We start from the raw sequence: 144179 nt of genomic DNA on the forward strand, positions 1-144179 counted from the left end.
GTCGACGTGGCCGGGTACTTATACATCCCTACACAAAAAGACACAAAGAACAGATCTGAGAGTACTCGCAGTTATCTGACAGCTAGTTCAAAGCCATTAACAACTAATAAAAAAATCATGTCTCTAAGACTAAGCAATCAATCCGTACACATCCAACATACAATGGATTTAGTGTAAAGACGTCATAAACAGCCAGCGAAAAACATGACCTTGTGCAATGCCAAGTTACAGGTATCGACAGATTGTAGATCCATGAAAATGTATATGTATATAACATACTAGTTAGCTTTTCTACTACTTATAACAAAGTCAATATTTATACCAATAAAAACAATATTCAATGATCTTATCACAGTGTTGAATAGGTAACCTTTAAGAATAAGTTTATTTAAAGGAGAAACAAGTTTACATGGATCATTTCTAAATTTCCGGGCACGGTTAACAACATTTCCGTAAAAATGAGGATGTGCTATCCCGTTTGGAATAAGTTTTCTACAGGTACAACTTAACTTCAAAACCAAATCTTTATATCTATGGAAAAATTTAGTAAAAGTTTTAAGTAATTTATGGTAACGATATCCCTGGTTTAATAACTTACCAGTAATAAAGTAAAAAACGTCACAACAGACACGGGCAAAGCGAACAAGTTGTGAAATATAAACACCGTAAGATGGTGCCAAAGGAACATCACCATCTAAAAATGGAAAATTAACAATAGGGAACGAAAAATCGTCTCTTTTGTCGTATATTTTAGTTTGTAATTTCCCGTTTAAAACCGAAATATCTAAATCCAGGAAAGGACAGTTATTACCGAATACATTTGATTTATTTAAAGTAAGATCCTTGGGGTCAATTCAGCAGTATATAGAGAAAATTCTTGATTATTTAACGAAAAAATATCATCAAGATAACGGTAAGTGTTGTTGAATTTATCAATTAAATTCAATTTCGACGGGTCCTTACTGAGTTTAGTCATAAACTGTGATTCGTAACAGTACAAAAACAAGTCTGCTATTAAAGGGCACAATTGGTGCCCATTGTGATACCTACAACCTCTCGATAAACTTTGTTGCCGAAACGTACGTAAATATTATCAAGGAGAAAATTAACAGCCTCAATCATCTCATCACACCTCCGTTAAGTATATCTATCATATTAACCTTTCTCATTAGAAAAGAAGGCTTTAAAAGAGTTGCAGCAAATATAACAAACTGTTTCCCTTAGCGTATGTTAGTTACCTTGATTTGTTTCTAATCGATTTATGAGATTTGACCATCGGTAAATAAGTGTTGCCTAAACAGAAACACGTAAGATTGTTAACTTGAGTGGAATACACAACATCTTAAGCAGGTTAAGAATGTTATATGTTGAAATATGTTTTGACACTAATATAAAATGATATCAAGATTTAACGGTGCATATAACGTATATAGCTTTATTTTTAAAAAATAAAGTCATGTACTGTACATTCCAAGGATAAAGCAAAAAGCAAGGTTTTTTTTCTTTTAATTGGCGCAATCGTATTATTATTTCAATTTTTGATCAGCTATGCTCTTCAACTTTGTACTTGTTTGGTTTTATTTTTTTTTTCATTTAAGCGTAACTGATGAGTCTTATGTAGACGAAACGCGCGTCTGGCGTACTAAGTTATAATCATCGTACCTTTGATAATTATTGTCGCAAATGACACTTTGTAAATTTTATAACAGGTGGCTCAATAGTTATCAAGGTATCACGATTATAATTTAGTACGAACGTTGCATTGGAGAAAAGAAATAATGATGTAAAAGGATTTTTTTTGGTTTTTTTTGGCACAAACAGATTTCTTCAGACAAGTTAACATTATATCACTCGTAACGAGATTTTATGAAAATTGGCCACACTAGATATATGTATATATTTATAAACGAGTCTAAATTGAAAACTACGTTCAAACCTATGATTGCGTTGGATAAAAACCGCAATTTGTATACGTGTGCATGTAAAACAAATTTCGTTGTAGAAGGGTATAAAAACAGCACAAACAACATTTTCCAGAAGACCAAAAAAGTGAAAAAGTATAATTAAACAAAAACAAAACATATATACACACAACAAATTAACAAGTATAGAACTCCGGATAAATCCAAATCAGAAAGTTCATACAAATTGGCAATATCATAGGCCAAATCCCATAAAATGAATGGGAAACAACTGTCATATTCCTGACGTGGTACATGCATTTCCTTGTGTGTAGAAAATGGTTGATTAAACCTCGTTGTGTGATTCATTCTAAAACTCTAACGTGTATGACAGTCGCATAAAAAACCATTATATTGAAAATGATGTGTGACCAAAACAAACAGCCATAATTGTTGGCGTTGTTAGTGTTTTTTCGATCTATGAGTTTGACTGTCCCTCTGGTATTATTCGCCCCACTTTGGTTAGAAATGTAAAAAAGTAGGGGAATGTAACTTAATAAAAATATATAAGATATAACATATAAATGAATTTCTTGTGATATATGATAGACAGTCATTTTCTCAACAGGTGCACATAAATAGTCGATATCTCTTAATTAAGTTGACAGATTTCGGAAGATTACATTTAGGTAATGACAAGTGTAAAAATAAAACACTGTCTAGTAAGTATGGGGAATATGTGGAACACACGCAGACAAAACAAGTATGTAGTCAATTCAAATAGGAGTGGCTTAAGTTGTTCTTTTTTTTAATTTCTCTAAAAAAATGTTTCAAATCGTATTTTTAATGAATTCGAAAATAGAAGGGAGAAAAGGGAAATATACCATTATTTGCATCTGGTTAAACCTTCAGCTTCAAAATTTAATCAACAGATCTTTTGGTTGATTTTGAGAAATAAAGAATATTGGGTATTACCCCCTGAATAAAATCACTAGATGCAAATTAACAAATCAACAGAAACAACAAAGTAATATAATTTGTTGAAATAAAGGCATATTCTATACCAAGTTAGAAAAATGACAGACTATTCCATTCGTTCTGTTGATTGGTAATCCGATGTTTGATTTTTTTCCGGAGTTTTTGTCGGAAATTACGGATTTCACCCTTTTTGAATATAGTTTACGGTTCGATATTTTAGTGATACTTTTTTTTTAAATGTTAACTCTTTTGGGGTATTGTTGATCAGGACTTTAACTACGTGGTGTACATCACTTTAGGATTAGTTAAATTGTAGCATCCCAAAAACAACTAAACATCAGGTAAATAGATTTGTGTTCTGAAAGGGAATGTTTTGTCTTCATTCGTTTGCATAAACACGCATCATGTTGCTAAATAGGATTTCCATCCTTTTTAGATATAGAAAAAGTAAAGGGCAGGTTCATGAACACGATCAAGTTGATTTTGGATATAGGGTGAGAATGTACAGTTGGAAAGAATATTATTTTCAATTTTTAAAATCTTGAAATCATAATCCTTTTTACATGTTTAAGTGGCAAAATAAATCAATGGTGTGCAATGTGCCCTAAGTGTAATTTATATACATTTAGTTCAAATAAACCGACCATTAAAACTGAACATTCATAAAATTCAAACTTAATGCTCTATTTTCAAACAAACATAAAATAATAATACTCACGATGAAACTATGATTACACAATTAACCACCTGCATATAAATGTACAGCCGAAAGGCAAGATATTCCTATTACATACAAAGAATCAGACCTAGTTATTGGTTATTATATGCTGCACATAAATCAAAAGTCTATATATTATTCTTTACCATAACATTGTGACCCAAAAGCAAAATCAAGAAACTCAAACGCCTTAATGTGGTACCCAACATTCTCTTATGGTTGGGGCCTGTTATCTATTTCTCGCATGAATAGATAATTCTCGTATCACACTGTCCGGAGTGTGATACGAAAAAGTGATACGAAAAATGCGTTAATTTGATTGGCCAACGAAACCTCTCGAAACGATATTGCGGCATTTTCATTGGCTATTCTTTAGGTCATTGTTGACAGTTAAAGGTCACAATGATGTACATTTCCTCCATTGCAACGGAGATAAGCGATTTCTTCAATAATATAGAAAATACGCACACTTTTCACCTTATTATATATTCTTATTCAAATATTATTACATTCTGAAGCGTACAAAATGTTTAAAAAAGTCTTATGTTGAAGATTGACGACGAACAGGACATATGACGTCACAATGCAGTTATGTTCAAGCGACTGGGTCGACGTTTCGCGGATTTTTTTTATTAAGCACAAAAAGCATGTTTACCATAAGAGAAATAGGTTTCACAACTCGGGAGAATTAGATATCGTTTGATATCAACTCTCTTTATTTAATTTAAATAGTAATAACAAACTCGCCACAGGCTCGTTTATTATTATATTGAAATTAAATAACTCGAGTTGATATCAAGCGATATCTAATTCTCACTCGTTATGAAACCTATAACTACAGGGAGATAACTCTGTAATACCAGCTAAACGTTTTAATCACATTGTATTGTTTATAGCTTCTAAGTGACCAAAATTAGTGTTTGTCAAACTACTTTATATCCAACCATTTTTTTTTTCGAGAAAGTTATAGGTTGAAGTTTTTTTGAAATTTTTATATATTTTTTTCAAATGGTCAAAGTAAATATTTTTCAAAATTTTATGAAAATTAAACGACCTAAATCAAATTTAGTCAAGATGTTGGGTACCACCTTAATGTACTTAGTGCAAAACGGCACGTGTTGATTTCTTTTTCTATTACTAGGTAACATCGTAAAATGTTTTTACTTTCCTATCATATATATATATGTTAAACCAGGAATGACAGATGTATTACCTCGAGCTAGATTTATATTTTATTAGATTAAAAATGTATATTTATAATCACACGAAGGATATCAATACAACCAACTGCATGGTGGTAAGACAACACTACGGTAAAGTCACATTTCATTTTTTATACACAAATTTAGTTGTTTGAAAACCAAGAAAATTTAACAAACGATTTATGTCATCATGTTCAAGAATTATCTTTTTTACCAAACAAATGATTGGTGGATCGTTTAAAACATATTATTGGAAATGCTTGTTTTATTGAGCTGAGCAGGATACTTTATTGTGAAATCAAATACCAATGTAAAGGCATGTCATTGTTCTTAATCTAATGTACCATGTGTGTACTGCACATTCTCCCACTTTTACGTGCCAACGTTCCCTTCTGAATTACGTATTTTATTTTATTTATGTTGATATTTTTATATTCTTCAAACGTTTACAAGAAGTATTTTGGTGTAAAAACACCTGTAAATGAGGGTATCAGCAGTATTCCAGTGTTCATAGATCATAAATCAAGTTAGAGAAAGAAAATCCTGGTAATAAAATAAAATCGAGGGAAAAAAACTAACTATGAAAGGAAAACAAACAAACAACAGGAACACTGAAGTGAACAAATAAAACCTCTAATTTACATAGAAACGAACTGTTTGATAAGGGAGTTACCATTTGATTTTTATGGGGGGGCTAGGATGAAAAATTTTGTCCTGCTTTTTTTTTAGTTGTAATCTCTGTCCTGCCTTTTTATTTTTTACTCTATTCGGTCCTGCCTTTTTATTTTTTACTCTATTCGGTCCTGCCTTTTTTTTTACTAGTTTATCCTGACTTTTTTTACCCAAATTGTTATCCTGCCTTTTTTTTTTACCAAGATGATCATCCTGCCTTTTTTTTTACTCAAAACTCCTGTCCTGCCTATTTTTTTCAAATTTCATCCTAGCCCCCCCATAAAAATCAAATGGTAGGTCCCTAACAAATGCCATATTTCTGACTTGGTACAAAACATTTTAAAAATAAATTGTGGGTGTTATTGCTTGCCAAACCTCCCCAGTTATGACAGTGTTAAATGAAAATCGCTGAAATGACAACACTATGCGACAGAAATGGAGCACAAACACACGCAACTCAGAGAAACACACAAACAAATGATATCATAGTCGACACCATATTCAAACTACATAACCACAATGAACATATGTTGTATGGATTATACAGGAACAAACATCGGTGTATGATTGAAACTAAACTAACTGATAGAACTGTAAAATAAAATACGAGCAAATGGCTTTTAGTTCAAACTACGGTCATTTGATCAAAAGATATATAAAAGGGGAGAACAATCAAAATCTGCAAAGAGAAGTAAGTACATGTAAATGGTTTACAATTTGTATCTTGTTTTTAACGACGTCGTTTGCCTTTTTCGCCTTTTTATTTGTTTAAATGTCTTTTGTTTTTGTTTTCCAGGGTAAAATGAAAATATGTCAACTAATGATTATTCTGTGTGTTTGTGAAGCTCTTGTGGTACCATCAACACGTGAAATACCATCATCTAACTTCTCCTTAGGTAAAATTATGCGTGTTAGAAAATAAACCTTAATAGACAATGTATTCGTCTTAACCTAACACATTTATAGGTATTTCCATTTCCTTACTAATGAAGTGGGCAATCACGAACATCTTACACGACGGGTGCCACATGTGGAGCAGGATCTGCTTACCCTTCCGGAGCAGCAACACGACGGGTGCCACATGTGGAGCAGGATCTGCTTACCCTTCCGGAGCAGCAACACGACGGGTGCCGCATGTGGAGCAGGATCTGCTTACCCTTCCGGAGCCCCTGAGATCACGTCTAGTTTTTGGTGGGGTTCGTGTTGTTTATTCTTTAGTTTTCTATGTTGTGTCATGACTTTGTGTACTATTGTTTTTCTGTTTGTCTTTTTTCATTTTTAGCCATGGCGTTGTCAGTTTGTTTTAGATTTATGAGTTTGACTGTCCCTTTTGGTATCTTTCGTCCCTCTTTTCTTTTATAACGATAAATTATCCGGTGATATTTAGACGGGTTTTCATGACATTCAGAAAAAGGACAAAGTAAAAAAAAAATCGATTCGACAAAAAAAGGAAGTTTTGTTTCTATCTTATTTATTGTTACCTCGAAGATATAAAAGTAAATGGAAATAAACTTATCCATTTTCTGTACGCCAGACGCACTTTAACAGGATGAACGAAATGTTATTCTATTTGACTGTACGTTCATAGTATAGTGTACGTATTTCTTTTCAATGTACGTTTAATTTAAAAGTCAAATGTGTGTTGTTCCACTTGACTGTACGTTTATAGTTTAATATATGTTATTCCATTTGACTGTATGTTTATGGTTAAATATATGTTATTCCACTTGACTGTACGTTTATTGTTAAATATATGTTATTACATTTGACTGCATGTATATGGTTAAATATATGTTATTCCATTTGACTGTATGTTTATGGTTAAATATATGTTATTTCATTTTACCTTTACAGTTTAATATATATTATTCCACTTGACTGTACGTTTATGGTTTAATATATGTTATTCCATTTGACTGTACGTTTATGGTTTAATATATGGTATTCCATTTGACTGTATGTTTAAGAAATAATTCATTGCAGCTTGAATATATCTTGATTTCACCACGGGTTGGCCCTTTAAGATTAATATTTTACCCTGAGCGATAGCGAGGGGTAAAATATCGGCATAAAGGGACAACCCGTGGTAAAATCTATATATATATTTAAGCCCCCATGAATTATTTCGATTCTAAAAGGACAAATACGGCAATTCTTTTGGATCGAAGCGCTCTAGGTGGAGGCAAATACTTGCCGTTCCCATAAATTAACGCACTTGTAAATTTGCGTAAAAGAACGGAGCAAACATAATTAGTGACATGTTCAAACTATTTACAATAACGTATTCAGAAAGATTAAGATGAATTTTAATGATAATTTACTTATAAGTCTTCTATGTATAAAAAAAATTGGCTTACACCACATTTTAGCATCGTTTGTTTACGTTTCCTTGTTGTGATGATTTTCAGTATCAGATGCGTTCATTTTCCCGTAAAATGCTTAAATTATTAGGTGGGAGTACGATCGGAACAGCCAATGCAATATATACATATTTTACCACGGGTGTGTACTCAAAGCATTTGCAGGACGTCATGTTAGAATTATGGTTAAAAATATGTTATTTCATTTTACCTTTACAGTTTAATATATGTTATTTCACTTTATCATATGTTTAGTAGTAAATACAGTAGTTTTGCATATGTGATAAATAGCCTGCTGTTTAATGCATATCGCGCAACTTTGATGCGCACCCTTTATCGCATACCCTTTATCACACCACCTACCCTTTATCGCATACCCTTTATAGCACCCCTACCCTTTATCACACCCCTACTTTTTTTTTTTTTTTTTTTTTTTTTTTTCATAGTCAGTTTTATTTTTTTTGCTTAAGAAAAATTTTCCTCAATAGGTCAATTTTTTGAATAACGTCATTGTTTGGTATGTGAAGTCACGAAAGTCAAGGTTTCTATTGTATGTGACGTCGCGAACGTCATTTTGTCATATTTTTGGCACACTAAATGCAAGTATAAAAAGTACAAAACACACAAATAAATACAATAATAAACAAAATAATTTTTTTTAAACAACAGCACGCAAATACACCTATCCACTTTCTACTGGTAAGCCCGCCCCCCTTAGCAACACATGGCAACCTAGCACCTTAGGTAAGGTGCTTCGGGTAAGTAATTGAGCAGTTCTTTTGAGGCCTTTGAAACAAGACAAAAGTAGAACTAAAGATCACTAAAGGTAACCCAGTGCTATGGATCAGAAAACAGTTCATATAATATAATACTCTTCTGTTGAAAATATATGATAAAGCGTATAATACATGGCAAAATCCGTATCACATGCCGTATCACCCTCGACCAATATCATCCCTCGGGCCTAAAGGCCCTTGGGCTGATATTGATGTCTCGGGATGATACGACATATGATACGGATTTTGTCATGTATTATTCTCTATTGACTGTACGTTTATGGTTTAATTATAGATTATTACATGGCATTTTCCATATGGCCCTGGTATCAGCCCTAGACTCCCATATCAAGCCAGAGGGCTTTAGCCCGAGGGCTTGATATGGGTCGTGGGCTGATACCATGGACCATATGGAAAATGACATGTTATAATCTATTTATCACATATTTTCAAGCAGGAGAAAACCAATAGCTTACACCAAATTATGTTTATCAAAAATCAAAAAGATATTTAACGAAAACAAAAAATAAATGTATCACTGTGCTGTTGAGTTAAAAAAAAAGTTCTTATCACAGTAGGTTAACAACGTTTTGTGAAAAGTTTCAGAAATAAATTAACAATAAATATATTAATTCTAAGAATTGCAAATATTAAACGACTTTTAAGTGTTACATTACAAATTCTTCTACAGCACATTTGTAACTTTCTAAATTTCTTTTCATTATGTTCAACTTGTTTAAAAGTAGCCTTAGATTGACAGGTTACCGGAAGTTAAACTCGGGGGCTTGATATGGATTTCGAGGGCTGATATCGATATCGGCCCCGAGGGTTGATATCCATCCTTGACGTCCGGCTATTATTATCCATGCAAAAACGTACATATCAGTACAAAGTATGTGATAATATATGTTATTCCATTTGACTGTACGTTTATAGCTTGATATGTATGTTATTCCACTTGACTGTAGCTTGATATTAGAGTATATGTTTCTTCATTTGACTGTTTGTTAACAGTTAAATGAATGGTATTCCACTATATTGTACTTTTATGTTCTTCAGAAAATGTTGATGAATTATCTTTTCTACTGACGGCGGTCATTGCCTCTAATATCATTACAAACATAAAGTCATCAAATGAGACTGCTTCACAGACATTAGCGACAATGATGGCGATGATGACGGCGATGATGATGATGTCCCCGGCAATCGCGCCAATGATGGTTCCTATGATTGCGACGACCAGTGTGCTATTGATCAATAGTGTCATGGACCAAAGTAAGCATGCTTCAAAACACGTCCGTTATGTTCATCAGCACAACCTTAAATACATTAATGCTATACTTCTCGTTAACAGATTAAATGCTTTGAACGAACTAGAACCCGTGTTATTGATATGTAATGTTAAAAGTTTCAGTTACCTTTACCTTTACCATATTTATTGGTAAATTGGGGTTTTTTACTCATATTAAGACATACTTTGTACCCTTTTCATTGTTTCTTAGAATTGTACTTGTTAATATTTCATCGACTATAAAAATACAATCAATGCAATCAAATATATCTGATGGTTAAATTTAGACACGGAAGGATCTGGTGTATCAATTTCTGAAAAATATTCATTACACACAAATTAAAAAAAACCAAAGCAAAACTTAGCATTATTAAAGAAGAGGGACGAACGATACCAAAGGGACAGTCAAACTCATAAATCTATAACAAACTGACAACGCCATGGCTAAAAATGAAAAATACAAACAGAAAAACAATAGCACACATGACACAACATAGAAAACTAAAGAATAAACAACACGAACCCAACCAAAAACTAGGGTTATTAACGTGTCTTCCTGCAGTTGTTTGTAGTTAATTTACCATTTCCATATTTTGGCATACATCAAAAACACCATTTTAATAAAGATTAAGAGTTCATTCACTCAAAAGGTTACACAGAGTTCATGACAACACTCCGTCTTCTAACAGAAATATCACGACAGTTGAGATGTTAGCATTAACTGCTCCGATCTAACCTGGTCTAGATTTAAGTCAAAAGTCAATCAAGTTGTACTATCTTATTAATTTATGTTTATCAATCAAACGTTTCCATAACCATTTTTTTTCATTAATTTTTTTAAGACGTTTGTCCATCTGATTGGGTTGTACTCGAAGATTCGTGTTATTTCTTCAGTGAGCTCACCAACATCCTAACCTGGAATGATGCACAGGTGAGATCTATAACATACAAAATATTCATAAAACAAACTTGCTTTCAAACGACACTCTATGTCAATTTCTAGCCGATGTTCTATCACTAACTAATTCAACACTTGGTGACTACTAGTATGTTAAACGCATCAATCCAATCGAACTAGAGAAAATGATACTACAGATACAGTCTGTCTCATAACTTGACTTAAAGAAATTGACAATGAGGGTCGGATGAAACAAAACTTTACGACAAAAGATACGATTTCAGCTTCCCAAGTGTGAACGTTCCATTTATACGTAGCAACATTCCAGTATCGCCTGCATACGGAGTATTTATTTCACAATTGATCAGATATTCCCGGGCTTGTATAAACTATCAGAATTTCCTTGATAGATGATTGTTGGTCACAAGGGAGCTATTAAACCAAAGTTCCCAATGGTGAAGTTGAAATCATCCATTCGTTGATTTTACGGAGGCCATCATGAGTTGGTTGACCATTATTGGATTTCTATTTCACAAATGATAGCGGATATATTACTCATGTCGTAATTACAATCCCGTTCCCTTTACACGAATGTGACCTATCAAATTATACTTCTTACCGGGTTTGCGGTAAAGAAATCGCGAAATCAAGCATCTTGATGATGTCAGTTTCAGAGGATTTCGAATCAGAGTGATTTTTTATAAAGTAGGATTTATCCCTTCCTAAGACAAGATACTTGTGTCTACGTTGGCCATTCTTTTTTATGAAACAAAGCAATACCAACTCTTTCAATTTGTCTTTACCTTGGAATGGGGAAAACTTGTGTAAAGAATCTTCGATTGTGTGTACTCTAGAATAACTTTGGATTTTTTAAGTATCCTTTTCTGATTCACGCCACCTCTTGAATAGGTTCACAATAACTTCGGAGCCCGGCTTTGATTGCTGATACAATCGATATTAATAATGTTGAAAGAGGTTTCGTGGAGGAAAGTGGATTATGTATTGAAAATTAAGGAACTTTTAACATTTCAATGACTTTTTGTCATCGTTTACCATTTCTGAAGCCTCGGTCACACCTTACCAGATAGAACGAACGGACGCCTAACGGATGAAAATAAAAGTTGTCCGTACGCAAAATTTGTATCCGTTTGTTCTTCACAATGCCGCTAAAGAGCCGTGTCTGTCGTGAATAAGAGCTGCTTGATTGCAAGGATGTGGCCTGACTCCAAGATCGATTATTAATAATTAAAATTCATGAACCCTAAGAAATCTGACATACCCCAAAAAAATGGCTTTTCTGATGCGAAATTTTTAATTGGCATTTATCCGTTTCAGATCCTTTCATCATCCGTTTTATCCGTTATACGTCCTGTAGAAGTCCGGTTCACATTCGTTCACCATCCGTTTTATCCGTTACACTTCCGGTAGACGTTCGTTGGTGAATTTATCTGCCAGACCTCCAACGGCTGTATAACGGACACGTAACGGAAACAAAACGGAAACAAAAAGGACGAGTACCGTACAAAACGGACGCCTACCGGACGTTCAATGGATATTACATCCCTTGGACGTCCGTTTAAAGTTTTGAACATGCTCAGAACGGACAGACCATGTAATTTTTGTCAAGGTTTGGTTTTGGTGGGAGTGGCTTGGCTGTAAAAGCAGAAACAAACCTACCTTTACAAATTTGTTGTTAGAAACGCTATTTGATATTTGAAAGAAATGAAATTGTTATTGGATGACCCCGTTATGATATGCCACCAGGAGCACACGAACTGGTTTCTTATTTTCAAACAAAATTAAGCAGATGTATTGTCTTTTAGTTTAAAACTACAGACTACTGATTTATAGTACGGCTTCATTTTATATTCGGACCTCCGGCTTTGGCTTTTTACGTATCTCATATATTGGTCCCGAAACATCTATAAGATAGCCTCTCAGATGTTACAAGTTCATATCTTGTGTCTTATGTAAAATACAAGACAAAATATATTTGTTTGTTAAATATTTAGCCAATCTACAATTAATTCCATCGTTATGCCTAATATATCATTCATGTACTGTGTTACAATAAAATTGAGAATGGAAATGGAGAATGTGTCAAAGCAACAATAACCCGGCCATAGAACAGACAACAACAGAAATTCCCGCACCCGGAGGCGTCCTTCAGCTGGCCCCTAAACATATAAATATATATGTACTTGGCACTCACACCACATCTTCCTATATCTATAGATCAGTGATAATAAACTCCATACTAAACTCCAAATTATACACAAGAAACTAAAATTAAAATTAATACAAGACTAACAAAAGGCCAGAGGCTCCTGACTTGGAAGAAGCGCAAATATTTGGCGGGGTTAAACATTTTTATGAGATCTCAACCCTCCCCTATATCCTTATGCAATGTAGAAAAGTAAACGCATAACAATACGCACATTAAAATTCAGTTTAAGTGAAGTCCGAGTCTGATGTCAGAAGATGTAACAAGAGAAAATAAACAAAATGACAATAACACATTAATAACAAAAGACTTCTAGCAGTTGACTGACATGCCATCTCCAGACTTCAATTAAACTGATTGACAGATTATGTCTTCGTCATATGAATATCAGGCACAATCCCTCCCGTTAGGGGTTTAGTATCATACAGTCATAACATATATTATAATAACCCTTGCAATGCCAAAAACTAGTTTTTAAATAATAGTTATCAAAGGTACCAGAATTATAATTTGTACGCCAGACGCGCGTTTCGTCTACATGAAACTCATCAGTGACGCTCATATCAAAATACTTATAAAGCCAAACAAGTGCAAAGTTGAAGAGCATTGAGGATGCAAAATTCCAAAAGGTTGTGCCAAATACGGCTAAGGTAATCTATGCCTGGTAATAAGAAAATCCTTAGTTTTTCAAAAAATTGAAAGTTTTGTAAACGAAGTGTTGACTACTGGGCTGGTGATACCCTCGGGGACGAAACGTCCACCAGCAGTGGCATCGACTAACGTGTTTAGTTCCGATGCAAAGACCCTATAAGTGAATCAATATTAAAGGCGATACGCCATCGTTTAGATTCTACTGACGAGTAAAAATAAACTCAAAATTGTCCTCTTCATATATATTGCTACCGGGGGCAAAAAAGATGTTAAAAATTGGTAATAGTGCCCTGATTCCAAATGACATGACGTCATTGCGTCCTAAACGACAATGGCGAACAATGGGGGTACTCGTTTCATCGCAGTGGAGAGAGATTCTTGATTACTTTACGTACCAAAGATTAGACAGAGCCAGGACATTAGTATTAAGTAGAACTTAGATATGTGATAAATATATTACATTGTATAACCTGTCTTTTCCATATTGGCTCGGTATCAGCCCTCGACCCATAGCGTCACTCGGATAAAACCTCGGGCCTATATCGGAGTCTCAGAATGATACCAGCGCCAATATGGAAAAGGGGATGTTATAATCTATACTTATTTATCAACAAACCAAATAACATTAATTGGTACAGATATAAACCCCATAAAGTTTACATAATGTAATGTATCCAGGTGCATGAGGAAAGAGCAAAATTTGCATCCGCAAATTTGCAGATTTAACATTAGTGTGCTGATATTTAAATAGTTATGAATATAAAATGTGTTTTCTGTCATGTATTACCTTCACTGGTGTTCCAATATCTGTCGTAGAGTAATATATGTGTGTGGTTTGTTGTTTGTTTTTTATACTTGTCTTCATATTTAGGCTTACTGCAACGAACGTGGTGCAAAATTAGCAGAACCAGAAACGATGCAAGAAGTGAATCTATTGAAAGTGGAGGTCAACAGCAGATACGGCGTCGTTGATAATGGTGTGTAGTCCAGTTTGGTAATATTTAATTTAATTTTGGATGTAACACGTCTTCTTATTTTGGCTTCCATACTACGCGCGTTATTCAGTGCACACCACATTATTATGATATTTCTTCAGAGACAGAAAAAATAATACAATAAAGTATAAATTGTGTTCTGTTTAAGGAGAGATAACCCAATTCGAGCCATGTCATGTCGCCCATATTAGATGCATTATATTATGCTTGCTATGCACATTATATAGATTATTCCGGGGTCTGTTTTGAAATTATTATCGTATATTATTTCCCTATCTGAGTATGTCTTGGGGTTTATGATATGCTCTCTTTTGAAATACTTGCTGGTTTTGCCTATAGTAGTATGGCTTGGAGGTAATAATATGCTCTCTTTTGAAATGCTTATCGTATCATTTAATTATCTATAGTAGTATGGCTTTGAGGTAATAATATGCTCTCTTTTGAAATGCTTATCGTATCATTTAATTACTTATAGGAGTATGGCTTTGAGGTAAATAATAAATAATATGCTCTCGTGAAATTCTTGTCGGATTATTTACCTATAGGGGTATGGCTGGGAGGTGATGATATGAACACTGATGGAGTTTGGGAGTGGAGTTCTACAAATACCCCGATATCAACCACTGATTCTGATTGGGACACAGTTAATGGTAATCCGGGCAGTGAACAGTGTATGTTGATGTATTTGGCTTTTGGTTCTCTTTGGCGGGATACTGCATGCAATGAAGAACATGCATTTATTTGCGAAAGAGGTGAACGGTTGCATTTTATTTTGTTTGTATTAGTTAAACAACACAGAAACTAAATTTTTTTTTTTTAAATTGTTCTGATGTTGTTAGTGAATATATAATTATCATCATAGACGGATGACGTTGATTTACATCACGGAAAATCCAAAAAAAAAATAGTTATTAAAACTAAGACCATAATTGATATTGTTGGTCACAAGTAGTTAATTTTCAGTTTAATCTAGCTAGATTTGTTTTTAAAGTCTTGGTACAATTATCCATTGCTTAACTATATATATATAGACTATAACTATCATGGTAAGAAAACAAACAATTATCAAGACATTGATGAACATAATTATGACAGAGAACATTTTGGATGTCTATAACAACACCACTGCAGATGTGTTCAGAGGCGGATTGAGGGGGAGGGGGCCCCTTTTCTGGGAAAAAAATGGTTGCTTATATTGGGAATCACTGAAGCATGACCGGAGCGGGCCCTCTTAGGCAGTCAACGGGTCCCCACTTATGAATCCGTTACTGGTGTTAACTACTTGGTAAGTGGTACTATCGCGTAGGAACGCTTACAAGCAGTGCCATCGACCCGCGGTTGGTTGTAAATCTCATGAAAAATACCAGGATATAATATTTGGTACGTCGGAATATCTTCAACATTAATTGTTCAAAAAACGTCACATAATGTCAAGTAAGCTGTAGTCTGATATTAGTCGTACTCGGGTACATATGTTGGAGGTCAATATCAAATAGTATGTATCATAAATGTAATACATTTTCAAGATAACCGACGTTATATATTTATTTGAGTGAATCACATTCAACATATTTTTATTTCGTATATTCAAAAAAATTATTTTATTATTCCAGACTGAAGATTAATAACGTAGCACTCAGTAATACATGTATTATTTTCTATTTCAGTTTAATCTGTAACAGTTGAATGGAAGGACTTACTTTCAAACGATATGATATATTCCCACTTACCAAAACGACTTTGATAACGAGAATACAAGTTGTCTAAAATATGGCTTTCTAGTCTTTAAAATTCAAAGATGTTCAACTTTTTATTGATTTAGCCGAATCAATGACATTGTTCACCGAAAAAATATTGCTACACTTTATGCAATGTGTTGTTTTTGTGATAAGCGACTGCCCTTTTCCAGTGCGTATTTACAAATAAATTTACGTATAAAAAATCAATAAAAAAAGTCATTGTCTCACTGAATTGGATAAAACAGATTTCAGAAAAATATCTATTAATATAACTAAGCAGGTGCGGAATGATTAATAATGAGACAATTATCTTTCAGAGACAAAATGACATAGGTCGTAGCAAATAATGGTCGCCGTATGAACAAAATATTACAAAGAAAGGTTACATTTATACAGTGTTGTTAAAGAGACGAAACATACCAAAAGGACTTTCAAACTTTTAAGTCGAAAAAAACCTGATTATAAAACTGGCCCTACGATGACCTACAGTTGTTAATTTCTGTGTCGTTTGGTCTCCTGTGAAGAGTTGTCTTATTGGCAATCATACCACATATTCTTTTTTATTTGCATAACAACGTCATTGAAACTTGAGAACAAATAAAAAGACAACAAAGACAAACAACATGTACTGATCTCAGGTGCTCCAGTACGTTATGACGAATCTGCTCCACATGTGGTAGCCATAGTGTTGAGGGCAGATTATCAAGGTCAAACCAAAAACACAAACAAATAAAACAAAGCCGTGTCTTGAAAGCGTAGTAACAAACAACATTAAGCAGCAATTGTTTTTAACTTAATATAAGGAGATGTGGTATGAGTGCCAATGAGACAACTCTCCATCCAATTCACAAGTAATAAAAGCAAACTATTTTTTAATATATTTTCAGAGGAAGCAATTGGTTGCGCAAGATGGTATGATTTCTATACCAATGTGTAATAGTATTTAACCACTGCAAGTATTCTTTGAAAAATCACAGAATTAGACCTCCCACATCTTCCTATATCTATCACATACATCGTTTTTACCACCAGGACCACGACAGGTTCCACACAAGGTCGGATTACCATACCAGAGTACAATCCTGAATAGTGGGGTCGTGTAGCCCGGGGTTTACTTTTTTTGTGTAGTTTTTTTTACAGGCAAATGTTGGTGTTGTCATGGTGTTTCGTCCTTTCTCTGATTCAATTCGACTTATGACTCCTTTGTTAATGGAATATCTCTATTCATAAATCTTTTTGGTCTGTTTAGACTATATGTATGAAATTGTTTGTTGATGGTAAATAGAATTGGGAATGGAAATGATCGAGGGATGTGTCCCTGACCAAAGAGGAAAAACAGACGAAGGCCACCAGTGCGTCTTTAACATAGCGAGAAAATTCCGCACACGGAGGGGTTCTTCAGCTGGCCTATAAACAAAAGTGTGTACTAGTTCAGTGATAATGGACGTCACATTTAACTCCGAAACATATAAATGAACTGAAATTAAAGATCATACCAGACTAATATAGACCAGAGCATCCTGCCTTTAGACGCGGGATAAACATGTTTTTTAGCTCACCTGGCCCAAAGGGCCAAGTGAGCTTTTCTCATCACTTGGCGTCCGTCGTCTGTCGTCCGTCGTCGTCCTGCGTCTGTCGTCGTTAACTTTTACAAAAATCTTCTCCTCTGAATCTACTGGGCCAAATTTTACCAAACTTGGCCACAATTATCATTTGGGTATCTAGTTTTAAAAATGTGTCCGGTGACCTGATCAACCAACCAAGACGGCCGCCACGGCTAAAAACGGCTAAGAACATAGGGGTAAAATGCATTTTTTGGGTTATTACTCAAAAACCAAAGCATATAGAGCATATCTGACTGAAGTTAAATTGTTCATCAGGTCAAGATCTTTCTGCCCTGAAATTTTCAGATGAATCGGACAACCCGTTACCCTGAATTGGTAATTTTACTGTTTTGGTTTATTAGCTTGAATATTATTATAGATAGAGATAAACTGTAAACAGAAAATAATGTTCAGCATAGTAAGATTGACAAATAAGTTAACACGATCTAAATGGTCAGTTTAGGAGTTATTAACCTTTATAGTCAATTTTTAACCATTTTTCGTAAATCTTAGTAATCTTTTACAAAAATCTTCCCCTCTGAAACTACTCGGCCAAATTAATCCAAACTTGGCCACAATCATCATTGGGGTATCTAGTTTAAAAACTGTGTCCGGTGACATGGTCAACCAACCAAGATGGCTGTCATGGCTAAAAATAGAACATAGGGGTAAAATGCAGTTTTTGGCTTATAACTCAAAAACCAAAACTTTAAGAGCAAATCTAACATGGGTAAAAATGTTCACTAGGTCAAGATCTATCTGCCCTTAAATTTTCAGATATATCGAACAACCCGTTGTTGGGTTACTGCCCCTAAATTGGTAATTTTAAGGAAATTTTGCTGTTTTTGGTTATTATCTTGAATACTGTTATAGATAGAGATAACCTGTAAACAGCAATAATGTTCAGAAAAGTAAGATTTACAAATAAGTCAACATGACTGAAATGGTCAATTGACCCCCTAAGGAGTTATTGTCTTTTATAGTCAATTTTTAACAATTTTCATAAAATTTGTAAACTTTTACCAACATTTCCCACTGAAACTACAGGGCCAAGTTCATTAGAGATAGAGATAATTGTAGGCAGCAAGAATGTTCAGTAAAGTAAGATGCACAAACATATCAATATCATGAATCTATCTGCTTCTTTTGTTTAATATTCACATAGACCATGGTGAGCGATACAGGCTCTTTAGAGCCTCTAGTTTTTAGATTTCAACCCTACCCTATACATCTAACCAAGGTAGCAAAATCAAACACGCAGCAATGCGCACATTAAAAATCAGTTTAAAAGAAGTCCAAGTCAAATCTGATTATAAAATATTGATCTGTGATTTCGCTATACTACCCAATCTAATTAAAATATTGATCTCTGATTTCGCTATACTACTCATATGTAATATAGCAAAATCAAAGATATTTTAATTATATTGGTCCAAGTCTGATGTCAGAAAAGTAACAAAAGCAACTAAGCAAAATGTCAATGATATATAAGTTAACAAGGGACTACTTCTAGAAGTTTAAAATTAAACTGATTGAAAGAGTCTATAAAAAAGAAGATGTGGTATGATTGCCAATGAGACAACTATCCACAAAAGACAAAAATGACACAGACATTAACAACTATAGGTCACCGTACGGCCTTCAACAATGAGCAAAGCCCATACCGCAAATTCAGCTATAAAAGGCCCCGATAAGACAATGTAAAACAATTCAAACGAGAAAACAAACGGCCTTATTTATGTAAAATAAATGAACGAAAAACAAATATGAAACACATAAATAAATTCACTGTATTACAGGCTCCTGACTTGGGACAGGCACATACATAAGTAATGTTGCGGGGTTAAACATGTAAGCGGAATCCCAACCCCCACCTAACCTTGGACAGTGGTATAACAGTACAACATAAGAACGAACTATAAAAATTAGTTGAAAAAGGCTTAACTCATCAGATGGACAAAAATACAAGTGGACGTGGCCAGGTACTTATACATCCCGACACAAAAAGACACAATGAACAGATCTGAGAGTACTCGCAGTTATCTGACAGCTAGTTCAAAGCTCCTAACAACTAATGAAAACAATCATGCATCTAAGACTAAACTATCAATCCGTACACATCCAACATCCAATGGATTTAGTATAAAGACGTCATAAACAGCCAGATAAAAACATGACCTTGTGCAATGCCAAGTTACAGGTATCGACAGATTGTAGATAAAATACTAGTAATATTTAGTTAGCTTTTAATCTACTGATAACAAAATCAATATATAAACCAATAAAAACAATATTCAATGAACATAATACAGTGTTGAATACGTAACCTTTTAGAATAAGTTTATTTAAAGGAGCGACAAGTTTACATGTATCATTTCTAAATTTCCGGGCACGGTTAACAACATTTCTGTAAATATGAGGATGTGCTATCCCGTTTGAAATAAGTTTTCTACAGGTACAACCAAACTTCAAACCCAAATCATTATATCTATGGAAAAATTTAGTTAAGGTTTTAAGTAATTAATGGTAACGATATCCCTCGTTTAATAATTTACCAGTAATACATTATATAGGTTGCATTCGCTAAAATCAAAAACGTCACAACAGACCCGGGCACAGCGAACAAGTTGTGAAATATAAACACCGTAAGATGGTGCCAAAGGGACATCACCATCTAGAAATGGAAAATTAACAATTGGGAACGAAAAATCGTCTCTTTTGTCGTAAATTTAAGTGCGGAGTTTCCCGTTTAATACCGAAATATCTATATCCAGGAAAGGACAGTTATTATCGAATACATTTGATATATTTAAAGTAAGTTCTTTGGGGTAAATTTAAGCAGGATATTGAGAAAATTCCTGGTTATTTAACGAAAAAAAATCATCAAGATAACGATAAGTTTTGTTGAATTTATCAATTGATATGAATGCAATTTTGACGGGTCTTTACTGAGTTTAGTCATAAAATGTGATTCGTAACAGTACAAAAACAAGTCTACTATTAAAGGGGCACAATTAGTGCCCATGGGGATACCTACAACCTGTCAATAAACTTTGTTGCCGAAACTTACATTAATATTATCAAGGAGAAAATTAACAGCTTCAACCATCTCATCACACCTCTAGTAAGTATATCTAGCATATTTACCTTTCTCATTAGAGAAGAAGACTTTAAATGTGTTGCAGCAAATGTATCTACATTCAGCTTTACCAAACGACCATTTAAAACTAAATAGGAAAACTTTTGTTTAATAAGATAGTGTGGAAGTGTAGTGTAAAGAGTAGACAAATCAAAACTATTAACAGAATCAAAAGGACCACCAAAAGCCCGTAATTTATCTAAAACATCCAAAGATTTTTTTACACTCCAAAAATGGTTTATACCACTATGTTCGTATGTTTTATTACAATAGTTTATGATAAGCTCTTTAATAGTAGTTAATGAACTAGTTGAGAGCACTGACAGATTAGTTGTAGAACACTTACTAGAGGCCGAGATATTTAAATGTTTTTGTGTAGTTTCGGTAGCCAATACATAGAAGGGACCTTCAAATGTTCAGAAGAAGCCTTAAGCTTTGATGTGGTTGTGATATGCTTGTTTACTATATGACTCTCTGTTGAGCGGATGGACTTGAATGTAAATGAATTTAGAATTTCATTCTTAAGAACGTCCGTGTAGTATATACGGCATACCACTACCACATTGTTGGCTGCTTTGTCGGCCGGTACAAACACAAACCGCTTTGAAAGTATTTGAAGTTTATTTCTAATTCTGGAAAAAGGTGTATTATGTACTCTATTATTAACTTTTATTTTTTTTTTCAAATGTGATATTCTCTTATATACCCACTCATACATTTATTTAAATAAGAATCAAGAGATTTTTTATCAGATTTTTCCCGTTTACACCATTTTTTACAAAACGAGGAAACTTAAGGGCATCTTTGGTGACTTGACGACACTCGTTTACAAATGATTTGTTTGTACCTACGATAAAATTAAGTAAATGTGTTGATTAGTTTGTGATATCGAAACTCTTGGTGTTATAGTTTTTCACAAAGATTTCTTTCGTTTAAATCTAGTACGTTGTTGCTTACACGAGGGAATATTACAAGTTGACATATATAAACACCAAAAGATGGTGAAAAGGGAAAGTCATTATTGAGAGCAAATATGTCATTCACATATTTAAAGTATTATCAAATTGTTGTATCAGATGTTGTTTCGATTTGACTTTGCTGATTTGAGTCATAAATTGTAACTCAAAACAATACAGAAACAGGTCAGCAATAAGTGGTGGACAGTTAATCCTCATAGGATTTCAGTGACGATACACGGAATATCCAAAGCGAACAAAAATGTTATGTGGTAAACATTTTCAAGGGCATTTTATCTATACTATATATATACTATATATAGTATCAAACTAGGTCCAATTGAATTGGCAGGGTTAATTGTTGGTTGTTATTAAAAAAAAATGTCCTAAAAGAGTTTAAACATATATATTCGCATTCTGACTTTTCAGGTAAATGCCCGTTTAATTAGGTGTGTGATTTATTGTTATTAAGAATATGAGGCAAAGTAGTATGTAGGGTATAAAAATCTAAACTTTTACAGCTTCAACAACACCAATATAGGCATGCAGTTTCATTTCTCAAGTACTTACAACAAGTTTTTAAAGTTTCAAAAGCAATTAATGGAATTATTTTCAAAAGCCATATTTGAACAATTTTATTCAGATTTGATTGTACTAAGTGTACTAGTAAATAGAATATAGACAGCTAGGTAGTGAATCAATGGCTTGAAGACGAACTAATGTAAAAACGTCTATCCCAAGTCAGGAGCCTGTAATTCAGTGGTTGCCGTTTGTTTATGTGTTACATATGATTGTTTTCGTTCATTTTTTGTACATAAATAAGGCCGTTAGTTTTCTCGTTTGAATTGTTTTACATTGTCATCTCGGTGCCTTTTATAGCTGACTATGTGTTATGGGCTTTGCTCATTGTCGAATGCAGTACGGTGACCTATAGTTGTTTATCAACTATGTGCATTACTGAACTAAAAAAAGAGTCCAAGGATTTCTTGTCAGCTTTTTCTCGTTTTATCCATTTCAATTTTGTTTTTATTTATTCACAACTTTCAGAGCTTGAACACAAGAAATGATAATCATTCAAAAGAGACAAATAAAACAAAGTTCCGTATGTCGAAAAAAAGAAGAAGAGAAAGCTTTCAAAGGAACATTCAAACTTATAAATCGAAAATAACCTGACCTATAGTTGATAGTGCTAGTATCATTTTGGTCTCTTGTGGACAGTTGTCTCATTGGCAATCATACCACATCTTCTTTTTTATATTGACAACGCCGAGCTAAAATGGACAAGACAAACATACACAACAGTAGACAAAACGCTACATAGAAAACTAAAGACAGAGCAACACCTATGATGGTGCCGGGTCTCAGAAAGGATAAGCAGATGCGCTTCTTCACTGATTCAGCAGGGAAACAGAACACATCATGGTCAAATCAGAAAGACGAAAATACTATTTCTCGCTGTGTTGAAGACTCATATTGGTGGCCTTCGGCTGTTTTCTGTTCTTTTTCGGGTTGGAAAATTGTCTCTTTGACACATTCCCCGTTTCCGTTCTCAATTTTATTATGATCCTTTGCAGTAGAAGTCATAATTATCATGTATGTCTTTTACTCACTGGGTCCGTGTATATTTTGAGAAATTATAATAATAACCAAACATTATAAGTATCAATCTACTGTTCTACTTCTATCATAATATATACATGTAGTGACCGCCTTCAGCAAATTGAATATTAAATCACAGGAGGAAAACTAACAACTAGAAATTGGAGGGGTGGGGTCCCGAATAGATATATATATATATTTTGGGCAAATACTATGTACAGAAAATGAAAATGGGTTAACAAAATAAATAATGAAAATTAGTAAGCCAGCTACAAGAAAGTAAAAGAAACTTACCGTAAATATATTGGCAAAATAAATATGGAATAACCCCCAACAAAAAATAAATTTAAGAACATCGAATATTAATTACAATCAGTTTAAAAAGAGTTACATACAATTTTATTGAATATAATGCGGATAAAATATATCTATCTATCATGGTCTATTAAATATTTATAAACATATATGTCCTTGCATAAATTCAGATATAATATGATTGCATGAAATTCAGGAAAAATATAATTGAAAGGATACGTTCACCAAAATGATCCAAAATGAAATAGCATCACTGCGGTGCTCCAAAAATGGATAGTTTAAAATCGATTCCTAAGGTAAACGGAAACGATAACGTGAACTTCCGGTATACAGGTGGGTGAGGTCAGATGTCAACAAAAAGAGGTGGATACAAATATTGTAAAAGAACTTTTGTAAGAAGAGCATGACTTTAACATGTGATTCATATTCTGCACTTATTTAGAATTAAAGGAAGTTACAGCCTTTAAATCAAATAGTTAAACTACAGTTTAGATGAAATTCATTCGGGAACATAAACAGAGAATAAAGGTGTATAATGTTGACATGGAGTTTATTAGTATTATTGCAGGTAAGAAATCAACAACTCTTTTAAACACGTCCTGTTGTTGTGAGTTCTAACAATGACATTAGTATTCATACTTTAAAATTAAGCTTTCAATATTATGTAATACATGGTGTCTTCCAATCCAATCTATATATGTATATATGAGTACAGCATTGAATGAGAACATGGAGAATAAGGGAGAAAAGATGACTAAATTTTTGGTTTAAAAATATAGAATGTAGAAAAAAGACAAAAGTAAGGTAATTGGTGAAATATAAATGAATTGATAGAGAATAATACAAAAAAAAAAATGGTTTAAAAAATTAAAAGAAGAAATAAATGAAGGACCCCTTCCAAACCCTCATTCAATTCAATACCCCTAGATCAAACTGAAATGTTGTTTCTTCTTTTTTTTTTGGTTTGGTTCACTTTAAAATTATGAAAGGTATATTATATTTTGTAGAAACTGCATTGTCATGATTGTATTGCTGAACTAATTTAATTTTCTGTGCTGTGTTTATTGGACTAATGTGTATCTTTTCAGTTTTGGTCTTAACCATCTTCTCCCTTATTCTTTTCAAAAGGACATACAATTTAACAGCTGTAATATAACTATTTACAATTAACAATGATTAAATACTTCATAATCATATTATAATTCTGGAAACATGTTCGAGAAACACATGTAATTGTACAATCTTGTATAACACATTGAATATTCTTTATTGTAAACTGCTGAAATTGAAAAAAGAAATAATGATTCATCTATTTCAAGTGACAAAACGTGTGAACATCACCTAATTTGTTATCTTCAATTGCATAATCATTCATTCTAGTAAAATAACAAAATGAGGTTATCATAAAATTGGGAATGGAAATGGGGAATGTGTCAAAGAGACAACAACCCGACCAAATAAAAAAACAACAGCAGAAGGTCACCAACAGGTCTTCAATGTAGCGAGAAATTCCCGCACCCGGAGGCGTCCTTCAGCTGGCCCCTAAACAAATATATGCTAGTTCAGAGATAATGAACGCCATACTAATTTTCAAATTGTACACAAGAAACTAAAATTAAAATAATACAAGACTAACAAAGGCCAGAGGCTCCTGACTTGGGACAGGCGCAAAAATGCGGTGGGGTTAAACATGTTTGTGAGATCTCAACCCTCCCCCATACCTCTTACCAATGTAGAAAAGTAAACGCATAACAATTCGCACATTAAAATTCAGTTCAAGAGAAGTCAGAGTCTGATGTCAGAAGATGTAACCAAAGAAAATAAACAAAATGACAATAATACATAGATAACAACAGACTACTAGCAGTTAACTGACATGCCATGCAGGAATGAAGCTACTCAGGGAGACTACATGAACATGAATGGCAAGGACATACATTGTTTACTGTAGCTTTCCTGCTTTTTGGTCACTTTCCCTGGCAGAGATAACATGAATCTACATTGTAGAATGTACATGTACATTTGTAGTAGCCAGAGTGTTCACATCTATCACTTTCATCTTCAACAATTTTATTTTTTCAACTTTCAATGACTTCATGAAACATTAATTGTTGATATTAGTAAATGGTAAGGAAAGAAGATATTTAGACAGTGAATGCATTCAATGTAAGTTAAGAAACGCTGTTAAAGCTTTGGACTGTTGGTATGTTATTTCAATGGAACAAATTTGATTTACAAAAATGTACATATACATGACTGTATGCAAACAAATCAAAGTATTTTCCTTCACTTCCACCACCATGACCACTTGTTATTTGAGCTTTAGTTACATTTTGTACAAGAACTAAATTCATTTAAGCAAATTAGATTTCTTTCTTCATTAAAAGGTGATGGGAATTGCTCAAATACATGTAATTAATGTTTGGTTTTATAGAAATTTGTTTAGATTCCAACTTACAAAAATATATAACAATGCATATATATTTTTTTATTCAAATGCATTGTTTCAATATTCACAATATTACACTATAGATTTTTAAAGTTCCTGAATTTTTTTGATTTATAAAAACATTTTTCTAAATGACATGAATGAGAAACAACGAATATCACAAACAGAATCCTCATTGATAAAATCATGATCGCTGTAAATGGATTAAAAAAAATCCAATATTAAGTGGACATACATGACATACATTTTGTACATGTGCAAGATACATTGAGAATTTGAGATACTACTATGATAATTACTAACAGAGTGGATAATTATAATAGTGTAGCTATTAATAGATAAACAAAGGATATAGTTTTTCATAGATATAGGAAGATGTGGTGTGAGTGCCAATGAGACAACTCTCCATCCAAATAACAATTTAAAAATTTCATGTCTATAAATGACAATTTAAAACATATAACATGTATAAACTGAAAAAACTGCTACTGTTAAGGTTTTCTCATAAGTTCTTTTCAATTGGGTTTACAAAACAGTTTTCACTCCACATTCTTGGTAGTATTATTTAGATATAATCATGATAATATAATGATACATGAATTTTGTTTATAATATGTGGTCAATAACCTTAAAGCTTTGATCTGTGAAATGACAATGGTCATAAAATCCCTCAGATTAAACTTCCCAATATAACCTTCCATTCATACAAAAATCAAAATATATTTGATTACACACAATGTATCTATTTTACCATCTTTAGTGAGCAATGCAGAATTTCTTAATTACACCCACAAGTTTACTGAGTTCCTAGAATTTTATTATACATGTTTTAATTCAACCAGCATTTTTTATTTTCTTTTGGGTGTTGCTTAATTTCAGCATACATGACATGCATGATTACTTTCTCAAAATAGATATATATACTATTTGGAAGTGGGAACATAAAATTTAGTGTACATGTAAATTAATTGTGTTTATTAAATTAAAAATCAAATCAAATATTTTGTTATAGTCGCACTTGAGCTGTCTGTAATATTGTTTTAAAAGTAAAAAACAATCTTAAAAACATTTGAGTGCAACTCTCAAAAGAGATAGACTTTTACTTAAAAATGGACAAATCCTTAAAAAAAAAAAAAATATCTATAGAAAAACATTCTTCCTTTGAATTACAAGGGTTCTATATATATATGGTCTGTCTGCATGCTGATTACCTGTAATTGATTAGAAAACAATGGTTATTATAATTAGAAATGTTTCCAGACTAATAAGAAATATCTTATTGTTGTCTCCACTCATTAAAGATTTAAAACAGAAACAAACCAGCCATAGATTATAGATAGTGAAAATTATTTAAAATATTACATAACCTTAATGAGAGATATATATATATATATATATATACTGTACATATATATACTGTACATGTATGTATTTATTTCTACTAAAATGGTTGCATTATAAATGTCTCCTCACATGATTGTGTTATCTTTCAATTAAAGTTGAACTGAATTGGATGCTGAGTTGCTGACATCATTATGTTCTTTAAGTTTCCGAAAAGTTTTGCTCTTTTTTAAATGGACATTAGCAATCAGAAAGACTTCCTTTTGACCCCACTAAATCATTGAATGTGAATTGTTTACTTTATAAGCAGGGTAGAGGGGGGTTGTTGTTAAAAATCAAGCCTATATATACAATACATAAAAAATGAGAATGGAAATGGGGATGTGTCAAAGAGACAACAACCAGACCAAAGAGCTGAAGTCCTCAAATGGGTCTTCAATGCAGCAACAAATTCCTGCAACCAAAGTCGTGCTTCAGCTGGCCCTAAACAAAAATGTATATTAACGATCAATGATCATGGACATCATATTAAACTCTGAAATATATAAAAGAAACTAAAATTAAAAATCATACAAGACTAAAAAAGGTCAGAGACACGATTAGGCTGTATGTTTTCTTGTCTTGCATTTTATAATGCTGTGACTTTTGTTAGATGACTTAAATTAGTTTGGCATACATTTTGTTCATTTTTAAAGGCTGTACTGTGACTTTTATCTCTTTGGGGTTTCATTTTCAATCACACCACACCTTTTTAGTTTCACACAAATATAAATCTAAAATGTATACCTTATATGCTAAGGTCATTAGCCATGATAGACACTTTAACTTTAATAGTAAGTTATGAAATTTCTAAATATGTTAAAAGTGTCATTGAAAAATTTAATAAAATTTTGTTTGATACATTATACATAATATTGATGATATTATAATGTGAATATTGACATATTTGTTTTGTAACTCTTCGACTTCCTGAAATTCATTTTTCCTGAGGATCCTATTTTTACCTGAGGAACATGAGGTTTCTGGTCACTTGTCATAACTGACATCAAAGTACCGGTATTTTACACACATCCTACCTGGTCTGGTTATGTTTGTTGATGCAGGATTTTCACCCTTTAGATTGGACAGATAAAATCTAAAATCTTGTTAAAAACAGGCAGACAATCTTTCAGATTAGAGAGTTAATGAGGGTAAAAGGAAATAGAAATTTGATAAAATTACATGACATGTACAGTATAATAATTTGACTGTTTTTGGGCATGTGCGAAACGATTTTTGCTAATAGGTTATTAATTCAAGTTTAAACTTCATGTAGTATTAAAAGATGACTTATTTAAGAGTTTAAAATAGAAATAAATATACAAACTTAAGGCCGTCATTGAGTGATTTTTATATTAATTGACAAAAAAAACAATGAAAACCAGTACATACAAAATGCATCATCTAACTTTGACTAGAAAAGTATTATATAATCAAGAAATTTCTGTTGACACAATTTTTAAATCATTATTGCTTCTGTGTAAATGTCTGAACTGAAAATGAAGAACAAGAATCAGACACTTTCACATTCAGTGCATCATTGGCATCAGTATCAATCGTGTGTTGAATGTTAGGTATAATGTATATGATTTAATCAAACATACAAGATAATAACATCATAGTTTATTTTGTTTTAGAATTATTTCCATTTGTTTGAAATTAAATATCATTTTGGTCATTTTGATGTGGTACTTTCGAACTTGTCAGATACATTTTTGTAATTCTATCAGTTTTTCTTCTTTTTAGTGAGAGAAAACCTCTTTTAAGTTATAGAAAACAATCCACGAACTGATGTTTACTTTTTTTTCATTATGTAATGATCAATATATTCCGCGCTCAGTGACTGTATTTTGTTTTGACCTTCAGTTTTCTTCATTTTAAAAGTTTCACATGTTAAAAATGTATATGAATTTTTACCTGTCAATTAGATAACTTCACATAATGATATACTACCTGAGATATTTAAATTAGATACATGTAACTCTCAAGTTAAAACAGACACCTACATGTATATCTCCAGTTAAGACAGTAGCCTAATTTATCAGTTGTAAGTCCATAACTGACCACTTGTTATCAGATTATTATGGCAGTTAATTAGCTTTAGAAAAATGGACCTCACAGAAAACCATCAACAAAATGATGTTCTTTTTTTATTTTTTATTGTGTCTATCCTGCACTCAGTGACTGTATTTTGTTTTGACCTTCAGTTTTCTTCATTTAAGTTTCACATGTATTCTGTCAAATAAATTAATTCTCAGGTTCGATGATTGACACCTACATCTCCAGTAAAGACAGAAACTAAATAAATAATTGATCAGTTTATAGAACAGTAACACACTTAAGAAAAATGGACCTCACATAATATTTTTCATTTATTTATGAATCTAAGTTTGATACATACATTTTGTATGCATGATATTTGTATATCATGTATAATGTGTCAAGTACAAAGACTTACACATTTTTAAGCATATGAATTTATGCATCCCTGTTCACTAAGCTTATGTTTGTGACACAAATCATGCCCAGTAACCTTAAAGTGTTTTGACAGTTATATCAAATAAGTTTTTTAAACACTGATGCTCCATATATATTTACTGTGTAATGAAAATTTATGATGAATTGCCTGATTAGTTAAATCATGACTCCATGTTCCTTATTTATATCCTGGGGGCACCTGTTTGACGTAATGATATACTACCAGATAGTTTGATCTTATGCACACTAACTTATTGATAAGTGTAAAAGAATGTATATATTATGGATATTATTACCTTTATTAGTAAGTGTGGCACTTAATTAGTGGTTAATTGTTGTGGTCAGGCTTTAATGCCGGATGGACTATATATTTGTAACATTCATGTCAGATAATTTTATATTTAACTTAAACATCTTTTTATCATGTTTATAGTATTTTGTACAAATATGACTAGTATATGATCACAATTATCATAAACAACAAATTTTCTGAAATTTATGTGACCCTTTTGTTATTTTAAACAAAATTGATGTGTTCTGATTCACCTTTATACTCTTGTGATACTTTGTCAAGCTGTTTATTTGTATAAACATTGTATCAATAAAAAAAAAGGGAAGACACCAACAACCAAGGAGGAAATAAAAAATCATGATCTAATGACATACGGTCAGCACCTGATGGTCAAAAGAAAAACACACCAACAACCAAGGAGGAAATAAAAAATCATGATCTTATGACATACGGTCAGCACCTGATGGTCAAAAGAAAAACACACCAACAACCAAGGAGGAAATAAAAAATCATGATCTTATGACATACGGTCAGCACCTCAAAAGATAAAGACAAACAACAGCCCATTATTAAAACACTTCACTGAAAACTAAACACTTAGCAAAACAGGAACCCATTTGATATGTAATTCAAAGTTAAAATTTGACAATTAAGTCACATTTGACATACCTCAATCAAAGATGAAATGTTTTATAATATATAGATCTAGGAAATCTAGAACTTTTTCCAGGTTTATAAACATGATTAACTCATTGTCCGATATATGAATAAGAAGATGTGATATGAGGGCCAATGAGATATAACACTCCATCCAAATTACAATGTATAAAAAGTAAACAATTACAGACCAAAGTATGGCCTTCATGTTTATCTTACTGTTCCATAAGAGAAAAAAAACATTAGCATAGTCCTAGTCTCAATGAAGGTTCATAAAACTAACATATCAATCAAAGTAACTGTAATGAAGAATACAACGTATTTCTCTAAAAAATATGTACCACCTTAAACCATTTAAAATATAAGATTTCGTTGAGCACTATTGATAGCACCATACCTTTAAGGATAAAAGTCTTGACATCACAGATGTAATTTTGACTGGTGCAAAAAACATGGACAATTGCAATCAATGCATAACTTTTTGAATATATACATAATATATGATGAAAGCACTTTTGACAAAAAAGGGTAAATTTAGTAAAATTGGTCTTTTAGACAAAACTGAAAGAACTAATATAACAAACTAAATTTATAAATGTAAAAGCCCATCTAAGTTCTACCTTAAGAAACCTTTACACATTTTACTTAGTCCCTTTCTTTGTTGTATACTTATTTAGCATGTATATAAGATATCATAATTATCAAAAAATCATTTGAATATATTTTCCAGCTAAGCCATATTTCCGCCGAAATCATCAAAGTTAACGTCTCCACAAGAAGTACTTACCTGGATGTATCATGGGAGGAGACAAAAGAGGGAGTCAACTATACCCTAGGTTACGGTATCCCTGACAACATAACATACCAGGAAATAGACTATACCCTGACCCCAGATAATATTGCCTCATATCAGATAGATAATTTAAGTCCAGGTGTTACTTATACTTTGCAGCTGAAGAAAGATGGCACAGAAGTTTTCAAGTCTACAGGAACCACAAGTAAGTTCTTTTTAACTCTGAAATATATATCAATGTTATCATTAAGAATAATATTAATTAAGGTTTATATGGCATGTTTGGATTGTAAAACATTTGTAAAAAAATATTTGTAAAATTTGATGAAAACAATCAATTTGCATAAGGTATGTAGTTACTTTTTAATACTGACTCACTTAGATCTGAATTATAATTACATTTTAAAAAAAATATGTACAATAATGTGATCATCTTTGATCAGTAGCACATTCAGAGTTTTAGACAAAACAGGTTAAAAAAGAGTAGATTTTTTTTAAGAGATTGTTTCTTAAGTTCATACAAAAGGATGAAAATACGATGTACAACAAAGCTCAGTAAAGTATAAGTCTAATATATCGAAATTGATTTAAAAAAAGAAGATGTGGCATGATTGCCAATGAGACAACTCTTCACAAGAGACCAAAATGACACAAAAATTAACAACTAAAGGTCACTGTACGGCCTTCAACAATAAGCTATGCCAATACCACATAGTAAGCTATATAAGGCCTCGATTTGACAATGTAAAACAATTCAAACAAGAAAACTAATGGCCTTATTTATGTAAAAAAATGAACGAAAAACAAATATATACCACATAAACAAACGATAACTACTGAATTACAGGCTCCTGAACAGTTTTTCTTCTATTATATTTTAGAACCTCTCCCACCAGCCTCTCTTATTGTCTCAGATGCTGGTACAGATTACTTGTACCTTACTTGGCAGGGAAACAGTCAGAGTACTCAGGATTCCTACAGAGTTACGGTTACTGAAACCAATAATAACTCAGAACTGTATAAATCTGACCCACTAACAGTAGAGGTTCATAATTTGACAAGTTTATATCCAGGAGCCTTGTACAGTATAGCTGTAGATAGTATCAGTAATGGTGTATATAGTAATGGGACAGCCAGGATCATAGATAATACAAGTAAGGGTTAATTATTGTACAGTATAGCTGTAGATAGTATAAGGAATGATGTTTATAGTAATGGGACAGCCAGGATCATAGATAATACAAGTAAGGATTAATTAGGAGTCAAATGGTCTGAGAAAATATTACCTTCTCATGACTGGTATTTTTTCTCACAAATACACATCTTGAACATGATACATGTTCATCAATTCAATAGTCTAATGCATTAAGGATCATTGACCATTCAAGTATGATAAGTCATAAACAAAGTGGTATATCTTGATAAGAATAAGTTCAGTAGGACACACTTTTTGTTACATTGAAAGCATGAGCATGAAAGCCTTTTTACCAAACTTAACTTTATGGTAAACAAGTTTGTATCATGAATCAATACACCACATTAGTTTTCAGTAAACTTTTTTAAAAATGTTCTAATGAGACAACTCTTCACCAGAGACCAAATGATGCAGATGTTATCAACAATAGGGCATTGTATGGCCTTCAACAATGAGCAAATCTCATACTGTATAGTAAGTGATAAAATGCCTTCAAATGGAAATTGTAAAATAAGAAAACTAAAGACGATGTATGTACAAAACAATTAACAAAAAGCAAACATGATAAACAGCAACAAACACATATTATATACATGTTTTGATTTTATAGGACCATTGCCACCAACAATACATTGGATTATGGCTATAGATAATTACACATTGATGTTAGCATGGAAAGAAGACTTTAATAGCCAACAGGTAAGTTATAAACTTCTGGTATAGTCATATATTTGTAGCATTCAGCAAAGTTCTGTGATTTTCTTATTCCTGAAGCCAACAATTTGATGTAGATGTTAAACAGAGCTACTTCTTCATTTTCTTAGAAACATATTTTTTGCCTTTTTTTTCAATTGCTGAGTTAATACTTTGTTACATATGTGTGATTGAAGATAACAAATCTAGCAAGACAGTATGAAATATTAGGATTTGATGCATGTTATATTGAGTCCCAGATTAAAATATACATGATATTATCAGCTGAGACCTAATTAGTAGCAGTAGCTTTTGTAATGATAGAATTTACAAAGGTATATAATAAACTAAAAAATAATAATCATGAACAGTGATGTATTGATTATTCTTCACATAAGGTAGATATAGACCTGGGTAGAAATTATTATTAAAATATTTGATGTCATATTGATTGGTTTTTATGCATCACATCACTGTATAATCATTAATAAAAAACATATTGAATCTACAAGGGTGTTTGATGTCTATAAAATCATGAAATTCTGTAAGACATAAAAACACTGTATATTTAGATAGAAAAAATGTTATTTAAATTACAAAGATATTTGATGTCTATAAAATCATGAAATTCTGTAAGATATATACGAAACACTGTATATTTAGATAAAAAAATGTTATTTAAATTACAAAGATGTTGATGTCTATAAAATCATTAAGAGACAAACAACTAGATTTCTGACTTTAAGACAGGTATTGTCCAGGTTCTGTTATATCAGATCTGACAAAAGCTAACAGACATAGCCAGTTGTACTTTTCATCTATTTAAATGCATTTTCCAGGACTAGCACTATATAAAATTTTCAATTAATATAAGATTTCATGATTAAATGACATTATTTTCTGTAATCCATTCCTTTTGAGCTCACTAACTAAACAAAAATTGTCTGTATCCTGCCTCCTGTCACAAGTTAAGCATTTATCATGTTTATCCTGATCTATTCGGAATACAAAAGAGAAGGAGATGTGGTATGATTTCTAATGAGACAAGTATCCACAAGAGTTAAAATATAGTGGTTGTACAATGTAAGCAAGTAAAGAACACTGTTAGACCTTCAATCTTAAGAAAAACCCAAAACACAGTTTGCTTACAAAGACCTAAGCAAAAATGAGAAACAATTAAAGCAAGAATGTGTATACACTAACTACCTAATTTACAGCAAAACCATTACCAAAATAAACATGATGTACAAGCACCGACAACAACCACTGTCCTTGGGTCTCTTTGGACAAATGTTGGATAGGCATAAGAATAGTGGGGGAGGGAAATGTAAAATGTTTGTGATTGCTCAGTGTTTTAAGATATTTTATTATTTCAGGACCATGTATATTTATCAGCTATTTATAACAACACGTTTAGCTATGAGGGTGAGATGAATCTGACCTGTACCATGTTGCTGTCCACATGTGTGACCGAGGTCCGTGGGGTCATTCCTGGCACACCTATAGAGATCAGAGCATACTCTGTACAGAATAACAGAAGAAGTGACCCAGATATAGCTTTCCATTCTACAAGTAAGTGTCATCATCATCATTCTACCAATGTATATTATGTCTAAAATCGTTCTGATCTACAGTTACTTTACTAGTTACTTTATCAAATACAATGTCACTACTGTGCTTTGATATACCGGTACTGTGGATTCATTATTACTGTGAATTCATTAATATTCATTGGATACTAATTTTCATGGATTTCATGGGTATTGTGGAAACACGACTTCTAATGTTCAATGAATTACAAATTTCCTAAAGGAATGTATGCAGACTTTGCCAAAACAACAAAATTCAATATCCAAGAATATGCAAATTTTCATCAATCCATGAAAATTAGTACCCTTGGAAATAAATGAATCCACAATGTATGTAGTCAAATTATATATATTTCTCCACCTCAAATAATTATTTATATATTATACATATTAATATATTTAAATTTATACATTACAGAGCCAGAGACAGTAACCAGTTTACTAGAGACCAGTAGTACCACATCTACACTGGAGTTGTCAGTAACTCCACCATTTACTTCAGTATTTGTGAATTACTCTGTTAGTATTGATGATGGGTACTTCTACTTCAGAAACTATACTTATCCAGCTAGTCACACAACATTTACTATAGGGAACCTGTCAGCAGGGATAGAGTATAATGTCTCTGTTGGTACTGTATCTGAATGGGAAGAAAGCAGGAACCAGTTCAGTAGGATTTTCTATACAAGTAGGTTCATGCATAAGCTAATATTAATTTTTGCACATTACTAAAGATGGGGAACTGTATCAACAGATTGTTTATCACCTCAATATAAGGTTGACATCTAGGGATATTATTTGAAGGAACAGACAATCAATGAGCAAAACTGATTCAGCATAGTTATCTATGAAAGGCTTCAAAATGACAAATGTAAATCAATTAAAACCAGAAAACTTGTGTCCTGAATACATAACACAGAATTCAGAAATTATCTATTAGGTTTAATTGATTGCTTAGATGAGAATTAGATTTATTCAAATCAAAACAGTTCAGTAACATTTTCCCAATTTTAGTTATTCAAGATTCAGATTTTTTTTGGGTTGTAAGAGAGATTCATAACACATACAGTGTTAAAGTTATGCAAATATATAATATATATATCAAATTTTAATTTGAGAAGTCATTCTTGTATTGACATCTCCATGCTTTGTTTTAACTATAGTATGACATTTGATATTTGAATTCTATTTTCTATTTAGATCCTAACATGCCAGGAGATATAGATATTTTGACCAAAGATATCCTAACTACCTCACTGAAGATATCATGGGGACCTGTGGAGAGTGGACAGCTAGATTATTATGAAGTTGTCATTTCCCCCAAAGAACCTCAGACTCAATCACCTATGTAAGTAAATTTAGAAATGCTTTCCAGAAGGTTTAAAACATGTTAAAAGAAAATGATTAATACAAAAATAGTTTTCATTACTGATTTGTTACAAAAAGGAGAATAACAAAAATACCAAACTCTAACTAAAAAAAATTAACAGAAAAAATCCCCTAGCAAGTTTTCTTTCTATCACCCACTATAGAATTAATGATTTTGGCAACTGTTATTTGAACATATGTTTTATTTTAGAATCTAAATGTAAACACTGTAATTATTTCTAACTATTTGCACATTATTAAGTGTTACATTGTTTACACATTAAGCTGTGACCTTTGATGACCTGTTAATTCATCATTCATTTGTTACAACAGCTGAAGGCCAGAATTTTACACACATGCATTTTCTAGCTGTTAATTTCTTCAAAATAGTGTGAATTTATTGCACAGTAAGGAATGGACAGAAACTTTTATATATATATATTATTTCAGCCTCCAGTACAATACTGATGAGAGAAATGTAAAGTTTGATTCTCTAGTACCAGGAAGAAAGTACTCTATCACAGTCACAGCAGTCAAAGGACAGAAGAAAAATAGTACAAACACAGTGGAACAATATACAAGTAAGCTTGCAATATATTTAAAATGGATTTTATTGACTGTGGGAAAAAAGAAAATATTAATGGGGACATTAAAAACTCACAAGTCAAAGAGAAACAATGTCATGGCAAAAAAAGCAAGCTGACAAAAAGACAAAAAAGTACACTTAAAATACCATAAAAAGCTAATGACTAGTGATCTTGAAGAGATAGCAAATCTTACTTTACTAGTGGCACCGGTCATGTTGCTAATGGTAAGTTGTACATGGTAATAAGTATTCATTCTGTAATATCAATCATGGAAAAGAGGACAGGATGGTCCTTACAACAATTGGAACATATCTGTTGTGATTTGTGGAAATAAGAAAAATAATTAAAATATTCATGAAATAAATAGTTTTTCATGTTTAAAAATGTAGCATAAAACCATTTTCTTTTCACAGAACCCAATCCTCCCTCTAAAATCATACACACTGTAATTGGAGGTCGTGAGATCCATTTAGACTGGTTCAAGCCGACTGTAGGAGAAGTAGAGAATTACACTATCAGTATTGTCTCCCTTGGTATAAATGGCACCACCAACACCACCCTACCCATAGCTCCTGTCACCTTAGCTGGGACATCTTACTCCTTCACCCAGCTCCACCCCGGAGAGACCTATGAGATATCCATTGTTTGTAACAGTGGTGGAGAAACCAGTGATCCACTCAAGATAACAGCTACTACAAGTAAGTTTAACATTAGACATCATACTCCTTCACCCAGCTCCACCCAGGAGAGACCTTTGAGATATCTATTGTTTGTAACAGTGGTGGTGAAACCAGTGTTCACCTCAAGATAACAGCTACTACAAGTAAGTTTAACATTAGACATCATACTCCTTCACCCAGCTCCACCCAGGAGAGACCTATGAGATATCTATTGTTTTTAACAGTGGTGGTGAAACCAGTGTTCCCCTCAAGATAACAGCTACTACAAGTAAGTTTAACATTAGACATCATACTCCTTCACCCAGCTCTACCCAGGAGAGACCTATGAGATATCTATTGTTTGTAACAGTGGTGGAAAAACCAGTGTTCCCCTCAAGATAACAGCCACTACAAGTAGGTTTAACATTAGTATATAATGAGATGTTTCTCTTCATACTTTAAATATTAAGCAGGTGTGTGAGATAATAAGGTGTTTACATGGATCATTATATGTTATACTTTTCCCAAATTAGAATAATTAGATCAAGGGATAAATGCAATAAAATTAACAAAGATATCCTACCTATTTAACAAAATGGTAACATTAACTTCTACACAATACTTCATTCAGAAATTGAAAGAATACATCATTCAACTTGATACCTTGATTTCACAATATAAGGTTCATTATTAATAGAGCAATTTTTAGAAAATCGATATATCATAATCAAATCTTATAAATATCTGCTTATGAGTTGCATGAATATGAAGCTTTTTGAGTAGAGTGGAAAGGAAACAAATTAATATACATATTGGAATACGAATGTCTGTTTTATTGTATTCACCTAACATACAAATGTAGAGAGAGATGTTTTTAATTCAAACCCAGATAAAGCTGATATTGTATTGACTGATTTTGTTGAATTTAACCTTTGAATTTCATGTGTATTACAGATGCAACATCAGTATCAGAATTATTTGTTGACCATGTAACTGAAGACTATATAAATATATCTTGGTCACGTCCAGAGAACTTGACCTTCCAGGCATTTAAACTGACCATTACTCCACCAGATAGTATAACACCAGTGTCAATACAAGAGTATGTCCATCTTAGTCATATTGTATTACTGTAAAAGCAGAGATTTTCAGGGAGGATTTAATTTTGTTTATTTTGTAGAAAGAATATATCCACCAAATTAAAAAACCCACGAAAATTTAACCTTCACATAATATCACTTCCATTTATTGGAAAATATGAAATTAAATCCCCATGAAATCTTATATAGAGACAAAACCACTAAATTTTAACACCACGAAAATTAATCTTCTCAACAGTTTATCGTAGAAATGTATCAGTTGTAAAGAAATGAAGAAAAGGGAAATCATATACCACTGAAATAATGTTCTACAAATATGTAATGATTTTATAGGGATATGTGTATGTAGTACATTACCTATAATATCACAATTCTATGCTTGAGTCATAAGTCGTCTATTAGGCCGCTCATCAATCTGGGGACGTCCAATCTGGATAACAACTTGGGTAATGACTGCCTAATAGTCCATGGGGAATCCCGGAGTTCCTTGATATGACGTAGAAGTGTAAATGTATAAGGATAAAAGCCAAGAACATTTAGTTCTAAATAAACTGTTGATATAATACCATATTCTTAACAAATACATAAAACTACTATCATGAAGATAGAAATATTAACTTATAATGAACAGAAGCCAACAGAAATTGTTTGAGATCAATTTTATCATATATTATATTCTATATGTTTGCCTATTTGAGCCACTTTACTCTAAGATAGACATATAATAATTTCAATGCATCATATAATATTTTTTTTTTTTATTACAGATCAGCTGGGATATTATTTCACAGTTTTACAGGATTACACCCAGGAACAGTATATAACTTGTCTATCTACCTTATATCAGGGACTAGTGTTATTGATAAATCTGAAAGAACAGCCATCACAAGTAGGTCTTATTTACTTTTATACAGTGTCTCATGTGTCTATGCTAAAATACCAATATAATCAGAATTTATCATATTAAATGGGTCCAATATATAAGTGTAATGCAATATACACTGTACTGTCAGACTGTGGGTTCAGTTATTTTTCATGCCAAGACATCCTGAGTTTTTCAAATGAAATCTTATAGGGGCCTTTATAGCTGACTATGCAGTATGGGCTTTGCTCATTGTTGAAGGCCAAGTGACCTATAGTTGTTATAATGTTTGTGTCATTTTGGTCTTTAGTGGATAGTTGTCTCATTGGCAATCATACCACATCTTCTTTTTTATATTAATATGAAAATAAGAAGATGAGGTATTATCTCCAATGAGACAACTATCCACCAAAGCTCAAATAAAGTGGATTTAGAGAAATCTATAAGATAGAATTTGAAATTAATTGTGAGATGAAGGAGATAGAGTTGATAATATGCTATAAGAAAAGAAAAGGAAAAAGTGATGTCAAGGAACTTGTTTTCTTGCTACAAGTAAAAAAAAATAATTCCCTAGCTGTCCAGTATAAATTTTTAATTAAAGAGTTATCTCCCCTTAAATGACTCAGTTTTAAAAAAAATATTCTAAAACACAACTGTTTAGATATTAAATTTAAATAATACAATAAACCAGCAAGTTTTCTTCACATAAATTAACAGTCTTACCAATAAAATTGGCCATCTGACTACAAATTTACAGATTTGGACAGAAAACTAGACTGATTGTGAACTGCTATAGTTCAATCCAAGATGGGGGTATATCATGAATATACCTAAAAAACAAATAAATAACAGACATGAACCATCATCAACAACTGAACTTATAACTTAACCTTGTGAGAAACCAACTTTCAAGCTGTAGTACTAACGGATTAAATATGTTATATTATGTATGCATACTATAATTACAGATCCTTTACCAGTGGATGATATCAACATTACAACACATGATACCAGCAGCTTGCTCATTGATTGGTCCATCACAAAACCATTACAACAGCATCATTTTGAAGTATGTATAACACAATCCTAATGGAAAAAAATAACAGGATTCTAAAACATTAATTTAACAGTAAGCATTTTGATATTATAGCAAGTATGTGTTGCCGTATACCTTTGCAGGGGGTCTCATTGGGGGGTTCCAATCACGGATCCCGCTTACTGTTTTGTCAGATTCCTGTATCGCGCTTACACTATGTACGTAAGCAATTCTCCTTTTTTTGTCATTTCCCGCGTCCCGCTAGACCTCATTTCCCGTTTTCACGATATTTTGACTTTCCCGAGTCACGCTTACCAAAAATCAGCAATCCCGCGTCATGCTTAGACCCCAATGAGACCCACTTTGCATGTACACTTTTAAATTGGCAGAATTTATTTTGGCGATTTTGTTCTATCCGCGAAAATAAGCAAAAATTTCCCCGCGAAAATAACCCCCTATACAGTATACCAAAGTTTACATGTTTAGGGAGTATTTAATGACTGTTTTGTGGCTGTCTTTTTTATTGGTGAGAGAAGGTGAGGCCTTCCCTGATAGATATACATGTATCACTTTTTAAGGGTATTTGTTTCAATGGTATAGGAGACTATTTATCTTTTCAGATTGTGTATGAAGAGAATAATGATTCAGAAAACATCACATTACCTATGGTGCTAGCTCTTCATGACAAAACAAGTTACCAGTCACATATTATGAGACTAACAGCTGGATCCCTGTATACAATTCATATAAGAGCTGTACAAGAGTTTAATGACCTAAAGAGTTATAGTTCCTGGATTACTATGAACAAAACCACAAGTAAGTTGATTCTTCAATAAAATACTGTAAACCTTCATTTTGCTGCATCAAATTTTGACATTTTTTGCCTTCTATCATTTTTATGCCACTATGCAAATAATTTAACAAATGATGCCATTCTGATGGATTGATAGTTCTTCATCAAGTTTAATTATACTCATTTATTTTTTAATGAAAAAAAACCAAGCATATAAGTGTATAATATTTTTTTTAATTCTAGAGCCCAATTCAGTGTCTGAATTAAAGGCATCAGTTTCTGGCCAAGATGTAATGTTGTCATGGAAACCAAACATCAATAGTACCCAGGACAGTTTCTATATCTGGTATCGGCCAATATTAAATCTCTCATCCTTCTGGAGACAGACATTTACACGTGACCTCCAGACAACCTTGAAAGGAATGTTTGCAGGGGAGAGATATGAGTTTATTGTGTTTGCAGTTAGTATAGGAGAAATGAGTTTACCCAGAAATGTCTTTGCTGAAGTTTGTAAGTATCATAATGTTGTATGGTGAAATTCAATGAATTAACTTAGATTCTTCAAAAAATTATTTATATTTTATGTTTTTACAAATGCCTTTATGATTGTGTGATTTTAGATAATCATGTACACAAGGAAATTTTCTTTTACACAACAGAAAAATCAAGGGTTGCTTCCCTTTGTATAGTTGAGTTATGTTCTATACAGTACAATAAAGAATCAAAATAAGTATTCACAAGACAAACCTAATAGATAGATGTACTTTAATTAAGTAGACTACACAGTAATCATTATTGCACATGATATAACAAATATATTGTTTAATACTTACAGTACCTCTGTCACCACAAGATATAACTACATCAGACATCTTGATAGATTCTCTTACATTGACTTGGTCCTACAACAAATCATCAACTTTTATTGAGGAGTTTGAATTGACTTACACTGGTTACCATAGTAACAGTGAGGGTATGATAACTGTAGATGGTGGGAATTCTACATCTTCTGTTACCCTAAGTAGTCTGAAATCTGGAGAGAGCTATGAGATCAGTATAACAAGTCAAACAGGAAACCTTACATCAGAAGCCACTTCTATGAATGTCACTATCAGTAAGTCTATTTAATAAGTAAGGTACACAAATCATTTTAATACTTCTTACAAATAGATTATTTCAATAATAAAGTTTAAATTATAAAATGTTTTTGAACTGCTGTTGAACTTTTCAATTATCATACAATTTTGAGTAACTAATAGAATACTTTGATAGTGTACAGCTAACTAAAAAATATTTTTAATGAAATTTGCATTTGCTAGTTTTATATATTTACGGTATCCAAATATTCAAGACAATTACCATATAACGATTATCTTTCTTCTTGCAGACTGAATTTATTTAAAAAAATAATACACTCTAGGAAATATGTAAAATTTGAGAATTTACCTTTTGCACTATATATAACTGTAACAATGGTCATGTTTAGTCACAATTTGTTGTGTTTGTTTCAGAGCCTGAATGTTTGACAGTATTAACAGAGAATACGGCCTTGACCACAAGTGATATCATTACTATCCAGTATACACCTGTTGTAAACCAGTTTGATCATTATCAATTTACTCTTATTAATGATACACAAAGATCGCCTGTAATGAAGAGCAGAGGTGATAAAAACAGATTGGTTACATTTGACAGACTGACAGGTGGTAGTTTGTATGTTGTTGGGGTGCTGGCAGTCAGTGACACACAGATCAGTGATATTAGGAGTATCTCTATATTTACAGGTAGGCAGCTGGGCATGTACCAAAAGGACTGTTCAGAAATTTATAGAGTCAAATAAAAAATAAACACATCATTATAGTTTCTCATCTTAAGCTTTATAGTGAGGTATACCGTATAGTGGGTTATTCTCGTGGGTTGAAATTGATATTAAAGTGCTAATGCAAAGGTATTGACAAATATTTAGTATACCTTATTTAAAGAAAATCCATAAATTTTACACCTTTGAAAATAGCCTGCTATACAGTATTCATGCTAAGATATATTTTGTTTATGTACAAAAATTATGAAAAAGACAGTGTTCTCTAAAAGGCCTGTTGTCTACGCTTTTTGGTTGGGTTGTTGTCTCTTTGATCTATTCCCCATTTCCATTTTTAATTTTATTGTATTTATAATAGAATTTAATTATAAATAAAGTGCTATAATATGGATGGGAACAGTTATTTGAATATACAGGAGTGAACATTGACTGACATTCAAGCTGAAGTTTTACATCAAACTTTGATAATTTTATTATTAATTATAAAAATTCACATATTTTTTTGTAAAACTAATTCTATATTTTGATTATATTTACCCTGTGTTATTTTAGAAATAATCGGTGTGATAGTTTTATACTCAGTTTTGTATATTTTACTTTTCAGCCCCTAACAGGCCTCATGTAGAACAGATCAGCACTGCTACAGAGATCACACTGATTATTAACAAGCCACCAGGTCGAGTAGACAGCTACCTCATTGTTTGTGCTCTAAACTCTGTTCCATGTGGAAGTAATACAATAGATGCCAGTCAAGATAAGATAACTCTACCTTTTGTAAAGCTGACGCCATATCAGAAATATAAATTCCAGATCATAACATTTGCTGGTCTGAAAAATGTGTCTTTCTTCATGAATATAGAAACAGCACAAGCAGGTAGGAACATATTCATGCATTATGTGAAATTTTGAAAATGTTGATGTTTTATGTGAATTTTTGAAAATATTGATGTTTTATGTGAATTTAGGAACAAAGGTTTTCTATGTTAATTTAGGAACACCTTGGTGTTATATGTGAATTTCGGAACAAATTGACGTTTTATGTGAATTTAGGAACACATTGATGTTATATGTAAATATAAGAACACATTGGGGTTTTATTTGAATTAGGGAACACTTTGATGTTATATGTTAATGTATGAATAAAGGAACACATTGATGTTTTATGCGAATTTAGGAACACATTGATGTTCTATGTAAATATTAGAACACAAAGATGTTATATGTAAATATAAGAACACATGGATGTTTTAAAAATTTCAGAACACATTTGATTTGTATATGAATTTAGGTACACATTGATGGTTAATGTGAATTTAAGAAAATCTTGATGTTATATTAAAATTTAGGAATAAGATATAGTATGAGTTTCGGAAGAGATGTTTCTAAAAATATGCCAGTCATTTCATAATAAGTTTGAAGAAGAAAGTTAAACTGTTGTAATTCTTAAAAGATTCTACATTTGCAGACTGTCACTATAAATGTCTTTTTCAACTACTGTAAATTCAGAAATTCTTGCGTGCATTTATTATGGCGATTTTGTCATTTTAGACTGATCCTGTTTAATTCATAAAAAATATTTCTAAATGTGAGTTTAAATTATTGTGTTTACAAATCTGTCGCATTTTTTGCATTTATAAAAACCTTGCAGTTATTTCTGAATTTACAGTACTATTTTTTTGATAATCTGTTTTTACTCTAATCTTGATGTCTTCAGCACCATCTGTAGTACAGAATTTACATGCTAAGGAAACACAGCCAAGAGAAGTAGTCCTTACATGGAATGCTCCCAGGGTCACTAATGGAATTATTACAGCTTATATTGTGGAATATCGGGGAAGGAGAAATAATATGGTAAATTGTTATATAATGGCTGATAAGGGAAAGAAATTAAGAACTTTTTTTATATGTGATGTCCTGACATTAGTAAAATTGTCATTTCTGTAAAGAAGGTCAATCAGATTGGTACAATATTTTCATTTTCTTAAAACTTTATTATAAGAAATTCTCAGACAGCAAAATTTTTTTTCCAATCATAACAAATGAATGCATATATTTTTTTAATTCTGGTATGTCGACTGAAGATAAAATGTATATGAGGTCTGCATTTCTGTCGTGTATTAACATTTGCTTAAAAAATGAAACATTTTATTTTTAAGCATTATAGGTTATCACTAAATACAGAATTTTCCGAGTAGAATACTTCTTATTCATGCTGTAAAAATAATTAAAACAATTGTATATTATAGGAGCCTGTGATTGACTCTAATGTAAGAACTATCATGGTAGACTCCACATCAGCCTTCAGTGATCCTATTGAATACACACTCAAAGATTTAACAGCAGGACTTAAATATGTATTTATGGTATGTATAGAAATTAAGATAGTCAACATTTAAAAGGCATTTTCTGGATTTACCATCATCAGTTCTATCATAAAGAACAATCGAAGCTAGATATTTGAAAAGCCATGGACTTAGAAAATACTGATACTGAAAATGACCTGTATTACCAAAAAAGACCAAAAATAATTGTCCAAAAGGGGAAAATAATGTGAAACACAAAATGGATAGCAAGCTAGGGTTGTGATGATAGATAAACTAAATCTATGGGGTATTCATTTATGACACAAAATCGGTATATACACAGCAAGAAAACGCACACAAAGCAAACAACCAGCACTGTTATTGCTGTTGTTTATCTCAAAGTCTCAGTGAGGCTTCTAAACAGAGCCTAAAAACTCACCTCAGTGCAAGTTTAAGACAGCATCTAGCACAGGCTAGAGCGGAATTCTTTGCAAAATTTAATTTGGAAAGACCTTGTTAGATTGTATGTATGAATTCATGTCACAAATACAGACTCACATTTGACAAGGTAAAATAATGTACTTTGTTTGCTGTCCTTTGCTCAACATGACCATTTTATTATTTACTTTATTCCAGGTTTATGCTAAGACTATTATAAATGGTCCATCAGTGTCCAGTCTTCTAACAACAAGAACATACAGTAAGTTAACAATTCTTTTCTTCTTTTTTTCCTTTCTTCCATTTCTTCATGTAATAATAAACTATTAAGAACTTGTATGGTTGCATGTTTTACTGAATGAATTGCTTTAATGATTAAAATAACTATATATGATTAAATGAGTTCTGCTTAAAGTTTCTATACTTCTACTTATATTGGTGCATGAACCTTCCATTTTAAGACAAACTGATATGTTGATGTTAGAGTACTACTACTAGTTGTATTAACATGATATCAGCATGACTCCTTTAATGTTTATTTTAAATTTGACTAATATTTCCTTAGACCCCAAACTTAAGGATGGAGTTAGTTCAGACATGGCTGCCCCTACAACTCCAGAGGATAAGACCTCTTCTGTAACACCGTCAACTATTACTGCCAGATTTACTAATGCATTCTCTGACGACTATGGGGAGATAATCCAGTATACCATTATAGTAGCTACCAATACAGATGAGGACTATCTAAATACCAACACTCTACCTGGTTGGAAGGCATACCAGAATGACCCATCCATCAAAGCTTATCAAGCTGTGTCTAATTGTTCTGACTTCTTTGTACTGGAGTCTACGTGTAACGATCGTTTACGTGTTCAGAAGAGGAGTGTTGGTGAAGAGGAGTATAAAACGTTCGTAATCGGCAGTGAAACAAACTGTAAAGATCCTCATTATTGTAATGGACCATTAAAACAGAATACAGAATATTATGTCAAGCTTCGGGCCTACACAACTGGGGGATATGCTGATACAGTCTATTCTCTTCCTTTCAGAACAGGTAAACATCAACTAATGCAAAATATATTGAAAAGCTGCACTCAATGTATTGACTCTCAAGAATTTTGTTTAGAATTTACGCATGATCTTTAATGCTGTGTTATGATTGCATACCAGTTATAAAATAATATTTTGAACTTCATGATTTAAAAATTACATATTTTTTTTTCCTACTCATTTATATCATTTACACAAATATTTACACAGACTCACCTGCTGGCATGAACTACTGTAATTAATGGCATCCTTCCTAATCTAAATACAGATATTAATACATTTTTAACATACTATTGTCCACTGCTAAAGGTTCAAAGTGTATACACCTGACAGTTGATGTAGAGATATATACCTATATAATTAGTCTCTTTCAGACTTTTCTACCTGTGCAGTGGATGACAAATAAAGAGAGAAATCAACGATGAAAACTTCTTCACATACATTTTATATCTCATCTCATTTCAACCATTGATCACTTCATAATTCATCCATTATTTCATGAATTCCCAAATCTCTCATGTCATGAGTCAAGAAAACTGTCCATAATGAAATTAAGGGTTATAATTTCTTTGTTGAACAATATCCACAGGCAAAATAACACATTTTATGTTATATTATAAATTTATGTATAAGGGGAAATAATCCAGTTTTTCTGTTTTTGATTATTTCCTCTTAATAATGTTTTGCGATCTTTTCATTTTGAATAATCTCCTAAACTTGATTGCAAATTATTTCCTAGAAACAGTCTTCCACATTAAAATATTGAATCAAATATCATGTGAGCTTAATTTAAAGGGAGGTAATTCGTTTTACAGGTTCTGTAACAGAAGAAAGTAGTTATGGTGGCATCATTGGTGGCATTGTAGCAGCAGTTGTTATCATTGCTCTTATTCTGTTTGCTGTATTGTTCCTAAGGAGAAATATCAGGTCAAAGAGTAACATGTATAGACAAGGTCATGACCACAGGATGACCCCAAGGTCATCAATGAGAAGTCACAAGAAAAAGTAAGTTTGGGATATAACTTTCATGTTATAAGAATAATATATGATGAAAGAAAATAAAAAGAATCAAGAGAAGAACTTTTAAACAATCTTTTAGACTTAGATTACCAATTGGAGGCAAGTAAGAGGCTTTTACGTTCAATACGTAATTTGTTGCTCAACAATATTGTAGTTTAAAAACTTGTTAGTTTTCTAGTTGGGGGGATATTTTGATGTTTTAAGTTTAATTTTTATTTCCCATTCTAAATACATAATTATATAATCACAATAAAGTTTTAATGAATTTGAATTGTTTGAAGATAAACCATACTGTAGAATTCCACAGTTATAACATATTTCCTGTGAATTGTTAATTCAGAAGTTAAGATGACTTTTTGTTGTTACAGACATGAAATCAACATTGCCAACTTCAGAGACCATGTGATGACAATGTCAGCTGACTCTGATTTCAAGTATGCTGAGGAATTCGAGGTAAAATTCATGTATATATCAACCTCTCATTTATTTAATAATCTATTTGCTAAGTAACTTAAGAAGTAGTTTAAGCCTTTCCATTTTTGAACCCTACAAAAATTCTTTTAGTGTTTTAATTAATCCTTTTTTGTGTCCAGATTTGCAAACATTATATCATGCAGAAAAATATGGTTTACTGTGAATCTGACAGCCTCTTGTTAGCAGATGCTATATATAAAGATAAATCAGAATGAAACTATATAAGTTTATCTTAAAATCTACAAATATTATAATATAAACTATTATATTTTCAGGATTTGAAGGAAATTGGAAGGGAGCAATCATGCTCAGCAGCAGAACTTCCAGTAAACCGTGGCAAGAATAGATTTACTAATATTCTACCCTATGACCACTCTAGAGTCAAGTTACTACCCACAGATGACGAGGAAGGATCTGATTATATCAATGCTAACTATATGCCTGTAAGTTATAATGACATGTTGTTTAAACACAACAATTCTAACTATATGCCTGTAAGTTCACATTTATACTCTTCAGTTATTTCAATGCGTCTTTTTGTATGTAATGTCTAACTATCTGACCTGATTGATGTATCTAATTTGTTTAAATATTGGAATACACATTCCTAATAAAAATAAAAATGCTTTAAAATTGACCCTATCTCTCATGCTTTTTTTGCTTTCCCCATCAATAGAATCCTAGTGTTTCTTATGAAAGTTCTTAAAATATCCTTTAAAAGCAGCAAAGATAGTATTAAAAGTTTTATTACATAATTATGCAACTTCAAGTTTTGGACTGAATCATTTTAAAGTTATCTCCCTTATCACATATTTATGCAACTTCAAGTTTTGGACTGAATCATTTTGGAGTTATCTCTCTTATCACATTATTTTGCAAACAAACCAGAAGGTAAACAAACATGTTGAAATATAAACATCCTTGCAAATGCATTTGTGTTTCTTATTATGTGGTATCTAGTGAACGAAAGCAGCTTTTTTTATAATGATATTTTACAACCAGAGAAAGAAAAAGATAATTTCCTCAAATTTTCTTTTACTTGATGATATTTTGCTAAGGGGGTAGGATTGGCAACATTTAGGAACAATTACAACACAAGATCATGAATAGATTTTTTCTAATGATAAATATTTCAGAAGGAATATAATTTCATTGAAAGATAGTAATATATTCATGATGATCATTTTCTATTTACAGGGTTTTAATTCCAAGCGAGAGTATATAGTTACACAAGGCCCACTACCCTCTACAAGAGATGACTTCTGGAGAATGATCTGGGAACAGAATTCTAGGAACGTTGTGATGTTAACTAAATGTGTAGAAAAGGGAAGGGTAGGTACCTTATATGCAGAAATTGTTAAAGAATAGAATAAGATGTCATTTAGATGTCTTTTACTAAGCTTTCTCTAATTCTTTAAAAACTAACTGTAACAGTCATTTGACAATTGTATTTTTAGGCTGTGTCCTCAACAGTTAGTTCATATGATCATCCTATATCATTTTCAAGCTATGTGTTAAGGTAGTTTATCATTAGGTGTTGGTTGAAACTTAGTAGAATGAATATATGCAAAATAGGGGTTTCGTCGTAGATTTTATAGTTCACTAAACATTAAGATGATATTGTGTGACAGTGAGTGTTTCATCATTTCTTTGGAAACATTTTCTTGTTTTCTTTATTTCTTAACACATTTATATAATGTTAACAACTAAGCTAGTATATTTTGCAACAAGTCAAGCAATGGTTTCATTAGGAACATTGTCCTCGAGTTAAGTAGTTAGGTGTATATTAAAATTATATATAATTAGTTTCTTTGTACATTTGAATATATGATTTGAGACTTGGAATTAAAAAAAATCCATCACAGTTTTGTTTCAATCGAGATTTGTTATAACACTTAAACCAAAACGTTTGTGTATGTGAGAGCAAAACTTTATTTAAATTCAGGAAAAATGTGACCAGTATTGGCCATCAGGATCAGATGCCATGTTCTATGGTGATATACAAGTAGCTGTACTTAATGAGACAAAGTTTCCATCATGGACAGTTACAGAATTCAGGATAGCACTGGTGAGTTAATTATGATGATCAAGATTCCTATATTTAGCATTTTGACACTTGCAGAGTTAAGGATAGCGCTGGTGTGTATGTATCGAATATAATGTTCAGGATTGCTTTATCAGATGTTTATTTATTGTCATGTTTCGGATTTGGCAAATTACTCTTCTTATGAATTTCGGACTCAGACAGTAACATAGTTCATAATTTCTGAAGTAAGTACTAAGACAAAGTACAGAGTCTAGGATTACTCTAGTAGGTAAGAGTTTATTTCATTGTTCATGATTTCATTTCTAGATGACTGTTAATTAAATTATCCAAGATTGCATTCCTTAATTAATATATGTGCAATAAATTGTCTTAATTTCTCTTAGCTACTGTGGATAGTTAAGGATTGCCCGGTTGATATACTAATGAATGCTATTTTGATTAGACATTTCAGTGATCTTTTTGCTCTTTTGCAGGGAGATTTGACCAGACAGGTCCGACATTTCCATTTCACAGCTTGGCCAGATTTTGGTGTTCCTGATAAGCCACAAACTTTAATAAGATTTGTCAGAATAGTCAGGGAAAAACTAATCAGGGAATGTGGACCTATTGTTGTTCACTGCAGGTAAAACACTAGCACTTATATATTATTACAGTTGTATAGAAAAAACTTTAAAATTTTAAAATGAGATCTTTGATAGATATAAGAATATGTGGTGCAACTTTTATAAAGGATCTGAAAGTTCATTCCAACTGTGGGGGACCCTAACCAGTATAGTGTCAAGAACATTAATAAAAATATTATAGTAGACTTTAATGTCTTTCAAATGTAAAAATATTATTCATCTTCTTATCCATCTTTGAGTCATTTCAATAGATACTACGTCAGTGGCGTAGCTGGGTCATATTTACGTGTACGCCCGAACCTTGGCGAGGGGTCTGAGGGGTGACAAACCGCTCAATGCCAACCCACCTGCTGGTAGTGGGTTCGAGGGGACGGAGTCCCCCGAAAGCGATCGAGTTATAGAGAATGACATACTATTCATGTCAGTAAAAAATCATTGATAGTAACATACTTTTGAATCTAAATGGTTTATTTTTATGTTTAATTTTGAGAACTTATTCATTGTGTTGAATTGGAAGCTAACGGACATTGGTTTTAGAGAAAACGTTCAAACCAATATTACTTTCAAACTGTTTAAAATCGTGAGTGAGCTTACAATCGACAAAAGCACATTGTAATGAACACGAAAAAAATTATATTTAATAGATGCAAAATAAAAAAATTCTGGAACACGATTTCTTTCCACAAAAAGTGAATCAATTTACCAGTCTTTTCCAGAAATTAAAAAAAAAATCAAAAATTTTCATTATTATTTTTTCTTGATCTGGAATTAAACGTGTGCCGATATATCCCAATTTATGCAGGTTTATAAATTGAGCATGTAAAACAATTAATTGCGCAAAGAAAAGTCCGGCTATCAGTAAAGAACAGAAAAATGAACGAAAACATATGCTTTCAAATTTTGCTTTAGACATTAATCATAGAAAAAACGTCTTCCAAATTTTCATAAAATTCGATGTAGGTTCGACAAGTAGTTATTGTAATTGAGAAATAATTTTAAAAAAATCAGCCCTGTGACTACTTATTGATTGCAGAAAGAAATACCTTTTCTCCGTAAAATGTGGGAAAATTAAAGAAATAATTGCATTATTATTTTGCACTAGACATGCTAGATACTCTTTTGATCTTAAACAGCTTTTTTTCACAGATTCAAAAAACTTTGTTCACATTCGGAACCTAAATATTGACGGCGCTGACGAAGCTATATGTCTCGCTTTTGCGACATAAGTCACATGCTGGACAACAATGCAAACCGCATATTGAATGTCAGCAGATAATGAATTGTTTTAGATATAAAGGAAAGTACGCAGAATTCACAGCAGAATTATACTTTTACAGAAAATTGGAACAAATATATGTAATGAACTATTTGATTAAAGTAAATTTAGTCCTTTTATTATTGAAAATTACAATCCATCGAAGAAAGAAGCACAAGGCTGATGTGCTTTTGACCAGTTTTTCTAATTATATTTAGATAAAAAAAAATATTTTCAAAATTCAAGTGTACGCCTGGGCGTTTTGACGTAAACGTAGCTACGCGCATGTACGTTTTGACAAAGTATGAACAAATTCTATCATTTTTATTTTAGACTCTCATACCACCTTAAATTTGCATTGTCAAAAGTCGAATTACAGAGCTTTTGTTTAATTTCTTCAAATATTTTGAACAATTGGATATTAGTCCATGATTAGTCTTAATTTTTTAAGAAATGGATAAACATATCGTATTTGCTAATTTAAAAAAGATGATGTCGCATGACGATGTTTCCGTATCTTTTGCTTTTTCAGTAAACACTTCACCTGTTGATAAATACTGTGAACGTTTTGTGTATATCTAAATATTTTTACTTATGTTGAAAGACGTGCATAAGTATCAAATCATAAAAATACAAATTGTTAAGACTGTAGTAAATCTTGTTAGATTTCCGCTGCTTTTTTAGCTAAATAGGTGCAATTGGGGTTCTCAGTGCTATTTTGGTACTGTTACATTATAGGGGAGAGAAGATATGATTGACTGCACATATTTAGAAACAATATTCTAAAAATAATTCTTTTTATTTCCCTTCTATCAGTGCTGGTGTGGGAAGATCTGGAACTTTTATTGGCCTAGACAGACTTCTACAGGACATTTTAGACCGTGATATTATTGATATATTTAATGTGGTGGCAGAGATGAGGAGAGAGAGGGTCTGGATGGTACAAACAGAGGTAGGTTATGATTCAATGTTATATAATTATACATGAGCATTAATAATCTCATACACCTGCATTTTAAAAAATACCAGTTAAAATTCCACTTTCGTATATGACACTCTTCAAACACTCACAAGAGAACAAGTATACACATGTTGGAAGACACAAATATATCCTATGTCAGCTGCTTGGCAAAGTCATGATTTGTTTGGGCTGCTGCAATCATTCTCCTGAGTCAAAATACTGTAAAGTTATGTCCGTGCCATGTGATTAGGGACTTTCCGTTTTGAATTTTCCTTGGAGTTCAGTTTTTTGATGATTATACTTTTCATATTTCATTTTTCATTAATAGAAATTTAAAAAAAAAAAAAAAAATTATATCTCCTCTCCATACTTTGATAGTTGATAGTATATATAGATGATCAGAAATAGAAGATGGCAACAAATAATTTGTCATACTTTCAGCAACAATATGTATGTATACACCAGTGCCTTATGTGTGTGTTAGATGGTAAAGAAGAGGAGCATGTGTATGTTAACTCAGGAAATGTCAATCAGGCATTTGAAGGTAAGAAATTAAAAGAATTGGTGAACAAATTGAACAGGGACACTTATCTTTATTATTTATGAAATGTAACTTTGTCTTATTGTGTCTAGATCTGTATGTTATATATGGAATGTTACCTTTGTCTTATAGTTACTTTACTGACTCATTCTATCTGTGCTAGCTTTTTTGAATTATACAGTAGAACTATGTCCATGAGTATTGACTAGATTGATTATGTATTGTTAGAATGTACAGTGGAACATTTGAAGTTTTATGAAAATGACTCTCGGATAAATAGGGCTGTTGGCTTTGTGGATAATAAACTGTTTCCAAGTCCATTTCCTGTATGCTTTATGAAACCAGATTATTTGTGTTCAGGAAAGCAAACCTTGTGCAATAAAAACTGACATTGGGCAAAATCTGGTCATCAAATTGTATTAAATCAGAACAAATATTGATTTAAAACAGTAGCACGCTAACTATTCTTGAATGAAAGTGATTTCCCCTTTTTGCTTTCAATCAAGACTTTTTGATATATACAGAGCTATTCAATAAATATTTTACAGTGTTTGAATTCTGTGTATATTGAAAGATTCTTCTGTTCATATTCCCATATTGTTTCAGCTAAAGCTGCCATTTGTGGTAACTGAATTTACTATGTTGATTATTTTGTTATCTGCTTTGAATGATAGGAAGAGAATGTGAAAGTTATAAAAACTATTTTATCAAATGTATTTTGTTTTACTTTTTTGTATGAAGCTTATATAGACAGCAAAATCGACATAATTTGATCACTTGTAGAGAGTTGTCTCTTTGGCAATCATTCCACATCTTCTTATTATATATATTCGCTTCATTTGTTTTATGCCAGAAAGAGTTTTTTCTGCATATTTGAAGTTCCAGTGCTAGTCTATTTAAAATTTTATTTGATGCACTTTTGTTCATGTTGTTTTTGTTTGTTTATGCATTGTCAGTTCTTCAATTCTGTTCTTTTGTGCTTTCAGCTTGTGAAAAAGGTTTGATTCAAAATTTTAATTTTACTTTTGTAACATTTTCTAAAGATTTGTCTTTAACCAGAATTTCAATAAGCTGTTCAAATTAATAGTTTTATTAATACTCAATACTGTTGTGTTTGGTTGAAATTAGATTAAAATGTGTTGAAAATTAAAAAAAAGATGTATTCCACAGCATTTGAATTTGTCTGGATATTTTTGTGTTAAAAGTACACTACTGTGAGATTTCTTTGTAAAAATATCTGAATATTTTAATCACATTCTATTGTTAAAGGAATATTAAGCATCTCAATGATCAAAATAAGTGTTTCTAACTGCTATATATTCAATAAAATGTCCAATAAATTGTTTGTTCAAGTTTTTAGGAATTTTTAAGATTTTTTTGCTAAAGGGTTAAAGTAAACATTTTGTCAAAATTTATGAAAATTAAACTAGCTGAATTTTAGTCAGGGTTTTTGGTACCACTTAAAATATAAAGAATTTAGAAAATAATGAATTCCTAATTTTTACCACAATTCATGATCAACTATGTATTTTAAAATACAACCAGAACATGCATGGAACATTAATTGTTCTTTTCTTGATATGCATGCATGATATAATTGCATCAAACATTTCTTGTACATTTACTTTTATTGACAATAATATAAATGTTTTATTGTAAAGATTAAAATCACTCTCTACTTTGTAAAATACTGTTGCATTTTACAACAGCCACTAACATCTGACTATAATGGAAAATCCATGTTGATGAAAATAATCTAACGTTGGATATGGAATAAAAGTTTATCTTTAGTCAGTAATAAGTATTATTGGTCTGTTGTTTAGTTTAGAATGACAGTTATTGGTCTTCTGTCTCTTTTGGCAGAAAACAGTATGATTCATTTTAGTTTTAATTGACAGTTAAAATGATATTTCTTCAGAATAAAGTGATATAAACAATGTAAGCGGCAGTGTATTGTGATAAGGGAAATGTCAAGTTTACCCTGTAGAAGACTTGTAGAACAATACAGAGAGATAAACTATTAAATTTTGAAATGAACTTAATGTTTAATATAATAAATACACTTAACCAACATCTAATGTTTAATATGATAAATGCACTTAGCCAACTTTTCTATCACTGAAGCTAATTTGATAAGTATAAATAATGGACAGAGAAACAGTAAGAGATATGTAACATTCAGCTTGAAATTCAATTAATATTGTATCATGTAGGCAGGTTTTAAAAAGATGTTTTATTTGCAAACTGAGTTTCTTTTACTGAAGATATTTGTATACATTGATATTAAATGCTAAGATTAACAACCAAATCCACACACTTCTTAACCAATTATCTCATTTGTCAGATTGAATATGAATTTTAACAAAAGCTATATGAAGAAATGTTAGTAAATATTAAAATCAAAATCCGTCACATGACAATTAAATCACTCTGTGCAAATCTTGTTTAAGCAGCTGACACGATAGATCTGGATCAAATAACAAGACCACTTGGTTAACTAATATATCTTTGATTGTAAAACTTAACATATCTTGTACCCGTCTTTTAACCAACCAAAACCTTTGAAATTTCATGATGCATGAATATATTCTTACTTAATTTTCACTTTTTAAATTGCCATATAACACATTGTTTTTATTCTTTGATCCAGTTTTGGGTTGGGTACTTTTTCCCATGGCACAGTGTCAGACACTGCTCCGTACTGTGCAGACAAATAAATAAATAATAACTTTAAAGATGATAGTTTTAAAGTTTGTTTGGACTCAGAACTGTGCTTATACTATCAACATAAACAAACAAAAATATTTTGTTTCACTCTCCTGATAACTTTCAATTTGAATTTTAGATATAAAACTCTTAAAAGACAATAACAGGCAAAACTTAAAGTTTAACAAGCTTAATAGCTTCACATCTGGTGACAATGTTTTTCTCAGAGTAACGACCTGCTTTATTACCCTCTCAGCTAGGTGATATTTATATAATGTTGTATTATATATGTTTTTCTCAGGGTAACAACCTGCTTTATTACCCTCTGAGCTAGGTGATATTTATATAATGTTGTATTATATATGTTTATAGCTTTATGTATCAATGACTTATCTATCATTAAAGTTTGATTGCTTGGTTTTTACTCTTTGTATTACTGTTCAAGTATTTATTTGTTTTCTTATTTCAGATGATGAAGGTATCAATGTTGAAGTGCCTTGAACAGAACAGTGATATTTATACAAGATGATTCCAGGGTGTGATGGAGCTGTTTTCAACAGTAGTGAATTTGTTGTATATGTTTATCACCTAACAAATAGCTCGTGTTCATAACACAATGTAACAGAAGACAAAGAGTTCCATTCTTTTTTTTTAAATACTGAAGGTTTGGAACAAGATCTTTATTATGCCAGAATTAATGATAAAATAGATTTTTTTAGTGGATTTTTCTAGTGCATTGCAATTATTCTACTGAAAACTATATCAGTTAGTCTCTATCTGCTTTTTAGAATTTATTTAGGCAACTTATAGAAGGGAAATCTTGTCTTTACTATTCAGACTGTATTTATAAAGGTGTAGAAATATTTCTTCATATTTACTCTCTGATAAGTAAATGAAAAATGAAAAATGAACATATTGAAATTAGTTTTATTACATAAATACATCAGTTTTCCTGAATTCTGAGTGGTTCATGACTTTGCTCAAAGGATGTTATAAAACAATCTCTAGTTTCAGTCCATCATCTAAGTGTGAATTCTGGCTAACGGCTCCTTGAAAGGTTGATATATAATATAGAAACAAACCTTCAGTTAGATGGCAAGCTACTTAATATTTTCTTCATTTGATTAAAATGTGTTAAAAAATATATTATTGAAAAGAATATAAATTGTAAATTCTTGGCTGTGATTGTTGGATATAATGAATGTTTTTATTTTTATCTATTGCAACGAAAACTGTTTTTGCACTAAGTTATGTGCAGTTTATAGTCCCTGTTAGATGGATAGTATTGTAAATAGATTAGAAGTTAAAATTGCTATAAAATTTGTTGTACTAAAAGATTTTGTTAAAAATTAAAAAGCATTATTAAACTTAGAGAGGAGATAAAACGAATTCTGTTCCCTATCACAATGCGATTATCATATTATGTTCAGTTCTTGTTGAACATTGACAGCCAGTTCCTGTTCAAAGCAAGTAATTTATGAACATGTTATAAAACTTGATAAAAAAACCTATCTCAATTGACTTGGTGCGCATATATATATATATATAGTGAATAGGCCTGTCATAACATCATTAGAATCTCGATCAAACTAAATTAAGAAAAACAGAATTTTGATGATCAATGCTTTTGAATGGGGATATATGTCTGGAACTCCCCTCTCTTCCCTTTATCCAGGGATGGTACCCCCTTTTAAACAATGGGTTCATCTGCCCTGGATTCTTAAATTAAGAATATACAGAATGTTTAGGAATTAGTTATAATAAGATGGGTTTTTAATTTAATTTACAGCTTGTGCCTTTTGTAAAGAAAATTTGAATGACTTTGTGTTCCATTGATGTTTAGGAACAAAATATCTTAAACTATATATTATAAACAGAGAAAAGATCTTTAAATATTATCTTAAAACTAATTTACGAATTATAATATTTTTGATATAAAAAAAGGGGGTTTGTATATTGAACATTTTTTTAGAGATCTGTACATTGTTTTAAGAAGGTGCTAAATTGATGATATTATTTCTATACTGATTATTATTTTAATCTTATACAGAACAGATATACATTTGTAAATATAGATTTGTAAATACATATTTTTGTTGATTTGCATTGTATTGTAGTCAAAGTAAAACAGCGTATTAAAGTGCCTTTTAACTTTTACGAATTCTTAATTTATAGTCAGAAGCGAGATAACATTACATTTGATTAGAAAAGAGTTGCATGTTCTGAAAGTCCTTCAATAAGTGCTTATTTTACTTTATAAGTTCTCCAGTCTCTTACTTTTTTTCAAAAGCAACCCTTTAATCGCTGACTTTCACATTCTTTGGTTTCAGCATTTCCCATTAAATGAAGGCTAATCTAGAAAAGTGCTTTGTACATACCAAATTAAGATAGTTGCTGTCATCATTTATTGTATACATAATACAACACACACATAGACTTACATACTTTATGTATGAATACTAGTCAGTTTCTTTTCATTACCATAGATGCAATATTGGTTGAGTTTTTTTGCTGTCAATACCACTCTAGTTTATTTTTGCCAAACATTTACATACTACATGTATTTATTTTACTATTTAGTCATTATTGTATTTTGTATGTGTATATTATTTCAGCACCAGTGCAATAACATCTTTGTGAGATTCAGATGTGTTACTTGCCTGTAATATCTGGTTGTTTTACTTTTGACAACAACAAAAAAAAAACATACATTATTTTGTAAAAATTATTTGAACAAGGACCCTTTATGAATTTCTACACCAGTGCAATAGCATATTTGTGAGATTCGGATGTGTAACTTGCCTGTAATATTTAGTTGTTTTACTTCTGACCAAAAAATATACAATTTTTTTTTAAGAATTAAAACAAGGACCCTTTATGAATTTAACATATACTAAGTTCTATGTAATAAAACATGGTCTATTATAGAAATGATTATGTGTCACACATTCCAATAAGAAGGTATAATGGCCCACCATTTTGTATTTGATAATCAAAAGTCTGGGTTATTTTTGGTTTATAATTTTGTAGTAAAATGTTTTTGTACTTTTTTTCAGAATTTAGTGCATTTTGGTTAATCATTCAAAAGTGACACCAAAACATCATTGGTTTAAAACTCCTTTAACCAAGGAATTTCAACCAATGACATAACATGATTTCCATTTTGGTGTACTGACAATGAAATTACCCATAGCTGATTAGTTTCTGAAAAGGTGTATTGTCATTGGAATTTACCCTTCATCTCTTTTTATGCATCTTTGAAGATGACCAGCTGGTGGTTGTCATTCAAAACAGAATTATTTTTTATTCAGTAGGGATTTTAAATGATAATTTTAAATAAATGATAAATGTATGTTTGTAAAATTTTCTGTTGTTTGTAACTATTTTTGGATTTTCTTATTCATCAAATTTATAATTTTTTAGATAAATACCTAGATTATTACTCATAGTATGATCACTTTAAATGAATTATGTATTTTCTCCACATTCCGTTAACTATAATAGAAAAGTATGATTTTCCCATCTGGTTGTGCAGAAGTTTGCTGGTATTTACAAATAGTTTTATAATGATCAAGGTTGAAATGTTTTATAATATATCAAATATGGTTGAATTTATTAAAATTAATTTTACAAGATGTAGCAAGCACTCTGTATGAATTGAAGCATTTATTATGTGCATTCTTAGTATTTGGATAAAATGTATACAGTTTTAATTATGTTGAGTATTTATAATATAAGTATCTTATGAAACTTGGCTATTTTTTTTTTTATCAAAGATCTGATTTAGGAACAAAAAATAGCTTTTACTCAGAGGAGACATCTAAAACAAGGTGTTAAACTTTACATTTGTTGAGAATCTGTGTCAATGATATAGGATACGTGATACAAATTGACCAATAAAATAATAGATTTTTAGAATTGTGGGTATAATATTGAGATTGAAAAGTTGAATGCTGTAAACAGTATTGTTTGAGGGCATTGTTTTATTTATTTTTGTGTCTTATACACACGTTTACTATTTTTACAAAGATGTTTATTTTAGTATGCATTTAGAATTGTATTTGTTTTGTAATCACCAAAACTGATCAAATTCATTTATCAGACATATATATGTATAAATATATATGTTATAATCTTGTAATTATACAAAATGTTGTTTGAAACATGAAATGGCATTTAATTTCAACATACAATTTAACTTTCCTGAATATAAGCTTGCCACAGTTAGATATAAAATTCCTATTTTAAAAATTGTTACAATTTAGCTGTATGAAATATAAGAGCAAAGAAAGGAAATATTTTGTAGGTTGTAGACTTTAACCATTTCAGCTTTGGAAGATAATGATCATTAAAAGTCATGTTTTTTTTTAATTAATTTAGTACTAAACAGTTAATGTTTCATAATTCTATGTCTTTGTTAAAATGTGCCTATATTTTAGATATATTTTGTAATTGTCTTTGTAAATAAATATATAAATGTGTGTTTTTCTGTAGTGATAAAATTGAGAATGAAAAAGGGGAATCTGTCAAAGAGACAACAACCGGACCAAAGAAAAAACAACAGCAGAAGGTCACCAACAGGTCTTCAATGTAGCAATAAATTCACGCACCAAGAGGCATCCTTCACCTGGCCCCTAAACAAATATATACCGGTTGAGTGATAATGAACGCCATACTCAACTCCAAATTGTACACAAGAAACTTAAATTGAAATAATACAAGACTCACAAAGGCCAGAGGCTCCTGACTTTGGACAGGTGCAAAAATGAGGTGGGGTTAAACATGTTTACAACTAAGTCCACTGAGTTATTTTTCTGCTACTAGCTTTCATTTATCAGACTTCAATCCCATAGTTTCTTTATTTAAACATTGGCAGTCATTCTTTTTTCAATATTATTTTTTTCTGTAAATATAAAATCCATTATAGGTGCCTGTCCTATATTTCTTTTGCCACCTTTGTGTGATTTGTGATGTTACTTCAATATGTTTGGATTTCCTTGTTAGACCCAACCTTGCATTCTTCCACCTGTTTCAACCATGTATTCTTTTATTAGTTCTTATTTATACAAAGTTCAGTATGATGTTGGTTTTTTTCATGCCCACCTATGAAATATAGGGACATTATGTATTTTGAGTTTTTTCTATCTGTACGTCGATCTTCTGTTGATTTTGGTTTTAGATACTTTACTCTGTAGTTATGGTGATTCAAATAGTAATAGTGGGACAAAACATACCGAAGGGACATTTAAACTGACAACGTAATGACCAAAAAGGAAATGAAAAGTATGGGGACAATCAGCAATCGTTACTTAATAAATATTAAATAGCAAAACGAAAAAGGGACAGGTAAACAACATTTCACAATACTATCCAATATTCAAATGTAACCAAATGACATTCAGCAATTAACAAGGATAGGTGTTAACGGTTCACATTATCAGACGTCATTTCAAATCAAGACTATTTTGAATCTTCTGCTATCATTGGTTCATAAGTTACACATACTTTTTTTTAGAATACTATGTTGTTATTCGGAATGTGATTCTAAATCATAATTAAAAAAAGATCGCCTCCATTTTCATAAAGATAAATTTTAAGTGTACATATTTTTTTTAATATTTAAAAGTCTAATATTAAAAGACTATCCAAATGTAAAAAAGTTTAACCTGAACTCTAGTTATGTATTATATATCAAATACATCTTAGATTTGGTTTCGTCACCACACTTAAGAAATATTCAAATACCGCTGGCATCTTAAACTTACTGATTGTATACTGTTAGTGTTACAAAAACAATGTATAGGCAATAATAGCCATTCCTCGTTCATAAAAAAATCACTATTCCTCCTTTTTATGTTGAAGGTGTTCCGAACTAATGGAAGGTCATTGCAAAAGCGTCTTTGAAATACTTCACTTTAACTGTATTATCTCACTAACATGTCAAGAAAGCAATAGTATTTAGGAACTAAGGCCATTATTCCAATGGACATGGATTATTAATTTGAAGGTCTTAACAGTGTAACATGGAATGTGTCGTAAAACAGTAGGTTTTATTGTTATTGCACTAAACGCTATTGAACAGCTGGGTTAGTATGTCCTTGATCAGAATCCAAGAACAGCAAAAGTACAAACGTCTTTTATCTGATACCTGATGACCCCTTGCTCAGTTGGTGTCCACACAATGAACCTCGTTGTTGTTCATTCAATCATCTTAACGTCTAATCATAGACCTAATGAAACAACCTTGTGAGAAACTGTATCATTTATGAAATGATTAGATATTACGTATCATAATAAAGCCAACACATTCACCTGTCATTGACATTTCTATTAGAACATTTAAGTACATTTGCACATGTTGTTGGCAAACACGAGAAAGGTTAAACATTGACTCGCCCAAGTCATTTTCTAACTATTTTCTTCTGAATCTTCAAATCTCTCTTTAAAAACGTCCCAGTGATTTTCCCGAAGAGAAATATGGTGAAGATTGTTCGAGCCTTATGTTGAGACCGTCCGTAACTTGATAATAGATGATTGAGTCCTTTCTTAACCTGATATTGAGACCATCCTAACTTAATACGCAATGATGAATCCCTTTATAAACACGAGGAAGGATTCAGGAGACAGTTCTAAACCTTATGTAGGATGACAGACACCGTTCTAAACTTGATGTAGAATGCTGGAGACTGTTCTGAACTTTAAATAAGATAGTGGGGAAACCGTTTTCAATAAAGGCGACAGTGGTATACGGCTGTTTAAAAGTTATAAATCGATTAAGAGAAAGCAAATCCGGGTCACAAACTAAAACATAGGGGAACACATCAAATATAAGAGGAAAACAACGGAACATAAGAAACACTGTTCTATTATAGACTATGACGAATGATTCAGTTCAATGATATCAAGCAAGCAAGAGATCGAGACGATTCAGATAGTGCACTCTTGTGTTGTCTAGACGATTCAATTTTATTCATACGATACAATGATATGAACGGTCTTCCACATGCTAGTATAATTAAGAGGAGGTACATTTTGCATTAAAAAAAACAAAGTTCATACATATACCATTATTTTAAAAAAAGGGCTGTTAGGCCTATTTTTGGCCACTTAAAATAAACTTTGTAAGACAAACCTCAGAGGATCAAAACCTGTTGGATAGTGCATCAGATTAAACAAATATACTAGTAGTTTAATCAAACAAAATGCAGATTTGCAACAATGTTTCAATCGTTAACGCATCACGAAGAACCATGAAACAACAATTTTTTTTTAAGGAAAGCGTTCTCATATCAAATTTAAGTATCGCAGCTAATATCATGTTTTGTCTTGTGGTCACATGTTCTTATTCATTCCAAAACATTCTTATGGTGATGTAAATCAAGAGAGGTCAAGGAATTTGATAACAAAGACAAGTTTACCAACCTTGTGAACATTTCAAGCAAAAGATGACAATAATCTCTCGATTTTAACTTAAAACTCAAGAATTAGAAAAAACTGAAATGGATATTTAGAAAAACAGTTATAGTTTTTGTAAATATGGCAAAGGTGGTATTAGGATAATTCTAGGTTAATATATACTTATTGATTAAACAGAAAATTATACTGACATATATCCTTTTTGCAATCTTCTAACAAGTTAATTGATAGTGACATATTTAGATTTTAATATCATAAAAGAGACAATATAAATTTTATTAATTTTGTTTATATGATGTTCTTCATAAAGATTGGAAAGCCCATAATAACCCCTCCGCTTATTCTTTGATAGAAATATCATGATTTTAAGTTTTATTTAGAATCGGTTAATTGAAACTGTAACGTGTTCTCTGATCCATTAAAAGTAAAATCACGAAATGATTATATGATTAACCTTAAACTGTATCCTGAACACTGTGGTATCTGAGAGGATTAGAAATAGATTATGACGAATTGGAAAGGGATTGTTGTATTCATCGTGAAATCCTCATCGATGTTATTTTCCTTGTCTTGTTTTTACGAGATTGTTAACCCTTATTTCTGACACGAAATCAAATCCTGGGGAATATAAGAATCCAATAATCTTGTGATCTGTTTAAACATTAACTGACTTTGATGTATCAATCCTCTCTAGGGTAATGGAACACTACACACTCACTCACCATGATGGATGACTTTAACATTATAACATTTGTACTACAGAAATACGTCTCCACTCAACTGATATACAACAGTTGTTATCTTATGTGTTTTAAAACGGAATAGTGCTATGCTGCTGTGTATTATAGTATAGCATTGATAGTTCCCAATTGAAAATTGACTGTTAACCAAACTTTTTTAAATAATAAGGCTTTTGTTACCTCAGGAATATATAATCCCAGCTGTATTTGAAAAAACGTTTATGAATTTTTGGTCCTCAATGCTCTTCAGCTTCGTACTTTGTTTGTTCTTTTTAACATTGTTTTTATTTTAGCGTCACTGTTGAGTCTTTTGTAGAGGAAACGCACGTCTGGCGTAAATATAAAATCTTAATCCTGGTATTTATGATGAGTTTATATATGTTTAACCAATCAATTGCGGTATGATATATTATACATAGTCCCTCTCTTCATGTTGTAGTATAACGACCCCTTGTTTCTATTACATTTTTACTTTTCATAATTGATCAATATAAGTTAAAGAAATATTGAAGCAATTAGTCAAATGTTGTGTATAACTGTGAGATATTTTCTTTAAGAAAGGGAAAACAAAATTTTACTAAAACACGAATCGAAGTTGGTCACATTGGTATATACAATTGCTGCTATGTTTATTACATGTATTAATTTTATATGTTGTTTGAATCAAGGAAATCTGTACAATAAAGTAAATTCTAATAGGACGACATATTATTGTCAACCAGTATAATCGCAGTATATCTAATCATAGCGCAAGCGCATTATTACACAAAACTGGCCTTTCTTAATTAATAACATTTACGGTACCAATTTTTCTGCACCAGATGCGTATTTCGACAAAACACGTCTCTTCAGTGATGCTCGTTGACAAAATATTTGAAATCCAAAGTTTATATAAAAGATGAAGAGCTATAATCATGATAATCCAAAAGGTCAAAAAAATATAGCCAAATCCGTGAAAGGAATCAGAGTTTTGCCTGAGGGAGATACATTCCTTAATTTATAATAATTTCTAATAATTTGTAACAGCAAATTTTAATAGCACAAACAATCCGTATATTCATGCCAGTACCGAAGTACTGGCTACTGGGCTGGTGATAAACTACCAGGTTTTCTCAATTTTCGACATTAAAACCAACCGGTTTAGGTAGGCCAAGATTCGTATACAATAGTGTTATCTCTATTCGAAAGCACAATAAATATATCAGTATTTTTCGTGGTAAAATTTCATAAAAGTAACATTCCGCAAAAAATGATTGTCTTTGCATGGCAACGAAATAAGGTGACGTATAATGTATTTTTCCGCAAACAAAACACTCAAATGTAAATACCTGGCGTTTTAAAGCTTCGTGTACGCCTCAGAATGCAATGAAATTACACAAAAGGACTTAAATAGGTGCAATGGATTTAAAAAATAATTATTATTAAATTATGTTATATTACTAATATTATATTGTGGGGGTAAACGGAACAGCCAAAAAACGTATTGTGTGAAAAGGACTTTACCCTGTTGACAACAAAATTTTCGACTTTGTCCTATTAGAATCGAATTAAGTCATTGCAGCCGTAGAATTGTTTTCATTTCACCATGGATTGGGCATTTATGATCGTAGTTTCCCCCTCGTTAACGCCCAGGGTATAATTAAGAAATAATTCATGGGGGCTTGAATATATCGTGATTTTACCACGGGTTGGCCCTTTATGACAAATATTTTACCCTGAGCGATAGCGAGGGGTAAAATATCGGCATAAAGGGACTACCCGTGGTAAAATCTAGATATATTCAAGCCCCCATGAATTATTTCGATTCTAATAAGACAAATACGGCAATTCTTTTAGATCGAATCGCTCTAGGTAGAGGCAAATATTTGCCGTTCCCATAAATTAACGCACTTTTAGATTGGCGTAAAAGAACGGAGCAAACAGATTAAGTAACATGCTCAAACTATTTACAATAACGAATTTAGATAGATTTGGATGTATTTTAATGATAATTTACTTATATATCTTCTACGTATGAAAAATGGGCTTACACCACAGTTTAGCATCGTTTGTTTACGTTTCCTTGTTGTGATGATTTTATGGTATCAGAAGCGTGTTTTTCCCGTAAAATGCTTAAATTATTACGTCATCATTCTATGACGTCGGGTTCTTCATTCATAAAACAACATATGACGTGGGAGTGCGATCGGAACAGCCAATGCAATATATTCATATTTTACCACAGGTGTGTACTCAAAGCGTTTGAAGGACGTCATGTTAGAATAATCTAATATAAATGCCCAACCCATGGTTAAATAAAAACAAATGTACGGATGGTTAAATAAAAACAAATGTACGGCTGCCATGAATTATTTCTTAAATAAAATATTGTATCGCAAGAGAAAATAATATGTAACTACGAGCAGCTAATCTCATTTTTGTGTTTGCTTATTAAATTTAGAGATGAAATACTTAAAATTTGGACGAGCTGGGCGAGGGAGAATTCAAAGCGTCTTAGTGATCGTCATTGTGAAGGATAAACTAGAACTCATGTTTGTTTTGTAGGTACTTAATCACATTCCCGAAGTCGAATCAGTTCAGGGACCCCCTCTGTCCCACTAACTATGAAATTATGCCATTTTTAACATTTGTATTTGTTTAGTAATGATGTCGAATATACACCATAGTCTGCCTCACATAATTATTAACACCTACATTGCAACAAAATACGAAATTAAAACTCTAGAGCAATCGAAATTAGCACCCATAGGTCTAGTGAAATGAATATTTTGTTTAATTTTTCACATTTTCATAAACAGATCTATAGATGCGGAAAAAGTTGTCTTATCAACCATAATAGTTAAACGGAAAATATTTAAATATGATAATGACGTCAGTTATTGAAATTTAAAACCAGAAAGGCAAGCGTTTATTGCTGTTTTATAGGTTTCTTATTGATAAATGCAAGTCTTTCATTTTCTGACCTGAAATTATTGCTAATAAATGACACGAAAGATCATGTTTCTATGTCATTGATCTCATTCTACGATTTTGCCTGGTTAAAAAGATGGGGGTTAAAAATGGATGAATTAACAAATTATCGACAAAATAAAACTTCTTGATGTCAACAGAATTTATTCAATAGTAGGAAAGTCACTATTTAAATCGAAAAGGGTTAGATATAGTATCAAAAAGTCGTATACGGTATCCATTACTTAGAACAAGGATTTGATTGTCATTTATCTAGTTCCTGCCTACTAGTAAGCTATGAGATAACATCGCAAAAGATATACCAGTAATACGTAATGTCTACATTCTGCTGGTTGATATTGTCTGACATTTGATTTTCACAGTTGTATGACTTTCCTCTTTTCGAAATAACCTTACAGGTCGTTATATTTGGTAATACAAAATAATGCACAAAACGACTTAGAAAAAAACCATCAAACACATCGAATTTATTCTTTGTATACGGCTGACACCACAACAGGTCGCATAATCTGAAAACGGCTGGTAAGAATAGATATCATGCCATTTTCTGTGTAAATGCTTTCGTCATAGATATATATGTTTCAGGCTGAACAATTCTTCATTCGTCTTACAACAGCAAAATCTGCAAAGGATCGTGTGGCTTGGTAGGCTCTCACCGCAGTATAGCCCTTTGCGCTAAGGTAACACAAGGCAAACATCAATCAATCGATCAATTAAAGGATCGTCGGGCATTTTATGGTACGAACTGTTTGAAAGAAAACAAACATTTGACGACGAAGATAAATGATCGCTTGATCAGATGAACAGTGGTGGAAATTAAAATGTTTAAATGGAAAATCAAAAATTCCATGTCTATTATTGAATAAAGTCAGTTCCCTTGATATGATAATGATCAATACAATAAACCCTGTCACCACTAATCCATTTAATGTAAAATAGAATGACCCGGCGGTCATCCATTATGTCTAGATACAGTAAGTGATTTTGTACGAAACCCGATGACCTCATGCAATATGTAACAAAAAGGTCCATGCCCATTCCCATAAGTAACGCATGATACTAAATTATCTATGACAATGCCACACACAGGTTATTCATCAACATCAATATACAAAGAGCGATTGCACCTATAAAAGAGAGTCGAAATATACTAGCGAGGAATTCGTACTCTTTTAAGTCGAAAATAAACTGACAGCACCGCGTTTAAAGAAGGCCGACAGACAAACAATGGTAAAACATAACATAGATAACTAAATAATGAGTAACGCGAACCAAACCAAAACTAAGGTATGATCTCAAGTGCTCATGGAGTGTAAGCAGATCCTTCTCCACATATGTTATTCATCTCAGTGCAAACCTAGTAGTAGGTATAATTGTGTACTTAAAATTTTGGATAAGGGAACGGGATTGTACTTACGACATTTTTAACATATCCGCTATGATATAAACATATCTTTATTACTAAAGCCAATATAGATTATAGGTACACACTTTAAAGATCTAAATATAAATTTACCTAAATATTTTATAACGGTCAACCAACTGGCAACTTTACCATTTGGTTCCCTTTTGAGAAGCTAACGTCTATTAAGCAAATCAAGAAATTAAATACAAGAAGGGGAATATCGTAGCAAATAGGAGATATACACTAAGTATGCAGGCGCTGCTTGAATGTAGTTACATAGAAATCGATGGAATATTCACCACTTAGAAGCTTAAATAATCTCTCTTGGCGTAAAGTATGGGTTTCAACCGACCCTCATTATCAATTTCTAGATGTAAGTCAAGATAACTGTATCTATTGTATCCTGTACCTCAATTATCATTGGGATTAATGCGTTCAACAGTTTTTGAGGGTTTGATTATTTACTGAGCGAATATCATCTACATAGCGGAAAGTAAAGTTAAAGGATACTTGTTTTTCATCCTTTTTCTTTAGAAATTCTTGGTTTAAGTCAGCCTTATCTATAAAAAGAAACAAGTAGACAAGACAAGAGCACATATGGTTCCTTCCCAATATTTTGCTGAAAGGAACGTCCTCCAATCGTAACAAATATGATGTCAATAAAAAAACTAAGCATATTGATAATGTCAAATACGGAGAATTGTTTTGTTTGAATCAGTGTAGTGCCTACGAAGTTACTACATTGGCCATTATTTTTCATGATACAATTTGTCTTTTCGTTTGGAATAGGGAATACGTGTGTAAAGTGTAAAAAACTCAATTGTTTTAATACTGTTGCATGATGAAAGAGTCGAAGATTGTGTGTACTCTAAAAGATCTTTGGAATTCTTTAGTACCCACATTTGATTCACGCCACCTCTAGAATAGGTAGTATCACAATAACTATTAAGTCCGGATTTTTATTGCTGATAAAATCGATATTGATAATTTAGAGATTGATTTCGTGGAGCACATCGGTGACCAACAATAGAAAGTTCATGGAATGGATACTTCTGTCGTTTATGTATCCAATACAGTGATGGAAGATTTAGCTCTTCATATTTTGTTGATTTTTGATTTTGTTGAAAAGTAGCATAAACCATGATATATTTATTAAGGTGGTACCCAACACTTTCACTAAAATTAATTTGGCTCGTTTAATTTTCATAAAATTTTGTCAATGTATTTACTTTGACCCTTAAACAAAACTATAAAAAATTCAAAAATTTTGAACCAACCGTTTTGTCAGAAAAATTACACTGGTATATAGCAGTTTGACAAACCCCAATTACGATCATTGAGAAGCTTAATATTCCCTTAACAACACAACGTAATTAAAACGTTTAGCTGACTTTACAGAGTTATCTCCCTGTAGTGTTAGGTACCACCTTAAGTATACTTATCTGAGACAAATGAAGATGGCCTATCGTCATTCAGTTCTTATAGACTAACGAAATGACTCGCATCATAATTTTCTATACAATGTTATCCAAGTAAAGAAACCCATTACACACTTATTGTCATTGTGTAATACTCTTTCTTTGAAGGGAATCAACAAAAACTAATTTTATAATAAGATTGTACAACGTTTGGCGAACTTTTTTTCCATTCATCAAGTCAGATCGGTTATGTTATATTAATAAATAAACCCATCAGAGAAACCACGATGGCATTTTTTTATTTACGCCAGACGCGCGTTTCGTCTTCAAAAGACTCATCAGTGATCAGCGAATTTAAAAATGTTAAAAAGGCCAATTAAAGTACGAAGTTGAAGTGCATTGTGGACCAAAAATTCCTAAAAGATTTGCCAAATACAGCTAATAGTTGACACAAGTCATATTTCTGATATTCCTGATTGGAGGGTTGACGTTATCATTATCACTTATTTCAAACGGGTTTTACAACTCTATGACTAACCATTTCGTTTATTTGAATCGTCCTGAACATATTTTGACGTATCGCTTTTCTGAAGTAAAGATATACTACTATGAATATGTTAGCAGATCAAGTTGTATGTCAATGTATTTTAGTTCGCTGGACACAATCTCGATTTTTTAGGTGATTCCCTTTGCACACTTTTTTGTAGTGGCTTCGGGGGTGCCTACTGTCTCGTTTACCCATATTTTCCTGTTTTTCATGTATTCTCTAATATTTTTAGCCGACTCATAATTTCTCCGGACGATTGATTATTTTTGTGTTCTCAGCTTGTAGTTTGCATGACCATAGTTTTTTAATGGACAATTTCACTTTAGACGTTTCATTTCTTGCCTTCCTCCAATTTTGCTATTGTCCCGTCATATAAGACAACTGTTGAGAGTGGAGTATTACATGAGTTAAAGTGGTGGAATCTGTTTCTCTAATGATTATCCTTCCTTTTCAAATATTTATAGAAAGTTGTGGTCTTTATACGTAACGTCATCAGGCATGGTCGCCTTTTTTCAGGTGTCAAAATCGGAAAAGCAGACATAATGATTAGATATTTCACTACTGAGTAAAAAGATCTTTCTCACAAAGCCCATTGTATGTGAAAAAGCACTAAAACAAGAGAAGATGAAATAACGTTTATTCCTTATGCTGATCCTATTACCTAGTGTTCATCATTTTTACTTTCATAATCGTTTCAAAATTAAAAAAATACAGAGATAACGAAAACGCAGTATTTGAAAAGTAAAATCACAAATATACTGAACTCAGATGAAAATCAAATCGGTAAGTCCCTAAACACATTGCAAAATCAAATGACAAAACACATAAAAAACGAATGGACAAGAACTGTCATAAAGCACAGTGTAACTCTTTCTGACATAGTGACCTTTAAAATAATTTAAAACAAGAATGTGTCCCTATTACCAGGAATGCCACATCCACACTATCATTTTCTATGTTCATTGAACCGTGAAAATAGGACCAACAGTCTTATTTGGCATTAAAATTAGAACGATCATATCATATGGAACATGTGTACTAAGTTTCAAATTGATTGAACTGTAACTTCATCAACACCTGCCTTGACCAAAAACTTTAACCTGAAACCGGACAGACGGACGAACGGACGCACGAACGAACAGATGGACTCAAAGACCAGAACACATAACGCCCATAAATGGGACATAAACAAATACAGAACTCGAAGGCAAATCCAAAAGGGAAAAATCATAACAACTGACATAATCAAACACTATTTATCAACGAAACAAATGAAATAAACAACTGCACTGTAAAACCTGGTACAATTAAAGATGAACATGAAATAAATGATTAGATGCACAGGAGACACAATATTACTGGGAATGATAAAAAATATCAGGTGAAAAAGGCTTTGATTGGGGTTGTATGTCGATCTTGTAGTTGAAATTTTACTACAATACAGAAAAAATCCTTTATTAATAGAGAAACCATTCAAACTAACTTGATCAATTTGTAATCAGTATATTTGATTCTTTATATTAATAGTCTATGATTGCTTATGTCTTTGAAAGTATATCTTACTAATGGTTTCTATGTTTCATTGTATTCAATAAATTTGTGGTTCATGTTATTAGTTGCTATCTCACTGATGTAAACACCCTCACCTACACACTTTTAATTATTTATAAATACTTTAAAACAAATTGGCATTCACTACATAATTTGAGTAAATAAAAACTTTAAAAATCTCAAGCTGTTATTATCATAATTTTATGCTATAGTTTTTACACTGTACCAATAAACTGATACACACGTGTCATTGTTACATCATCCCCACAAACGGGAAACACATTTACAATTTTGTCCCCAAAAATTACATCTACAAGAAAGTGAATCACAACAGGAATATTTTAGTTCAGATGACCATGGTATACATCTTCTATTCCAGCCAGAACATTGGTTGATGTATGATCGTAGTTGTTGATGGTACAAACTATTCCTGAAAAAGAGTGAACTCGTTAGTACCGTTATGATAATGATTTACACAATATAGAAAACTTTACAATACAAGTATATTCTATCTACCGAAGGTTATAAACTTAAGCATTGCAAAATATTTTCAATGAGAATGGACCTAATTGCATATATCATCTGATCTTTTTTAAGTCTTTTGAGGAATCTAGTACTTATGACAGCCATTTTGGTTGTCTCAGTTTAATCATTCACATTTTGACTATGTGCTATACAGAGGTCCGTGTGTAATGAGTAAGACAGATTTGTTTTTTAAGGATTTGTTTGGTTGCTGTTTGATCAAATTATCAGCAATCCTCGTTCGTGTTTCGACGGGTGCCACATGTGGATATACTTTGCATTCCGGAGCACCAGTTTCTGGTAGAGTTGGTGTTGCTCAATTTTTAGTTTTCTATGTATTTTTATATATACGGTTATGTAGTTTCATCCTCTTTTGTGGTTGGCTATGACATTGCCAAATTGTTTCGACATAAAAGTTTGTATCATATTTCACTCTTCTATATCAAAAGATATACAGCATGTGTAAACAACTTAGGGATATACTATGTTGATCTGAATAGGAATTAGTTTTCCAAGGGTTAAATATTGATGGTCCGTAATCTAGCCAAATACTCCAATGTGGACGTGAAAGCTGTTCTCAGTTTTTGAAAATGTATTCAGGATGTTGTGTTAGATACGTTATAGTACATGCGATGCACTAATGGCAGCTACGAATGTCAATCCAACAAAATATCCAGACGATTATGTAATAGTTTTATTAAACACAGCACATTACGTAACTCTGAATCGATTTTGTTGTTATTTACGTTTCCTGGATAAATGTACTGGTTATATGTCATTTTTCAGCAAAAGGAATCGAAATTTATCTCTCAATAATGATTAAAAAATTGAACGTATAATGAAAAGTCTTCAGAACAAATAAGATTAATATTAATCCCTTTAGACCATTAACTTCAAGTAATAGTGTTTTATGTTGCTTATTTTGTCAATGAAAATGTTGCAAATAAACTCATCATAGATACCAGGACTAAATTTAGTATTTAGCAAGCACATTGAATAAGATGACGATACGCACATTTCGATTATTTTGGTGATTGTTTTTATGTGATATTTAGTTACTGTAAAATTTGGAGTATGTTCTGTAAGACCTCTTTTTGGCCCCAAAATATAGCAGTTTTACAAAGTTGTGAAAATTAATATTTTATCTATTTACTGGAAAGCAGAATGCTTTTGCTACATAAATATGGGCGGCTTTTGCCCATACAATACATATACATCGGATACTAGCATCATTAAGTCATGTTAAATTACTTAAAGTTTCATAATTTTAGCATACAAGATAAATTTTAGACGGTTTCCGTCTTAAATTAAATTGGACGCATTCGTGTTCATTCATTACATTCAAATGTAAGTTGTATTTGATGATTATACATTACATATATAAAGGTTGAGGATGAACACGGATGCGGCCACTTTCATTTTTGACAAAAAAACATCTGAAAAGTGATGTTATTTGACATAACTGATAGATTGTTTCATATTTACGCTTGAATCGGAGCGTTTTTGATGACTGAATCAATTAAAATGTTTCACACAAACTAATTGAATCCATTGAAATAGACACTGAAGTGTTTAAAAAGTGTCAAACATCTTTCGTTAGATGAACCTGAAATTTGAGGCCAAAATCGGCCCTAACCGGACCTACTCCTTTGTTAACTCGGTATTATAAAGTGTTGTTACACTTATCTCTGTTAATTTATTGTCTGTTGTAAACATTCTTCCAAAAGCTATTTTCCCTCATCTAGATATATGTTTATTGACGATTGTTTATTATACGTGCTCCTACTACTACAACTTCTTCGGATGACCAGCATACATATAAGCTGATTAACTTGATTAATTTCTAAGATTAAATTCTAACAGAAAGTCGCTTAATTTGCCACAAGTCATTACACGTGACTAATGAATCAATTGGAACATTTCAAAGCATTTTTATCCGTCAAGTTCAATATCTCAAAAAATTAGCGATTCTATGTCCACTAATAAAGTATTACAGGAGATTATTAGTAGTTATATCCAAGCAACTCTACCACGCTTCTTCTGCTCAATTAGACTGTCAGCACCTTAAGTACGTCAGAAAATATGAAAACGTACGCCTCAAAAAACAAAGCTATGATTTAAATATACATTACGTCTCTGAGTAATGATTAATTTGATTATTACAAGTGTTGATAACTTGTATTTCATTTGATCTCTGAAAGGGAGTTGTCTCATATCGTATGGTAATCATAGCACATCTTCTTATTCTTATATTTACTGTAATGCTATACAAATCTCGGCTTAATATGTATTATGTGTAATTCAATTCAAATGATAGAATGTCCTACAGGTGTTAAACAACTCGTGATTGAGTTATTCTTTAGATAATAATCATTATATAATAGTGTTGTCAACGAGTACGGGTGAACGCGGTTAGGAAATTTTACACTCAGTTTCTTAAATCTTTTTCTGACCTCTAGGCAAAAGCCTACGACTATTAACAAGTATCATGTATAGTTTTTCGTTAATCGTCACAGTAAAAGTGTTCACCGTTCAAGTTGAAAATACAAAACTAGATACATAAGGGGCATTATTACCATGCTGAATGGTTTTCATCTTTCATCTACATAAGAAAAAAATAGGAATATGACTGTTATACTGATTCGAAACAACTGCGTGTGGACGTGTATTAACAGAGGGTATCATCAGCACAGTAGTCACTTTTTATAAGTTACAATGCCCGTTTTGCGAAACCTTTTCAACTTTTGATCTTCAGTGCTGTACAACTTTGTACTTTTTTCACTTTCGATCTTTTATATCTGGGCGTCACTGGTGAGTCTTGTGTGGGCAAGGCGCGTTTTTGGCGTATTGAATTTTAAACCTGATGCTTTTTGTTATCTATTAATCATGTTTTTCTGTGTCTAATATGTTCTCCTATTTATTTGTATTGTAGTCCTGTAATATTATGTTGTCATTTCAATGTTATATTTGACTTTGCCATTAAAGTGCGAGGTTTGGCATGCCTTAAAACCAGGTTCAACCCACCACTTTTATTCCCCTTTAAAAGTGTCCTGTACCAAGTCAGGAAGATGGTCATTGTTATAATATTGTTCGTTTCTCTTTGTGTTGCATTTTAACGTTGAGTCGTTTGCGTTTTCTCTTATTTTTGAGATATTGAGATAAGACGTGGTGCGGTACTTGTCTGTCCCGGGTTCATGTGTTTGGTTTTCATGTTACATTTGTTATTCTCGTGGTGTTTTGTCTGATGATTGGTCTGTTTCTGTGTGTGTTGCGTTTCGGTGTTGTGTCGTTGTTCTCCTCTTATATTTAATGCGTTTCGCTCGGTTTTGGTTTGTTGCCCCGATTTTGTTTTTTGTCCATGGATTTATGAGTTTTGAACAGCGGTATACTACTGTTGCCTTTATTTAACTGTTCACAAAATTATGTATTATTCGAAATACTAAGGATTTTCTTATCCCAGGCATAAATTACGTTAGCCGTATTTGGCACATTTGTTTGTAATTTTGGGTCCTCAATGCTCTTCAATTGTATACTTTTTTGGCTTTACAACTTCTTTTAGCCTGAGAGTCACTGATGACTCTTTAATTTGATAAAAAAAAATACTTGATTAGGGACTTTCCGTTTTGAATTTTCCATAGAGTTCGATATTCTTATTATTTTACTTTTTTCTTAAATCTCCCGACTAAACAGATAAACAGGACCAGTTTGGATTGATTAAATATTTTGTTCCTCAGTATACAATTCAGATATGTTCCTCAGTTATACAACTCAGATGAACGACAGATGTTAGTGTGATGTGTTTAAACCATATAATTATCAGCTGTCAAGTATAAGAAGACGTGTATTGCAGACCATGCGACATTCGTTACTCCAGAGAAAATGTTCTAATCTTAATAAATAATCATCATTATTGTAAACAGAAAGTTAATTATATACACCTCAATAGCGAAATATGATTGATATCTGTTTTAATTCCCTGATGTATTTAATAATCACAAATGTACTTTATTGAAAATGTTAATCCAATTGAAATATCTATGAATTGAATGCACCTTATTCCTAATAAACCTATACTTGCCAGAGTTATTGTTGTTAAAAAACCATTTTACACTAAACATCGATTGACACATGTCCATCTTTTCGTGTCAGGTATACAATTGTTTGCTAGATTCGATTTAACATCAGGTAAAACTTGTAATTTCAATAATGAACATAGTATTTTTTGCACAGAATAATTTTGTGTACTTAATCACATCACTATTATATAATTGATACTATTTCCTGAATATCCATGGGGGACTATAATTGTATATTAAATATATTTTTTCAAAAGATCAAAACTGTGTATATCATATTTATTTGTAATTGCTAATTTGTACGTTTCAATATCCAATTTTTCTAAAAGACCACTCCTATTATTAAATGAAATAAATAGTATATTTCCTGAATATTTGATCTTTCCTTAACCGATTGTTATTACAGAGATAATGTTTGTCAATTACAGAACAAAATAGACAAAAACAGTACTTATTGGTCTTCTAATTACGGCATACAAACAGACAAAACAATACTTATTGGTCTTCTAATTACGGCATACAAACCACCCATATGACACTCTATGACTGCAAATCTACGCTATAATAAGGAAATGATAGAGGATATTTTCATGTAAATAATTAAAAATAGACGACAACGAGATTAAATCGGAACCAGATAGTAAAACATGAATGATTAAAGGCAACGAGGTTGAACCATTAACGATATGATATTTACAAGACAACATCGATGATGAAACCTAGACGTAGATATAATTTTTATCAAAATAAATATTACAATACAGTTTATAATAAGAAGAATGGAAGTAGTTTTCCTAATAAGAAAACAAGAAATATAAAAAAAAAAGATGTGGTATGATTGCAAATGAGAACAGCTCTCCAAAATGACACAGAAATTAGATATAGGTTTTATCAAAATAAATATGACAATATAGTCTATAATAATAAAAATGGAAGTACTTTTCCTGTTATGAAAACTAGACATATGAAAAAAAGAAGATGTGGTATGATTGCCAATGAGAACATCTCTCCAAAATGACACAGAAATTAAAAACTACAGGTTACCGTACGGCCGTCAACAATGAGCAAAGCCCATACCGCAAAATCAGCTATCAGATGACCAGAAATGACAATGTAAAACAATTCAAACGAGAAAACTAACCGCTTAATCATTGGAAACTCCAGTTTAAATATACCAATTAAGATGAAATAAAACCTACATAGCATTTCTAAATAAGAGAAAGATAAAATAATTTTTGTTAAGTTTGTATCATTCCAAAAGTCTAACCTGTTAGTGTTTTATGCTGGTAATTTCTTTTCATATTACATATTACTTAACCATTCAAATCGCATGCGACATAAACCATGATACAATTTATTTGATATCACATGATTAAATCAGGTTACCTTATCAATACAATTGCACATCTCCATATAAATCATGTCATCCCAAATAGTTCTTGACGATTCTTGGTAATATCTATTAAGTTAAACTTATGATTCATTCATTGCAATAATATCTATCTATATTAAATCTATCAGTATACTTATTTCTCTATTGCTCGTTCGATATTTGATTAGAATTATCTTCGTTATGATGTTTTATCATATATTTAGTACTTAATACAGACATATTGTATATCAAGTAAAGGTTCTTTTTTCCAGTCTGTATAAATTACCCTGTATTGCATACCCCGTTTCGCGTAGCTAAACCTGTATCGCATTACCAGGCGTGATGTCATATATTGAACAACGTTTACGTTTGAACTTTGACGTCCAGTTGCAGTATTTTTTTTTTACATCAAACGAAATGAACCATATTTAGATTGAATATGTTTGGCTCATAAATTTATGACACTGATTCAGATGGAAAAAAAAATACTTTGGAAAATGATAAAAATACTAATTTTCTCTCCACTGATATCCACTATTTGTCGTGCTTAAATGCACATATACCATTACAAACGAAACTGGGTCCACCAAAAAAGAAAAAGAAAAGAGGAGTCTCATCATCCCAATTGGTAAAGAAAGCGAGTAATCATATTTTTGAGATTTCATGACGGAAATTATATTTATTTCGTTGAAAAGGAGAGGGAACATTACCTGCATATTTCTTAAAAACAACAACTGACTATCAAAAATGTATTTTGGGCCAGAAAATTTATTTTTCATGCGTAATACCAAGACAAGTTTATTGATTTTCAGCTACATTCGGGTGTGCAAATTTATTACTAAAATCTTCCAAGCCCCCATCGCAGAATCAAATGATTATCTCCTTATATATCATCAATCTGATTTTGTAAAAACATATTGGTCGATTGGTGGTACAGTATGCGATACTGATTTTGTCATTCGGCCCTCGGGATTGATATTGGTTTATCGTGGTGATACAGTATGCGATACTGATTTTGTCATTCGGCCCTCGGGATTGATATTGGTTTATCGTGGTGATACAGTATGCGATACTGATTTTGTCATTCGGCCATCGGGATTGATATTGGTTTATCGTGGTGATACAGTATGCGATACAGATTTTGTCATTCGGCCCTCGGGATTGATATTGGTTTATCGTGGTGATACAGTATGCGATACTGATTTTGTCATTCGGTCCTCAGGATTGATATTGGTTGATTGTAGTGATACAGTATGCGATACTGATTTTGTCATTCGGCCCTCGGGATTGATATTGGTTTATCGTGGTGATACAGTTTGCGATACTTATTTTGTCATTCGGCCCTCGGAATTGATATTGGTTTATCGTGGTGATACAGTATGCGATACTGATTTTGTCATTCGGCCCTCGGGATTGATATTGGTTTATCATGGTGATACAGTATGCGATACTGATTTTGTCATTTGGCCCTCATGATTGATATTGGTTTATCGTGGTGATACATTATGCGATACTGATATTGTCATTCCGCCCTCGGGATTGATATTGGTTTATCGTGGTGATACAGTTTGCGATACTGTTTTTGTCATTTGGCCCTCGGGATTGATATTGGTTTATCGTGGGGATACAAGATGCGATACTGATTTTGCCTTGTATGATTCTATATGTACTTTCATACCACGATCTTTTAGATTTATGTAGAATTGTTTCACATATTGACATCCCGTGGCCTTTTATTACTTTCCATATGGTATGTGTAATATTGAATGACTGCCATAGGGACAACTATAATCCACAAATGATTTGAAAATAAATACAGATCATTGTATGCTATCATTATTATTTTTGTCAGGGTAATAGTTTATTTTTTATAAGAAAGCATTATAGGAGAAGCCTCGATACCCCCTTGTTTGCTGATGATAACATTGAAGGTAACACAGTAATATATTTGTTCTTTCTTTGAGCAATGTCACAGATACAGATACAAGAACAAGAGTTTTTGTTTATCTTTTAAAGCACACGAGTTTAACTCCAGTTAGCGGAAGCGTTTTGTGTTGCTTATTTTTTTGTAAAATATATTTTGTTGTATTGCTGTCTCCTGTCTTTTGTGGGTTAATGGTTCATAATTGGAACTACAATATATTCACCCCTTTCGAATTGAAGGTATTTACAGTTTATGCCGAGGAAAAGTGAACATATTTCGTATTTTGTTGTCGGTTCTTACTTAATTTAACAAGATCCTCGGTTTAATTGAATCCAATTTTAAATACTATTTCTGCATGCGAAGTAATTATGTTAACCCTTCCTTAAATTCTGGTTGTGATCAATCCATCTAAATTAATTGGCAGTGGTAAGAGACAAGTTGAAAAATTGCTAAAAACGAAAGAAGACATGTAACCATTTTAAACGTTTCAGGTCGATGTAACAAAATATTGTATAAGATGGTAGAATTTGATATTTCCGATTGGTTATTTTCTTAGGAAAACAATTCATGACGACAATATACGTTGGGTATGGCGAAAAAATGATACTATGCCGAATACATAAATAAGTAGAAATATAGATATTTTGAGTTAATGTATAGGAAGATAGTTTCAAGTTGCAAACTTCTGTATCTATTATGTTGTTACTTCGCTCATTAACATATGTGTTGAGTTTAGTTTATCTTATTGAGAGTACATATTTATAAGTTGTTTCACAATACTACACATTAGCCAGCGAATTGTACTAATTTCACAATAGAGAGCCGTGCCTTTCTAAAGTCATTTCTCATGAACCAATTTCAAATTATCCGCCGAATGTTGCTAGGCCAGGTCAGTTTGACGTAGACTCTTCGAGTTCAACTATCCATTTTTTTTGTTTTCTGCATATCTTAAAATCAGCACAAACTTACAAACTGATGATATAACCGACAGAAATATTCACAACTACTTTCAAAGTTCCCTATATACAAATAAGTAACAGCCATAACTAAGTTACTCAGCTCGTCAATGTAATTGTTTTCATTGTTAGAGAGAAAAAGTTTACGATACTATAACCAAACTAATCCATTTAGAAATTCATTGACTGAAAATGTTAACGCCAAATTCACGAGAAGTAATAAATTCAGTTAGGAAGATGTCGAGGAAAAATCAAAGACTATTAATTTCTAGACGACGTTAAAATGCTATTCATCTGAAAAAATGTCAATGCTTAAAGCAAGATAAAACAAAACATAACATGATTATTGCATTACATCAGAAATTTAAAGTTATGTTCACCCATTTATCCATATTGTACTAAATCTAAGACATTCCCACAAAACTAAATCAAAAACATCCAGTATCATGATGGAAAAATTGCCATCGTTATGTAACATACCAAACATCAGCCATCGTTATGTAACACGTCAAACATCAGCCATCGTAATGTAACATACCAAACATCCTATTCTGTATTACGACTAGATTAGTATTACTTTAACGATATCCATACATTAGAGGCAACAGTAGTTTACAGATGTTTAATTCTCGTCAACGTAAACATGCAAAAAACTGAGATGATTGTATAGACTTAAATGGCGTGACACCCAATACGTAATGCACGTAGGCATCAACTTCTATGCGAATACACATTCACCCAAAATCTCACTATCGAGAATATGATACATACGACAAAAATATGTACTTCCTGTGACCTCTAAGACCTACGACCGCATAAATATTCAAATTGTGAGTTGAACAACAAATCGCTTGCGATTTGAAACACACAATCGTATCAGTTAACCAATGTGAGATCATGAACATTAAACATTTGCATTGACTATTACAGTCGCGGTTATACAAACTCTGTTGGATCAGATACCCTTGATAAGTTCTGATCACCCTTCTTCTACAGTAATAAAAACTAGCCTTCAGAAATGTTGTGATGAGGTATGTATAACAAGTGGAGTAATTTTCCAACAGATTCTTAAAACTTCTAGGGATCTTTTCGCAAAATCTTAAATCATAGTCTTTGCAGTTTTGTGTTTTTAATACGTTAACTATTGATTATAGTACGGTTTACACTACTATTCCCTTTGGTTAATTTACATATCGACTACATTGTCTAATCAAACAGTTTTTTATTCATAAATGGGTACGGAAATATAATTCCTTGATTTATTGTGAAGAACCAAATTTATTCCAAATTCCCACCGAATATAGTTGCATTAAAATAATGCACTTTTCGATCAATTAAATATTTCTGGAGTATTGTGGATTGATAGACATTCGGTATTCCAATGGGTACGAATTGACCACTACTGGCCGATTCTTTTTTTAAACTCATTATTTTATCCGTCCAATTGTCCACTTCCTAGTTTTTAGCAGTAACAAACCGTATTATCCATCAAATAGTGTTTTCGTATTTCAGTTTATACGTTATGACGTAGTTATACGTAGCCATGACGTTGTCAGTTTGTTTTAGATTTATGAGTTTGATTGTCCCTTTAATATCTTTCGTCCCTCTTTTATGCTGGTGCATGTTCAGACTAGAACAGACTCCATAGACAGGATGTGACTTCGCATGCCTTGTGATGAATTTACAGCAGTAGACGACTCCCCTGTCGACATACCTTGATCTTCCATTTGGAGTTAGTGTAATTCCCATATTTTTGTGTGACCTTTAGATTGTGTCTTACACACATATTTACGAAATTTGAGTAACGGTAAACTACTATCGCTTCAATTCTATCAGAAGCACATCAATTAAATCAAAATAACTTTCAACAAACCGGCATTTGCAGTTTTATACAACATACTTCACGGGAACCAAGCAAAACACGGTCACATAGGTATCTTATCTTTAATTTCACCTTGTTAGACTTGTGCATAATGATCATTTTATTTAATTGAAGTGGATAATGATAAAACACTGTACATCACTGCTTGCAATTTAATCAAGACATCGAAGAATGGTAACTGTCTTCTGATTTAGACTTCTGAACTCACCGACAAAGGCCTGTATGTTACTTTCAGGCCCCCAGAGAGTATTGCCAGAATGTTTTATTACCCTTATAAAAAATCACCAGACAGATTAAATCCATTACGATATTGTATTAGCCGACATTAATGTACCCTCGACATTTTGGCATATAAGGCATTGTCGTGTACTCTTAACCATCTTGAGTTTGTAAATGTCATGTTGCTAAGTCGGGATCAATATACAAGAATATGTCACGAATTACTTATAAAAGATTTTACATGAATACACTTAAAAAAAAACCCGTATAAGAATGGTTTATGAAATAAAAGAAAAAAACATTAGTTGATCTTTAGCTGTTCGGGTTAACCAACATACCATTAATGTAATCTATCAAAATCCGTTTTAGTTTATGTTTTTCTATCCAGTTTCGAAAATTGAAAAGACAGTTTTCAATGACCACGAAAGACATTAAGTGTAGCAATTGTTCTTCAAAGTATGGAAATTCGCATGGGTGTTGATGTATGCATAGCAGCAGACGCTCACCCTGTCTTCACTTGATCTTCCGTTTGGAGTTCGTGTGATTCCCATTGTTTCTATGTGTTACCTTAGACCATTTCTTCCAACTTGATTTACAAGATTTGAAGCACGTCGATTAAATTAAAGTAAAAAGCTGCATTTTTTTGTTTATACAACAAACCTCAAAGGAACAAAGCAAAAAACTATCGCATTTGTTGAAGCTAAACTTCAAATTTACCTAAGACTTGTTCATTTTTATCATTTTATTTAATTGAAGTGGAAAATGGTGAATCACTGTACATCACTGCTGACAATTTAATCAAGACATCGAAGCATGATAGCTGTCTTCTGATTTAGAATTCTCGACTGAACTACAAGAATGTTTAATTACCCTAAAAAAATATCACCAGACATTTGAATCCATTACGATATAGTATAATCCGAAATTATTGTACCCTCGATATTTCGGCCCAAAAGACATTTTTGGTGTTATATTAATCATATTGTTTGAAAATGAGGGATGACAGATACCAAAGGGACAGTCAAACTCATAAATCGAAAATATACTGACAACACCATGGCTTAAAATGAAAAAGACAAACATACTAACAATAGTACACATGACAAAACATTGAAAACTAAAGAATAAGCAACACGAACCCCACAAAAAACTAGGGGTGATCTCAGGTGCTCCGGAAGGGTTAGCAGATCCTGCTCCACATGTGGCACCCGTCGTGTTTTTTTATGTGATAACAAATCCGGTAAACAGTATAATTCGGTAGATCACATTCATGAAAGCAAAGGGGATTGTAGTTACGACGTAAGGAACATATCCGATATCATTTATGAAACGGTTAATCCTTAACGGTCAATCATCAACTCGTGATGGCGTCCGTAAAATTTACGAAGGGATGATTTCAACTGCACCATTTGGAACTCTTGGTTTAATAGCTTCCTTTTCAGCAGCAACCCTCTATCAAAAACATCATGATAGAAAATGCAAGCACGGGAATATCGTATCTGTTGGGAGATATATATCCCGTATGCAGGTGCTGCTGGAATGTTGCTACGTAGAAATGGAAAGTTCACAATTGGAGAGCTGAAATCATCTCTTTTGTCGTTATGTCTTGTTTTCAACCGACCCTCATTGTCAATTTCTAGATATAAGTCAAGATATAATGCCGACTAAACTGTATCTCTAGCCTCTTTTATCCGTAGTTCGATGTAAATGTCATATTGCCTCGTCGGGATCAATATATAAACAAATGTCACGCATTAGTTATAAAAGAATTTAAATGAATACACCTGAAAAAACCCGTATAAAAATGCCTTTTGATAAAAAAAACCAAAAACAACATCAGTTGATCTTTAGCTGTTCGGGTTAACCAACATACCATCAATGTATTCAATTAAAATGCGTTTTAGTTTTACGTTTCTCTATCAAGTTTCGAAAATTGAAAAGACAGTTTTCCAAGATCACGAAAGACACGATTTGTTAACAATTGTTCTCCAAAGTACAATTTTGGAACCTTCAATTAATTTCAATGCAATGAAACTAAATGGATTTCAATTCCAAATTTAGAACAGTTTAGATATAAATCTTTTACGACGAAATGTTTATACTTAGAATGCTCGTTCGATTTAAGTGATAGTAAATGAATTTCTCCTTATTCATGCAAGACAAGAAAGCACGACGAATAGTAAGAAAGATTCATCTTGGTTAATATCATCCATCCCACTTTTATAGAGATAACAGAAATATTGGTCTTTTATACATGATAAATTTTGAAACGAGTATCCATTTCATATTTAACACAGATGTTCTGGACTATAATACTTGTTTGTTTATCAAACAACAGTATATACTCGTTTGGTTATTTACGGGATCGTGCACATATCTCGTTCTGCAAACCTCTAATGACACACATTACTAACTGCATTTCTATTTTTCTTACCTCCTAAACATTTATAGGAATATTATTTAATAAAAGCTTCCGTGTAAAAACCATGTATATTCCAAATTAGGTTAGTAGGGAGGTCGGGCTTATTTCAAAACACAATTAGTAGTGGAGTAACGAATTTGGCACTATTTATTATTTAAATGGATTGAAAGTTCTGTTTGATATTGCTATATAAAGGTTGTACAAAATTAAATTGTAATGTCGATATTATTTTTGTGTGCAGACCAATGGAAGTGGGTTCTTAAAATTTAACACTTTGATATAAGAATAAGAAGATGGGGCATGATTGCGAATGAGACAATGCTAGTCTAAATTCAGCAAATAAAGATAATTCATTACATAGTTTGCTAGTGACCTAATACAATTAATATGGGTTCAGTAAATTTCATTTGGGGTTCGAGCTTCGCTCTCACCTGATCCTGTTTATATCGGTTTTGGTCATTGATACACGATGTAAATATAACATAAAGGACTTTTTGTTTTAACACTGACTTTATCACTGTGAAATAGCAGGTGAGCCCGAAGGGCGAGTCTGATATTTCACAGTGCAAAAGTCAGTATCAAAATCAAAAAGTACGTTATTCTGTTTATAAATAAAAATAACTACAATAATAAAGCAAATAACAAATGAACTATTTTATCGCGGCGAATTCCGGCGAATCACACCTCATTTATCCTGGACCGGCATTTAAATTTGTTGAATTGTTCTTTGGTCCAAGTGTACATATTGACGATGAAACCAAATCCTCTTTATATTTGTCAGATGTCTCAAAATGTCGGAAATGTTTGTTTTTCCTTTTCTAGCGGCTCTGATGCGATAGCGGAACCTTTTTGGTCACTATTTATGTGTTGCGTTTAAATATGAATTGTTACACTTTATAGTGGCTAAACCGGTTAAACAAATACTTCTCAAGAAAAAGAAAAAGAAGACACATAGAATACAAACTCGAATCGGCATAGCATGGACGATAGTTAGTATGACCTCCTTGTGAATAGTAAATAATTTTGCAGATAACGAAATTAGTCTAAGTTTATTGGTGTTCTCGTACAATTTCTGTTCATATCTTTACGCAATCGTTCAAAAAATCTATAAATCTAACTTTTCTGAAAAGTTTCAAAGAATGACAAGTGTTTACCTTAAGTTAGAAGTATTTGACACAATTTTTTGTAATTTTTCGATCCTCAATGCTTTTCAATTTTGTTTTTGTTTGGCTTTATAAATATTTTGATATAAGCGTCACTGATGAGTCTTATGTAGACGAAACGCGCGTTTGGCGTACTAAATCATAATCCTTGTACCTTTGATAACTATTTACACCACTTGGTCGATGCCACCGCTGGTGGACGTTTTGTTACCGAGGGTATCACCAGCCAAGTAGTCAACACTACGGTGTTGACATAAATTTTTAAAATAATGTCATTTTAATAAATTCTCTGTTTACAAAACATTGCATTTTTGAAAAACTAAGGATTGTCTTATCCCAGACATAGATTACCGTGGCCGTATTTGGCACAAATTTTATGAATTTTTCGATCCTCAATGCTTTTCAATTTTGTTCATGTTTGGCTTTATAAATATTTTGATATAAGCGTCACTGATGAGTCTTACGTAGACGAAACGCCTTTTTGGCGTACTGAATTACAATCCTGGTACCTTTGATAACTATTTTATTGATTCACCAAAACACTTGTGCGTTTCTGCGAAAAAAATCAATTTGTATGAAAGGGAAAGTAGATCCTCACGCGCCGAGCATTCGCGCTAGTCAATTGCAAACTGACCCAATAATTTTATTATCAAGACCAGTTCTCTGACACTGAAATTATCAGCAAGTACACATCAAAGAAAAAATGCACATATTACCGATATCTAATAATATTTAACACTACATATAATTTTTTTTATATCTGTTATCTTACCTCTACTATAGTCAATTAATATCTTGTATTTTGTAAGGACGAAATGTTTAACTAATTTTGATCTTGTGAGATGTTTTCATTAAGTGTTATTTTGTGAGTAAAATTCACTATTATTAATATTAATCTTATAAATCAAGTACCAATGCTTACCATAAGATTAAACAAGTCAAAATAAGGCAGATCTTTTTCAATAATGATGCCTTTATGATAGCTGAGACTGTTTAGAGTAAAAGTATTTGGTCAAGTTCAACCTTCTCATTACCCGGACCATACGTATAGGGTTGGAACATATGAGCATAGTTACCATACGCTTATAGTGCAATCCTCATATTATTCCAACCTTATATACAATTCTAATACATGAACTTTGATAACTCTACACTACACTGTACTGTTTTTATGTGGTTAAAAAACAACCAAGAAATAACAATTTGACCACAATGCTGGGAACAGGACCATGATCACAATAACAGTTCAAACGACACTTGCCCTTTCCATAGATTATCCAGTTAAAATAATGCACACTACATTTTACTGTACTGTTATTAAGTTAAAGCCCTATTATTTACAAACAATTTCTATTCATAAACAGATGTCAGATTTTCTAAAAAAAATAAATATATTAGCCTTTCATTGTTTTGGATAGAATGATATTTTTATTTCATTTGACAGATGCTTTACAATAACCATATATGCAGGTACGGTAGATACAATGATACCTTTGAAACCAGTGGAAGTATGGTCAACGTTGTCTACAACTATGAAACATCAAGAAGAAATCAATTGTTAGGTGTTATGTGGATCTAATCTACAACTCATATATCTTTTCATTTAAGTGTCAGTCTGCCTAAGAATCAGGCAGTGGTGAAAACATGACCAAAAAACCCCACCCAATTTGAAATTGATTTCAGTTCATAAAATGTAGTAATGCATAAAAATAACATTTATTTCCATTATCTGTTCTGTTAATAGAAGATACAATTTGGTTGAAATGCACTAGAAATTAACGAATAAAAGGAGATAACTCTGTAATTTGCTATAATTTGCTATCATTCTAACCAATTTTCTAACCAAGTTATTTGATATTACCAGACACACACAAACGAAAGACCAATTATTTTTAACTCAGGACGATGGTTGGTGTTAAATAGCATGATTAGCTCGGTGGTTTTTTTCTGATCATGTTTTGATTTTTCCCTTAATTGCCTGATTCTTACAAAGACTGTCACTTAATGTGTTGCAAAAATGCTTTTGAAAAAAATATGCTATCGATCATTTATTGGAAAATTTTCTTAATTTGAAAGCAATATACAGAGGTTATAATTAGTTTGGGAAATACAAAACAACTGTATTTTGAAAGGACATGGCTAATTCAAAACGTCTAAAAATTTGACTGAACATTTCAAAGATCGAAAACATTTATCACAGTGACTGCAATATGGCAAATAAAGAATAACAGAATCATTTGGTGTATATAATATCTCAAGCAAACTGATTGACTAATAATTTAGATTCAGGACAGGTTGGAAAACATACAATTAAAAGTTTAGATGTCAATTCCTTAATTAATTATATTCATACATATGAATTAATGAATGGTTTATTAATCCACAATATTGACTATATAAGGACCGGTCAGGAATATGACCGGTTTTTACATTTCCTATGAAGTGATTGTGCTTTTGATTTTGCCATTTGATATCCGTCTTAAATCTCCTAGGAATTCGGTATGTTTGTTTTGTTACTTTTTATTAAAATGCAAACTACAACAGTATGCCAGCCAAATAAGCTGGCGATGCACTGGTAAATAGAAATGCATTTAATTTGATAATCCATAATAAAAGTTTTTGGACAAATGGATAATTTATTACAAAATGCAACAGTTATTGTACACAAATGACAACTTTCTATTGAATACGACAACAATCAACGATAAAGTGTGTTATGCATTTGTAGATAATTAAAATGTCGAGTTTTAATACACCAAACCACGCGCTTACAATTCAAAATGCCAGTGTATGTTATTGTCTGTTTGTAAAAAGCATATATTTGTAAATGGTGACACTCAAACTAAAGCACAATAACCAGATGTACATATGACAGAAACATTTCGAAACGTCCAGAACATGTCAGTCCGTACTTATTTATGTTGGCGTTTGTCTGAGTAGCACTGTTTTACTGTTGTACCGTTAATAAGTTTTCCTCGGTTTTAGTTTGTAGGCTGGAATTGCTTTCTCTCAATCGATTGATGACTTTGAACAGTGTTATACTATTGTTGCCTTTGTTTAATCAGTTTTTCAACAAAAAAAAAAAGAACGAATGTACTCCAACATTTTAAAAATATTCGAAAGAAAAAAAGAAAAATGAAATGAAGGCAAGTGTATTAGAAAAATGAAAAATAAAAGGAATCCTTCATTATGAATACATCAAGAAGTGCGCGAACTTAATGAGTACCAATGTTTAGAACTATAATAATAACCGTATAATTGTAAATATGTACCAGTTGCATACTTGCCTTTTTATTACTCGTAATTTTTCTATGGCTTCAGTATCAGATTCAGGATCTACAAAGTAAAAATATCTCCAATGAATACATTTGTAAGAGCACTGTAACAAGTATAAGAGGAGTGTCAGTGTTAATATATATCCTTCATGATTATTCCGGTGTATGGTGATATATTGTTATAGAACGTTTTGTCACACATATTAGTTAATTTAATTTTTTTTTATGAATGAACAAACAATTATTTAATTCCAAAATGTTGCTTTGGTTTCACTTTTGAAAGAGAGATAAATGATGATATATCTAATGGATAGCCCAACTCAGACAGAAGCTGACATCGAACTTGCATAAACGAAAAAACGACCAAAAGACCAACAACAGTCTTCAAAACACAACATAGTTAACTGAAAGATTGAAGAACACGGACTCAATCAAAAACCAGGGGTAAATTCAAGTGCTCAGGAAAAGTATAATTAAATTTAAAGCCTTATACATGAAACATAGTTGGTGGTGCACTAATGAACCATTCGTCTGCAATGATACTATGCTCCTCCATCAATTTAATGATACAAATTATATATGATTTGTTCATTTTTGGTTCCTGTAATTTTGTAATGTGTAAAGTTAAAAGTTCCTAAGGAATAATCTACAAATGTTTTTACTGTTCTATTAGAACCTTTTTTTTCTTTCTACAAAACGTGTGAATAGGACTTTATTAACTTTTTGGCGGGCTCTGACCTCATGAAGAGTAAAAAGAAATATGAAGTAATTCCGTCACACGTGTCATATGCATGACATCTAGTTAGTATCTAAACACTAAGTTAACCACAAAATCACACTCGGAGCTATGCTTGCTATGCCGTTTGGTTCAAAACATATTATTATTTCCTACTATATCATTATTCTGGTAATTTTGCTCATGTTTTACTCTGTAGATGAATGTATACGGACACTTTCCATAATCATCATTTAGTAAGGTCGATTAAAGCTTCGTGGTGTTATACCAATTATCTATTTACTCACATACCGTCTTTTAATTTTGAAATTACCCTCTATGGTATTTCTGGCTTTCACGGTTATGCGTGTATGCTGTTCGAAATGATTTCGTTTGTCCTTTGTTATACTATTGGTTCCTAGTATTGAGATAAAGGATGAACATCATATATACAAGCTCTGCTACTATCTAAACTTTTCATTGGATGAATGAACAAATTTTCCAGTAATGAAAATAACATATTACATGTCTCCCCATACTAAAACAATTCTTAGAGAAAGGTGTTGTATGATTGCAAATGAAACAACCATCCATCAGAAATATAATAACGTAAACGTTAAGAAATAAACGGTCTCATAAGGCATTCATTACCAATACCGCATAGTTGACTATATTTATGTTGATAATATGTTCTTTATTTTCAATTATATGTTCATTTGGTCGCTGGTGGAAAGTTGTCTCATTGACAATTTTACAAATTTCTTTTTTACAATATTGTAATTTCATATCTAACAGTAACACGATCCGTCAATTAGGTTATCATAAGACGAATTGAAATAATAATAACTTTACTTTATTCAATTTTTAATTTCGTTACTACCTTGGTTAATAAATATATTTCGCTTGTTCCATCTGCAAGATAACTTATTATTTTTGAAATACGGGATGGCATTGTGCACTTTTACAAAATAACAACTTGGTAATTGAATAAAAATAATATTAATATAAATCTTCACTATGCAAGACTGGTAAATATTTATGAAGAGACAAACGATAATAAAATTTTGCGTTTTATGTAATTCAAACAGACATAGTGGTTTATCGTAGCTATAAATACTAAATGAACATTTCACAGTTCGTTAATGACGGTATAATAATGACCGTTCCCGATGCTTTTCTCAATAAACATACAATAAATCTTTCCATACGGAAATTAATTTCTGTAAAGTCGTGATCACTAGTTACAGTTAAGGAAGCGTTGATAACTTATATGGGGTAAAAACTCGCATATTGTAGGTGGGATATACATACATGGGAAAACGATCATGTACTATGTAGTATTAGAACGATAGGAAGGGAAAATTAAGTTAACCTATATAAATGTTTATTTGTTTGATTAGACGCCTCAATGTATCATTCTGATAGACATGAACCTGTTTTACTACTGAGATATTTGACTGCGTAACCGTGCATAGAAATGAATCCAACATGGATCTGTTAAAGCATTTACATGTTGCACACACCAAGAATACTGTATCCGGTATTTTTCAATGCATGGCATTCTAGTGAAATTTAAAGTAGCTTAAACTAGAACTTTGGTTTCCATCTTGTAAAATATAAATTTTTGCTTAGTAGAATTATTTACTGTATGTGAATATAAATAGATCAGAAATCCCACACATAGTTTTCGCATCAAATACCTCCCACACCAATGATTTTTGTATAGTATACAAGTTAATCAAAAGAAAAACACAATCTGGAAACACGTTTCATGGTGACAAATCTATTCAAACATCTTTTTAGTTTTAATGTGTATAAAACCGTAACATGCACATTAATTTCTATCAAGATACTTCATGTAATTGAACAAAATTCTTTTATAGATTGCACAAAAAGAAAGTCAAACTAATAGGTTTGTTCATAAAGTTGGTGAATAAACCATTAGTGTTCATTACAATTTACATGGATAGTCCAAATGAGATATCAATGAACACATCCATATACGATGTTCAAGAAATGCCTAGTATTTCAAATTAACTGCATGAGGATATCGATTCACAAAATATCGGATATAATCTTTCACCTAATTGATCTAAACAAGACTCAGTTATTACAAATTACAGATACTACTGTGGTGGAGCATAGTTGATAACTCTTAGCAAAATATACATCGGAATTCGTAGTTATGAACTAGCCTCATTAGACTCTTTCATTATCCTCACATCTGACGGTACATTTTCAGGTGAATGAGTGACATATCCATTCATTAACTCCTTTAATTGATTTCTCATGGAATTATTTTTCCTCGTATCTGATTTCACAAATCATAGATCGCACCTAAAAGATGTCTATAATTTGATGGTAGACTATATTTATTATAACGGATGCTAATTCATACTCCTAATTGGAATATATAAGAGGTGTTCGTGGATAAGAATGAAATCATGAAATAGACGTCACTGAAACAAAACTCAAACAAAGCATAACGAAAATCAAATTAGACAGCGTTTTCATGTTGCATAACCTCTCCTTTATTGTTTTATCTTCTTTGAATTTTAGCAAATTTCAGAAATTTGACTTCAGATAGAATGATAAAATGTTTCTAAAAAGCAGAAATACCTATGATTTTATGCAAACCCTTCACATGTAGACTTTCATAATTAGATATTTATGACACATTATTATAATGAGAATTTATCTTAAATATTCAATTCTTACTTCTGATTGTAAATCTCACCTGCTTACGAATTAATGAAAGCACGACAACATTTATAACCCAAACCAGCAACACTATAACCAATCAAATGTTTCACTTTCAAATTATATAAAAAAAAATGTTTGAGACATACAGAGAGGATCTGTTAGGATTTTTCTTTTTATTGAAAGTTGAGTCCAGTAAATGCTTTATGACAAACATTTGCATGATCTACAGAAATCGTCTTTTACGTAAGAATTATTGAAAACATTAATGTAACATTTGACATGGTTAATATGGTAATGTAAAAACGTGAACCATACAGGAAGGTATGGTATTAAAGTTCCAGCAATTATACAAAACACCTTATAAATCATTTTCACTATTTTTCCAAACAATCTGCTTTAAGATGAAAGATCGGACTGGTTTGCCCTTATTCTCGCGTCACACTGTCCCGATTTGTATATATGATGGACGCCCGAATGCGAAAATGTTAAGTTCGTACGAAGTTGGTCCCAATCGCGTCAAAATACCAAAAGGTGATTGAAGCAAGTACGATGAATAACGAAGTCTTTACGATGGTGCCGAAATTATATACGATAGCAAAAAATGGACATCCGAAGGTTAACCGAACACGGGTATTTAAGCTTAAAATCTCAGCCGAAGCCTACACGATGGATCAAGAAGGCTTACGATGGATTACGAAGGCTACACGATGGATTACGATGATGGCGCGATGGCCATACGATGACTAAAAGACGTCGCATACAGATTACGATGCATTTAAATGATGTGCCGAAGGCATCACGCGTTTTAAATTGTTTGATTAATATTGAATATATATGTTATATTGTACATTTCATATCTGGTTGAATCATAAGACGGAAGACCGTGGGCTTGAAGGGTAAAACTTGACTCTGAGTCTCTGCATAAAATGCCAACAAATTCAGGGAGAGGGAGAGGAAGAGGAACAGGGAGGGATATGAGTATAGCAGGAAAGTTCAAGTGTTTACTGATCTATCTTAAGAGTAAGGTAATGGGTTCGTTGGTCCCTTTTATTCAAAAAGAGCTCTTTCCAGGATATCATAATAATATAGACAAAAGGAAGGATGTGAGGAAAGCAACAAATGCGGCAAAATATGACATATAGAAAACAAAATGGTTATGGAGTAAACATTCGTGTGTCAACAACTCAGACGATACATAAAAAATCAGAATGATGAGGGAAAAGTTGGTTTTCCTATATACGTGTACCTGCAGTGTTGGTGTACGAGGCGCGTTTATGATGTTCATTATGTTACTTTGAAAAATTGACAAAAAATTATATTTTACTTGTAAAAGTAAATCCTGAGCCTTCATGTTTCATTTGAATTAATAGAAACAACGCTGTCGCCTTTCTTTTTCTCATAGAATCATATAATATGAGCTCCATGTTTTGTGAACGTCCTTCTTAACTGTCGTATTAGACTGACCAGTGCATATCGCGCATTGAACTTTAAATGTATTTTAGCGCGAAAAATTAACTTACATTGAGCTTGATTTATTGCCCTCGTAGTTCCATCTTGTCGCCTCGTACTTTTATTCGATGGCATCACAACGGGATTACAGATCTTAACGAAGTCGTATTGCCATCATAAGACCTTCGGGTAGCTTCGTAATTCATTCGTGTAGACATCGTAATGTCGAAACTGCCCGATGGAATCACGAATGCAATACGATGTTCAAAGATGCATTCCCGGCGACATTACGATGATGAGGATGGTGATACGAACGCAATACGAACCCCCAACATCGGACGCACCTGCGGGAATTTTTCAACATGTTAAAAAATTTAGAACCCTGCCGGAAGTTGTCCCCGAAGGCTAGAAAATGTGGCCGATGGTTAAAGATGGCACTACGAATAGCCCGATCTGGATACGATCAGTCCCGATTTTGAAAATTTCCATAATCGTGTTGCCATCGGCGTAATAATCGGGACAGTGTGACGCAGGCATTAGCACAAGCCTGTAAAAGAGCGATCAAATATGTTACTATTCAAATTGAAGTGTTTTTCCAAAACAAGAATTCATATCAAGATGAACATGCATCCAGTATTTACTGTTTTAAACTGTCAACAAGTCCTCAATGAATCAATCATTCTATTGATGAAGAAATAATAAATGTCAAAATCTTACACACTTTTCGAAATGTGGAAACTAAACTCATTATAAATGCGAACAATAAAGTAAAACTTTTAATTCAGAAAGCGTAAAAGATAAATTTATTCGTACTTAATCAATTGCATTTGTTATAAACCCCGTCTACTTATTAATTTTCGAAAATTTTCTGGTGCTATCAGTTTTCCGTTCACAGGACAGGCAACATTTAATCATTTTACAAATAAATTGGAACGTAGTTCAGATTTATTGATGCAATTAACCATTGTTTCCGCAGATGACATAATAATGATACATGTGTTTGAATTAGCATTTAAGATCATAAGGGGTAGACTGTTTCAGAAGATATACCTAGCAGTTATACCATACACCTGTAAAATCGTTTTCGCTTTTTTCCAAATCAATCTTCTTCAGGCTGAAAGATCAGACCAGTAGGCTCGAAGCCAAAACCTGTTAAAAGGTGAGCAAGCATATTAATCTACGAATTTGAATATCTTTTCATAACGAAAAATCATATCAATATGTTATCATGCTAAACATGCATGCAGCATTTTATGTTTACTGCCAACCAGCCCTCGATGAATCAATCATTCTAATAATGAAGAAACAACTAATGTCAAAAACTTACACATTTTTCGAAATGCAGAAAATAAACTAATTATAAAAGCGTACGATAAAGCAAAACTCATTTTTTTTTTTTTTTTAAAGCATTAAGGATTAACCCATATGACTTTTTGTGCTTTACTATTTCAATTTGTTATAAATGGTAAACCTATTAATTTTCGAGATTTTTATGGAGCCTATCAGTTTTCCGTTTGCAAGGCAGGCAACATTTTATCATTTTAGAAATGAATTGCAATGCAGTTCAAATTTATTGATGCAATTAACCATTGTTTCCACAGATGACATAATAATGAAACATGTGTTTGCTTTATTCATCCTAAATAAACTAATCGTCCTTTAAACTACTTGACATGTTATAACTCTGACTGTTTATACAGAAGTCAGTGGTACAATTGGTTCAATGATATTATATATATATCGGTTTTAATATTGCCTGTGCCTGTAAGCAGTTCAATTAGAAAGCAACTCCAAATTATTACTCTAAGCTTAACAATGACAACCAAGCATTTTTTTCAATGATTGATTTTCAAGCATTTACAAACGATTAATGAGCAGCCACCACTATGCTGAAATTATACAAATGGTTTGAGCAAAATACTAATTGTTGAAACGATCATCTATGATAATAATATTGGTGCCGTGTTCATTACTCTTAAGTATTATTTAAACTGGTTCAACATAATTGTTGTTGATGTGAAAGTGCCTTTGGTATCACCAGGCCAGTCCAATAGGATAATGATGTCTTAATAAAACATGCTTTTAATAATTTGAAAATCATTTTACTTATATTGAATATCTAGTTTATTAGAAAAAACTCAGCCGCAGAAGACTGCGTAACAGGAGCATATTTATATACACAATATTAATTACAGACATAGTTTATAATACAAACAGAATACATTTTTAAATTATACATCTTCAGAAATAAGTTTGTGTTTATTACAGTTTTAAATTAGACAATAAAATTGAGAATGGAAATGGGGAATGTGTCAAAGAGACAACAACCCGACCAAATAAAAAAACAACAGCAGAAGGTCACCAACAGACAAGCATCTTTTCTACCTTTGAATAAAAATTGACAGATTAGACAGCACATTACTATTACTATATTTAAGCATGCCAAGTGCTTTTTTTCATTCAATCAAATCTCTGATTCAAATCTTTTTTATAGAAGTTAAGTTTTCTTGGGTCCCTTTAAGTAGTGTTAAACATTATTTTAGAATATATTATACCAGAATGTTAAACTCTTTTCTGTCTTATCTTGAATTAATTTTCTATTGTTTACCTATTGTGCTATATTTGAATTTCATTTTACTTAACTCTCATACTTTTCAAGTCGGCATGAATATTCGTATTATCAATCTTGCAATTCAATTGGATTTGATTTAAGTCTTTGTGGGTTGGTATGAGGTCGGTGAGCAGAATTAGTAAAGGAAACAAACGGAAAATAATGTATATATCAGATAATATATAATATGTTAATGGAATTGTGTTTACCAACATTAATATCAACCTGTTTGTGAATTCGGATATACAAAAAAGTACAATTTTGTAGTACTAAATTTTTGATTGAGCAAAAACTTTTAAAAACTATTATTGGAATTTTTTGAAGATAAAGAATTAAACAATAACTTTATTTATATTCATTTAAGAGTTTTCTGAAAGCAAAATTTGTAAAAAGGCAACTTTGCAACTGCACAATTTTCTTTAACATTAGGAGTTTGTATTGAATTGTTGACATTTTGACTTATTGTATGTTCACAATGAAGACGATGGACGTGTTTCTTCAGACGATTACTCTGACCACGCAACGCTTACAGTGCAAATGTTTCCCTCGTGTTTTTTAAGCTTCATATTGTTTATTCTTAATCGATTTGCGAGATTTAAACATTGGTAAACTACAAAGCGTCTAATCAGAAATATTTCGGTTTAGCCGTTTTCAGTAATATTGTAATGATGTAAATTATACCAATGGAATCTTAAAGGTTAAGATAATTTCTCCAAAATGTTAAATTTCACTTTTTACAGTTATTAATATAAACTTTTCAATCATTACTACTACTTCTATGCTTAATTTAAAACAAAATAAATCAAAACTACATCTTGTTTTTGTACAGTGTTTTTGCTACAAAAAGAGTATTATGCAGTTTCTAGTTTCGGCATTTTAAATTTTTGGCAAAAATTTAAATGTTTTAATTTTACATTAATAGTAAAAACTTAGACTTTTTTTATGAGTTACACTACTAGCTTTTCCCAATGATCGATTGAAAGATGGATTATATCGTATCATTAAAAGAAAGGTTTCTACATATTTGTGAAGCCGCTAATTATGATAATATTCGTTTTCAGATATTACTTGATTGTTCATATGCACCAAGTGATTCTAATAATTTTATAGATCTACTAAAAAATCTCTAATCGCATTTTTTACAGTTTCCATTCGAAAATACTTTCGATTCGTCTTCGCTATTCACTACTGTTACAGTTATGTCTAGTTGAAAAACTACTACATTTTGTTATATAACAGTGTCTTTGCTACATAACGAGAATCAGTTATTAAAAAACCTTGTTTCAGCAGAACAAAAATTCCTACAACAAATTTGATATTGATGCTGTTTATGCACTCAAACTGACCTTGTTGTTTTGTAGTCACTTAAGGGCATCCAATACAGTTTCAAGGGAGGTAACTATTGGCGCGACGTTAAGCGTTTGAATTCCCGCAAAACGTCACTTTTTGCGGGACGTAATTCGTGTAATTTTCCGTAATAAGAAACGTAATATGGATTTTTCGATGCCCCATTTTCTGTGTCTCCCGCATGCCAACTTCTACACCATTAATATTAGTGCATTTGATTCTGACATGATAACAGTCTAATAAAAATCACAAGAAATAAAACACATTTACTGTTTCTGTGAGATATTCAACACAATATCGTATAGTGAGCAATCTTAAGACGACTTACTCTTTTTATTATCATTTATCATCCATGATTTGGTTCGGGTCAGATTTTCTGTCATTTTATTACAGGACTGAAAACTAATGATATTTATAAAATAATACCAAAAATTTAGGTACACGAAGAAGTAAACTTCCTAACTGAACAATTCATTCAATTTATTTATGTTGGGTAAATAATGGTATGCCGCTAATATTAACAATGATACAACTTTGATAAAAGAACAAAGTTCCTATGAAGTTCCTCTACGTAGTACGTTTTTAATTTAACAAAAGACAATAGCAAACAATATTTTTATACACCCGTAAAAATTTGACGGGACGTATTATGGTATACAAATGTCCGGCGTCCGTCTGTCCTTCGTAAACATGGTACAGCATATTTATACATCACGTTGCGGAGGGTATAATGTTTTGACCCGTTCGTCTGTCTGTCCGGCAATCCTGTTTCTTGTCATCGCAACTACTCTTAAACCACACATCAGAATTTCATGTAACCTTGTTGGATAATAAGGACATACGTAGATGTGCATATCGACATGAAATTACAATTCATTATTTTTCTAGGAGTTACGTCCCTTTGAACTTTATTGCTTCAATATACTACTGCAACATGTTGACGTTGCAACTCCTCTGAAACCACACAACAGATTTCATAAAACCTGGACATACTATTCAGATTTGCATATTGACAGGAAATTATGATTCAAATTTTTTTCGTATACAATTTTGTTTATTACAGTTATTTCATTTCTCCAGTGACAAAGTGGGTTCGTGGGTATATGAGCGCGCTCACTACGGTTCTTTGATATCCTTATTTCATTGATCGTAACATGGTTGTTTTTTCATGATGGTCAAACAATCTGTATATTTTTTGGTGAACTTTTTGAGTTACAGGACTTTCTAACTATAAAGTGGGTATGTTTTTTTCGCAGTTCGCGCTGTATCTCAAAAACTATTTATGATTATTGCTTAAAACTTTACACACTTCTTAGTCATATTAATCTGAAGATCTTTATACTTTTTGATGATGATTCAAATTTTATTTTAAAGTTATTGAGTTAATGAAAAAAGAGGGGGTTTTCACATGCCGAGCCGTATCTCAGAAACAATTTATAATTAGCGCATACAATTTCACATACTTGTTTAGTTAAATTATTCTTCATATCTGTACTCTTTTCGTGATGATTCTTTAATTCCTTATTGAGTTTTCATTGACCTTCAATTTGGTGTCATAGAAAACATGTTGTGATATATGAACTTCCTTTTGAGCAAGAATTAGGAATGAGTCAGGATATACTTAGCATGACTATCTGTACAACCCCCATGTTGTTTTAAAAACATGTATTATGTGTTTTTCATAAGACGACGGGCGTATCATGCACTCGTAGCGCAGCTGTTTATATTTTTATTTATTTTTTAAACATATTATTAGAGAAACGACGGAATGACAGCAAATACAATGCATTTTCCAATATAATTAATATTTCCAAATAGCATAATTCTTTTAAGGAATAGTTGATATGCACTGATTTTCGAACGTGCCCATACGATATCAGTTTTATAGAAATTAGGCAAGAATTGTACACTTGAAAAATCTAATTCACCAGAAGGACCGAAGGACAGACAGAGGAATGAACGTGCGATCATTTATGTACCCCGCAATGCGTCTCGCTGTGGTGAAAAAATATCATATAGTTATTTACCAATAAAATTACGCAATGAGAGAAGTATTTGGATTTTTGCAACTTACCACCCTCTCGCCTACCACTCCCAAATAACAGCATTAAAAACTGAGGAGAAAGTATATAATAGTCATATTATAAAATTGACTTCCTTTTAAATCGGAATTTGGGTGGGTATAGTGTGGAAAGTTGGGAGAAGAACAAAAACAAACCTAAATCTCTCTGTGTGTGTGGGGGGGTATATGTTATATGTCCAGTCCTCTCGCTATTAATTCAATCGTTTTTGCCAAATAAAAAAAATAAATATGGTATGGTTTCTCTGTCTGCCTGTCTCTGACAAAAGCCTCCTTTAGCAAATTGAAGGTTCTCCTTTATAAGGTTTTGTTTTTGTTTTCTGACAACATAAAAAAGAAGATGTGGTAAAATTGCTAATGAGACAACTCTCCACAAGAGACAAATATGACACAGAAATTAACACCTATAGGTCTTCAACAATGTGCAAAGCCCATACCGCATAGTCAGCTATACAAACTGCGAACTTTCAATCTGTTTAGGAGCCTCCCAATTTTATTCAATTGTAATCATTAAACCTAACAAAAGTTTAATTTTATGAATAAATGCGAAATTCTAGAAAGTGATTAAAACGTGAATAAAGGGATTTTGATGGGGTGTTGTAAAGAAACAGCAGCCCACCAACCAAAACAAAACAAATCAACATATGGTCAACATATGGTATTTATAAATTTAAGTGTGTACAGTACATGTGCCTGTATGTCAAGTTCTAAATTGCCGAGTCTTTAATTTTAAAAGCCGTAAAGATTATCAACAGTCCGTATTAATATTTTTCTTGAGATCTATGTTTCTCACTTAGAGCACAAACAAAGATGTATTTAAGATTCACATGATTTTTTTTCCCGAAAACAATATTACAAATTTCTAGGTAGCTCTTTGTACAAGCAATATTTATACATTTCAAAAATGTCGCCGGTAATTTGCAGAGATAACGTCGAAATTGTCTGCCAGCGACGTCGTGCACTTTAGCGCTAACGTTGAGGTTACAAAGGGGGGGGGCGCAATTTTTAGAATAAATCACGTTTATCATAAAATCGAGCACGGTGAGATATATTTTTTATTTGAGATTTGGAGAAAGCATGACAAAATGCAGCTTATGCAGAAAAATGATAAAAATGACATTTTCAGAAACAGTTTATTTCCTTAATTTTTGGTTTAAAAAATTAACACTTTGAGCATCTGGTCCGCAATGTCAAACAAGGCTTGAACAATTGTATAGTCATCTGTGTTGGGATTTATTTTTTCCCTAATTGTCAATTATCACAGCTTCAGATTGAATCCGATCTTAATAATTTACGACGAAGAATATTTGATCCAAAAATGTTATAACAATGCCTAACTTTTTTACAAAGTAGCACAAATCCCCAATTTTCGGCCTCATTTTTCTCGAAAACAAGCACGGTGACCTATGTTTTATTTCGGGTTTTATTTTTTAACTCGCCAAGGCCTACAACATATATCAAAATTATAAAAATGACATTATATCGAGAAACTGTATCGGATGCCCTTAAACTAAACGTCATTAAAGCCTTCTAAAAAGAAAAAAAAAATTTTTTTACGCCTGTCACCAAATAACGTTCATTCTAGTCAACTCTTACATCTAATATATATCACTGAATTTGAATAGAAAGAGAGAACCGATTAACGAACGTCCTCTTTTTTTTCATTTTAAGCTTTTGACAAAAACGGACTTCTTTAAAAAATAAATGTATGTAACCATGAAAGAACCTCATTATTAATTGGTTCGTGTTATCTATTACAATAATTCAAGTTAGGTTTCTCTAGTGTATTTTTTTAATATCAGGCATTCAACTTTAACTCTACATTTAACTTATATGGTGTTTGAATCATATGCCAATTAGCGTCGCAATTTTCTTTAAGGTAATATAAGTGTTAGAATAAGGTATTTCGCCATTTGCCAAAAATCTCAATTTACTCTCATCCTCATGTTTTTATTCAAACGCATTGTAACGAACATTATTTGCCTTCAGAAATGAAAGTTGAGCGTTTGACTGTAACATAATGCCCTTAATATGTATTTGGTAATCAATACCCAAATGAGATCAAGTTTAATCGGTCGTTAGCTTTTTGCTATAACAAGTGTCAAATATCAGGGGATGATATTACATAAAGCCAAAAAAATCTTCTTCAAGAACTTACAAAACGAGGCTTGAATGAAGACAGTGAATTTGTTTGTAGTTCAATGGCAGTTTCGACAAATGTTCATATAAATTTACAGTTTCATTCAGTATACATGCGTGTCATAAGTGTCAATTAAACTGTCCAAAACATATTAGTTCCTTTTTATCATTAAATAAATCATAGCCTATGATTTAAAAATCTTCCAACTAGTAAAACCCTCAAATACACACTGAGCAACAGTCCCTTTTTTGTGACCTCATTTATGTTTCTTTGGGAGTGATTAACCTAAGGAAAACGTTTTTTTAATATTTCAATGTGACATCTTCCATGCTATTAAAATTTCATACCGACTAGTATCAACTCCACAAACATGACGATATCGATATGTGCATTGATACCATATATCCCGTAAATTCTTGGAATTGATGAGCGAGTGACAATGCTTGTAGTTAGTTTAAGAGCTAAGAAGTTCTCATGTTTTACAGGCAAGTCTTCCCAATAGCAACGAATACATCTATCCAATACCTTTTTCGGTCTGTTAATTTACAAACAATTGAAACTGATTGTACGGATAACTCATTGCGTGTCCTTTAACTAACCATAAGTGTTTCACTGATTCTATAAATCACTATTCAAATGTTCAACACAATATATTTGCTTTAAATAAGAGATGTCCTTAATTCCTGACGTTTCCTTCTTTTACAAAATTGAGTTGAGCGTGCATCTCTGTTATTTTCTAGACTTTATTCATTTTCAATATTCAACACTGTTTTATGTCATTGGTTTCAAGTTCTCTGTGCTACTTCTATATATCTGTGGTATAGGAATATTTCATTGTATTATTCTTGTCCGAATAATGATTGATGACTCATTCCGTCTTTGTCATGGAAATACTGCCCCGGATCTCCTTGATTACTTCAGAATCTATTAACCTATGACTTCCAACACAGTTAATGAGTGTAACAACGATTTTGTATGAGAGATAAATTTCTTTTACAATACATAGACTGGTACAGATATCCAATCTTATTGATAGGAAAATAAATGATATACATAGAATTGAATGGTCGTTAATTACTTGAAGGATTACTAATCTGTGTTAAAGGTTTGGTATGCAACAAACGCACTAAACCTAATGTCAATGTCGATCCTTTTTTGTTTGTGAAAGTGCCAATGACATAACAAACACACGAACCGACAATCTCAGGATAATTACAAATAATGACATCCTTTGTCTAGTGCATAAGCGTTAGAGGTAAAAGTCAGAATCGAATTATTTTGAGAATGCGTATTAATGTACTTTAAAACAAACAAGGGAATACAGAATTTACCTGCATAATATATCCGCTTTGCGCACAAAAATGACAAAACACTGTCCTCGCTTAACAAAATTATACGCCTGCTATATTTGATGAGTTTATATACAGTTTCTTACAACCTATGCCATCGGCAAAGTGAACAACATTTCCATTGGTTAATTTCAATAAATGTATTTATTTTTCATGGACATCAATGGCAATACATTATGTTATCAAAGATACTAGACGAAAAATTGTGAATGGCAGACTACCCTTGCGTGACGCTCGAATTACACAGGTTAAAAACGCTCACCCCTTAAAAAAAAAACCATTGAAAATCCGAAAATCGAAAGGTTTGATCAAATACAGGTAAGGTAATCATTTTCTTGGGGTAGAAAATTTTTATACTTCAAGAAAGTCAAACCTTTGCAAACAGGTGTACTAATTACTTTTAAAAATTATATACAAATGAATCTTAATCAGAGCAAACAAAATATTTGGATCAGCCAAAATCAAGAATTAAAATGTTGGTAAGACTTTACTCTTGGAGATATAAATATGATAATTTCACTTACATTAAAAGACCTGGTTTTACGAACCCGTATGCTAAATTAAATCACCTTCTAATTGTGTCTGGTAATAGATTATAAATACTTAGATTTGTGTTAGTTTTTGATAGATACTCAGCTCTATTCAGTATAGGAGTGTCAGCCTAAAATTTGCAGGTCGATCCAAAATAGGAGTATCAGTATCGTATGCTCAATTTCACTCAAGCCAGGAATGTCGATGGGAAGCTCAATCCGATTCAAAACAGGAGTATTAGCATAAACTGCTCAACTTATTCAATTTACGAGTGTCATCATAGTATGTTCAAATTCCTGTATGTATGATATCTGCTGGTTAAGTCGTTGCGCTGCGCGTTACTTAAAACAACATCATGACCTTCTATTGTCATAAAGAAAAAGTGATATGAAGGTGACCTTCAATACTTACACCTACAACATAACTATAGTCAATTCATCAACGAAATAGTGAAATAGTAAATGAATACAAATTATAAATGACACAACGGTCAATAAGATCAATTGAATTGTGATTTAATTAATCGTCTGAGACGGAACTATGCATTAAACGAACGGAACCAATTTAAATCATTTAATGAAGACATTCTACATATCGCCTTTCATTTTTCATTACGACACTATGCATCTTTACACTGTTGTCTTCAGACACACATGTTAGGTAAAATTGTACTTCGGAAGTAATTTTCAGAAATCTATTAACTATATAATGGGATGGAAAATTATTATGAACCATATAATTACATTTCTGAATGAAATTAAAATGATGATTTATCCTCTGTTTAATGGTACTGAGGGTGTAGGCTACTTTCATTCTTGATTTCAATTATAACCGTACAACTGCTTTCGACTATCTCATGAAATTTAATTAATGTGTCCGTTACGAGAGAACACATCGAAACATATAACATAAATTAGTAATGCAGTATTTTTGCAGTATGTTTGCAAAACGCGTCCCTTCGTCAGTTATTGCCGATTTGACGAACACTTTGTGTTCGATGTTGCTGTTTCTGTCGACATTCATAGTAAACTGACTATCTCCGAGTTTTCAATAATATTGGTTGTGCTAATGAACATTATGGAACTTAAAATTTCTCGAGGTTTAAAATGTGTTACGTCTGTCATCCTTTATCATTAAACACTGTCTACCTCTCTATGCTTTTTTGTTTAATCATCAATTATCTTTAAAAAGACAGTTTCATGGTATTTAATGTTGCTTATTTTAGACAAAGCTTGAAAGCTTGTCTTACAATTATAAATAAAATGATACATAGATAATACCAAATAAGGAAGCAGTCAAAACATAATTTAACGAAACCGGGAAGTTTTCAGATCAGAAGAGGGCGTAAATTCTAGACTCAATTAAGTTTACTAATTTCAATATGAACCTCCAAGATAATTTTGCAAATAAATTATGATATCTTAGATTAAAATAATATGTTATGATTGTCATATTAATGCGGTAAAAAATATCAAAGGCGTTATCTAAAAAAACATTGAGTTTCATATTCACATATTTCTGTGTGATCTCGGTTAAACAGAGAACAGATAAATACAAAATGGTTTATCCTGTCATTTATTGTTCAAGAACAGATTTATGTCAAAAAGACCTTAAAGAAATAATCCGTAAAATAATTCTTTATTCTTTAAAAATATTTCCATCAGCTGCGCTAATTGGCACTTCACATCAAATTGTTTCCTATGATAATAAATGCTTAGATATTTATATCAAATAAAAAATTCTCGTTGATACGTTGATGTTCTATTTTCTACAAATGACATTATTTTTATCTTTATAACAATTAATAAGTACGACTTATATAGATCAACGCTGACAAGACATATACTTCAATTCCACTTTACACTTATATCTCTGACGTCAATTTGACTTATATTTGTGACGTCAATTTCACTTCTATTTGTTACGTCAATTTCACTTATATTTGTGACGTCAATTTACAAGCTCGTCCTTTTCTCTATTCTGCTTTAAATAGATAGGCAACAATAGTACACCACTGTTCAATAGTTACAAATCGATTTAGAGAAACAAAATATCGGTCTCAAACTGAAACTTAAGACAGCACATCAATTATAAAAATGGAAATGCTGATATAAATTATATACATAAATAAACTCATCATAGATACTAGGACTAAATTAAGTATACACGTCAGACGCGCGTTTCGTCTACAAAAGACTCATCAGTGAAGCTCGAATCCCAAACAGTTAAAAATGCCAACAAAAGCCTACAAAGGAATGGACTATTTGATGACAACTTGTATATTCTTAATTTGGTACTTGAAAATTTTAAAGAACATGGTGTATTGAACCTGGAAAACTTTCGCTAAAACCAAAACATTACACGAGAGGACCACAGTAGAAATAAACACAAGGGCACTCACACAAAAACACTTCAGACAGAGAATTACAGAAATGAATGATATAACAGTATATAATAAAATGTAAACCACAGAATAACACATATTATTTTATTACAAACAATTTTTTTAAACTGAACATAATAATGTGATCTGAATAAATTTACAAGTGACGTAATATACAGTTATTTGGTCAATTTTCCACATTCGTTTATCAAAAATCAATATTTGACCTTATAAAAGCATAACGATTCTTTATGTTTTATATTCAGATAATGCAAGTGCCTATGCTAGATTATTCATATTTGAATGTTGAAAAATTCTTTTTGACATTTTCGCCTATATGTCTGTCCGTTTTGTTTTCATATTGTGTTACTAATAAAAGGGCATTTTATACGACTGTCCTCCTCATGAGATGTAAGCCTAGCTATAGAACAAGGTTTTAGTCCCTATTTTATACATAAGGAATGCCTGTACCAAATCAGGTATATGACAGGTTTTTCAATTCGTTTTGGATGTTTTTGCGCTCCTGATGTTGACAATTTCCATTGATATCGATATGTTTGTTATTTTAATCTGTTTAATCACGATTAAAAAAGTTGGGCTTTGCTATATTCGCTTTATCCAAGTGAAAAATTGTTTGTGTATATTTCACATCAATTTTGATATTTATTACTATTCCTTGCTTTATTGGTTCATCAATCCAATACAAACTATCTAAGATCGGTTTCGTTATTCCATTATGAAAACACTAATACACCTGATAAATGTTGAAAATGACAATATTCCCTGTAAGAGATACAAGTCATTTGATATAGAATGACAAGGTCCATTATATGCGATGTGTGGGATTTGGGTGCATCTGATAGGGAAGTAACGACATCAATAGATATAGGAAGAAACTAGAATATGCTATCCTCATATTGTCACTAATATGTGTCGGCTATCTTTGGATTATTACTTTTTCTATAATCATTTCTATTTTCATTTATATAAACATTATTATGATTACGATTCGGGCACTTGAAGATGTTCGCTTTTAATGTTTTTGAAATTTTGTCATATTTCGAAAACCTCTGCTTTAATCCATTTGAATGCCTAAAAAACAATTGAGAACTTTTTCCCGCAAAAATTTCAATGGCTTATATCTCAAAAACAAACACACGGCCGTATATGCTTATAGTTTTTTTTAACTGAGTATCGAACTTCCTTAAATGTGAGTGCAATAAAAAAAAACAATACTTGTTCTCAAGAATAAAACCCTGACGATAAGAAATTGAGCTTAATATATTAGTTCTAAGTCGCCAATCTGTCTACTTTAAAAATATATATATATATAATGCTTAATATGAAACATAATTTAAGTCATGATTTTATACTTGATCCTAAGTTCAACTAGCACATATTAGCAATATAATATCATCAATATGTTTTTTCAATAGACGTATTTACACTTGTATGCAAATTTGTCCGCCATTACATAACATCACACAGGTTCCCGTAAACTTTGACTTCATAATTCAAAACATTTGACGTCATAACTAAAAAGTGATTGTTGCTTGACGTCAAAAGGTTATTCGGAGGTGATATAAGGTCATTCGGAGGCAAAATACAGCTAAATACCAAAAGTGTAAATACATTTATATATACCGTGATGAATATTATAATGGAGAGTTCCGACCAAAAATGCTTAACCAATCGACAAATCAAGTTTCACGAGCTCGTTAACTATGTTAATGCGCTCTTTCAGTACTGCTCGAAACCAACGTCTTTAAAGCCAGGGATGAATGCATCCTTGAAAGGTTATCATGACAAAAGGACTAAAACTGAATATCAAGTTTATCTCAGGTGAATTTAAGAAAAATAAGTAAGATATGATTGATGTCAAAGGGGAAATCAAACTGCAAAGTAGAATAGGCGAAATCAAGGTCAAAAGAAAAACAGACAAACACTTTAGTTTGTTTAACACTTATAATCATTCTAATAATGGCCTTTTTAACACTTTTAGATTTGAGCGTCATTTGTGAGTCTTTTGTAGACGAAACGCATATAACATTTCAATCCTGTTATCTATGATGATTTTTTAGTAAGATTACAAACCAGTCCTATCAGTAATTATGAGTCTATGAATCTCATAAAGCACAACATTGTTAAGACAAGTTCACTCAAAGTCTCTAACGTATTAACATCGCAACTTCGACTCATGTTTCCAGATGTTTATGCCTCACGGTCTTTGTAGGCGGAAACATATTGCAATGATGGATCGACGATGACAACAGATCGGTTTGATTACAATATCTATGTCTTCAAGTCCACTTGTGGTAATTATTTCAGATTTTTATTCTAATTGTTAGAAGAATGTTCATAAATTCGAATTTTATAGTATCAATAAGTTAAACAGAATCTTCAGTGATAATGAACTGTAAACTTATCCATACGCGTAAATCTAATTCAAAGTATTCAAAGTCTACTTAATATCTGTAATATATCTTTATAGACAAAAATACGAGCGATGTTGTCATGAAGACGATTGTAACATTACTAGTAGAATAATTTAAAAAAAAAAAAAGAAACTCACCGAAAACCAAGGGTTTACTAAAGTAATTCAAAAGGGTAAATGTTCCCCTTTTCACTTATGACAATCATTGTGCAAGTCAGAAAAATCTGGTGCACTCCTTGATGAGTCACAAGCCATGAAAGAATATATGGATTTGAGACTTGCATTCTTTTAGTTAAATTTTATTTTATTTCTGTTTCTTTTTCTGTCAGTACTAGCGTTGTTTTTATTTCATTAACATGTAATTTTTCAATACTTTGTTTCTGCCTATTATATGGATATTTACCTCATTTCATTTTGTGAAACAAGTCATATTTTGAAATACCAAAATCGTTGAATGATTCATCGTTTGTGTAGTAGAGCTTTCAATTTAATTATGAACGCAAAAAGCATCAAAGTTAATTCGAGTTATTCAATTAATGGAGCAAAATCAACACAAATATTCTTGCTGCTCCTTAATTTGGAGGAGCAATTTCTTTAACAGCAAATGATGATAATAAAAGCATCGGAAGTATAATTGGTTGTATTTTCCACTGGATCCTTAATTGATTGAACAGTAAGTGATTATGAGATATCCTACAGCTGTTCTTATAAATAGCTAATAATTATTAACCACTTCATTCAATTTAAGTAGGGTATCATTGCGTCACAAAACTAACTTAGAGTGGAAACATACGCCTTCCCATTCTTTTGCTCCACATTACTAGTGCTTGTTGAGTTTTAAAGCTTTTGATCATATCAAACACAGCCATCGCTTCAGTTTCTAGTATTACTCAATTTGCTGCTAGGCTTCCTGTCCGTTATGCAATCATAAAAATATTAATGATACACGATGCTTTTATTTCTTATCTTTAGAATTAAATCATTTTCACCTATTCCTATGTATTATATTGTATGTGGTAAAATTGAAAATGGAAAAACATATTTTTTTCAATGTTATGTTCTTAATGATATGAGACATGAATTATATGTCAAAGTCCGACTTTTAAATGAAGATTTTGAGTTACTATGTTATTTGTAAAAGTTGCGTTATCTAATGTGTAATGAAAATTAATATGGTTCATTTTTTAGATAGTTCGCTTTATTCTATGTTTTACCGACAAAATGATATTGTCATCAGGATATTATATATGTTTTTTAGCTGGCATCCTTTAATGAATGTTAGATTAAAATATCCATCAAATCCTATATGTATTCTAAGATACAAATTGCGATTGAATTAATGGGTAATCAAACTAACTTGCAAATTTTACATGTTTGTACAAACTTGACATCGAAATTAATTATTTGTTTACAAATTGGAAGTATCAGAAAGACGAATTACAGTTTACTAAAAACAGCATTTACGTTTCGGCCAAGCAGGACCTTATATACCTTTTTGGATTAGACTTCTCTCAAAGTTATCGGTTTTCAGCTATCTTCAGCCCTTAACGATATGAACTACATGGTGCATACATGATGATGCGAAACAATGAATTTACTTAAAAGAAAGAAAGACACATTTAAATGACCCTGTTGTCAAATAAATAACCTGGTATAGGTTTCATATATAATGTAATCAGACGCGTATGACCTTTACAAACCAGAATGCTATGCTGTTTTCTTAACTTGCTTATATATATCCATTTATCTATGCTATTAATTTTATGACAAGAATTGTTATAAAAAATCCCATGATAGAAGACATTGCCTTTTCTTTGTCAATAATGTATCATATGTCAATGTTTGGGGAATACTATTTCCTTATATGTTGGTGGGTTAAATATCATGTTTAAACAATTACAAGAGTATTGCAGTTTTTGTGTTAAATACGCAATCACTATTTCAGTATTTATAGTGTTCTGAAATCGTGTTCTGAAATCGTGAGATTTCAGAAACAATGTAAAGACAATATACCTTCAAATATCTTAAAATCTGTACATATAACATAATTGCATGTTTGTATAACTGACTACAATAGTTATTACAAATTAAATGTGTGCTTATCTAGTTTTCAAGAATAAGTTGGGTAGAAAGTCAAGGTCTTCTAATCAAATCAAATGTTTTACATTTTGATTACCGTACCAATAGTCTTATAGTAATTACATACTTTTTGTACGATATATACTTGTTTACTTACGTTCCTATTTTAACTTTAAAGCTTGGCAAAAGATATGTGATGTGCTGTTCATTCATAGTGAAGATTTAAGATTGTTTAATTTGAAACTTGAAAATTGCAAAATAAATTCTATTCAGTGACTAATCTCTCTCTCTCTCTCTCTCTCTCTCTCAATCTATCACATATTATCTCTCACATAGCGTGACTAATTTTCCCTAGATTTTCCTCTCGACGGAGTTAACACTGTAGTCTATTATAAGAAAGAACTACAACATATGGAAATTCTACATGCCCTTACGACAAGCCACGATTATATGTAACAATAGAAACAAAATTGTCCCTTAATTACTAGTGCGACGGATGGAACAATGTTAATAAAAAGGTCAGACATAACCTACAACTAACCAGCACATCTGTACATGTCAATCTAAATGATAAAAATCAAGGCTGTTTAGATAGCCGCAAGATATATAAGATCAGCATTCAAACTACTATTGAATCTTTTAGCGACGACAATATAATATGTTAATTCATTTAATTATTTTCTAAAAAAAATTAGAGACATATTTCCGATTAAAAAAAGTAACCATACTTATACTTTGAACAATATTTATGTTTTGATTTTTTTTAGAAACGGTGTCAACATAAACTGGGTTATACAATAGTCATCATAATATAATACTGTTGAAACAAAGGAAGACAACACCGTGCTGCGTTGCCGGGTAGAGTATTGAAGTGAAAAGACGATGCACGAGGAATATTATTACAGATAAAAAAAACTAGTCATAAATGAACTAAAACTCTCATGCAGTAACTTGCAAATCGAAACCATGAGACCATTTATCTATTGTTAAAAGTAGTCAGTAGTTTTTTAAGCAGACCTGATGCTAAGGTTATTTGTTATTTAAAATATATTCATCTACTGCATTTTTTAAATTTTTTTTTAGATAATTTTATTAATTTTCTGACGCTTTATATGGCATTGATGATTTCAGTTTTTGCTAAAGTTGATATAAAATCTGGGTTCTACTTTGGCAGCTGAACGTTCGATTATTGCTTAAATGATAAAACTGATTCTGTCAGGTTTTCTACACCGTAAGTGACAACAAAACTAACGATACAAGATTATAAGAGGCATGACTATAAATTAATGATTTGTTAGATAGACATGTGAGCGTAACTATTTACACTGAAATTTTAAGGAGTGAATAAATGATTTATAGCAGAAAATTCGTTTCAGCTAATAATGTGATGACCACGATAATACGATGTATCGATAAAGCCGTGTAGTGTTGGTTGGTTGTTTTATTGTTTTAACGATGATTTAACAGGTAAATAAAAAGTATCCAACTTTAAATTATATCATGACAGAACAACAACGAGTTGCTTCAAAAGTTATGTATGAATGAAAGGGTGTACTCTGTATTTGTCCACAAGATAGTAACGCAATTACACATTTAACCAACAGTTTAAAAAACTAGATTGATGTGCAACTTTGAGCTTCTTCTTTGAAACATAATTTATAATTATAATAAGGGTACCTTTTTTTCATCAAAAACAAAGTAGTGTTGCCACAATGAAATAAAAGTTAGCTTAGTAATCATAGGTCACATTTAAGTTGACTGAAACATATCGCAAAGAACCCCTGTCGTATGACCCTTGTCATAAACTACTGTGTACTTACCTAAAAAAGTGAGAGTTTTTGAAAATCCAATCGACAAAACTAATAGCCAAATGTGTACAACAGCAGTCATATCTAATTAATAGTCCAATATCGTTATAAACTTCTCCAAAACAAAATATGTAGTTTTCCGTTATAAAACTTTATTGTCAATCCGATAATAATTATTTTCCAATACACAAGACATACTAAGGATTTTTTTTATATAAAATCGTTGTTATTCAGTTAATAATCTCCAGTTAAAAGCTATTTTCATGAATGAATTGTTATTCCATATTCTAGGAGAATCTCACGTTTCGTCAATATTTTCAATAAGTCACGGGCTTAATATGTAGGAGGATAAGGACCAATCTCCAATATTCATACGCCTCAAATGTACAAATAAACAGCAGAAAGAGTAAAAGAGAAAATGTCGCCCATACTGATTTAAATGATTAAATAGGATTGGTTCAAGTCATAAAATCAATTGATCACTTTATATCCATTGACAGTTGACCATTGATACAATAACAAGTAATGAATGCAGGTTTCTGTTAGCGTAAAAAGGAAAAACAGTTACAAGTGAACCAAGCCGGGGGTGCCTATCAAATTCACAAGTATGATTATTTTAAATCCATTTTTTAAAATTGTCTAAAGAATAAATGAAGACAATACTATGATGAACAGTCATTAACCTTAAAATATAATTGTCATACTTATATATTTAGTAATGATAAACAAATATCAAATTTACATATTCTTTATAGGACACAACATTTCTGTCCTTAATTGTCATCTGGTGCGATAGATTCTGTCGTTTTGACACTCGGCTTCTATTGTATGTCAGAAAGAACATTTTGCGTGTCTGCAAAGTAATGTTTGTATTCAAAAAGATGTACCATAGTAGATTATAGTCTGTATTTTGAGGGGAAGCACATATACATGCAAGTTATCATTAATTGCTTGTCAACTGATCGAACTTAAATTGCAGTGTGGTGATCAAACAAAACCTGTTCATGTGTTACCACGAGTACATCTGTAACAAACTAAACTTTTTTATTTATGTCCTTTCACCCAAAGTCAATGACATTAGCTATTCGTTTTGAAATTTCTTCGGCGTTCGTTTTAATTTCATAGATTCACTTAATAATTTATATATCGCCTATTGACTCTTTTTTACGTCCATCGTTTCCTTAACATATATAATTCATCTCGCATTCCAAAACAATTTAAATTGTACAGTGTATGTTTGTAGACTACACGGATAAAGTCTGTAATACTTTATCTCTTATTAATAAGAACAAAACAATCGTTGATTTGATTTATCACTTCTGATATATATCGTGAATAGGTTTTACTCTCGAATATCACAAAATTTGTTATTATTCAGGAGAAAAATTTGATACATATTTCGTTGTCACGTGAGTGTACTGAACATTGATTTTACGGTTTTTAGTTACAAAAGATTCAACCTCAAACGGTTTAACTCCGTGATATTGATTTTTTGTACATCAACATTTGATATAGACAAAAACACTATATATGAGATGGTATATAGATGTGTTTTTGGAAACCACAATTATACGAGTTGAACTGAAAGCGTACGTGTAACCTTCAAACAGAAAAGAGATATATTGTAACCTAGAAGCAAAACTGACGTTGGCCGAAACAAGAATGTGTCCATAGTACATTAATGTACAACTCGAAAACTATCGTTTAATATGTTCAACCGACCTTGAAATTGGGGTAACAAAACTCTAATTTGGCATTGATGTTAGAAAGATAAATCAAAGGGAACATGTGTATTGAGTTCTAGTTGATTGGACTTCGACTCAATCAAAACACTTAACTTAAAGCAGGACAGATGGACGAACGAACAAACGATCGGGAGCAAAGACCGAAATAAAATAATGCCCCACGGTTGTACACAATGAAATAAATTATTTGCTTAAACGTTTCTGTATATTCTTATAACCTACCAATTTGCTAATACCGAATTTCTTAAAGGAATGTTTATAAAAGAGTGGCGAGAGATATTACAGGGACAGTCAAACTCATAGATCGACAATTTACTGACAATGCCATTGCTAAAAAAAAGACAAACAGACAAATAGTAGTACACAAAAGACAACAAAGACAACAAAGAATACTAAAGAATAAGCAACAAAAACTAGGGGTGACCTCAGGTATTCCAGTAAGGTAAGCAGATACTGCGTCACTTTTGGACCTGTCGTGTAACTCATGTTATAACAGGTAAGTAGTCTAATTATGTAGGTCACAATCTAACAGGATAGCAAATAGGAAAGTTATAAAAAAATTCTGACATGATAAAAGTCTTTAAATAAACAAGCTAAATAGAGTTAAATTCTGAAAATATGTCTAAGATTGTCTCAGACACAGACATTAACATGAAGAACATTAAATAATTACTGTTTATTAGATTTTTTGTTTAATCAAAAAAATCATATCTGTTTTAAAACATCACAGGTCCGATACAAATATGCCTTTTTGGAAACTATTGCCCGTGTTTTAAAAATAATAACCGTATCATAAGATTTCGATTTTGGGAATCTCACGAGCTTTTTCCCTAGTTATATGGTCGTTCCCAGTGAAACATTGAATTTCGTTAAATATCCATGATTTCTACATCACTTGACTGCCCAATCTCTGGCGCAGATATCATATTTGTTCCGTTTAATACTACTTTATATTGTGTTAACATTCACTAGTTTTAATCAGATTGTAGTTTCACGATCAGGTAGATGGGTGGTAGACAGATTATTGTTATTTATGTATTATTGTCATTTTGTTTATTTTATTTTGTTTCATATATACTTCTCTTAAACTGAGTTTTATCATGCGTATTGTTGTGCGGTTTTTTTTCTAGATTGGCTAGAGGTATAGGGGGAGGGTTGAGATCTCGAAAAACCTATTTAACCCCGTCGCAATTTAGTGCCTGTCACAAGTCAGGAGCTTCTCGCCATTGTAAGTTTGGTATGATTTTTTATTTTAGTTTCTTGTGTATAATTCGGAGTTCAGTATGACGTTAATTATCTCTGAACTATAATTCATATTTGTTTAGGGGCCAGCTGAAGGACTCCTCCGGATGCAGGAGTTTCTCGCTGCATTAGATACCAATTGGTGGAGTTCAGTTGTTGTCTGCTAGATGGTCAGGTTGTTGTCTCGTTAACACATTCCCAATTTCCATTCTCAATTTAACATGCTTAGTATGTTAGATGTCCAACGTTTTCGAGAGAAGAGTGTACTTTTGACTTGTCTTTTGTTGTTTATCCTATCTCGACTTAATTTTTTTCAGCAGCGATGTAGAATGCGAGTGTAGAGGTTAAGGTGTATACAGTGTACCTCTAGAAACATGTGAGGACTGCTCTTGTACGATGTGTTAAAAAGACAATTACAACTAGTCATGTTTCTTTTGATATTGAACCGAAATTACAAATGTGCGGAAATTAATTGGTAGATATTTCCTTTTTCTACATACGTACCCTTCTAAATGTGCATAATAATAAGGATGTTTTAACATATTGAACACATAGCTATTTACATGATATAATTTTAACCTTAACGATCTCAAATACAAATTTGTACGTTTTATGATCATTTGATATTATGATTAAATCTATATATGGATTATATAGTACATACATGTGATGTAATTTTATCACAAATGCAGAAAAAAGAAAAACGGATTTCACTGCAAAACAGGTTCTATGGTTATAACAGTAAACGAAAAAGTCCAACAAGAACAAATCAAACATTACATCACGAACGTGGATAGAAAGCCAAACAAATTGAAAGTAACCAAATAAGTGGGTACGTTAGGAATAAACATCAAATAAACCTTATACAGATAACATTCATTCTGATAAAATGTATCTCTGAGTTCTTGCAGTAAGCGACGAGCGTGATGCCTTCCAAATACTAGTGTTAAATCAAAGGAAAGCTTTAAAAATGATTTTCCTGTGGTATCCAGCTGAAACAAGTGCAAGATATCAAAGAGGGACCAAAGATACCAAAGGGACAGTCAAACTCATAAATCTAAAACAAACTGACAACGCCATGGCTAAAAATGAAAAAGACAAGCAGACAAACAATAGTACACATGACACAACATAGAAAACTGCCTTATAAATCATAATTAAATGAAAACACGACTGTATTATCTTCAGATCAAGTACTTTTAGCTGTATGTTAAACAGTTTTATTGAGTTCTTCTGGAAATGAAAAGAAGTTCGAGTATTGCTCTGTGATACTTTTGTATGTTTTCTATTACAGTGAACAGACATTACAAGTTTTGGGAATAATGCAAATTTGGACTCAATAGACACCATAACCAGATTTAATAGAAACAATAAATGAATTATATGTTTGCACGCATTGAGCTCGCTCTTGGGACTAATTAAATGAAGCCCTTAAATTCAAATGTGCAATACAAAATCTCTTTATAGTCGTACTGCTAAATAACAATGAAAGTTTTAACGAGTCAAAATTTCTTTTAGATTTCTTAATTTGGAAACGTGTTTTAGCAACACGAATTTCATGACAAACTTCAGTATGACCAATGATGATTTATCGTATATATTGACTTCAGATATCTGTAAATGAAACATTTTATTGCAACGCATTCCACTTGAAACAACTGAATTACAAAATGTCAGACAACGTCCATTAACAATGAAAACACATTTGATGTAGTTGATTCAATGAGAAGTTCAAAACGTTCTTTATATCATTGTTTTACTTTCAATCACAAAATCATCTGAAGTTTTAATTACTTCATCAGGGATATAAAAATATTTGATTCAGGACTGAGTTCCTAATAGTGGATTCTAACAAACACTGTCATCAAATATTGTGTGACCCCGGGAGAGCAAAACAAGACTAAATTGTAATACCTTCTGAATATTCTAGATTAACGTGCTTCAAATATTTACTTATCATGAATGTATTTAGGCATATACATGTAACATTTTGAAATAATACTTGTCCTAAATCAATAACGCTCAAATCCAAGTATTTCACGGCCAAAATGAATGATTTCGAGAAAACCGGGGAGCTTTATGTAAAAGGGGACCTCAAAATGAATAATACTGATTTTTTCTGTTAATTAAGTGCTTTCAAATTGGAATTTGTTTGGTGTATTTTGTATGCGACTTTAATCATTAATGTCCAGTATTCCTACAAACTTTATGTATTGATTGTGTTTTTTAGGAGAAAACCATAAACAGATGTTTAAACAATGCTATCTATAAATTTGATAGGCCAGGTATTTTAATTAATCTCGTCTTTTCAATTGCTGTTTTATTTTTCTTTCTATAGGTTGATTCAGTTGATACTAATTGTTTGACTAAAACTAGGAAGATCCCTATGGATTCTGATGTGTTCTTTCTTATTTTCTTTTATTTTTTTGATAATTGAAAGCAATTTAGAACGTTTATGTTAGGCTAATTTACATTATCTTCTATGTCTATTACCGTGTTTTATAGCGGGTACACAGTGAGGCATAATTTACTGTGCTTAAATATTTGATAAAAGTAAGGATTCACGTAATTGATTCATCTTTACAATGATTTACATTTACAATGTGCGTGAGAATTGTTGGATAGCAGGGAAGAGTTAAATAATAATTGCACATAGTGACGACATACCGAAATATAACATTATTTTACGGAGACTACGAAATTTCAAGTTATAAGTTTTAATCACTATACTAAACGAAGAAGACAAACAAAAAATGGATCTGATGAAAAAGACAACAAAGAACACTGACCAAAATATCACTTTTCTACCTCAGGCATAGATAAACTTACGCCGTGTTCACACCAAACGCTGTGTACAGTAAACATGTTTACATTTGGTTTAATGTAATGCACACTAGTTTCACATTAAATTTGTTCACATCTATACACTTTGCTTAGCTACCTGTACATAGGATTTGTTCACACTTGTAAACTATATGTCATTTAAATGTTCATTACGTAGAACAGCATTCAAATTTTCCAACAACTTTTCTAGCAGTTAGGGAACGACCAATTGACCTTAAAAAAAGGGGTGGGGGTGATTTTACCACAATTTGATTTAAAAACATAGGGTCATACAGAAGATTAGAATGAACAAATGTTCTGAATCCAAAGTTTGCCCATACATTATAGTGCCAAATATTGAATTGGTACCATAGAAAAAATAAATAGATATAAACTTTCGCCTGAGAAAAAAATCTGACTCAGATGTCTCGATTACGCATCAAAAACGTAGGCTGCATCAGCTGGCTTACAGACCAGACTAGAATTGCGATGTTAAGGATCACTACAATTGATTCATCTTTACAATGATTTACATTTACAATGTGCGTGAGAATTGTTGGATAGCAGGGAAGAGTTAAATAATAATTGCACATAGTGACGACATATCGAAATATAACATTATTTAAAGGAGACTACGAAATTTCAAGTTATAAGTTTTAATCATTATACTAAACGACGAAGACAAACAAAAAATGGATCTGATGAAAAAGACAACAAATAACACTGACCAAAATATCACTTTTCTACCTCAGGCATAGATAAACTTAAGCCGTGTTCACACCAAAACGCTGTGTACAGTAAACATGTTTACATTTGGTTTAATGTAATGCACACTAGTTTCACATTAAATTTGTTCACATCTATACACTTTGCTTAGCTACCTGTACATAGGATTTGTTCACACTTGTAAACTATATGTCATTTAAATGTTCATTACGTAGAACAGCATTCAAATTTTCCAACAACTTTTCTAGCAGTTAGGGAACGACCAATTGACCTTAAAAAAAGGGGTGGGGGTGATTTTACCACAATTTGATTTAAAAACATAGGGTCATACAGAAGATTAGAATGAACAAATGTTCTGAATCCAAAGTTTGCCCATACATTATAGTGCCAAATATTGAATTGGTACCATAGAAAAAATAAATAGATATAAACTTTCGCCTGAGAAAAAAATCTGACTCAGATGTCTCGATTACGCATCAAAAACGTAGGCTGCATCAGCTGGCTTACAGACCAGACTAGAATTGCGATGTTAAGGATCACTACAATTGATTCATCTTTACAATGATTTACATTTACAATGTGCGTGAGAATTGTTGGATAGCAGGGAAGAGTTAAATAATAATTGCACATAGTGACGACATATCGAAATATAACATTATTTAAAGGAGACTACGAAATTTCAAGTTATAAGTTTTAATCATTATACTAAACGACGAAGACAAACAAAAAATGGATCTGATGAAAAAGACAACAAATAACACTGACCAAAATATCACTTTTCTACCTCAGGCATAGATAAACTTAAGCCGTGTTCACACCAAAACGCTGTGTACAGTAAACATGTTTACATTTGGTTTAATGTAATGCACACTAGTTTCACATTAAATTTGTTCACATCTATACACTTTGCTTAGCTACCTGTACATAGGATTTGTTCACACTTGTAAACTATATGTCATTTAAATGTTCATTACGTAGAACAGCATTCAAATTTTCCAACAACTTTTCTAGCAGTTAGGGAACGACCAATTGACCTTAAAAAAAGGGGTGGGGGTGATTTTACCACAATTTGATTTAAAAACATAGGGTCATACAGAAGATTAGAATGAACAAATGTTCTGAATCCAAAGTTTGCCCATACATTATAGTGCCAAATATTGAATTGGTACCATAGAAAAAATAAATAGATATAAACTTTCGCCTGAGAAAAAAATCTGACTCAGATGTCTCGATTACGCATCAAAAACGTAGGCTGCATCAGCTGGCTTACAGACCAGACTAGAATTGCGATGTTAAGGATCACTACAATTGATTCATCTTTACAATGATTTACATTTACAATGTGCGTGAGAATTGTTGGATAGCAGGGAAGAGTTAAATAATAATTGCACATAGTGACGACATATCGAAATATAACATTATTTTACGGAGACTACGAAATTTCAAGTTATAAGTTTTAATCATTATACTAAACGACGAAGACAAACAAAAAATGGATCTGATGAAAAAGACAACAAATAACACTGACCAAAATATCACTTTTCTACCTCAGGCATAGATAAACTTAAGCCGTGTTCACACCAAAACGCTGTGTACAGTAAACATGTTTACATTTGGTTTAATGTAATGCACACTAGTTTCACATTAAATTTGTTCACATCTATACACCTTGCTTAGCTACATGTACATAAGATTTGTTCACACTTGTAAACTATATGTCATTTAAATGTTCATTACGTAGAACAGCATTCAAATTTTCCAACAACTTTTCTAGCAGTTGGGGAACGACCATTTGACCTTAAAAAAAGGGGTGGGGTGATTTTACCACAATTTGATTTAAAAACATGGGGTCATACAGAAGATTAGAATGAACAAATGTTCTGAATCCAAAGTTTGCCCAAACATTATAGTGCCAAATATTGAATTGGTACCATAGAAAAAATAAATAGATATAAACTTTCGCCTGAGAAAAAAATCTGACTCAGATGTCTCGATTACGCATTGAAAACGTAGGCTGCTTCAGCTGGCTTACAGACCAGACTAGAATTGCGATGTTAAGAATCACTACATTTTAACTTTTCTGTTTGTTTCTTCTAAGGAGTATGTAGGCAGCAACCATTTGATTTTCGTGGGGGGGGGGGGGGGGGCTACAATCTATAAAAAAGTCCAAAACATTTTTTTTTCTTTCAATTTTACCATAAAATATAGTGGCAGCTCAGGGTGAAACAAACAATTTTTTTTTCTCAGGGTTGCTGCATTAGGAAAAGGATGCGGTTATGGTTTTTCTAACTGTATTTTAACGGACTTGAGATACTGCACAAACAAACAATTAGCCTCACCCTTTTTCAAAAATGCATTTATGAGTGAATCGCCGATTGAGTAAAGACCAGTGGCAAATATTTCTGTCAGTGTGTACGTCCAGTCGATTCGGGAAGACCTTTTCAATGCAATGATGATGGATGAGTCTTGTTTGTCTTGATACGGGGTAAATATAAGGCTAGGTAAAATATAATAAATAAATATATCAAGTTTAGACACATATTTCTTCAAAGAACTTTATTAATAAGTGTTATTAGTATCAATTTTATATAAAAATCGCTTCTCTTTTAAATATTATAAAACAATTGTCCTCCAACTTCATGTTTACTCCCGATATCGTCCATTTCAATGATCATAATTCAATAAATGCATTACTGATCGACATGCTAGATACAAGATATTAACAGATTTAATCAGCGTGAATTTTTGAATAGTTTATTTTTTTTTTTATTTTAATTACAATTGAACTTTTCCATATTAATTTGAGAGTTAAATTTCTTAATGATATTAATCATACCGGACCTACCGTCTGGGTATTCTGAAAAGGTACGCATACGGTCCAGACCCTACGCGTACGGTCCAAATACTCATAGGTCTGGAACAACTATACACGTTTGAGTATTAACAGTATATCAATATAAATGAGTGACTCGACATGTATGAGTATGAACAATATATCAATACAAATTTCCAAAAATTCTGCTATGCAATCGTCGATAAAGACTTGTAAATATCAACTGCATTTATATCTAGTTGTACTCTTTTAATTTTTCGGAAATGATTAAATAATAAACCAGAATGTGTCCCAAGTACACGGATGCCTCATCAAAACTATCATTTTTTTAATTTTCAGTGGACTGTGCAAATTGGATAAAATCTCTAATTTTACTAAGTTTCAAGTTGATTGGTCTTCAACTTTATCAGAAACTACCTCGACCAAAAACTTTAACCTGAAGCGGGTAAGGCAGATGGACAAACGGACGGACAAACAGACGGACGGACGACAGAACGGAGGGACGCAATGACCAGAAAACAGAATGTCCATCAATGGTACATACAAATGTGTTCCGACAGCTCCGTGAAAATATTGATTTTATAACAATATTTATCAAATTAATGCAAAAAACATTCCCTTCTGCCAATCATTAGTAGAGTCAAAACCTAAAGAAAATGCATGAATAATTAAAAACACCACAAAAAAGGATACAAATAAGAAAATAAGCCCACCAAATCTTTTCAAAACCATGTCATGCTAGCAAGGAACATATATGTACCTTTTCAATAGTTCAATGATTGCTCTCAACAATACGTCAGACTCTGTATAGGCTGTAATTAAAGACAACCGTCATTCGAACATTTACTTAGAAATTGTATCTGGTGGAATTTTGGATCCTGAATGCTCTTCAACTTTGTAGTTTATTTTGCCTTTTTAATTTTTTAGTTCGATCGTCGCTAATGCCGCTTTTTTAAACGAAACGTGTGTCTGGCGTACACAACTTTGGTATTTATGCTAAGGTTATTTATAATTCTGTTTATGTATTTAATGATATGTTTAAAATATCTTCTCTGTACTTAATTTATTTGGTGATAAGAAAACATATTTACTATCAAATTCTAAAACAAACACAAATTTACTGAATAAGTGAGATTATTTTAAGAACACTATGTTCAGAATGAAACCTCTAATTGATTGGATCTGTGGACTTACATCAGTCTTTACATTTTTAGCACTATATGTTTTATCAGTGATCATAATTCCGATTATATTATGAAGTTAATAAAGACTAAAGGAATAAATTAACAAACGAAAGAAAAAAAAATCTTTTTTTGTACTCTTATAGTATTTATACTAGATTAATGATACTTAAATTAAAGTTATTCTCATAAAGTTAAATATATGCCCACGCCATTTCTTAATTATCCACCCTGTAAGGTTTAGAATGATCCGTGTAATCTTTAACAATTTTCTCATAAGGCGTGCAAAGATATAATCAATTAATATTTGATTACACGTTTTTTGTAATAATTTGAAATAAGTAATTGTTCGTAGACTACCAAGAGATTTATTTCCCGCCAAAGTTATTTTAATGAATTAGTACGTCCTATTCTAATCTTTAACGGAGTAATCCTCTTTATCAAAGAACAGTATTAGGTAACATAACAAAGTATATATCTGAAACTGTATCTTTCTACTTATAACGGTATTAGGCTCAAGACTTCATATTATTGTTAATCAGTTCAACGTTTGATATTAGTAGAAGCCTTGCACGAAACAAAAATATGATTTTTTGCAAAAGTTATATACGAACAACTCTCCCACATGTTTTTTAAATCGTCTTTTCTAATCAGGTTTTTTTCTAATTTAAAGTTGACTAAAATGAAGGTTCCAATCAAGAACTCTTAGAAAACACTTTAATAAACACCGAAAAATTAAACAAAAATTAAGATTTAAAAACTTACCTTACTTTAAAAAGTTACCTGTGTATATATATGCGAATTATCGGCTTAGTCCATGAATGCAAATGGTAATATTAATTTAACTGTAAAATTAAATCTGATATTCTAAAAGGGATTCAAGAACAGTTGAATACGAAAACAAAAGGCGACTTAATAAAATATGTCTAAATTTTTATCAAATTCGATGCCGCTTCATGATAAGGGGAAAAGATTCAGCTGTTTGTCAACATGTTTTATTGCAAGTCTTAAATTAAAGATGTAATACGCCTGTCATTAGTACATACAGACGTTTGATGTATAAAGTAAAAACACAAAAATACCGAACTCCGAGGAAAATTCAAAAAGGAAAATCCAAATTCAAAAGGCAAAATCAAAAGTCCAAACACATCAAACGAATGGATAACAACTGTCATATTCCTGACGTGGTACAGGCATTTTCTAATGTAGAAAATGGTGGATTGAACCTGGTTTTATAGCTAGCTAAACCTCTCACTTGTATGACAGTCGCATCAAATTCCATGACATTGTCAACGATGTATGAACAAAAAAAACATACTTAAAGAGTAAAAATGTCAAAAATAGGGGTACATCAGTCAATATTGTGTTATCATCTTAATATCACTATAAAAACAACAAATGTAACGAAGAATCACAAAAAGGCATACATCAAATTTAACATACTCATTTTGCTTTTCTTGTACCAATTAATTTATGTATATAAAAAGTCTACCCGTAAAGGAAAGAAGGTTTTCATTGCTGGTGTAAAAATGCGCGTTTGAAATTCGTACAGGTAGACGTAAAAATAATTTTGTCGTTAAAAGTATGAACAAAACAAACATACTTGCATCACTATAAAAACAACAAATGTAACGAAGAAGCACAAAAAGGCATACATCAAATTTATTATACTCATTATGCTTTTCTTATACCACTTAATTTATCTATATAAAGTCTACCCGTAAAGAATATATGGTTTTCATTGCTGGTGTAAAATTGCGCGTTTGAAATTCGCACAGGTAGACATAAAAATAATTTTGTCGTTCAAAGTATGAAGGTATACATACATGCATAGTCACGTAAAGTTGATATAACAAACAACAGACTCAACAGTAAATGTAATAAACATCATATGTTTGTCCCATTCCCGGAACCCGGTTCAGTTTATGTACTACACTAAATGGAGATCGCGTCAATTCTTCAAAGTTAAATTTAAAAAACAAAGATGGTTGAGGTATATTGTCACAGTATAAATAGTTCAAATACCTCATACAAAATTGAGAATGGAAATGGGGAATGTGTCAAAGAGTCAACAACCCGACCAAATAAAAAAACAACAGCAGAAGGTCACCAACAGGTCTTAATCTTTTTATTGATGAGCTTGTATTTTTTTCGGATACAGAAAGATGCTTTGACAATCAATTGTCATTGCTTAATGGATAGATTAAATGGAAACTAGCACAATGCATTGCAGCTATAACCTTCTCCACATGAACTCTTGGGTTTACATTTGCAAACTATTAAAAAAAATTATAAGAAAAATGAAAGCTATGAGTTGTCAAGGTATTTTAACTTCTGGAATATAAAAAAGTATAACAAAATACCGAACTCCAATGCACATTAAATAAGGGAAGTCCATACAAACGGACAAATTTAAATGCTATTTGTTGACGGAATATGATGATTTTTTTTATATTCCTGACTAAGTACAGTTATTTCCGAAGAAAATGGTGGTCTATAACTAATGTTGCGGCCAGCTAAACCTCCAACACAAGACATTACAATAACAATATTGTCGTCGTTGCATGGTTATGATCCTTATTTCTTAAAAACACCATCCATCGTGCGAGAGTCAAAAAATCATATTTTCTGTTGAGTGGGAAATTAATTCAGGAAAATCAAGGAGTCGTGAATAATTGAGTTGATAATTAAAACAATAGCATTCGAGTTATTAACAATAAAGATATATTAATATGACAAGGATACATCGGTGCTGTCAAGTCATGTGAATTATCTTGTACTCTCCCTCATAGAATTGTAATTTGTTATACTGACATGCTATTATCTAAGTTTTTAATAAGTGTCATTCATCAATAGGACATATAAAAATGACGCAGATTTGCCAATCCTATATTTATGATACTGCACGTCGGAAGCTGGTAGGTTATTATTGGGAATGTATTATCATTACAAGATTATAAAATACCTTGTTAACAATTTTCTCTTTCATTCTGACGGGTGGATGAATGAAATTGAAACTAAAACTGTATCCAACAGGGTCATATTATAGACCTCGGTAAAAAGTTAACAAATTAATTCGTTCAAAGTGTGTTAATTTACGTTTTTTGAATGAGTTAAGCCTTCCAATTGATATTTTATCGTTTTCTATGTTGTGATGTTATGCTATTGTTTAAAAAAAAAAGGGAGAAGGTTTGGTACAAATTAAAACGTTTAATCAACTGCAAATGTCTGCATCTGTCCTAAGTCAGGAATCTAATGTACATTAGTTGTCGTTTGTTTATGAAATTTAAACGTGTTTCTCGTTTCTCGTTTTTCTAAATCGATAAGACCGTTGGTCTTCCCGTTTGAATGGGTCAACACTAGTGATTTTGGGGCCCTTTATAACGTTTTGTTATGTGTGAGCCAAGGCGCCGTGTTGAATGCCGTACATTGATCTATAATGGTTAACTTTTATAAATTGTTATTTGGATGGAGTCTTATTGACACTCACACTACATCTTCCTATATCTAACACATTAAAACATATGTTGTAATAAGTTTTTGATATCTGAAATCACCATCAGTTTTGGTAGGGTTCGCGTGTTTTCTTTGTTTTGTTTTGTCTAGTATTGTATGTCTGTTGGTATTTTCAATTTATTCGCCATAGCATGGTTAGTCTATTTCTGACTTGTGAGTGTGCATGTTCCTCTAGAAAAATGCGTCTATTTTGATCTTGTTTTCAATAGTTGAGATTCAACATTGTTCTTTGTAGATGGATCGTCGAATATGATATGATGCAGAACCGTGGTATCTAAAGACAAAATAAGAGAAGCGTTCAATAAAATCAAATACAATAATACATAAATAATGTTGATATCAAGAGGATAATCTCATTTGTTATGAGAGTTTCCAATCGTGATAAAGTACAGTTGTAATTAGCTGGATCTTACATGTAGGTCATTTTGTAGAAACACACGATTCAAAAGGAAAATTAGTCTTGGTCGTTTGTTTTACTTCTGTTATTTTTACATGTTTATAATTCATTTTGTATCAAAAATGTGATTCTTTTTTTTTTTTATAAAAGAGTAGCAGAAGATACCAGAAGGGGCAATCAATACTTCTTAATACTAGCAATGCGAAAATAAACTTCAATCAATCTGTATTTATTAAAATTAATTCTAATAATGAGTTTATTGTTTATATTTTTATTTTGAACTTTTTTTTTAATCTTTTTATTATTTTTTTGGTAGACGAAACACGCGTCTGAAGTACACCATTATAAGCCTGGAATCTCTCATGAAGTTTTTTTCACAACCACTGATTCGATGCCACTGCTATTGGAGCTTTCATTACCAATGATGTCAATTATGCAGCGCTTTGGTCTGCACATGCATTAGAATTAATATTGTATTATCAATTAAAGAATAGTTTACAAACTTTGAATTGGTCCAAATACTTATGATTTTCCATCCTAAGGAACAAATATATTGTGCGAAAAATCTTTCGGTATTTTTTTATTTGCGCTTTAACTTTTATGATTTGATCGTCACTGATGTATTTTCTAATATCAAAAACAGTTTGTAATTCTAATAATAACCATGAAAAGTAATAACAATATCCTGAAATGTCTTTGAAAAATTAAAGATAAATTAGGGAAAAAATAGATTATTAATTGAAAAAGAAGGAACTGAAATAAAATAAAATAAAATGTAACTTTAGAAAGATAATGGAAATCAGTAGATTATACCTTTTAAATATCTGTATTAATTTGGAGCTGACCAAACCGGTTCTACAGATAGAACTCTCAAGACATGTTCTAGAATAGATGTGTCTGAGTCAGTTGTTTGGGTAGAACTTCAAACTTTTTAGAGCGAATCTATTCTAGGTTTGAACCTCTCACATCTGTTCTAACCTATTTTTAAGTTTCGTAGATTTGCAATGCAAGGTCTCCAACCGATTCTGTTATTAAAACTGAAATTATTATTGTTTTTTTATAAATGTAATACAGACTTTATTATGCTTTACTAACTTTAATAGAATTGTGAAATATTAGAAAGTAATATTGATTTAAATATGCACTAACAAACACTTGATGATAGATAAAACAAAACCAATTGGAAATGATCCTTAAAAAAAATTGATATCAAATCATCAAATAATAGTTCTAAACTGTTTTGTATTGCGTTTTATACCTTATTTTCATAACTTTATTTTTACATCGATACTTTTTCGGTATATCGCTAGTCAGTGAATATAAAATTATACAAATGGACACCACAAGAAAGCACAGAGTATATATAAGATGTAATGAGAATGAATTGCATCCCCGATCATTGGCTTGCATTCTAACAAAACAATATAAAACAGATACGTTATGTATAAAAAATAGAGAGAAAAAAATATGTTAACATAAATTATATTAATGTACAAAGAAGTTTAATCTCCAAATGTAAACTGTTCGAAGCTCCATGTGACTTTATGATGCAATCATTACTGCAATTTAATGGCAAAATGAGATTCATATGAGTCAAAGTTTATTCTTTCGATATGAACATATTTCCAAAAATGCAATATCGTATGATTGCGGTATCATTTCTGTGTCTACACTTGTGTTTTATCTTTACTGAGTATATTTACTCAAGGAGTTGTAACTGCATTTAATTTGACGCAAATGTTAACATAACCTTAGTCCGTTTTTGTTTTAAAAAAATGTCATACTTATGTGTAAAATTAGTTGTAGGGTCTAATACAAAATTGCTTATAATGAAGTTTATACAAAAATTATCAAATTCAAGATTTGAGAGGTATAATTTTATTCAGCTAAATGTGTTTCTTTACATTTGTATTTGCTGTTTTAATCATAGGAGATAAATAAACTCACCATAGATACCAGGACTAAATTTTTTGTATACGCCAGACGCGCGTTTTGTCTACAAAAGACTCTTCAGTGACGCTCGATTCCAAATAAGTTAAAAGGTCAAATAAAGTACGAAGTTGGACAGCATTGAGGACCAAAATTCCTAAAAGTTTTGCAAAATTCAGCTAAGGTAATATATGCCTGAGGTAGAAAAGCCTTAGTATTTAAAAAATTCAATATTTTGTAAACAGTTAATTTATAAATGTAACCATATCAATGATAGTACATGTCAGCCCCAAAAGTGCTGACTACTGGGTTGATGATACCCTCGGGGAAATAAATCTCCACCAGCAGTGGTATCGACCCAGTGGTTGTAAATAAATTCATCATAGATACCAGGACTAAATTTTGGCTATACGCTAGACGCGCGTTTTGTCTACAAAGAACTCATCAGTGACGCTCGAATCTAAAAAATGTTAAAAGGCCAAATAAAGTACGTAGTTGAAGAGCATTGAGGACCAAAATTCCTTAACGTTTTGCAAAATTCAGCTAAGGTAATCTATGCCTGAGGTAGAAAAGCCTTAGTATTTCAAAAATTCAATATTTTGTAAACAGTTAATTTATAAATGTAACCTTATCAATGATAATTCATGTCAGCACAAAAAGTGCTGACTACTGGGCTGGTGATATCTTCGGGGAAATAAATCTCCACCAGCAGTGGCATCGACCCAGTGGTTGTAAATAAACTCATCATAGATACAAGGACAAAATTTTGGATATACACTAGACGCGCGTTTCGTCTTCAAAAGACTCACAAGTGACGCTAGAATCTAAAAAAAAGTTAAAAGGCCTAATAAAGTACGAAGTTGAAGAGCATTGAGTACCAAAATTCCTACAAGTTTTGCCAAATTCAGCTTAGGTAATCTATAAAACAGCTTCATTTGAATGTACCATTAAATAAGACTACACTTTCGATGTTGTTCGTGGGTTTAACTAAATGAAGTCATGACTGTTTCACCATGAAAGAAAAAAAGGCAAGCCTTGCGTATCCTGCTTGTCCGATATTGTTGAGAATATGTCACATTTGATAACGATAAATAAAAGTGTTAGCTGCAAGAGGGTACATACACACATTTATTGGTGATGAGTTCTCGACCCTAGGTTGTTGTTTGCTTGTTTGTAGTTAATGGGCGTTTTAACATTAGCAATTACACAACATCTCCTTATATTTGTATTAATAATTATATATAATTATCTGAGGTTCCTGTATATAACGAGCAGTGTATGCACGTAAAAGACAAAATCGATGTATCAAAGCACATAGCCAAGGCAGAACTTTTTAATAAAGATCTATGTTCGTTGAATAGCAATGACTTTTGTATTTAGCACATTCGTTTGTTTTAATGACCACATATGAACCAATGTGGTCAAGGCGGACAAACAACACAATTATGTTACGTAAATGTTATGTTATAAACAACAAACTTGCACGAAATAGAGAAATAGAAAAACAATATTTTTTACAATGAGAAATGAATGTTCCAAATTATAGTTGTTTCCGTTCGTGTGGTGTGTTTAAGCATTTGATTTTGGATTTGATGAATAATTTTTCGTTTTGAATTGTTTTTGCAGTTTCGATGGTTTTGTATTCTTTTGTGTCAGTAAAATCCGTATTAAAAGAAAATAACATTGCACATTGAGATATTAAGCTATGATAATATATAACATATGCTTCCCAATATCTTAAAGAAAATACGAAGTCACAACAGAAAAAAACACTAATTTATTGACAAAACTCGAACACACCAGTATATGTACATAAATTGTGACACAACACACAACAAAAAAATATATTTTGACCATCATGTATGACAATTTGCGGTTCAAACATAACAGTTCTGCAATAAACCATGAACATTTTCTGCTATATGATAGCTATGAATAACATCAACATTTGAACTAAGAGCATGATAATAATAATTACCATGTCAATAACATAACTGAAAGGGTAAAGTTCACCACGTTTAGATCTTTAATCTTGGTCCTTTAATACTTTGAGTATCTTCTTTGCACCTCTCTCAAGATATACGTATTTGTCATCAATCCCTCCTGATCTTTAATCAATTACATTATGGTAGGGAAAGGCGGGATCCAATATATATGGTGCTGAGCTGGAATACACGAGAGAAAATTAAGTGGGATTAACTTCCTCTTTATGTATACTTGTAGTTTAATGATGTCTTGAGATCGTGCTCAACACACAAAAAATCTATCGAAGTCAACGCGATAATTGTGAAAATCAACCTTTATTTGTTTTGATATTTCAACCTGAAGTTAACTTAGGTTTTTCGAATTTAATGTATTCAAAGTCTTATCAATACAGATTCTTTACTAACATTGTTAAATCGAATTGAAAATAATTCGATTCGCTACTCAAACGCCTGTGAACGTCAACAACGTAAATATCTAGATAGATATGCCGTGAATATTTGTATTGTTGTTATGCAGTCAGGAGCATTAAACTAAACTTATTAACAATAAAGTATGTATACGAGAAATGTGACCGATCGTTTTTAAATTCAAAGTAAAACAAATCTAAAAATTTCATAAGTCAGGAACATGTTGTTCAACGGTTGTCGTTTGTTGATATGATATATAAGTGTTTCTCCTTCTTCGATTTTTATAAAGATTATTCCGTCGATTTCCCTATTCGAATGGTCTTACACTAGCTAACGTGTGACCCTTTATAGCTTGCTGTTTTGTTTGGGCCAAGACTCCGTGTTGAAGGTTGCACTTTGATATAAAAAATGTATACCAATTGACACTTGAGTGAAGAGTTGTTTCATTGGCACTCCTAATACATCTTCTTATAACTAGATATATATTAAAGGGGATCAAGCAGTAAATGAATATGAGAAATCAAAAATGAATGTCGATGAAAACAATACAAAAGATACCAAAAGTAGAAGAAAAACATAACCAAAAAAATAAGAAAAAACAATCAATCACTTGAACTACGAAAACTACGCCTAGAAGAATAAAGATTGAAAACAAAACAAGGGATAAACTCTATAACTGCCATCCACGGATGAATAGTTGCATATAATTAATCCCACATGAAAAGAAATCACCTGCTACTGAAACGGCACCTAATGAAGACTTACTGAGCATTAAATTTCTTTGGATCAAAATATATACTCCATGACACCTTCAGAGTTTTAAGATCTGTGAGTTTCTCAAATACGTTGGTTGCTAGATCTTCTTCCCTGGTAGATAAAGGGGATCCAAGTTCCTCATAAGTCTTTATCACTAACAGTTCTGCTGCGTACGATTTTAGATCGTTCTAAAATTATATTTTATCAGCAATGCTCTGTTAATACTATTTTTACATGTTGTTGCACCATTTGATAAACCTAGTGGTTGCTTTCAAGTCAAAGGAAAAAATATAAAGAACATGCAGTCTCTTGAAGCAGCACCAACGCAGAGAGAATATCTTCTGAGACTAAATTATTTATTTGTGTGAAATAATATTAAAATGTTAAATTCAGTAACACATAATCAAATACTTTAATATGTTAGACTGTTAATGTATAATATATACATTCGACAATGAATACGGAAAGTGCAGATTTGAATTATTTGTCTGCAACTTCTCCTGTTTTATAAAGTTTTATGGTTATACATATGATTAAAAAAAAATGTATATTATTTGAAATATGATGTTGATTTATATTTCTTTTTTATTAAGATTAATTTATAAAAACACCAACAATTAAATAGCACGATACGCTTAAATCATTGTTTTATATTCAGAAAGGATTTACCTTCTTTGTCTTTATCAAGTCCTTAAGTAATCGTATCATAGATTTAACTTTTGTTGACTGTTGTTTGACAAAATTCACTTGCATGAAGGACAAACATTTCATGTAGTAATTTCGCAAATTTTCGTTCTTTTTCATTTCTGTGTAAATTGGTTTAAGGTTCTCCTTTGTTGCTGTTGAGAAAAATATGACGATGTCAGAATAAACTATTATAATGGTTTGCATCTAAATGTCATTGATATTGGGATAAGCATTAATTAATTTCACTCATATTTTTATTATACATTGATCACTTACGAATAAATCATTGAAGATACATGGATAAACTAACAGACCCATTATTGGAAGCATTACAATATCTATATATGAAGGTGGAACAAATATGGGATAGTTAAAGGGACAGTCAAATATTCAATATATTTTTAATGTATATAAGAGATCAAAGGTGCCGAGTGTGCAATAACTTTATTAGAGTATTTCATTAAAAAAAACTATTAAATCAAAAACAATATCAACGTGGATATCAACTAGAGTGATTTAATTCGAAATGACCGTTGTTAAATTATTTGAAGTTACTTATTATTTCTGTTTTCACAGATTAACAACCATATTGTATATAACCTACAGAAGTACATATACTTTTAGTTAATATATGACTGATTGTTTTAAACTTACGATTCTTTATTTCTAGATCTATTATTGGTAGAAGATCAACCTCTTGTAAAACTCCATCAATTGAAATATTGAACTGCATGGTAAATGGAGTTCTAGTAATAGACGTAATGTTGAATCCGGAGCGGTCTAAAGCTGATTGTAATGATTTAAGAACTTCCGGTAGTTTGACACCAAGTTCTTACCCTTCCGGAGCACCTGATATCACCCCTGGTTTTTGGTGGGGTTCGTGTTGTTTATTCTTTAGTTTTCTATGTTGTGTCATGTGTACTATTGTTTTTCTGTTTGTCTTTTTCATTTTTAGCCATGGCGTTGTCAGTTTGTTTTAGATTTACGAGTTTGACTGTCCCTTTGGTATCTTTCGTCCCTCTTTTACTGAACTAATACCTCCTAACGGAAAAAGAAGGTCTGCGTCGGCCATCTGTTTTACTGCAGAACCCTTTCCAAGGGATCCACCCTGTTATGAGTTATGATAAACTTGTTATGTTGATAGCCTGTAATTCAGTGGTTGTCGTTTGTTTATGAGTTACACATTAGTTTTTTTTCATTTTTATACGTAAATTAGGCAGTTAGGTTTTTCGTTTGAATTGTCATTGTCATTTCGTTGATTATGCGGTATGGGCTTTGCTCGTCGTTGTTGAAGACCTATAGTTGTTTATTTCTGTGTCACTTTGGTCTCTTGTGGATAGTTGTCTCATTGACAATTATATTTTGTCTGTTTCGGAGTTTAATTTGAGTTGCGTTTAAGATTCATTGGTGGACATGGGTTGTTTTCTGGATTTTTGGTCGGGATATTGTTTCTTTGACGAATTTAACATTTCCTTTCTCTTTCCAATTTGTTTTTATCTTGCTATTCATATCACCTCTTTTTACATTTATTTCATCTTTCGTGACATTCATGACATCTCTCTTAGTACGCATGACCTTTTTAATCGTTCATGCAACCTCTATAAGCATTCATACTAATGTTCTTTGTATAAATATCATATTTTTTTTACTTCAGCTTTTAAATGATTTCCTTAAGCATGTATGCCATCTCACGTACCAGTCATTCTATCTCTCTTAGCATTCACATCACGTTTGTCAGACAAAATAGCCTAGCACGTCGAGGTAGCATTACAAATTTGCGTTTCTTTTAATATGTGTCTGATTTTAACTGTCACGTTGGTTTGTAACGCTTATTTAAACCAGCTGTCATTTTAAGTGTATGAATAAATAACATATAAAGGCGTCTTAAGGGCAACATGTAGTTTTTAAAACAAGAAAAAGGTGACTATATTGTATAGAAACCATAATAAACACTCAATGCCTACCTTGGTAGTTTTGCCTACTTTGTAGGGTACCATATCACCTTTCATCAAATCAGCCACTTTGTCTATGGTCCTCCCACATTTTTGCAAGTATTCTTTATTTGGAGTGATAACTCTGGCTATAAATTTTGACAGAGATTCACCATGACGTCTCCCAACAAAGTCACCGTCATCTTCTTTATGAGATTCTTCTGCCTTCAAGTAAATCAGATACGCTATAGTATAAACATCAAGAGACGTCTCTTTCATAGTTGTACACCACCATAACATGCATATGTAGCATAAGTAAGTATGTACAGTAAAAGACATTTAGTAAGCCTACTTGACTTGAAATGGTATAATATATAAAAAATTAAAATCAAAATCAAAAAATTCTGAACTCAGAGTAAATTCAATTCGGAAAGTCCATAATCCATATAGTCCATAAAGAATCGTTTTTCGTTGTCATTTTGAAATGTTTTATTAAGTATGCAATTTCAAAACTTGATCAAATTAACTATATTGAACAGCCAATCAGTAGACAATGTTTAAGTCGTATAGATATAACGATGAATAAAGTATATATTTTAAACAAAATATTTAATACACCTTTTAGGCTAGACAGTCTATGACTGACAAATATCAACATAGTCGTACTTTTATCTCTGGTGGTCATGATACCGGTAGTTGTCATTTTATCAATTCTATCATACTTTCTTTTATCATGGAAGTCTTTCACCATTTATGATTCTTAGATACCAGAAACAAGGTATAATTTAAACATAATCTAAGTCAGCATATTTCGATACATGAATGTAGATCTAATTTTTTTTTAACTCAGAATATTAAGAAGTGGTCAATCAGAAATTTTATAATTCAAAAAGGAATCTACAGAAAATTGTATTTATGGTACAATATATACTTTATAATGGCCTGTCCATTTTTAAATATTCTGAAAGCATTTTGTGAGAGCTATCTTTATATATTTTAATTCTAAAGTCTATCATGAGCTATTATTTCTATTAAAGTATTGAACGTTTTGCGTATGTATGTTATTGCTTTGTTCAATGCACTTTAATAGATTAATATTATTAGAATATGATTTCGTATTTCAGCAAAAAGATGAACACTTTCAGTACTTTGTGATTTCGATTTTTGTCAAATTTTTCACATTATTTAATTAGTTATTTGTTGTTTTTTTGTGGTTAACATGTCAAAATATACTCTGTTATATTCTGTTATTTATTTAATATATATTTATCTGTCCAGAGTTTTCTTGCATTTGTTTGAACTGTATTGCTGTCATGTAATTTCTTCATTTTAGCGGTAAATTTAACATTGCCATAAAGCGCCAGGCTCAAACCACAATTTTTCTTAAACTGACCTGTAACAAGTCTAAAATATGGCAGTTTTTATCTAATAGTTCGTTTCTATGTAAGATGCATTGTCGTTTGTTTTGTGTTGCACTTTAGTGTTTCTGTTGTTTCGTTGTTTACCTCTTATAGTTGATGTGATTCTTACGATGTTAGTTTGGAACCCGGATTTGTCTTCTTTCAATCGATTTACGACTTTTGAACACCGATATACTACTGTTGTCTTTACTAATAGCTACATGTTTCCAATTATTTCTTTTCCGAATGTATGGATTTAACACGTAGATATAATTGATCAAGCTAACTAAAGGATTACATTAAAATGCATTGCTTTAGTTAAAGAAGGGGGCGAAAGATACCAGAGGAACAGTCAAACTTATAGATCAAAAATAAACTGACAACGCCACCATGGCTAAAAAAAGAAAAAAAAAACATACAAATAATTGTGCACAACACACAACATAGGAATCTAATGACTAAGCAACACGAACCCACGCTAAAAACGGGGGTCTCGTATGCTCCGGAATGGTAAGCAGGTCCTGCTCCACCTGTTACACCCGTCATGTTACTCATGTTATTACAAATCCGGTAGTAACATTTGTGAATAGGGAATGGGATTGTCGTTACGACATGAGGAACGAATCCGATAGCATCTGTCAAAACAGTTATTCAATAACAGTCAACCAACTCGTAATGGTGTCAGTAAAATTTTCGAAGGGATGATTTCAAATTTATTATTTTGAACTCTTGCTTTAATAGCTTCCTTGTGACCAGCAACCTTGCTTTAATAGCTTCCTTGTGAGCAGCAACTGTCTTTCAAGGAAATCATGATAGGAAATAAAAGCCCGGGAACATCGTATCATTGGAAGATATTTACTCTGTATGCAAACGCTGCCGGAATGTTGCTACATAGAAATGATGGTGCCTCATGGGAAGCAGGATCTGTATACTCTTCTAAAGGCTCTGAGACATAGCCACACTTTTTTGGTGGGGCTCCTGTTGCTCATGTCAAGTTTTCTACACTGTGTTTTCGTGTTCTGTTGTTTGTCTGTTGGTATTTAGTAATGGCGTAGACAGTCTGAGTTTAAATATCCGTTAGGTGTATTTCGCCTTTAATACTTGAATATAGTCTGATATTAATAAACGCACGAATAACACAAAACGGTTTTAGATGATTTGTAAATTGGAATGCTTTTGATTCTGTTTGAGGACAAGCATGTTAAACAAATTATTAATGTTAAAGGATAATGAGTTTTCAAATTGATGTTCTCCAATCTGACCGAAATTCTCATAATTGATATTTGAACATACTCATACGTTTATTTAAATGACTATCCACATAGGATGACACGCAAATTTGTGAAGCGTTCCATATTTTTTTATGTGCTGGTGGTTGTTCCACAGGGCAATAGTATGCGTCTAGTGTGTTGTTTTTCTTTTATGAAAAGCAGCTACCGCTGCTAACCTACATATGAAAGCAAAGAGAGAGCCGAGTGAGTAGGCCTCTCCTGCCAGTACATAGCCTCTACACTGTCAGGACTTCTACAGTGCCTCCCCGCGACAGCACATGGTAACTGGGGTCTAGCATCTCAGGCTTAACTGTAGAGGATCTTGGAGCAGCAAGGGTCCTAAAGATGCAGAGTGTAGGCCCACCGACGTGTGGAAACGCCCTTACTCTCATTAACCTTGCCCCAACTATGGGTATATAACCGGTTAGATGAAAATTGTTAACCCAGGAAGGTAATTTATCTAGGAGAAAGAAACTCCAAAAAAAACCGGGCAGATAATGGTTCGTCAGCCTTGGTAGGCAACGTATCTAAAGGAAGGAAACCTCGACAAAAAATCCCTGGCCCTCCAAGCAGGGAGTTTGGCATAGGGCCAACAACCCTATCCTATAAAAAGATTTAAGTTACGGAAACATCAACAAATGAATCAAACATAACCGCTGTGCGAATAGGCCTTCAAGTAAATAGTATGATTGCCAGTTGTGAAAGCCGCAAGGAAGCTACTGGCAGGAATGAAGTGCTGAGCGCTAAAGCAAAAACCAGAATAGGATACTGGAAAGTACGTACTATATATGAAACTGGAAAACTCGCACAGGTCACATCAGAAATGAGGCGATATAACTCGCACATTTTGGGAGTTAGTGAATGCAGATGGACATGCTCTGGTAGAATGAAAACTGACACAGGTGAAACAGTTCTTTATTCAGGCAGAGAAGACAACCATCATTTTGAAGGAGTAGCCATCATCCTCAAGAAAGGCACTGAGAAGGTACTTATTGAATGGAAACCTAATTATAGTAGATTGATATGGACAGAATAATAGGTAAACATGGATGTGGTACTATAAATGATAATGGAGAAAGACTAGTAGATATGTGTGCAGCGTACAACCTGGTTGTAGGAGGAACACTCTTTCCACATTAAGATATTCATAAGTTAACATGGTGTTCTCCAAATGGAAAGGATAAGAACCAGATTGACCACCTTATGATAAATGGTACTTATAGACGTTCATTACTAGATGTTAAAGTAAATAGGGTAGCAGATGTTGGTAGTGACCATCACCTTGTTACTGCAAATATTAAGATGAAATTGAGAAGGACGTAAAACACTTGTTCCTACACGTTATAATATTGAAAAACTACAAGATCATAAAGTAAAGAATGCATTCAGCCTTCAATTGAAGAATAAGTTTCAAGCTTTGACAGATAATCCTGACATGGTCCCATCAGAAGCAACATAAGTCAATACAAAATGGAATCAAATAAGAACAATATACGAAAAAAACTAGCCAGGACTGTCTTGGTTTTAAGCAGGGCAAAAAGATGAAGAAATGGATAACACCAGGTACTTGAAAGGTTATAGAAGAAAGACGCCATATGAACAAGAACATACTGGACACAAAAACAGAAAGGCTACAAGAAAGACACAAAGCAAGCTATAAAGTTTTAGACAAAAATGTTAAGCGAATGCTAGAGCAGACAAAAGAGCTTACATGGAACACCTTGCTAAACAAGCAGAAGAAGCAGCTGAAAAGGATGAACAGGGAAAATTTTACAAGATAACAAGAAAATATGTGGTAAATTTCGAAGAATTAATTAAATTGAGAAAGAAAATGGTGAATATGTCAAAGCGACAACCACGCGACCATAGAGCAAACAACAGCCGAAGGCAACCAATGGGTCTTCAATGTAGCGAGAATTCCCGCACCCGTAGGTGTCTTTCAGCTGGCCCCTAAAATATGCATAATAGTACAGTGATAATGTCTTCTGAAGACAAAAATGGGAGGCTATTGACAACAGAAGAAGAGCAGAAAGCCAGATGGGCAGAACACTTTAAAGAAGCACTCAACATACCAGCTTCAGATGAAGAAGCAATTATAATTGAGGCACTTCAAGATTTGGAAATAAATACCAACTTCCCAGAAAGACAAGAAATAATAACAGCAATAAAAGCATTAAAAAATGGAAAATCACCAGAGCAGAACAATCTAAATGCAGAACTTTTCAAAGTCGACTTGCAGCTAAAATCTCTATTTACTTCAATATGGAAAGAAAACAATATACCTGACGATTGGACAAATGGCATACTAATAAAGTTAGCCAAGAAAGGAGTTCTAAGTGATTGTAACAACTGGCGAGGTATAACTCTATTGCAATCCCAAGTAAGATCATGGCCAAAATTATTATCCAAAGAATAATAGATGCAGTTGATAAACAGCTTAGAGAGGAGCAAGCAGGATTCCGTAAAGGTAGAGGGTGCATAGATCAAATCTTTGCTTTACGTAACACCATTGAACAATGTACAGAATGGCAAAGGCAGGTTTACCTCAAATTTGTGGATTTTCAGAAGGCTTTTGACAGTATCAACAGAAAGACCTTGTGGCGAATACTCAGATCATATGGAATTCCAATAGAAATAATTGAGCTGATAAAAAGTTTCTACAAAAATTCCACTTGCAATGAAGGCAAAGCAACATCTGGTTTGAGGTAAAAGCAGGAGTTAGACAAGGCTGTGTGAAGTCTGCTCTTCTTTTCAATGTCGTCATTGACTGGGAAATGAGAAAAACAACGGAAGATGCTCCAAGAGGAATAAGATGGAACCTTTCAGCAACATTAGAAGATCTTGATTTTGCTCTTTTATCTCATACCCACCACCATTTACAAGAGAAGGCAAACCGCCTAAATACTTTTGCTAGTCAAGTTGGACTTAAAATCAGCCAAACCAAAACTGAAGTCATGACGCTTAACATCAATAACTCAACTCCTATCCTAGTAGGTGGAAAAGATCTCCCCATCACAGAAACATTTAATTACCTAGGAAGTACAATAAGAAACGATGGAGGTGCAGGAAATGACATAATGAACAGATTGAACAAAGCCAGGAATATATTTAGATTACTTAACAATGTAAGGAAATCATCCCAGTATAGTAAGAAGACCAAACTAAAACTGTACCAGAGTTGTGCACTATCTACTCTGTAATACGGATCAGAATGCTGGAGGATGACAGAAATCGATCTTAACAAACTGTCAGTTCTCCATACCAAAAGCTTAGGGAGAATCCTGCGCATTTTCTGGCCAAGCAAAATATCTTTTGAAGATCTTCTAAACCAGTGTCAGCAAGATAGCATGGGTACAATATTAGTGAGAAGGCGTTGGAAATGGATTTGGTATGTCATCAGAAGAGATAGTAATTCCATCACTAGAACTGCATTATATTGGACTCCAGAAGGAAGGCGTAAGCGAGGAAGACCAAATAACACATGGAGACGTACTTTAGAAGGAGAATTTAAGACTATGAACAAACCATGGGGAACAGTAGAAAAGATGTCCAAAGACAGACAGAAATGGAGAACCTTTGTTGCTGCTCTACATGCCGATGGCATACCTGGCAGTAAGTAAGTAAGTAAGTATCCACATTATTTATGGTGGCATAAACATTAATTGTATTTAAACTATTGTCCACTTCTTGCTAAATATGTTATATATATGCCTAAACTATCGTTAGACTAAATCGACCAATTGGTAATGCAACTTCAAAATACTAATGGATGTAGTGGCGTAATATGCAAGGTAATGGGTTCAACGCAAAAATGAAGACTTAAATACGTTGTAGAATGAATTAAAGCTGTTAAGTCGTGAGGATACAAAGCAGTAAAAAATGAATGTGACAATGAAGTCATATTCTACATTAATCTTTAAGAACCCATGTGTTGCAAACAACCTTTTCTACCTTCATGAAAAGTATGTCGTTATTTCCGCAGATAAAAGCACCACACAACATCGTTTCTAAATCATATTACTTAAACTACTTGATAACTGAAATAGGGAATAAAACACGTATATGTTTCCTCACTGTACTTTACAAAATTTGATCCTGGTATCTATAATGAGTTTTTTTATTATTTTATACCAAATTTACAACGTTACATTGTGGGTCTTTCAAGTGCTCCATGAAACCTCTTTCTAATGGATAAACATCATTTTTATCAGCAGTCGAAACTGTATTACTTTTTTACTGAAACTACCTATTATAGAGGCGGCGTGAATCAGGTGCAATGCAGTGATGACAGTTCCCTTTTGTTTTTTATTAAGCAATAAACTGTTTTTCGTTTTCATTGTTTCATTATTTTTCAAGTTTTACCTTTTATAGCCAATTATATATGTTTGTTTCCTTGTTAAAGACCAACCAGTCTAATTTGGTTAGATGTAAGCTGAAGGAAATCGTAACAGACCGTTGTGGTAGAGGTACATGTAATACTTTGTTCATTTTCTCTAGAGGTACATGTAATCATTTGTTCACGTTCCTGCAGGTACGCGTAACTATTTGTTTTTGCAGCTAACCGTAACAGTATTCCTGTCATCCCTTTCCACAATGATGAATTATCTGTGTGAATTCAGTATCTCTATTAACTTACACTACTTGCAACAGTAGAATAAGTTTCTCTGTCTGGAACT

At 32.0% G+C, this 144179-nt stretch overlaps 3 protein-coding genes across 6 annotated transcripts; 2 read left to right on the forward strand and 1 right to left on the reverse strand.

Annotated features, from left to right (window-relative positions):
- Positions 1-4831: 4831 nt before the first annotated feature.
- On the forward strand, positions 4832-16533 carry LOC134702416 (C-type lectin mannose-binding isoform-like). Its single transcript, XM_063563321.1, has 7 exons — positions 4832-4910; positions 6268-6367; positions 9667-9882; positions 10741-10829; positions 14543-14648; positions 15212-15418; positions 16334-16533. Exons 2-7 carry the CDS (start codon positions 6274-6276, stop codon positions 16336-16338), a joined length of 717 nt encoding a protein of 238 aa, XP_063419391.1. The 5' UTR covers positions 4832-4910; positions 6268-6273; the 3' UTR covers positions 16339-16533.
- A 7805-nt stretch (positions 16534-24338) lies between these two features.
- On the forward strand, positions 24339-59315 carry LOC134702417 (tyrosine-protein phosphatase 10D-like). 3 transcript variants are annotated; one of them, XM_063563322.1, is made up of 31 exons: positions 24339-24586; positions 32005-32272; positions 32949-33221; positions 33873-33961; positions 35332-35527; positions 35963-36232; positions 36745-36892; positions 37363-37493; positions 37913-38197; positions 39113-39260; positions 40026-40147; positions 41089-41189; positions 41777-41972; positions 42193-42459; positions 42785-43063; positions 43461-43733; positions 44373-44642; positions 45483-45619; positions 46015-46131; positions 46708-46771; positions 47075-47563; positions 48375-48564; positions 48948-49032; positions 49329-49496; positions 50251-50385; positions 50999-51121; positions 51574-51722; positions 53795-53930; positions 54381-54483; positions 55087-55104; positions 57656-59315. In XM_063563322.1, exons 1-31 carry the CDS (start codon positions 24554-24556, stop codon positions 57685-57687), a joined length of 5295 nt encoding a protein of 1764 aa, XP_063419392.1. In that variant the 5' UTR covers positions 24339-24553; the 3' UTR covers positions 57688-59315. The 3 variants fall into 3 exon arrangements, with proteins under 3 accessions (XP_063419392.1, XP_063419393.1, XP_063419394.1); XM_063563323.1 differs by lacking the exon at positions 55087-55104; XM_063563324.1 differs by lacking the exon at positions 47075-47563.
- A 14097-nt stretch (positions 59316-73412) lies between these two features.
- LOC134702406 (uncharacterized) lies at positions 73413-115209 on the reverse strand. Of its 2 annotated transcripts, none has more exons than XM_063563308.1 (3): positions 114686-115209; positions 91042-91105; positions 73413-73663 (listed from the first exon to the last, which is right to left on the reverse strand). In XM_063563308.1, the coding sequence occupies exons 1-3, from the start codon at positions 114753-114755 to the stop codon at positions 73492-73494; spliced, it is 306 nt and encodes a 101-aa protein (XP_063419378.1). In that variant the 5' UTR covers positions 114756-115209; the 3' UTR covers positions 73413-73491. The 2 variants fall into 2 exon arrangements, with proteins under 2 accessions (XP_063419378.1, XP_063419379.1); XM_063563309.1 differs by having other exon boundaries at positions 91057-91105; positions 114686-115206.
- Between the last annotated feature and the right edge of the window lie 28970 nt (positions 115210-144179).

The sequence above is a fragment of the Mytilus trossulus genome, unplaced genomic scaffold (assembly GCF_036588685.1).
Source record: "Mytilus trossulus isolate FHL-02 unplaced genomic scaffold, PNRI_Mtr1.1.1.hap1 h1tg000457l__unscaffolded, whole genome shotgun sequence".
NCBI classification, from domain to species: domain Eukaryota; kingdom Metazoa; phylum Mollusca; class Bivalvia; order Mytilida; family Mytilidae; genus Mytilus; species Mytilus trossulus.

What these genes read in the sequence shown, in the direction of transcription:
- LOC134702416 (XM_063563321.1), top strand. Translation starts at nt 6,274, where the DNA reads ATGAAAATATGTCAACTAATGATTATTCTGTGTGTTTGTGAAGCTCTT. An exon ending in CAATAGTGTCATGGACCAAA is followed by an intron (nt 9,883 to 10,740) that starts GTAAGCATGCTT and finishes AATTTTTTTAAG; the next exon opens with ACGTTTGTCCATCTGATTGG. An exon ending in TAACCTGGAATGATGCACAG is followed by an intron (nt 10,830 to 14,542) that starts GTGAGATCTATA and finishes CTTCATATTTAG; the next exon opens with GCTTACTGCAACGAACGTGG.
- LOC134702417 (XM_063563322.1), top strand. Translation starts at nt 24,554, where the DNA reads ATGTTGACATGGAGTTTATTAGTATTATTGCAG. An exon ending in CAGGATCATAGATAATACAA is followed by an intron (nt 33,222 to 33,872) that starts GTAAGGGTTAAT and finishes TTGATTTTATAG; the next exon opens with GACCATTGCCACCAACAATA. An exon ending in TTCTATGAATGTCACTATCA is followed by an intron (nt 43,064 to 43,460) that starts GTAAGTCTATTT and finishes TGTTTGTTTCAG; the next exon opens with AGCCTGAATGTTTGACAGTA.
- LOC134702406 (XM_063563308.1), bottom strand. Translation starts at nt 114,755, where the DNA reads ATGACTGCTGTTGTACACATTTGGCTATTAGTTTTGTCGATTGGATTT. An exon ending in AAAAACTCTCACTTTTTTAG is followed by an intron (nt 91,106 to 114,685) that starts GTAAGTACACAG and finishes TTTACTTTGTAG; the next exon opens with ATCCTGAATCTGATACTGAA. An exon ending in AAAAGGCAAGTATGCAACTG is followed by an intron (nt 73,664 to 91,041) that starts GTACATATTTAC and finishes ACTCTTTTTCAG; the next exon opens with GAATAGTTTGTACCATCAAC.